Raw genomic sequence first — 108101 nt, forward strand, 5'->3', positions numbered from 1 at the left:
ATTTATGCCTGCTCATCCAATTCAATTTGTGGTAATTTGTAGTTTAGCGGTGAAGTTTTCAGCTGTGAAACTTCTAAACTCACATCTGAATGAAAATTCATTCTGTAGATCCTCCAGGCTTCTCACTTCAGAGCTGCTTCTTCCTTATGCAACCACAAATTCTATATAGTTACAAGTATCTCATAGCCCTAAAATAAACCTCCCCTAATTTGGGATATATATCACAGGCATTAAACCACTAACACATCCTTTGCTTTAAAAGTAATTAAAGCACAGTCATAACTAACAGAATGATACGACACAGAAGAAACACAGTTGAGGAGGCATATATACCTGCTGGATGAAGTTGTAAAATTTAGGAAATTGATTAGAAATTAAAATTTAAGAAAACTGAGTTGTTCTTAACAATTCTTAGATCCTATTTGCCTTACAGGAGTATACTCAAGGGAGCAGCCTTCCACATGCAAAGAAAAACTCTGAAAGGATACACTGCATCAAGTTTCTAGAAAAAGAACTGTATCAAAAATCACAGTAAAAATTTAAAATAATAGTTCACAACTAAATTCATACTAATAAAATGTAATAATAAATACTAATAAACTAATAGTTTAAAAGGCCTCTACTAAACTACCTGCATACTCAGTCCCTGTAATGACACAGAGAGACACTGTTACAGGACTGTTTATTTGTACTGCTTTATTTTAAAAAAAGTGCTATTGCCATATTTCACGGGAATCTCACATGCTTTTGATGTCCCCATTTCCAAAGTTGGAAAATGTTTTGTGCTATGAGTAGTTAGTAATCAGTGCTGAAAAATGGAAAAGGACAAAGTTTTTTCAGGTATGCGGCACAGCTGTCTGAGATGACTTAATCTCAAGTTAGCTATATAACTAACTGCTAGATTAATAACACTCATCATCTCCCCTAATTTAATTGTTCTAGTGAGATTTGTTTCATAGCTGTATTTAAAACCAGTTTCTCATCCATTAGAAATTTTATTTAAATGTATTTAATACACATTGTTTCTTTTATAACCCTTCTCACATTTTTGTAAGAACTGCAGAAGCCATATAAAAAATTATCTTCATTATTAACTTTTCTGGGCTTAAAATAGCTGCTTAGAATGGGAGCTTGCTAGCAAAGAGTATTTTTTTCCTATACTGATAACTTTATCAATAATATCTCTTGTTATTCACTATTTAGATTTTAATACTGACTTTTGCTTTTTTTTGGTAATATACCGAAGAGGCAAAGCACCTTAGAAAACCTGTTGTTTTAGCCCGGGCTGAGTCTTTCATGCTGAGATTCAGTGACAGTGACAGTGACAGGTGACAGTGATGGTTGGAAGCATCCTAAGGAAGTGCAAGAAGGCAAAACTCTTCATGCCTGCATGGCAGACTGATGAAGACAGATAGTAGCTGCATTCATACCTAAGCTTCCCTCCTCCAAGGATACGTATCAGTGACTTCAGCTTCAGGCTGACGGTGTATTCAGGCCCCCATGACCCATAAGTGGGTGTGTTTTAGCTGAGGGTCTGCGCCCAAGTTGCACATACTGTGTGTGAAAGACACATTTTGCATAGCTGAAGAAAACAGAACTTTTTTTTCATGCAGTTGCTATATTTACATTTGAGGTCGAAGTACCGTGCCTCATTAAAGAGTAGTGAGTAATTTACATAATTATCTATGTAAAAAATAAACCCCCCTGCTCATGCACTGTTGAGCTCTTCAAAGCTGCTAAGCCCAGACTCAGCCCAGGTGTAGTGACGAGGTGTGGACGTGTTGCTTGTGCTTGGACTTTGTCCGCGCTGGTTCAAGGTATTACCTACCGTATGCTGTCGGAGGAAATGGAAAACGAGGACTAGTTTTCCTTCTGGCGCAGGCGCCATGCGGTTCCGAGGCGCGGGATGAGCCCTCCCGTGCCAGGGCTGCCCCGCACGCGCCCCGCGGCTGCCACCAGCGGTGCGGGCAGGGCCGCGCAGCTCCCGCACTTCCCAGCCGCCCTCCCGCCGTGGCTGCGCACCGGGCGGGCGTCCCCCGACCGCCGCACCGCCCTTCACCCGGCCCCGGCCGCAGCCGGCCTCCGCGTTCGCTGCGCGGTCTGTCCGACCCGGCTCCCCCACGCGTGGGTTCTGCCCGCCGTGCCACCGCTTCCCGTCGGATCGCCTCACGCGAGGCCGGTTTGTACGCGCCCGCCTGTGTGACCGTCAGCCCGCGCTCCCTCTGCCGGCGTTTCTCGTGGCGGGGACTACGTGGCTCGCGGGCCCGCGCGCACCCGCAGACAGCCGGGGGGGGCCCGACGGGCGGGGCCTCCGCCCGCGGCTGCCCTGGCCAAGCCCGCCGCCGCCCGCTGCCAGCCGCCCCGCGGGGGCCGGGCCCCGCTCCCGCCGCTGGCGCCCGCAAGGCGGAGGCGCCGCTGCACCCCCGGCGCCGGGAGGGGGGCGGGCCCGCCGCTGCCTGCGAGCGCCACCCGCTGCGCAGCCCGAGCTGGCGCCGGAAGCGCGCGGGGCGCCGTGGCGTCACGGCGTGACGTCGGTGGTGCCCATGGCACAGGGTAGAGGACGCGGCGGAGGGGGGCGATGGCCTCGTCCGTGGTGAGGGCCACCGTGCGCGCCGTCAGCAAGCGGAAGATCCAGGCTACGCGCGCCGCCCTCACCCTGGTCAGTGGCGCCGCCGCGGGCGGGAGCGCCGGGCCCACCGCCCCCGGGACCGAGCGGGAGCGGGAGCTGCGCCACGGGCGGGCCGGGCCTCCGCCAGCCCTGCCACCCGCCCCGCGGCCGGCCGCCCCTGCGCTGCCGGTGACAGCGGGGCGGGGAAGGAGGACGGGCCGCCCAGCCTCTCTGCGCGGTCGGCGGCGCTGGCCGCCCGGCCCGGCGGCGGGCGAGGCGCCGCGGTGGCGGGGGTGGGACGCGGCCGGGGCGGTGCTGCGGGCGCGGCCGGGCGCCGTTAACCCTCGGAGGCTGCCGGCTGGGCGCTGCTGCGCTCTGTAGGGAGGGTCTGCGGGGGGCCGGATGGGTCCCCTTCCCCCGTGAGCTCACTGCGGGGGAAGCTGCTGCCGCCTCCGGACCGCGCCCGGGTGCGCCCTGTGCGGGCCCCGCTGCGCAGAGCGGGGCCGCGGGGGGAGGGAAGAAGCGGTCGCTTCGCGGGGGCCTTTTTGCACAGTCACCCGAAGAACTGTATTTATCTAAAAAAAAAAAAAAAAAAAAAAAATTGCCTACAGAAGCTGACGAGTAGATGGTTTCCAAGGAGGCTTTGTATTCTTTTGTGGATTGAGGAAGTGTATTTGGCTCTGTGCCCTTTTGTTAATTGAGGCGAATTGAGGAGGCGAATTTGCGATTAGCGGCGGCGCTGGGGAGGCCGTGCTGTGAGAGGGACATACTGCAGAGTGAAAAGTACGGTCAGTTCCCTGCAGGAGCAGGGGCGGATGAAGTACTATAGGTCAGTCATTTGTCAGAGCAGGTGATTCCTGCTCGGTAGTGATTCTGTAACAAATTAAGAATAGTAGGTGTAATTAGGAAAGGTTTTCTACTGTAAGTCTACTTGTGGTTTGCTTTGTGTACTTAATTCTGCTCATGGCCAGAACTTCACGTTGCTAATGCTTTTCCTCTTCTCAGTGTCTTAGAAACTTGTAAGGTTGCAATGGGATTTTGTATGTTTATGTTTCATTCTTGCATTTCTGCAGCAGCTAGATCTGTATGAACAGTGGAATTTATCTGCTGTAAAGTCACAGTTCCCCTCTGGGTTAGTGGGAAGAGAGGAGTAGGCCATAAACACTTCTGTGCCTAATTGATTTTTGTCTGTAGTGCGTGTGTGACAAAAGTTTCACAAGAGCAGAACTATTAAATTGAATTCTGGTAGTGATTTTGGGGGGGGAAAAAACCCCAACCAAACACCCTAATATTAAGGACTGCGGTTCTTGAACTATCTGTTTGCTGCAGCATGGGTGAGGAGGGGAGTGAAGAGATACTGTGTTCTGCCTGGATTAGATTTAATAATCGTCTGTTTTACAGCAGATACAGCAGAGTGTGTATCTTCAGACGTTAGTTTCAAGTAGAACACAAGCTAGTCAGTACTGGCAGGTGGGTTACACTGAAGGAAACAAATGTCAACTGAGAACATTTGAGTGCATAGAGCTGGAACAGGAATTTTTTGTAATACAACTAAGTACTTTGCATGCTTCAGTACGTGCAAGTGCTACTGCAAATAAACCAGAAAAACCCATTTCAAATTGATGTGTATTTTTGTTTTTCAGACCCCATCAGCTGTTCAGAAGATAAAACAGCTTCTTAAAGATAAACCTGAGCATGTAAGTATAAACAGGGCTAACCTGTAGGTTGTGCTAAGGTACTAGCACAGCTCATAATTGCAAAGCATTTCTGCCTAGCTTAGAAATTTGAAAAAAACACCGAGGCCTTTATTTGGAAGGGAATGCATAAGCTTGTTTATATACCAACCTCTGTTTTTTTATAAAATAAAAGGCAGGAAACAACTGACTGTAATGGTATTTCATGGTACAATGACTTTTGAGTTGGATAAAGTTAAAATCATAAGCTTCAAAATATTTTTAAGCTATATTTAAATGAAGCCTTTTGGTGTGGCATAGTGGTGACTTCTGGTAGGGGAAAGAGATCTTCAGCCGTTGATATTAAGATGCTATTAATGAAGTTCTTGTAGGAGTTCTTACTATGAAGTATATAATAATATAAAGTTAGATTCATACCCATTGGGAGACATTTCATTCTTGGGAAACTTGCCAGTGTATTTTTTTGAGTAATTGGCATTTTTCCAAATAACTGATTGAGCTTGTCATCTTTCTTCTTGCGGGAAAAACACTAAAGTCTTGCTTTCTAAATGTTATAAAAACAAGAATTAGATTTTCTTCTCTACAGTAACTACTATTTCAAGAACAATATTTGTCTTTTAACTTCCTTATGAGGCTCATTGTTTCTTTTGCTTCCTGCACATCTGCAACTAACTAGACTCTTTATTCTAATGTTTTAAAACCATCCTAAGTGAGCGTTAAGCCCACAGCTTAACTGGTCAGTCATCCCCTTGCTATAATGGTGTTTGGATCTTCTAACCCATTATTTGTAGCAGTTCCTGTAGAGAAAGGTATTTAGTCTGAAGAGATCAAAGGCTGTTTGTCTCAGATACCACTTGAAGACAGGTTACATGTTTTGATACATTTTTATTGTAACATAAATTATGGAGATGGACAATATAATTTTCATCTTCAGTTACAAAACATTGGTATGTGCAGAGTGGTACAGGTACTTTTGAAAGATTGTTGTACACAGAGTTACCGTTTTCTAAACACTTTCTCAGATCTTCACTTACACAGATGCTCTGTTGGACTTCTGTGAATGTCACAAACATTGACTAGGTTGGCTTTTAAGGTTGCAAAAAACAGTAAGCAAATAAACATACTTGATTTAAGAAGGAAATTGGTTTTTAAGTGAGACTGGCAGTAGACGTAATGAAGGAGTCGAAGGACGCTTTTCAAAACTTTGAAGTAAGTTTTCTGGTAGTGTCTTTACAAGAGTTCTGTGAAAATCTAGTAACTGCCCTTGGCCTCACAGCTTCATAGTTATGTTACTGTCAGTAATTTTAAGAAAAAAATAATAAATATTGCATGAATTAACATCTGAGTAAACTTGAATGTGAAGTTACAAAAATAGCCATCTTTGAAATTGCACCAAACAAAATTTCAAAATAACATAATTCATGAGACCAGACACCTACAGGAGTGCCAACAGTTTATTACTTCAAAACTTTAGCCTTACTTTAGGACTTGATCCACAGTAGCGAACAGCTGATGTTTCTTAAACCTTGGCAGTCAATTTTGTAAAAGGAAGAAAATGTTAGCTCTTAATCCATTAAGATAACTCTGCTTTGAGACAGTGGAGAACAACATATGTCAGCATTTTGTTGGTTTGCATACTTCTTATCTTGGTGTTCCAGAATAGGTTTTAAAAAAGTCATGAACGTGGTGGTGGTGGGTTTTTTTTTCAGGTAGGCATGAAAGTGGGTGTTCGTACGAGAGGATGCAATGGACTTTCTTACACGTTAGAATATACAAAATCGAAAGGAGACTCTGATGAAGAAGTGGTTCAAGATGGTGAGTTTCTGATAACAGCAGAGCAAACTTCTCTGTGGTGGTGGGGAAGAATAACCTATTACAGGTTTGCCAAGGTACTGGTAAAGAGTAACAAGTCATAGCAAGACATCCTACTGTTCTTTTATGGGGATTGTGGTCACCTTAGTTTCTGTTTTGAAGTAACCAGTTAGTTAAAATCTGCAGCTTTGCGGTCTCTGTCTAGTCCATCATTCATGGCTTTGGAGGTAGCTAATAGCAGATATTTGGAAATACTTTATCAGCATACCTGAACCAAGGCTTGGCAAAGTAAAGATTTTATTTGCAAGGGATTTTCCCAGCTGTCTTCTCTAACTAGTCTTAGTCTTCATTGATTCATAATTTGGTTTTAACTTCTTCACACTTTTGACCTTTACATTGCTTTGTAACAATGGGTTCTGTGCGTATTTTAAAAATTATTTTCTATGCTGGAATTTAATCTTTCTGCCTGACAACTTCATTGAGTATTCCATGATAGATCTATTGCTAAAGTTACTGTGATGGTTGTAACTCCAGCTAGCAATTAAGCCCTACGCAGCCACTTGCTCACTCTCCCGCTATGGGATGGGGGAAAAATCAACGGTAAAAGTGAGAAAACTCATAGGATGAGATATAGACAGTTTAATAGGTAAAGCAAAAGCCACACACGCAAGCAAAGCAGAACAAGGAATTCATTCACTGCTTCCCATGGGCAGGCAGGTGTTTGGCCAGCTCCAGGAAAGCCGGGCTGCACTATGTGTAACGATTACTTGGAAAGACAAATGCATAATGCCAGACGCCCCCCCCTGCTTCCTCCTTCTTCCCCCAGCTTATATACTTAGCATGACGTCACATGGTACGGAATATCCCTTTGCTCAGCTGGGGTCAGCTGTCCTGGCTGTGTCCCCTGCCAACTGCTTGTGCTCCCCCAGCCTGCTGGCTGGTGGGGAGGGGTGAGGAGCAGAACAGCCCTGGCTCTGTGTAAGCGCTGCTCAGCGACAATGGAAACGTCCCTGTGTTCAGCACAAATCCAAAACATAGCCCTGTACTAGTTATTCTGGAGAAAATTGACTTTATCCCAGTCAAAACCAGCACAGTTCTATACATTTTTCCAGTTTTTACGAAGATTTCTGTCAGTGGTCTTTTTGTCAAGTACAGATTTTTACAGAAGCATAATAGTGTTTGGTTTTGTTTCTTTTTCTAAAAGCTCCTAAAATTCCTTTGTGGGGGTATTTTTGGGGGTTTTAGACATTACTGAACTCCATTATGTTATGTTCAGGAATGTTACTTTTAATTTGTTGGCAAAGTTAGAGATTTAAATATAAGTGGGATATCACAATTACTTTGTTACAGAAGCTATGTTGGTAGACAGAGCCCATCTTCCAGCTGTCTTCAAAATACCTGTGACCAACTCATAAATTTTATTCTTTAACAGAGAATTAGTTAGAACTTAGAAAATTACTAAGTTGAACCAGATTGTGTGAGATAGGGACTGCCACCTAATTCTGCAGGTGCCTCGATTTCAAATTCAGCTGGTTTCTGTAGTTGCCTCTTATTGATTCAAGAGCTTCTCTAGCTTTACAGTGCTAAAAAACTGTTTTCAGAAGGTATTTCCTGGTTTGGGTCTTAAGGAAGATGAAAGTGGTTTCCCTCAGTCAGGTTGGAGACTTTTTAAGTTTCAAAGCCAGACAGTATTTCGAGCGTGCCTCTGTGCTTTCTGTTTTGCTTTGGTTGCTTCTAGACAGTTTTCCATTGAAGGCTCTGACTTCTAGCTCTGTATTGAGGGAGTCGGTGGCTTTGGATACCTGCAAAAATTTTCTGGCTTTTAGGCAGGAAGGACTGTTTCAAGATCAGGTCCATGAACTTCCATTAAGTTTAACCTTCACTGTCAGTTACTGTCCAGATTGACCCCCAAAATATGTAGATTCAACTCAGTTGCCCATAGACTTGAGTTGTGTTTTTCAATATCTACTATGATGAGAAGCAGCTTTCCAGCAATCTTTCATATTACTTCTTGACTTCTTGTTGCTGTTTATTGATACAATTTTACATTTTTATTTTTATTAATTCTAGTCTGTGGACAGCTAAAGCAGTCCATTCACACCTTTGTATCAGATCTGCAGTTTTGAAGTTCAGTAACTTTCCGGCAAGGAAGGTACTCTGTATACTTTAGAAAAGGGATCTCCTTCTAGTTCCTAAGATGAACTACTCATTCTTCATCCTTACAAGTTGTAGTATCTTTGAACATTCACACCTTTGCCTTATTATAGGATTCAGTATTGCTAGTAGTTAATGTAGACCTAGTTTTTTTGGCACAGTAAAAAAATAATTTTGAGAGAGGAACAGTTGCTTTTTCAAGGGTTTTAGGCATATTGTTGGATGTGCAGACTTCAAGAATGGCAGGAAATGGATTACTGACTAGTACATGGGAATTGTGAACGAATCGCAGATTCAGTATTTGTGTTCTACAGCTTATTTCCCTAGGTATTGTGTTTTTAAATAACCCCTCAAAAAATACATACATTGATGTGCACACAAAAACAGTTCTGTACTGTTGCTGGACTTTTGTGGGTGCAGTAAAAACAGCCCATGTTAGGCCAGGAAAACCAGGTTATACTGGTAGTCTTCATATTTAGCTTCTTGTATTATTTTTATCACTCATTGAAAGAGAATTTCAAAGTTGAGTTGTGGTTTTGCTTTATGTGATTTTTTTTTTTCTTTGTTGTCTTCAAGGGGTTAGAGTGTTTATTGAGAAGAAGGCACAGCTGACGCTTTTAGGAACTGAAATGGACTATGTAGAAGACAAACTGTCCAGTGAATTTGTCTTCAATAATCCAAACATCAAAGGAACATGTGGCTGCGGAGAAAGCTTTAACATCTGAAGTCTCAGGACTGCTTTTTTGACTTTGAACAACACAAAATACTTAACTATTATGGCTTTCAGATGCAAATGCATTTTCTTTAGGTTCATACACTGCATAAAGTGTGGATACCATTAAGAAAAACAAAGCTAAATAATTTTGAAAACGCAAATTGTGTGTTAAATTATACCACTGATGTAGTTACGCTCTAATTTGTTATGAGTTGGGATCCAAAAGGTAAGAACAGGAAGTTCTGTAGTAACATCTCTGTACTTTCACATGCCAAGGAAATAAAATCTCACTGTTATTTTCCTTTGTCATTTTCTTTATTCACACTGCTCACAGTTCCCCATCCAAAACCCATTTGAAAGAATATATTGCCTATGTGTTCTACATTAATCGGGGGGTGGGGTGGGGTGGGTCGAGGCCCAGACATTTGTATGTGTTTTCTATAAAGATTTATAAACCCAGACACACAGTCCTCAGCCTCAGAATTCACTGTGATTGCGTAGATGCTTGCTTGGGTTTTTTTTTAGTTTTTTGATGTTTTCCTCTTTTTATGTGTGGGTTTTTTGGTGGTTTATTTTCCCATAAATCCAGGGAAGTTCATGTATTAATATAGCGGTAGGCTACCATACCGCTACTTTAGAAATACTTCAAAATGGGCTAACCCAGTTTTTTAGTTCTATTCCTTGCCTTGTTGAAGCATAGTCTCTGCTGTATTTAGGAAGTAATTTTCAAGAACATGAAATGTATTCAGTCACTGGCGTACTAAAGCAGGATACACACAGGCCTTTTCTCACATTTTCTGTAGTTAATCTTTCTTGACTGGAATTGCAAAGTGATAAACTGCCTGCGGATTCTGATGCCCCATGTTCACAGAATGTGCTGTCTGTGCACTAAAAGCTATGAACACCTCCTTTTTTTTTTTTTTTTTTTTTTTGAGAGAGAGAGAGAGAAATCTAATACATCTCATTACTTTTAGGTTTTTGTAGTCATGTCTGCTAATTTTGTTACAGCTTGAACTCTGCTTCATAACTCGGTGAAAAACCCTAGATTTTACCACAAAACCTTATGGTAACTTCTATTTAACTCCTGTCTTGAAGTTAACTTGGTAACAGGAGAAAAAGAATTTGTAGTTTAAAACTATAGTATTTCTTAATAATTTAAAATTAATCTAGACAGTGATTAAAATGTCATGCTTACAAGAGGCCATTTTTTCATGGGAATGTAAGCTCACTTGCTTCTAATCAGAATCCTGATTTTTGTAAACCAGTATTTTTTAGGCTTATGAACTCTTCAGCAGTTCTCTGCTGGTGCTTGGGCAGAAGTGTACGTGTCTCCAGGCCTTCCCAAAAACTGGTATGAGAGAATTACTCTTCCACCCTTTTATCTCCATGTTTCTCTGATCATCCAAAGATGACACTATGCAGCTAAGCTGCTCCTTTGTGCAAAAGAGAAGATAACGTGTCTGCCTGGGCAGCTGGTTGGAACAGCTGGTGAAAAGGGTGCGAATAAAAAGTAGGGGACAACAGGCCTGGGATCTTGCAATCAAGGACAAGAAGGTGTTGGGATGAAAGTGAGCTGAGAGCATTAGGGCTGCATGCTGAAAATCCATAGGTCGTTTTGGTCTGGTCAGTTGTACCCACATGCCTATTAACAACTTTGGAATAGTAATGTGCTGAAGATGTAAAATTGCAGCAATGTTTTTATTCTTCCCTCCACACCTTTTCCCACGTGCAGAGGGAGGAATAAAAATAAGTCTTGATTTGTTTTATGTAGTGCACAGGAGCAGAAGGTCAGAATTTACACACCTTTGGTTTAATATTAAATGCTTGAATTCTGGTTGTATACTGTATCATCTTTTGATGTAAAACCACTTTATTTCAACAGTCAACTGTCGTGCACGGTTACTTTATATAGTAATGCAGGAATTACTGGTAATACACTGGCTGTGTGCATTTATAGTGCCATCTTTCAGTCTTGTCAAACAAAAAAATGCAGTTAATGTGATACAGCTACATTAACATGTCTAAAACTCCAAGCTAAGGGCATTTCTTTAGAGTGTGTTTCTCTGCTGCCTGCTAGAGGGTAAGACTTTTAATGTGGCAGTGCTGGTGGTTGGCAAGAGTACTAATACTCATTTAACTTGATGTACTTTGGGGCAGAGTAGATTGGTTTGCATTATTTTTTTTAGACCTGTGGTATGTATAGCAATCCTTTTCATGTGTTTTGTGTGTATGCCTTGAATGAAAGTTGGCACTTTCATACTCCCATGAAATAATCCTCTAAACTGTCACTTTACTAAGACACCTATCACACAATGTGTTAAACTTCTGTTAAAGTGCTATTTACAGTTGCATAGGAACATGGTTTTGTTGGTTATCATTATAATTCTGTGCAATACTGTATGCAGAGTTCTCAGTTATAATAATAATAAATATTGCCTGTTGGTAAACATGAAATATTCCTATCCTGAATGATTCTGTTTACAGTAATAAAGCACTGGTGGGAGAGAATGCTGGGATTACAAAGTAGATAAAATATTACTGTTACCTATTACTGTTACCTGAGTTAGTATTTCGTAGAAATATTAAACATTTCCAAATATGAACAGCATTGGAATAGCACAGAAACATATGGCAAAAAAATTAACTATGTACAGAAAGGTATTTACAGAAATCAGAAGGGTGGGCTGTTAATGCGTAGACTTCTATTAAACTTTGTGATACACTGTTCTCAGGGTAAAACTGCTAACAAGCAAAACAGTTTGAAGGCTTCAACATGCAAAAAAATCATTGTGGTATGTTTTAATGCAGGATGATGATTCTTAATAAAGTAACTGTTGTCATAAAAGGTTTTTAACTGGCTGGGCAATTTCAGGGTAGGAGTCAAAGGGCATTCCTGGCCATTCCACTTCAGGGCTGTGTAATGGCACACATATGCCATAATGCACTATGCTTATGACCCATTCGGAGTTTTTTTTATATATACAGGCTTTCCACCTCCAAAACTGCTTATTTTCCTGTTATGTGAAGATGCTGAACAACGGAGAGTAAAGTCAAAGTAACAGGAAGTCTGAGGGCAATCAAGAGAGACCTCAGGGCACTGGGGTAACTGGTTGAGGGATCAGGAGCACAAGCAGAGTTTTCTTCTATCCTACCAGTTGTAGGGAATGATGGGGGATGTAGTCGGAAGATCACACGGATCAGTACCTGGCTCCAGGCCTGGTGTCACCAGCTAAATATTGGGGGTTTTGATCATGGATCAGTTTATACGGCACCAGGCCTGCTGGCAACAGATGGGGTTCACTGGCCTCAAAGGGGAAAAGGGATTCTGGGTCAGGAGTTAGCAGGGCTCACTGAGAGAGCTTGAAACTAGCTTTGGAGGGGGAAGGAAACAGAACCAAGCTCACTAGAGGTGAGCCAGAGGGCAGAATGCCAGTGCTGGAGTGAGATCGATGGCACAACCGAAGTGCATCTACACCAATGCCTGAAGCATGGGCAACCAACAGGAGGAGCTGGAACCCACTGTGCAGCAGGAAGATTATAACATGATCTCCATCACAGAAACGTGGTGGGATAACGGACATGACTGAGTAACATCCATGCTGGCAATGGGTGGCAACAAACTCTTCAGAAAGGATAGGCAAGGGAGCAGAGGCGGTGGCGTAGCTCTGTATGTCAGGGAGTATTTCCACTAGAGCTTAATGATGGTAACAACAAGGTCGCATGTTTATGGGTAAGGATCAGGGGAAGGCCAACAAGGTGGATATCCTGGTGGGACTCTGCTATAGACCACCCAACCAGGATGAAGAAGCAGATGAAACATTCTACAAGCAGCTGGGAAAAGTCTCACGATCGCTAGCCCTTGTTCTCATGGGGGACTTCAATTTACCAGATGTCTGCTGGCAATACGACACAGCAGAGAGGAAACAGTCTAGGAGGTTCCTGGAGTGTGGGAAGGACAGCTTCCTGACCCAGCTGGTGAGGGAGCCACCTGGGGGAGATACCTCACTGGACCTGCTGTTGGCAAACAGGGACAGACTGGTGAGTGATGCGGTGGTCAGAGGACATCTTGGGCATAGCAATCACGGGATGGTAAGAGTTTTCAGTTCTCAGAGAAGTAAGGAGGGGGTTCAGTAGAACTGTTGCCTTGGAAGTTCCAGAGGGCCAACTCTGGCCTGTTGAGGAGCCTGGCTGACAGTCCCTCGGGAGGCAGTCCTGAAGGGCCAAGGGGTCCAGGAAGGCTGGACAGTCTTCAACAACGATATCTTAAAGGTGCAGAGGCAGGCGGTCCCCACGTGCCAGAAGACAGGCTGGTGGGATAGAAGACCAGCCTGGCTGAACAGAGAGCTTTGACTGGAACTCGGGGGAAAAAGGAGAGTTCACCACCTCTGGAGCAGGGGCAGCCAGCTCAGGAGGGCTGTAAGGATGACACGAGGTTATGCAGGGAGAAGATGAGAAAGGCGAAAGCCCAGCTAGAACTCACGCTGCCCACTGCTGTGAATAATAACAAAAAATGTTACAAACACATTAGAAACGAAAGGGGGGCCAAGGATAATGTCCATCCCTTATTGGATGCGCAGGGAACATGGCCACAAAGGACGAGGAAAAGGCTGAGGTACTTAATGCCTGCTTTGCCTCAGTCTTCAATAGCAAGGCCAGTACCCTCAGGTTACGCAGCCTCCTGAGCTGGAAGATGCGGACAAGGAGCAGAACACGGTCCCCACAGTCCACGAGGAAACGGTCAGGGACCTGCTGCAGCACCTGGACACGCACAAGTCTGTGGAGCTGGCTGGGATCCACCCGAGGGTACCGCGGGAGCTGGCGCAACAGCTCACCAACCTACTCTCCATCATTTATCAACAGTCCGGGCTAACTGGAGAGGCCCCAGCTGACTGGAGATTAGCCAGCGTGACACCCACATACAAGAAGGGCAGGAAGGAGGATCCAGGGAACTACAAGCCTGTCAGCCTGACCTCAGTGCCAGGGAAGGTTGTGCAGGAGATCACCCTCAAAGCCATCATGTGGCATGTACAGGACAAGCAGGGGATCAGGCCCAGCCAGCATGGGTTTATGGAAGGCAGGACAAGCCTTTGACACTGTTTCCCACAACATTCTCCTGGATCTGGGGGTGCTGGCTGAACATGAGCCACCCATGGACCCAGGCGGTCAAGAAGGCCAACAGCATCCTGGCTTGTGTTCAAAATAATGTGGCCAGCAGGACAAGCAATAGCTTTGACCCCCTGTACTCGGTGCTGGTGAAGCTGCACCTTGAATACTGTGTTCAGTTTTGGGCCCCTCAGTTCAAGAGGAACGCTGAGGTGCTGGGTGCATCCAGAGAAGGGCAATGGAGCTGCTGAAGGACCTGGAGCACAAGTCTTATGAGGGGCAGCTGAGGGAACTGGGGTTGTTTTGCCTAGAGGACACTCGGGGGGGACCTTATTGCTCCCTACAACTACCTGGAAGGAGGCTGTAGGCAGATGGGGGCAGGTCTCTTCTCCCAGATCACAACCAACAGGACAAGATGAAACGGCCTCAAGTTGCACCAGGGGAGGTGTAGATTGGGTATTAGGGAAGATTTCTTCAATGAAGGGGTGGTGAATTGTTGGAACAAGCTGCCCAGGGAGGTGGTGGAATCACTGTCCCTGGAGGTGTTTAGAAAAAGCATAGATGCAGTGCTTAGGACATGGTTTAGTAATGGACTTGGCAGTCCTGTTTCACAGTTGGACTTGATGATCTTTATGGTCTTTTTCAACCTAAGTTCTCCTGTTATTCTCTCATTCTAAGTAATAAATTTCAGAAAAATGCTAAAAATTGTTGGTACAGTTTGTTAATACTCTTGCAGGGCTACAATGTTATAAGCATTATGGAGACATGGTGGAGTGACTTATGACTGGAGCGTCAGAATGAAGGATACAGGCTCTTTAGGGAGGACACTGAGTGGGTAATAGGAGGGGGTGCCGCCCCTTATGTTATCAACCAGCTGGAGGGCATGGAGCTCTGTCTAGGGATGGGTGAGGAGCCAAGCAAGAGCTCATGACTCAGGATTAAAGGGAGCATAGGGACAGATGGCATTTTATTAGTCCTCTGCTACACCTGGCCGTGAAGACCAAGTGAATGAGGCCCTTTATAGGCAGATAGGAGCCACCTTATGTTCATAAGCCCTGGTCCTCGTGGGATACTTCAGCCAACCTGATATTTGTGGAAAAGACAACACAACATGGCCTAGGAAATCCAGAAAGTTCTTGCAATGCATTGATGACAATGTCCTTCTCCAAGTGATAGAGGAGCCAACAAGGAGAGGCTGGTGGGGAAAGTGAAGCTCAAGAGCAGCCTTGGCTGCGTTGACCACAAAATGGTGCCATTCAAGATCCTTAGGACAGTGAAGGGGGTGTATAGCAAGATTACTGCCTTGGACTTCAGGAGAGCTGGCTTTGGCCTCTTCAGGGATCTGATTGTTAGAGTACCATGGTGTAGAGCTTGGGAGGGAAGAGGTGCCCAAGAAACTGGTTGATATTCAAGGATCACCTCTTCCAAGCACAGCAGCAATGCGTCCCAACAAAGACAAAGTTGGGCACAGACACCATGAGGCCTGCATGGATGAACAAGCTGCTCCTGGACAAAATAAAATACAAGAAGAAAGTGAGAAGGAAGCCTTACAGGGGATGTAAGGAAGGACAGGCAGCCTGGAAGGAATACAGAGAATTTTTCTGAGCAACCAGGGATCAGGTTAGGAAAACTGAAGTCCTGACAGAATTAAATCTGTCCAGGGATATCAAGAGCAACAGAAAAAGCTTCTATAGGTATGTCAGCGCTAAAGGGAAGACTACGGAAAATGTGGGCCCTCTCCAGAAGGAAATGGCAGACCTAGTTACCCAGCACTGGAGAAGGCTGAAGTACTCAACTTTTTCACCACTATCTTCACCAGCAAGTGCTCCAGCCACACTGCTGAAGTCCCAGAAAGCAAAGGCAGGGACTGGGAAAATGGACTGCCTGCTGTAAGTGAACATCTTGTTCGAGACCATCTAAGGAACCTGAAGATGCACAAGCCCATGGAACAATGCATCTGTGAGTCCTGAGGGAACTGGCACATGAAGTGACTAAGCCACTATCCATCACACCTGAGAAGTTGTGGCAGTCCAGTGAAGTTCCCATGCACTGGAAAAGAGGAAATGTAATGCCCATTTTTAAAAAGGGAAATAAGGAAGGCCCAGGGAACCACAGGCCAGTCAGCCTCACCTCAGTGCCTAGCAAGATCATGGAGCAGATCCTCCTGAAAACAATGCTAAGACATATGGAACATAAGGAGATGATTGGTGACAGCCAGCTTGACTTCACTAAGGGCAAGTCATGCCTGATCAATTTGACAGCCTTCTGTGACAGGGTTACAGCACTGATGGATCAGGGCAGAGGGACCGACATCATCTACCTGGACTTGTACAAAGCTTTTGACACTGTCCGCATTATATCCCTGTCTCTAAACTGGAGAGGCATGAATTTGACAGATGGACCACTCGGTGGATAAGGTATTGGCTGGATGGTGGCACTCAAAGAATTGTGGTCAACACTTCAATGCCTAAGTGGAAACTGGGAAAGAGTGGCATTCCTCAGGGTCCATACTGGGACCAGTGCTGTTTAACATCTTTGTCAGTGACGTGGACAGTGGGATCAGGTGCACCCTCAGGAAGTTTACCAGTCACACCAAGCTGTGTGGTGCGGTTGACACACTGGAGGGAAGGGATGCCATCCAGAGGGACCATGAGAGGCTTGAGAGGTGGGACCACGTGAACCTCATGAGGTTCAACAAGGCCAAGTGCAAGGTCCTGCACCTGGGTTGGGGCAACCCCCAGTATCCGTACAGGCTGCAGGACGAAGGGATTGAGAGCAGCCATGTGGAGAAAGGCTTGAAGGTACTAGTAGATGAAAAGCTGGACATGAGCTGGCAATGTGCATGCGCAGCACAGCAAGCCAACCGTATGCTGGGCTGCGTCAAAAGATGGTTGAGGGAGGTGATTCTCCCCCTCTACTCTGCACTGGTGAGACCTCCCTGCAGTCCTGCGTTCAGCTCTGGGACCCCCAACATAAGAAGGACATGGACCTGTTGGAGTGAGTCCAGAGGAGGGCCACAAAGGTGATCAGAGAGGCTGGAGCACCTCCCCAGTGAAGACAGGCTGAAAGAGCTGGGCTTGTTGAGCCCGGAGGAGAGAAGGCTCCTGGGAGACCTTACTGCAGCCTTCCGCTACCTAAAGGGGGCTTATAAGAAAGATGAGGACAGACTTTTTAGTAGGTCCTGTAGTGATAGGACAGGGGGTAATGGTTTTAAACTGGAAGAAGGTAGATTCAGGATAGAAGTAAGGAAGAAATTGTTCACTGTGAGGGTGGTGAGATACTGGAGCCGGTTGCCCTGAGAAGCTGTGGATGCCCCATCCCTGGGAGTGCTTAAGGCCAGGCTGGATGGGGCTTTGAGCAACCTGATCTAGTGGAAGGTGTCCCTGCCCATGGCAGGGGGGTTGGAACTACAGGACCCTTAAGGTCTCTTCCAACCTGAACCTAGAATATATGACTTCATGAGTTGCACATTCATGATTCTGGAGAAAGAACCCAACCCTCATACAGTCAGGAGCCTGGAAATTCAATGGTTTCATACAGTCAGGAGCCTGGAAATGCAACAGTTACCCTTCTGTTGGATTTCTTACAGAATTAATAATACAGTATTAGTTATTATTATAAAAAATACAATAACAAACCACTTGCTTGCACCAGCAAGTCAGTATTCCTGATCCACCCCTTTTTATAGCACTCTTTGAATGGTCCAAGAACATATTGTTTAGGAAAACATGAGCAGTTCAATATGCAGTCATCCTTACAACAGGTGATGGGACAAATTTAATTTGAACTGCAAAATACAACATAGCGTCGCTGTTGACACAGAGAATTGTGCAGAAAAACCGAAAGGCCAAAAGGCCCTGTTTATTGTTCTTACTAAGCCTTTTTATACTTTTCTTAAGAATATGTGTCTATACATGATTGGTTTAATTACAGACCACCAGCTCATGATTGGATGACCTTTTGTTTGATACATCTTTGATACACTTCTTCTACTTGTGCATCTGGCAGTTCCTTTATCTCGTTAGCTCAGCCCTTCTTGGGACTTTCCGGACTCTTCATGAATACACAGGTATCTGTTCAAGGCTAAGCTCACATTCCGATCCCTCGGACCAGCCGAGGTTTCCCACAATTCCCCCTTCTTGTATTTGTGTAACAAAAATTGCCAGAGTTGTCCGCTGCAGGGCCTTTTGCAGCAGAGATGCAAGACATGGCAACATCAATAACACAACTACAACAATGAACAAAATCAACAACCTGGTTTTCATCAGAGACAGCAACCACCCTGAGAGTCCCCATCCTTTAAACAAGTTATTCAAGCAATCCCATCCATCACCTACTTGTAATTCTTGAGTCCATCTTTTAGAAACTGAATACTTTTATGTAATGACTCAGAGTGATCCAATAAATTCATACAACACGTTCCCTCAAAGTCTTCACATCCATGTCCTTGTGCCGACAATAAAAAAATCAATAAAGCTCGATTTTGTAGCGATGCATGACGAGCAGAATCAATATCTTTTAATAAGCCAGAAAAAGCATTGCTTGTAGCATTACTTTCTTTAGCAAGCCAACAACCTAACTTGTTGAGTGAATTAGGAGCATGTCCTGTCCCTATAGAAAGGACTAAAAAAGCAAAAATGCACTGCACTGCATTCCAGAACTCAACCTGAGAATTACAGTCGGTTGAGAAATCTGCACTGCCCTCTTTCTGCGTGTGTTGTTTCCACATCCTAACCACTGAGTCATTGGGGTGAAAAAAGGAAAGTTTGCCAAATGTACAAGGTCCCCCTATTGCCCTACTCGGAATTCCCTTCTGAGCTCTGTCCTCACAAATCAAAAATGTGTTTTTCAAAAGGCCAGCAGGGACTGTACTGGATTTAACTGTTCTAGGGGCAGTATAATTGTACCATGCAGACTCATTTCAATAGATTGTCAAGGTACTAGTTAAGTCAATACCCATCGTTTCATTTGAGTCACTAGGTGACCTGGTAAACTTTAAATAAAAACACACGGGAGCTTTTATAGTTACTAATAATTTAAATTCTTGGGGCTCTAACGGAAGGGCTGGGAAGTTGCTAATTTTGTCAAGACCTGTTCCCGAATCATTCTTTCTATACCACCGAGCACTTTCACCCCCTGTTAACCGCCAGGAGGCGTCACACCACCATTTCGGTTCCCGAACGCCCGTACTGACGCAAGCCCCTTGTACAGTCGGATTATACAATGAATCCCATTCCATCTCAGTGAAAGCAATGCCCACCAGGCATGTTTGGAATGGATTTGCTGGGCTACTCATGGGAACACACAGTGTAAATTGAGTGGTCGCATTGGTGAGGGTGAGACAGACGTTGGTATCAGGTAGAGCAGGCAGATGTTAATAGCCATCACTTCTATAGATCATCCAGGGCAGGCCAAATGCAGCAAGCAGGAACCACCAGGGGCCACCATCCATGGAGACACCAGCATACCCTCTTCCCCAGGTTAATAAATCACATGGAAGTGACCATTGACCGCTCTGCAGGTCCTTCACCTTTACCTTAACAGTAGAGGAGACAGTGGTCATTTTACGTAGGGACTCAAAGTGGCGACCCATAGGTGATTCCTGCAAGTCCTCTGTTATATTAACAAAATGCAGCACATAGGTGGCTTTATTAAGCTGTGCTTCAGGGGATTCACCAGTTATTCCCCCTTCTTGTTTTTGAAGAAGGCGCTTGAGCGTGCCGTATGCACGTTCCACAATGCTCTGTCCGGTAGAAGAATGAGAGATACCAGTGATATGGTAACCCCCCAAAGCTGTAAAAAAGCTTTCACTTGACTGGAAACATAAACAGGACCATTATTGGTCTTAGTTTGATGCGGAACATCACATACAGCAAAAGTTTGTTGCCAATGTTGAATGACATTCCGAGCTGTTTCCCCTGTGTGCACAGTAGCTACCATGACTGATGAAAATGTGTCAATAGACACGTGCACATATTTTAATTTACCAAATTCTCCAATGCGGGTAACATCAGATTGCCAAATCTGCAAAGCCTGTAACCTCTGGGTATCATACCATAATATGCAGGTATGTGTTTTCTGAGGTTTCCCACAAAATAGCATGCAGGTAATGGGACAGTGAAATTTAATATTGAGGAAACACACTTTCTTTTTCTTTCAATTGAATCCTATCTGCCATAGGTTGCTTCTATTCAGTTGGGGTTTTTTTTAATCCTAATTATTATTCCTCCCATTTATTTCAACCAGTGCCTTTAGTGGAAAAATTCTCCAACTATACCACTATTGTGCTTGCACTGGCTGCCTGGCCAGTTATTAGACAATTTTTTTATGATGCTAGAATTGTGCAGTCTCTTTTGACAGAAGAATCCCAAAGTTATCTGATGTGGCAGAGTATGCACCCCTGTGTTCATCCAAAAAAAGCCCTCAAAAGAGTACTTGAAAAATTAGGTTTTGTCACAACCAGTACAGCTTTTTGCCTATGGAGGGATCTGTCAGACAGTGAGGAGTTTTAAAACCTATGAGACATGCTGCTTCAACTTGTTGAGCAAAAATGCAAGTACTTAGCACAATTCCACATGCATTTATTTGGGTTTGAGCAGCATTTGAATGGCAGTTTTGTATGCAATGTCTGGCATTTTCTTTACAATGAGATACAGCAAGGGAAGATTAGCCACTGAATTGGAGCAACGTCTTTGCCCTTACGTTTAGGGTCCCCTTCAGTGGACCATTTTGCCAGCCAGTGCATGCCTTAGCTGGCAGCCGTCCTCCCCAAGCTTCTCACACGCCGGAACTCAGGGGTCCCATACCATGTCTGCCTCGGGGCTGGGTCTAACCTGCTCAAGGTTAGATCTAAAGGTCTAACCTGTGTAGGTCTAACCCCTGCTTGCCTTCGTACACTCGACTCGAAATTCAGAGGATCTGGGAACAGACAACTACTGCCACTGCGTGGCAGCAAGTCTCCAGCCCACGCGTTTCGAAAGGCGAATCCCTTCTTCCCCGACACCCGTGTCCGAAGTTTCCTATAGCATTTCCTGAATACCGCAGTACTTTTGCTTACACGTATGAAAACTATCGTTCAGCTCTGCTGTTTGTCCTTCTTGTATTCTGTGCCATGCTTTTCACCTGTTCCTGAAGGATGGCAGATGACTGCAGAAATGCAAAATGCCAAGTACTTCAGACCTCCTGATACAAAAATAAGCAAAGGAGCAGGGTGGAGCTTTCTGACCAGCTTTGACTATTGAGGCATTGATTTTTTTTCCAGCATTCCTCCCTTTGCTAGTAGTGTGCTAATGTTGTGTCCAGCTCCAAATTATTGCAGATTTATTTCTGACTGTTAGCTTTAACCTCTAGGGTAACAGAAGTTTCTTGCTGGGTTAGTACAGTTCAGTGGGACAAAGAATCTCACAAAACAGTATAGTCTTCATTCATAACAGAAATATTCTCATCCCCTACACCTTACTTATCTGGGTCTTTTACTGATTGAATAATGATTTTCTTGCATATGCTTTTAATGAAAAATTCCTTCTGTAGCTTACTGAAGCTAAGTCCAGACAGCAGGAATAAGGTCTCCTTACCAGCTTGTAGGAGACCAACTGGAAAAACAATCAATCTAACACCAAGGAAAGGCATTGCACCCTCAGAAGGGTGCAAACAGCAGCAGGAGATGAAACCCGTTAAGGCAATAGGGCGTAGAGGTCCCCTGAGCCTGTCCAAGGAACGTCTCAAACACAAGATTCAAATGAAAGGTTACTTTGTATGAACTGAAGACTGAAAAGAGAGAACAGCCTGCCAAAGGGTGGATAACGGCACAAGAAACAGCAGAGTTAGCAGATTTCTGCAGTAACTGGGGGAAAGGTAGATGCAGCAAAGGGGAGATTGCGACCACTGACCCAATTCAAGACCAGAAAGACTTGCCCCCTCCTTGATGCCTATAAGGAGCATGAGTGCTAGTTCTTTATATGGCAAGCAAGGCTGATTTTAATGGGATTGGCCCACACTGAAGGATAAGAATAGAAGATGAAGGTAAATGCTATTTTATGATTTTATTATTTAATTATGCAGTAAGAATAGGAATGAGAATGGGAATGGGAATGGGAATGGGAATGGGAATGGGAATGGGAAGAACAAGTAAAGAAGAAGAAAAGAAGAAGAAGAAGAGGAAGAAAGACGAAGGAACTTTGGATGAGTGCTTCTACAAGGAACACTCCCCATCAGCAGGCCAAACACTGGATCCAGGACTGGGGATCTGTCTCCCTTTCTCTCTCTCTCTTTCTCTTCCCCCCCCCCCCCCCCTCTTTTTCTCTTATAGTTTTACCTTTTTCTAGTAAGTAATGCAATGCATAAAGTTTTATACACATGGCAAGTGATAAGCATTTCTGTTACCTGATTATTTACCAATGAGCTTGACTATGGAATAAAAGTCTTTGTTTACCTACAGACCTGGTATTATGTATACCCTATCCCAACCAAGGGAATCAGTGAATCTTAGTAACTCCGTCCTTCTTGGCGGGACATGACATAGCTAAAGAAATGAGCTTCCAAAAATTTGAAATAACCTGAATAGCAGAATTCAGTTCATTCAGTTTTGCAGCTAGCCACTTCCTTTTTCAACCATGTGTTTTAATCTTTAATTTGTTCACGGTGAGTCATTCACATAGAACTTTCATTCCAAACACAGTCTTCCTTCTGATTGAGTACTGAATAGTTGTACGGAGTGTGGCAAAACTGTGTTTAAATTAGATTGCTGTTAATTATATTATTTCCTTCCTTGTGCTTGTTCCATATAAGAAGCTTAAATGAAAGCAAGTATTCAAATGAGGAGAAGAGGCAAAGTGTTAATGAATGTAATGTAGGATCTTACAAAGCACATAAGTGGTAGGGAACAGGAACCCATCCCTCCTGTCAATCTCCATTTTTACGAGGTATTTGCAGAGTGCAGTCCACCCATTGGCACATGAGAGCTAGCTGAAGTGTATAATCAACATTTATTTCTAGTGAATATCTAACAAATACTCCCCCCAAATAAATAAATTGAAAATCCAATACTTGAGTATAAAAAGTGATAACATAAAACTGCTGTTTGGAAACTTCGTTGAAAAGAGAAATCATATTGCTTTTCCTTGAGATACATCCTCTGAATTTCTTCCTTTACTATTTGAGCTATAAACTGTGATTCTACTAAATGAACATTGGCAAATATTGCTGAAGTGGTTTTAGAAGTTTCCTGTGTACTTGTCCCCTCTGAGGCTGCCACTCTTATGGCAGATCTGTGAAGCAAGTGCCTGAGTCTCAGCTGCTGATGGTGACTTTACATTAATGTGTTGCAGTGTGCATATAGTTGCTCCAAGAAAAGAACCTGTTTACTGTTGGTGAAATGGGGGAAAACCCGGAAAAGTGATAAATACTTATATAGTGAGTGCAGTTTACTTAAACTACCCTGTCAAGAATAATGGAGATCATCTGCTGATGTCTTAGGGAGCCTGAAATACCTTCTGCAAGGATTTTGTAAGCTGCATCCCACAGTATTCTTTTCATGAAGACTCTCTGGTTTCTACATATAATTTAGAACATTAAAATGCTCTTGCAACCCTTAAACCCAAAGCTTATTAAACATGTCACAGGGGTCTTTGCCATTCCCATTTGACGGACATGGCCCACTGCAGAACTGTGAGGCAGCTTGAAAAGACTCAGAAAAATGGTTTTAACTGCAGGTTTGGAAACTTTCAGAGAAAACTCTTCAGGTTAGATCTATACATTTGCCATCCTATGTCTCACTGAAATGTGCTGCCAGGGCTGTACTTAAACTGGTTAAAACATCCCTACATTATGAATAGGCCCATATGTCACAATAAAGAGCCTTTTGTATGCATGTGCTTCTAAAAATGGAATTCTTGGTTTATTATGAATTGAAAATTCGTTTTCTGGAAAACAGCAGTCTGGTGGTAACCCACCAGCACTAAGTTTTGCACAGGAGATACTTGGGTGCGCTGCAAAGGCTGTGGCTTTGTTTCTGCTCTGCTTGATACCTCTGGGCCAGCCAGCTGGAGAAGCTTCCCTCATAGCCACGCACTGTTTAAACCAAGCCTGCCACAGATCATGGCACTTTTAATTCAAGAAAGTGGCCTTTTGAGCAGGAGGTGAAAGGAGAGAGAAAATAGGCAGAAACTCAATGATTTTTCACCCAAGGTAAAGCATTTAGTAAAATACTTAGCCAAATAAATAAAACTTCCGTTCAAATCATGAAGTAGCCAGCCTGAGCTGCCACTTACTGACGCTCATTTGCACGGTCCAGAGGCCCCAGGAGTTACCCCGTGACTGAGACCTGCCTTCCCCTCCAGCTATACCCACTAATACAGAGCTAGGGAGCTGGGGGTTCCCCTCCCTTTGAGGTGTGAAAGAAGGACCAACCTTTCCCCTTCCCTCCTGCTGGGCAGCCAAACAGAGAAAACGAGGCATGGGGCAGATGAGGGGCCCTGCTGGTGGCAGACATGCTCCCCAACCCTGGCGCTGCTGCCTCCTGCCCCCCGGCACCTCCTGGCACACCCCACCCCCCCACCCCCCGAAAGTGTCCTGAGCTGCTATTGGCTAACTCATGCTCTGTTACCGCCCCATCCACCCAGCAAACCAATCGTGTTCTCCCTGGTCAGTTACTCCGCCCCCCTCAGTGAAGGTGCGAGGGCGGGGTGTGGCCATGGGCGTTCCTTGTGGTGGCGGGTCCCTCACAGGCCCCGGGGTGAGGGGCCAGTGGGTGTTTCCAGCACCCCTCCTTTTCCATCTCACCAAGAGCGTGGTGGTTTGTGCGTGGCACCTGGTGGGGCCTACCAGGAGCCGGGCTCACGGCGAGCAGGGTGTGCCCAGGTTGTCACCAGAATGAGCACCCATGGGCATCCCCCTGAGCAGGAGCCCCTTGGGGGTCTCCTCTGCTCCCCTCCTGGGGTGTGGAAGATTAATTCAGGGAGGATCACAGCAACAGTGGGAGGGCTGCTAGGGAAGCCCACAAAGTGATCTTAGAAGATAGTAGTGTGCCTTGGCAAAATGTACAGAAAGGAGAGAAAAATGCTGGTCTACCAGGATGTGTAGGCAGCAAGCAAGCAGGGGATTTGTCTACTGCAGGAAAAGGGAAACCAGGGGAAAAAAAGAATGATGCTAAGTAAGGAAAAGTTACGATGAGCTTTCTGCTGAAATCTCTTGGTCTGGGAATCATCTCACAAGGGAAGTGAGAAATCCTGCCATCTTTGAGGTTTTACACTCCAGTGGGTAAAGTACTGATGCATCATACAGAGGCACTGTGGTTAGCTCAACAGACACCAGGCAATAAAGGACTGACTCCCTCATGGGCATTTGTATTCTTCCTGTTCATCTTTTTACCTTTTAATACTGTTTCCCTACCATTTTCAAGTCTCTAAACTACTAATTAAAAGTAGTAAAATTGGTATAATTTTAACACAGTGAAGGCACAATGGATCAAAATGGGAAAGATAAACATAGGGGATGTGATACACCCATTCAATGCTGTGTTTCTTTGCCCAGAAATTTATAAAGTTATTTCGGAAATAAGTCCCATTATCTAATTCAACTCTTTCTGGGCTACCATGCCACCACAAAATTTGTCTTTCAAGGCACAAGATGGTGTTTTAGGCAGTGGCATGGTTTACAGGGTGTGTTTCTAGTCACCCAGTAGTTTATTCCATCATGGTGAGTATATAGCACTTGCCTTGGCAAGTTCTTGTTGGTGAGCCAGTGTAAGTCAATTTGCCAGGCCAAACCATACCAAAAAAGCAGCCAGTGCCCTCTGTTAGAGGGAGATTTTATTTGTATGGCTTGCTTGATTGCAGCATGTGTTTCACATTCATGAGTGACCTATGTGATGGCATCCACGGTCAAGTCCATCACTCGATCAGGAGCCTATCTGTATGTTCCATCTGTCCCTAGATGTCCTGAGGTTTCATGGGCCCATTGAGCTACAAATACCTCACCCTTATGCTACCAGTACAGGTCCACCTGAGCTGCTTCAATTTCAGCAGCCTTGTCTACCAGTTCATTGTGTTACTATTATTCAGTAGCACAGCTTTTGAGCATATGAGCATCTACATTACATACCTTTAAAGCCATGTTTTTCACTCAGGCAGCAATGACCTGCCACAATGCAGCAGCCCAGACGAGTTAACCCGTGCACTGCCAGCTGGTCTTCTTCCACTGTTGTAGCCACCCCCACAGGGCACTAGCCACCATCCAGGAGTCAGTACAGAGGTAGAGTACTGGCCACTTTTCTCATTCAGCAATGTCTAGTGCTAGTTGGATGGCTTTCATGTCTACAAACTGACTTGACTGCCCTTCTACTTCAGGGGCCTCAACAACTTGTCCTGCGGGACTCTACACAGCAGCTTTCCACTTCCAGTGGTTTCCTACCACACGATGGGATCCATCAGTTAACAAAGTGTAATGCCTTTCACCTGCTGCTAACTCATTATATGGTGGTGCCTCTTGGGCACGAGCCACCTCCTCAAGTAATGCTCCAAAATCTCTGCCTTCTGGAAAGTCCATGATCTCTTCCAAAATTCCTGGGTGACTGTGTTTCCCCAGTTGAGCTCATTGTGTGGTCAATGTTACCTACTTACTCAGTGTAGCACTGGTTGCGTGATGTGTGGAGGAGATGTTTCCTTTCAACAACCAGCGTAGGCTATTGCAGTGCAAAAAGGAGACGTGCTTCTGTACCAACATCTTCTGAAGTGGCTCAAACCCCTGCATATGCTGCTAATATTTCTTTTTCAGTTGGTTTCTGGCGGGCTTCTGATGCTGACACCCTGGCTCCAAACCCTAATGGATGACCTCAAGTTTCTCCTGTTCTCAAGTTTTCTGCCAGAGGCTCCAGGTGAGACCATGCTCCCCACCTGCAGTGTAGAGTACATTCTGCACAGCTGCTCCTGTCTGGACAGGCCCAAGAGCTACTGCATGAGCTATTTCCTGTTTGATATGCTCAAGGGTTTGTTGTTGTTCAGGACCCCCCCCCCCCCCCCAAAATAGTTCTTCTTTTGGGGTTACTCAATAGAGACAGTTCACAAGCTGACTATAACCTGGAATATGCGTTCTCCAGAGCCTCACAAGGCCTAGGAAAGCTTGTGCTTCCTTCTTGTTAGCTGGTGAAGACATAGTTGCTATCTTGCTGACCACATCCATATGCATATGACCACATCTATCTTGCCATTTTCTTCCCAGGAACTGAATCTCCTGTGCTTATCCCTTGACCTTGCTTTTCTTTTTGGCAAAACCAGCTTTCAGAAGGATCTGAATTACTCTCTTTTCTTTCTCAAATAATACTGCTTTTTTGTTTCACACAATGATCTTACTGACGTATTGTAGATGTTTGGGGCATCACCCTTTTCCACTGCACTTTGGATGAGTCCATAACAAATGGTAGGGCAGTGCTTCCACCCCGGAGTGGTCAATTCTGGGTGTATTGGACACCCCTCCCTGTGAAAGCAAACTGGCCTGCACTGTGCTGCCAACAGGATTGAGAAAAATGTGTTGGCAATGTCAGTTGTAGCATACCACTTGGCTGCCTTCAACTCCAGTTCATACTGGAGCTCTAACATGTCTGGTACAGCAGCACTCAGTGCTGGCATCACTTAATTCAGGCCACAATAATCTACTGTTGTCCTTCACCCTCCATCAGACTTTTGCACTGTCCATATGGGACTATTAAAATGCGAGGGAGTCTTGCAGATCACTCCTTGGCTCTCCAGTTGATGAATTGGCTCATGGATGGGAGCCAGGGAGTCTTGATTTGTGTGATATTGCCACTGGTGCACTGTCCTGGTAGGAACTGGCAACTGCTGTTCCTCAACTTGCAGCAGCCCCGCAAGGAAGGGACCTTCTGAGAGGTCAGGCAGGCAGACAGCTGTTTGATCTTCTCTGTATTCACAGCGGCTACACCAAAAGCCCATCGGTACCCCTTTGGGTCCTTGAAGTACGCTCTCCTGAGGCAGTCTATGCCAAGGATACAAGGGGCCTCTGGGCCAGTCACAATGGAGTGTTTTTCCCACTTGTCCTATGTTAAGCTCACATCAGCCTCCAATATAAATTCTTGGCATCTCCCTGTCACTCCAGAGATCCAGAGGGGTTCTATGCCTCTATACCCTGATGGCAGCAGCATACACTGTGCACCAGTGTCTACCAAAGCCTGATACTTCTGTGGGTTTGATGTGCCAGGCCATCAAATCCACACGGTCCAGTATATCTGGTCATCCTTTTCCTCCTGATGGCCGGAGGCAGGGACTCTCTGTTCCTGATCCTGGTCAGAGTATTTACTGACCCTTGCAGTGCCAGACCAGAAGTCCCTCAGCAGGATCAAGGGAGATGATTTCAGTTCTTCTGTGCCTGTGGGAGTGTTGATTGCCTTCCTGTGTCTCTCCAGCCACTACACTGACAGCCTTCTTGGCTGACCCCTTCTTAACAGATGTCTTCCCTCTCAGTTTGCATACACAGGCCTTCAGCTTAAAAGTGGGTTCACCATCCCACTTCCTCATGTCCTCCCCCTGGTCACGCAGGAAGAACGACAGTGCCATGTGCCTGGGGCTCTCTTTCCCTCTGACTGGAGCAAAAGAGGACTGATTTCTTGGGACACCCCTGACAGCCAAGCTGCTGGCTGGGAGGGATAAGGAAGTACAGAGTTTTTCTTCAAAGTACTGGAGCCAAGAAGACACTTTCTCCATAATTGGAGTATCCATATCTGGACAATATATCATTGCCAAGATGTTAGAATATGACACTGGGGCATTTTGAATCACCTTCCTCCACATGGCTGGTATGCACAGGACATCCTCTTCTGGATCTTTGGAGACCTCATCATCGTCTAGATCACTGTAGATGACTTCCAGTACCACTAGTTCTCTCAGGTACTGGATGCCTTCATTTGCAGTAGTCCACTTCCCTAGGGAGTTCACAAGATCTTCCTTGAATGGATATCTCACCCTCACACTTGAGAGGAGGCACCTCCAGAGACTGCAGATTGCTGCCTCTTCCAATTCCTCTCCCAATTCCCCAGCTTCTAGCAAGGGATCCCAGTTGTTGGGCTTCCTTGCCTTCCAGTTGCTGACTGTCGGCCCCGTTATTTCAGCATTGGAGCAGCAATCTGCTCACCTGGCTGGTGACTGTAATCTTTCTGCATATCTTGAAGTTCTGATAAGGTCAAGGACCAGGTGATTTCTGCTTTCTGTCTGAATTCTCTCATGCCTTCCTCCAATTTCTTGGTTGAAGGACTGGTCTCGATCAAATCTTTCTTCTTCTTCCTCCTCCCTTATAAATCTATGATCTGGACCCATTGTTCTTCCTGTCCACTGTATCTTTTTTACTACTGGGATATTTACTCCAGTTGTCATTGTGTCCCTGTCACAAGCATGGTGTCCTCAGATGCAGTTTGGGTCCCTACCTCAACCACAGTCCTCTGAGAGTGCTGAACTGTGGCTCAATAGGTACAGGCCAGGCCTCAGTACAGTGCTAGAAGCTACTGGTTTTCACTGGGGTAGGCAAGGCACCCTTCTATCAGGTGACATGTCTGTGTGCCAGGGTTGCTTGCCTGTTCAAATGTAAAGTCCAAGGCTATGGGAGGTGATAACCGTCCCAGGAATCTGCCCAGATCCTTCCACACACGCTGCCACCCCAGGACCAGCTGCCTTGGGACACATTTCAGTATTGCCTCACCCAGAAGTTATCTTCTCTTACACCAGGATGAGGCCAAATTCCACAAAACCCATAATATGCCAACAGTATTAATTACTAGTATTAAACAGCTCACATAAGGGTGAACAAGGATCTCAGGAGCCTGCATAACAAAACCATCCACATCAGTCCTGGGCAGGAAGAGGCAGATGTATTCTCTCATCTTCCCACAAAATAGCTGCCCCAGCACAGCAAGGCCATCAATGCCTGGACAAAACGCATAGCCACTATTTCTATTAATGTGTTCGCAAGCTTAGAAAAATAGACATAAGCAGGTCAGCCAACAAGCTTTGTGACCCACACAGGAACTTGATGCTTAATAACTGCTATAGCTATAGCACACTTAACACAAGCTTGCTGTTGTCTTGCCCCACCTTGGGCGCGAAAAAGACTGTGGTAGATTGACCTTGGCTGTATGCCAGGTGCCTACCAAGCTGCTCTGTTACTCCCCTCTTCAGCGGAACAGAAGGGGTTGAAAATAAGATGGAAAAAACCTCACTTGTGGGTGAAGATAAAGGCAGTTTAATGAAGCAACAGCAAAAGTCATGTGCATGGAAGCGCAGCAAAACAGAAGATGTTATTCTCCACTTCCCGACAGCAGGCGATGTTTGGCCACTTCCTGGGAAGCGGAGTTTCAGTACCCATAGGGGTTGCTCCAAAAGACAATCGTAAATAATGAATGCCTCCTGTTTCCTCCTCCTTTCTCTAAGTGTTTATATCTGAGCAGACATTGTATGGTATGGAGTATCCCACTGTTCACTTTGGGCCAGCTGTCCTGGCTATGTCCCTCCCATCCCAAGATCTTGCCCACCCCCAGCCTGCTGGTGAGGGGGCCAGGGGGAAGGTTGGAGAGGCAGCCTTGATGCTGTGCGAGTGCTGCTCAGCAGTAGCAAAAACACTGGTGTGTTGTCACCACCTTTCTAGCTACCGATGCAAGCACAGCGCTATGAGGGCTGCTCTGGGGGTCAGCCAGACCCAGTACACCCATTAGACTCTCCTGTTTTATGGCAGGATTCTTTCAGTCATTACAAAGGACATCTCTCTTCCAGACCTACAACCTTGTCTCCAAGTGTTAGCAACATCCTTGGCTCGCATGGTTGTCATTGCTAATCATCAGTCCAGTGGTGTCGCCTTGCCAAAAATCCTCCCTTCTTCCCAGGTGCCCAGAACAGCCACAACCATTCTTTTCAAGCTACTCAGGGGTCTCCACTGCTGGTAGCTGCCTGGTAACTATGCTCTTTTTCTGTCTTTGCCATGTAAATAAGTTATTCCCTGGAGGCACATGTGACTGTTAAACACAGCAGATGAAAACAGTCATCTCTTCAAGGATGAGATATCAAGCATGGATGCAGTCAAGCTGTACCAGATGGTGTTTATCCAAAGAAAAATCACCTAAGCTGCCTTCCCCACCCACCACTAGCCATTTTCTCAGAAATCCCACTGGATGTAAGCTATGTAAAAATGTCAGGTTTACTCTAAAGCTGTAAAATATTCTTTTCAGATGCACAAGGGCTGTGGGAAGGATCTGAGTGAAAACCTCAGCTGGATTCTACTTTGCTCAGTTTTAATTGTATCCCCACCCAGAGGCTGGCAGCTAGGTGGTGAAGTACTACTATGTGATTTTGGGGTTTTCTAGATTATCTGATCTGAAATTCATCAAAGTTAATGAAAACTTCCAGACTTCAATGAACTTTGAATTGGGACCACAAAGCATGAAATTGGCTTCTTCTGACATATGAAAGGTAACTATTCAGTGAGGATCCTTGCTATTTTCTGGTAACAGCTGTCCCCACTTTAGGATTCTAGTTTGAAAGAACGTGTAGCTTGATTCCCCAGACATGTACTGCTGGAAGAAAGCACTGCCTCTGAAAAACAGTGTGCAACAATGTTCTACCTGAAGGAGGGTAATGTAATTTTCCTGTAGAAATGATTCCTTTAAAAAATGAGGTGTTTTAATGCTGCACAAAGGGAAGACTATGCCTTAGCTTCTGAAGACTCTTGCCTGATGGTGGTGTCATACCGTAGTGTCCTTCCCTCACCAAGTGATCTACAGAATGACAAAGCAGACTCTATACCTCTGATTCCTTCTGCTCATAGAAACACGCTAAGAATGTGAATCTGACATTTATTTAGATGAATTCATAGTGCTAGAGTAGAATATGTGACACAAAGTTTGTGTAGATCTTAGAACAAGTGCCTATAAAATAAAAGGAAGTTTGCGCTTCTGTTTCATTTGTAGCGCTAGCTTAATTGTTCACTGTCTGTAATTTGCAGGAAAGACATATTTCCTAGTATAAACCAAAGATTGCATAATGTCCAGGAGGTCCGCTTAGACTATACTTATTTATGATGCTTAAAACTCATGGACAGGCTAAAACAACTGCTTAGGAGCCTTTGGAGAAGTCTGAGGAGGGAAAGCGAATGAGAAGGAGGAGGGCACTGTGGTTTATATCAATGTATTTATTGACGTAGTTTTCACAGTGAGGAATTTAATTATCACAGTGAGGAATAAAAAAATTATTCTAACATCACTGTGAAACTAAGTAACCCAAAGCTGTGTAGGAGAAATATAATCTATTTTTCCAAGCTTTCAGTATCTGCTATGTCTTTTGAGGACTAATTGAGCTATTATCCCATATCTGTAGTTACCTTTATTTAATAAAGATGTGAGAGTCTAACTTTCAGTGATGGTTGTAATGTTGGATGTTTAATTCTGAAGTCCTTTATTTCATGCAGGGTGTCGGAGCTGGCTCACCGTACGATGCCTGTGCGTTCCAGTGGAAGCCTCACTGTCTTGATGTGGGTCTTTGAATCCTACTATGCAGCAAGATGATTAGAAGTTACATCTTTAAAGGTGATCTTAAACCTCTCCCCTCTCTTCCATATATCCCCGAGTTGTCCAATTAAGTTCTCTTTAGCTCTCTGTCATTTCAGGCTTACAGACACTGTCTGGGCTCTCATGCAACAAACAGTATACATAAAACAAGGGGGAGTTTTGTCCTTTCAAGGCTGCTTCTTTCTCTGACCTAACAATGTGGCAACAAGTTTTCTTTGCCCTGTGATTAGTACTGTAACAGCTTGCATATTTAGGAATGGCTGTGTCACAGTGGGCTGTTTTTTCTTACATCTGGAGCACAGCCTCACCATACAATTATACTGTAGAGGTAACAGAAGACCAGGTTCTTTGGTGAATTACATGTAAAGCACAAAGAACCAGGGCCATTACATTGGAAAGAAGCAGTCCATCCCCACCAGAACTTTATAATCCTCACTGAAATCCTTTTTTATCATTATGTTTTAAGAGTAACATGCGGTGGTGGTATGATGAGAGCAGTTTTCCTCTGTTACGTAGTGGAGTAACTTTTGCCTTGTACAGATTTGCTATGATATCTAACAAATTACAATATGTAACAATTTAGTCTATCATTTAATAGGTTTCCACTAGTTGTTAGTTTGTGTGATTTTTTTAAGTAATGCTTGACAGTGACAGTATTATCCTGCATTCATGCACCCACTTAGAAATCTCAGTGGGTATTTCACTGGCTTTTCCCTAGCTCTCAGAAACAGGCACTTGGTGACTCAAGCTGTGAGCATGAACAGGGCAGCAAAGTTCAAAAACTCTTACAAGATAATATCCTTTTTTGGTTGCTTTCCCAGTGTACCAGTAAATATTCCTGTCTTTTTAGTTTTAGTTTGTTAATATACTTGTTTTGTTTTGTATGACATTGTAGCTTAACATTTCTGTTATGTTATATGCATGGTGCACATAAACACTGGACAGCTACTGAACTCACCAGCCAAAAAGCCTCAGAGCAACTAATGAACCAGCACATGTATGGAAACTTGAAAATATAAAGACTGCTTTCCCAAGGTCACACAGGCAAAGTAGCACATCTGGAAATAATACTCAAGAGCTATTGTCTTCAGCCTCTTCTATTATGCCTTGTAAATCATGCACTGCCCCAAAGCAAATATAAATTATCCTTCTCTTGATTGCAATAGTCCCTGTGTGTTGCCAGAGTAGCATGAAAGGGCTACATGCAAATGATTGTCACAACTGACAGTTATTAATTCCATGTAATGCAAGTGCAAGGCCCTGCTTGTGGTTTCTTGAGGGACTGCAGAGAACAGAGTAAAAGGCTGTCAGTGCTTTGCGGGGAAAAAAATGAAAACAGAAAAAATGCTAGAGCCTGAAGCATAAGAGTTGGAGATGTGGAAGAAACCACAGCAGATACACTGAGATTCACAAAAGGACAGCTGCTAGGCTTTTCCAATTGCTTCATGGGGTTGCCTTCTGTACAGAGAAGGGAGGTGATTAAATTTGAATGGAGACACCTCAAGACAGCCTGGATCCTCTTTCCCACCTGGAATGACAATCACCCAGAAAGCACACATAGGAAAGTGTTACAAGTATAGCTAGGAAATCCATGTTTTCTTTAATGTTTGGGGTTGTTTTTTTTGGTATTTCTTTCCTGCTAAGGTTGTTTTATTATAAGGGAAGATTTTTTAAAGTTCCTTCTTTGTGAGATGGAAGAGTAATATTAGCAGGGTGAGTGGCACAGGTCATGCCCAACAGTAGTACTGCAGACTTGGAGCACTGCTGAGCAGCCACTGCAAAAAGTGAGAAAATGTTTGCTCTTTCCCTATGTCCCAGAGTGTTCTGGGGCAGGCATAAGTGTGTTTGCAGCAACAGCTTGTAAAAATGGTTCTCAGGTCTGTAATTGCTTGTACTTGCAGCTGATTTCAGGCTCTTAAAAATCACATTCATACAATCAGAGAAGAAAAATTATCAATGCAATTAGTCCCCACTTACTGATCCTCAGGCACCAAGAGAGACAGTCTGTGCTGAGCTATGTTCCAGTGGGCTGTCATATTCCTGCTTTGAGTATATTATTTCAAATGCATTATTTTTAGAGCCTTCAAGTCTATAAAGGTCGATGGATATTGGACAAGGGCCAGCTCTGACTGCACTCCTAAAAGTGCTGTCCACAAAGAGCTATTTAGGGTAGTGCCGTGGATAACGTGCAGATCTAATAAGCTCCTGGGCTGTGTTGGGCCAGCTGTGATTTTCTGTGCTGCAGAGCAGCTAGCTCATGGAAGGTGCTTATGTGCAGTTTATTGTCAGACCTAAGGCAGTCCCTGGCTATGCAAAGAGTATGAATTGACTTCAGGAGTTAGCCTTAGCATGCCATAAGCAGGCAAAAGGTAGAAGGGCCCCTACACATAGTTGCATTTCAACTGTTGCACAGCTTCCTCTTCATCACTGCTGCTCCAAATAGTCTTTTGTTGGCAGTTTCCTATACAAATTCAATGATAGAATTAGCCCTGATAGCACTACACTTTCCACCACTGCCACTGTCTGTATCAATAGTCCACATGAAATAATCCAATCTTCTAGGGGAAAGATGGAATGTAATAGTAAACAATATCTCTTCCCAATGGGAACTGTAGTCACTGGTGAAGAGGACAGGCACAGATATGCCTTAATTTCTGTCCTGTCAAGGAAGGTGGTAAAAGCAGGAGCAACAAATTATCTTTCCAGCTTCCACTACTGTGATCGTTGTTCAGAAAGCAACAAAGCAATCCACACAGAGCATTATTTAAAGTGGAGGCTCTGATGGGATCTTGTCAAGGAAGATAAATATTTCCGCAACAGCTCTACCAGCTGCCACTGCAGTATCAAGGGGAGAGACAGAGATGAGACCCAGAAGTGCATGAGGACCAAAGAGAACTTGGAGATGGCCAATTTACAGCAACTTACCCCTAAGTATAGAAACAAAACCTGATGTTTTTACCTACCTTTAAAAGCAAAGGATCCAGAATTTTATCTCACGGTTCTGGTGCAAAACGTCAGTCACTTAGAGGCATGGATCACCTGACAAGCAAAGCAGCATTGCCAGCCTTTGTGCAGAGCTGGCAGAGACGTTGTGAACTCTTCAAAATCTAGCATCTTCTTTCTTGTCAATATCTCAACTCTTAAGCCAGGAAGCTCTAGAAACAAGAATTATTCTTACAGTGGTGATGGCATTGGATTCAAGTGCTGGCAAGAGGTTTTGGGTTGGTTTTTTTGCCACCTGGTAGTGATAACCCATGCAGATGTAAGCTTTTGTGCTTCACCCAGAAACTCCCAAAGGCCTAATGCACTCCCAAAAGGCCTAATACACTCTCCCTTACACACACACTCAGTTTTGGAAAGCCTTGTTTCCTAAACATTACGCTGTTTTGATGTCTGGGGAGACTGTGACTATAGAAGACTGATGCAGTCCCTGTAGCTGTGTAAATCAGGATCACCAGAAATATAGCATACTATGGTATTTGATTAGGAGTTCTGTATCTATTTATCTGTGGGACAGGACAGATTTTTATGTTTGCCTAGAACAGCCTAGAGGCCAAATCACTGTTGCTTTGGTGAACAGATGGTATTTGCATAAAGTAGTGGATGAAAATCCTGAAAAGGGTTCTTCCACTGCACACTGTTCACTTCTACAACGTTTATGCAGAAGCTATCAGGCCAAAGAGTTTAGTAAGCACCAAAGACTTCTTGACTTTAGATTGAGAATCAGGTTTGACAATGCAGCAACCAGTTGATTGAAGACTACTGTGAATCATATTGCTGATTTTTGTGAAAATCCTAATTTTGTCTCATCTGTTTGTTTGAAGGAACATAAAGGATGTGTTCTGCTAACAGGAGCAAACTGACCACAGAGGTTGTTTTTCATGGGTGTTTTTTGATGTAGAAAAGTTTGACCCATTGTTCATAATTTATGTAGTATTTTTGCAGGTCAGCCTGTTGAGCTCACATGTATAAACACATGCATGAGTTTTCATGGTTTCAAGAAATGTAGTATAACTGAGAAAATTCAAGATACCCATACTATGTGGTTTCTACCATCTGGTGGCTATCTCCATACACTGCATTTTTATTTGCTAATTATTTCTGTCCCTTTAAAGGATTCTGTTTTTAAAATGTATCTGTTGTGCAGTATCAATTCTTGCAGGTTTGCAGGTGAACAGTGTCACAGAGGCTGTGTCTAATCTGAACCTTCAGACTTTGCTATGGTACCCATATTTTTGCCGCACAAAATCTGGAAATGCTGTTGATGTGACACATTCCAAAGGTGATGTGTTCTTATTCCTGCTATGTTGGGAGTGTAGAAACACCATTTGTTTAATTTCAGCAGTATTCTGTACATACCATCTTCGAACTACTGATGGCAAAAGGAGGTTTGACTGCTGTAGCCAGTGAGTTAATGTTCGCAGCAGTCTCAGCCCACTTGTGGATAATTAGCTAGCAGCCCTAATGGAAACGCGTTGTTTTGTCTCAGTGCTAAATCACTTGTAAGGCTTTCATTCTTTATTAGCTCCCTGTTGTGACCCATGAGATGGCAAATCAAGTTCACACACAGGTACTTGTGCCTCACAGACATTAGTTCCAGAAACCACAGCATTGCCTTCACAGAAATAAATACCACTGTATGAAACTTGTACCCTGGAGAAAGCTTTTCATAACCTTTATCCTGGTTTATGTATTTACATTTTTATATATATAAATACATATATATATTTATAGCCACATACTGTCACTAATAAATTGAGCCTCTCAGTGTCCTTGTTAGGTGGAAAAAAGCATTCTTATTCTGACATATTGAAGAACGCAGAAGATTGACTTGTACTTTAACTATGCACAGCAGAGGTCAGGCTAGAACCTGCACTTTCTGAATTTCAGTCAAATATGCCTAAATTTTGCAAATGACAGCCCATGGTCTCAGGAAAACAGGTTTAGCCTGTGACCTGCGCATGTGACTGTGCAAATCTGCATCCTTTATTGCATATGCAATTGGTAGCACAGAAATCTGTCCATCAGTATAACATCCATAGAAAAGAACGTGTTGCATTCCTTTTACTGGCTTACACATACGGAAACTAAAAGGGTTGATAATAAGGGACTCAGTCTTTTATATTGTTTTGGAAAAGAATTACTTAATTCTGGCTACTTAGGTATTCAAGGTGAACCATCAAGAGTGAATACAGCCATTGCCTGCAGGTACTACTTTTCTAGAGAAAATGGCAGCAATCAATACTGAAGAGTAACATTAACCAATGAACCTTCTGAAGCAACCTTCAGAGATATCCTGAATGAAGAACGTATTTCCCAGTGCAGGACAAGGGAGCTGTCAACATACCAAAGACACAGAACTAAGGTGAACAGAAAGAAGTCACACAATGAAGCTGACAGTTAATCTGGTAAGGATCCTGGACAGATATCCAGATGTCCAAGCCAACATGTCTTTGCTAAGGTGGCATTTTACTGCCTTTTCAGATGATAAGTAGATGTTGATTTTGTTCTGGCAAGACCAGCCCACCTAACTGTAATTCTTAGTTAGCCTGGAAGCTGTATGTTTTCATATCAGAGCATACTGGACATTTTCTCCAAACAAGGCCGTGCAATTAAGCAACAGAGTTGATACTTCGAGGCAATCTCTGCAGAGAGAGCTGAAGAAGCCAGAATGATGCTGCCATTTACAGACACTATGCCCAGGGCCAGCATCCAGGGTTACTCAGAGAGAGCATACAAAAGCTGGGAAAGGCAAAGGACATTTCATTGATCTGTGATAAGATGTCTGTACTTAAATAATGCAAGACTGCAGCCAGATTTCAGCTGATAGTTCTTCTGAGATCTGTTGTAGAGGAAAATGTACTGTTCCTTGTGTCCTAGGTATTGCTTTTTTTTGTGAATGCCTTGTTTCAATTTAACATGACAAAGTGATTACCTAAATAGGTGAGTTGGAATACAGATGAAGCTCTCAGAAGGGTTTCTTTTAAAATGGAAGTAGAAAATACCACCTAATACTAACACCTGTAAAAGGAATTAGTATTGTTATATGTGGACAGCCTACAGGCTTTTAAGATAAGAGATCAGCCCCTGAATGTGCATGTAAATCAGGATGCACTTAAAAAAAATACATGCACACCTATTGTGCAGAAGAAAAGACATGGTTCATACTACTTTTTTGTCTGCTACTGAGAAATGTGTTGCAAATGTGGTCTTTCATATCCTGCAATGTGCTCAGCACCTCTGAAGCACATAATGTGGATTTAAGATGCCCTCCCTTGAGAGCAGGAGACAGGAGGCAGGGGAGATGATCAATCTCCCAGCAGCTGCCTTCAGCACCCCATCCCTCTCTAGTTTTGGTGTATAGCCCTGACTTAATTAAAATATTTTTTGTTAATTCTTGTTGGTAATCGGTATTTTTATAAATCTTTTGAATGCTTAGATTACAAAACTTCATTTCTTCAGGTTAGATCAGATGTTCAAGAGAATCTCACCTTCAAAGGTAGAATCCTCAAACTCTATGACATTGCATGGATGAGACTTGTCAAGAGTAGAGACAGATGTCTGGCAATTTAAGTTAATGGTATATGGAAAAAAAGGAAGGTGTTAAACCTTTCATTTCATTGGATGCTGTGGGGAGTTAGACCTCTGTTGCTTGGGATCTTTAGGACTAATAGTATAGTCTGTCTTACTTACTGTGATCAATACATGACTAACACTTTTCTTGAGTAGTTTGAAGTTTTATGGCTCTGCTGGATGATAATGGTTTTCTGATAGTACTTTATCTATGGGTGTCCAGAGGGTTATATCATAACTGGTTTGGCACTCTTGTTCTACCAGAAAGTTTTCAGTAGCTTTCAGTAAGCAGAGTGATCATTTTGATTTTTCTTATTTGATTACTCTTTTTAGTGAAAGGGTAATAACAGTCAGATTGGTTTACCTTATCATTTAGCAGAAAAAGCATGTTAGGAAATAACAAATTGTTCAAGGTAATCTATTGCTCTGCAAAATTTTGAGAGTCGCTCCTTCTTTGTCATGTGATAGGAAAGCTAAAAAACAGAAAAAAGGATCTAACAGAAAAGAGTCTGAGATGTAGGACTGATAAGGAAGTCTGAAAAAGTTAGACCTATTTCAGTTGCAATTAGATGGTAGTAAACTTTTAGCTAAGACATATATGCATGCGGTTTATTTTGTTGACATAAAATCCCTCTCTCTCAGTTTGCTTTGGAGAGGAAGAAGTGACAGCAAGTCTGCCAGCGTCAAAAGTGCAGTCAACATATTTAACACTGTGAAGCACCAGTTTTTATGCTTGGTCTTTTAGGATTATTTTTTTCCCCTGTTGATCCTGAGAAGATGTTCTTACTAGAAAAGACACAAGATAAAAACTTGGACTTTAACAAGTGAGTGACTACACTTTTTTGTCTTTGAAAGGGACGGGATTTTACTGAAGGAAAAGTTAGCCCAGCTAACATCATATTTTCAGTCAAATTTCAGCATGGGTGTAGGGTCTGAAGATGAGGATCTACTTCAACACAGATGCTCTTACATTTGCTTCTTCTGTAACGTAATTCTTTTTCTTTGACTTGGTTTGTTGGGTTTTTTTAGGGGTGGAGAGATGAGGAGAGGGGCAGGAGGAAGCCTGTGCATAAGATGCATTCAACTTGGAGAGTCAGAACTACTGTTCTGACTGGAGAGTCTATTGTTATGGTGCTACTCTGAGTGATCTAAAAGGCGAATTAACAATAATGCCCTAAATCTTTCTTCATCTAGGCCAGAAGCTGGAGTTACACTTACAATTCTTCAGCATTTAGAAATCACTGTAAGTCTCTGTCTTTTCGCATTAGCTCTGGTAGCTGACCTTTTTATATGTATGTATTGTTTTCATAATGAGAAGAAAGAATACAAAGTTTCAACTACTAGTGCTGTGAAAGCTTCTATAAAAAACAACCCTTGTCACAGAATCACAGAATTGTCAGGGCTTCTATGATTCTAGATGAGGGTTCTTCACCCGGTGTGCAATAAGCCCATCAACACACAGCCGATACTTGCTTTCATTTCTAGTTCTGCAGAATCAGGTGCCAGGCATCTAATGCAGGCAGTACAGCCTCGTTCTGATTAATCGTTATGTTTACAGTACCAAAGTACAGCTGGTTGGTGCATAACAATTTCTTTTACTGCCCATAATTACACACAATCATGTTTATGCATTTAACTTTGTGTTTAAAATATTTAGGGAGGCATAATTAGCACACTCGTTATTCACAAAGGGGTGTGCATTTTAGTATTATAATTACCCAAAGTTAGTTAAGCATTCACTGTTATGTGAATGCTGTTCCAAATTCTTGCATGTGTATCTAAGTGAGTAGCCATAAGACAGCAAAGCAGAAATTTACAGCCTATCTTACCTTGGGGCTTTCCATGATGTTCTTCTTCAAGGTTAAATACCTTTCCATGGTTTAAACACTGGCCTACATGATCGCTCACTTTGGAACTCTTAACCCTATTCTTTTTACATCGTTGCGGGGTTTTAACATTAGTTTTGTTCATTCATACAGGTATCAGAAACACCACACAAAGCACAGACACATAGCACTGGGCTGGTAATATCTAAAAACTGTAGACTGTACAAGTCAAGCAATTATATGTTAGTCATCCCCTGGAAATGTAGGATGCCCACACTTCAGAATAATCTCCTGATTTATTTGTCCAGGAGTTCAAGAAAAAGCAAATGTACTATTTCCATAGCATCAACTGCAAAGTACTTTATACCTCAGATGTTTTCTTTTGATGGAAATTTCAACATCTGTGGAAACTACTGCTTATAACGAAGTCTCTGTGCAGAGAGGCCTCATAACATGGTAAAACTAATGTAATACAGGCACCTACAGAATGCTGTTATCTTTGATGGGATAACTCTCAATGTTATAAAAATGTGCACCACCATCAGTTTTAATGTTTCTGACACAGATAAACCAACATTTGTTCCTTTACCATTGACTAATTTGCTAACTTCAATTTTTGCACCAGAATGCATCCTGGTTTCAGTGCTATGCCAGCTATATAAATATATATGTTAATGATCACACATCTACTGTTGCATTTCCAGTTCATCTAATTATAAATAACCATTATTATACTAATTTGGGTGCTTTTAATACCTCTTTCTCAAAGCACATCGCATTTTCTTACTTCATTTAAACAGCAGTTTTGATTTTCAAAAATACCTCTGGAACAGATACAAATGATGCAGGTGATCCACCTCCAGCAGCCTTCTGTTAATTGTTTACTTCTAGACCAAGCTCTTCAGGCACAATATTTTGCCAGCAGTAAGTCACTAACACTCAGTCCTAGTATGTAGGGTTTTCTAGTACGAATCTGGCTTCCTTCTCAAGGCCAGCTCTCTCCAGGCTTGAAAGTCACATTGTCTTGTGAAGCCTATATAAATAATCCCTTATCAAGTGTATTGCTGTTAGTACTGGTCCCAAGACATCTTGCTGAGATTCTCAACTTTTCTACAGTTTAATGTATGTAGATGTGCACTCCTATTGGCTTCAAAGCAGTGTTAGGACACAGTTCTGAAAGACCACTGTAGGACTGTGAACATACAGCAAATAGGAAACCATGCCGAGTGGTCTGGCTGCTGTATGCCACCCATTTTGTTCTTCTAAACCAAAATAAGCGGTTTTCATTCAAGGATTCTTTGCTTTACTGTGTTTACATTTAAAGACAAAACTTGTGGTTTTGTTAGTTCTCTGTTTAAATACATGGCTATTAGTTTTAAAATAATGATACATTTTCATTAGTGTTGCATGTTCTACTAGTTTTTGTGCAAGATTGGTTATAGTTGTCATTTAAAGTATTAATTAATAGGGAAATAAATGTAGGCTATGATGATGAAATAGAGCAGTTGTTGGTTGGTTGTTTTTTTTTACATAGGAATTATTGCTCTGCAGCAACTGAGCTTTTCACAACTATCTTTCTGGCCGGTATCAATTACTGGTATTTTCTGAAACAATGGTGATGACTGCTGATAAACATTTTGAAGCAGTTCTGTCACTGCCAATGTGTTTAAGTCTTCTTCAAATCACTGTTTTCAGACTGCATAGTGCTGTATTTTTTTAACTTTAATTTTTTCTCTTTGGATCCATACAGCAGACAGTGCTGGCCTTAATAAAACATTCACTCTGCATATTATAAAGACAGGTTTTATGGTCAATAAGGTTTTGAGACTTGTCAGTCATTTCTGTTATCTAAATGATCCACGCCCCACCAATCTTCTGGACAGAACTGCCTCACCTGAAGACATCCTCATGAGACAGGGAAAACAATGGGGTTATGTCTCCAGAATTTTTAGCTGCCTGTAAGCAAGAAGGGCAAAAATCAGTCAATCAGTGGTTCCAGCTGCAGGCAGTCCTCATTTTCTTCTGCTTGCACAGTTATTCCTAATGAGTATTTTTATTGGTGTTTATTTTAAACATCTTCCTGTCTTCCTGACAAAAGATGAATGAGCTGTTTTCTGAGTCTCATTGTGATTTTATGGATCTCAACAAACAATTCAGTGCCCCAAACATTTGAAACCTGGTTTTAGTTAAATCACAACTCTAGACTTTGGCTGGGCTAGGCTGCTAATGAAGGATCCACTTTTCCTTAAAAACTGAAAAATAAGGGGAAAAAAGCTCCTACTTGGGAAATCATGTATCTTCCTAACTAGAAGGATGTGATCCGACATGGCTTTGAACTTGTAAGAAAAAATTCTCTTTCTGAGCTAGACAAAGCCATTGCATGTATTATTTAGAAAAAAAAAAAATTAAAACCCCCTTGTTCTAGCCCATAGGAAAGCTAACATGGAAGTCTTACACTGCTTTTAAATGGTCTTCAAGGACTGGAAGAAAGGCTTATATTCAAAATTATCTTGTGACATGTGGAAGATCAATTTGGTTAACTTCGAGCTCTTTGTTCATTTAGAAATACTATGTTTTTGTTAAATCACCACATTGTTATGGAAATTGATCTCAAAATCGTAACTTCTACCAAAGATTAATAAATTCTTTTGCATTTTTCATAGCCTGCAACTGCTGTTGCAGCAATTTTTATAGTCTGCTTTCACTCTGATCGTGTATCTTCCACTTGCAAAAGCTAACTCGCAGAAACAGCAGGCAGGTCGCCGCCGTGGGCAGCGTTCAGCTGAGCTGATCGCCGTGGAAGACACGCTGCCTAACGCCGAATTTTTTTTTTTTTTTACTTCTGAACGAAGAAAACACCCGCTTCACCCATTTGGCTGTCAAAAATAATGTTCAAACGCCCTTCCAGAGTTTTATGCCGCTGGTTTCTGATTTCGCACACGCAGCTCTCCCCACGCGCCGCTTTCCAGACGCTCCATCGCCTGTGACCGCGACCGGGACCCGGGCCCTGCGCGGGGCCGCGGGTCGGGAGCTCCGCCCCGGCCGCTGGGGCGCGACGCGCGGGCTGAGGGGAGCGCGGCACCCGCTGCTGCCCGGCGGCTTCACCGCGGGCGGGCCCGAGAGCGCGGCGCTGCCGCCGCCAACCCCGCCGCAGCGTCCGGGCGCCCCTCGCCAGCAGGCGCCGGCGGGGCGGGGCGGGGCGGGGCCGGGGGCGGGGCTGGCCGCGAGCGCCCGGTGTCGGGGCGCGCTCGCTGCCCCTGCGGCTGCCAGGCTTCGCCCGCGCCCGCCCTTCCTGCGCTGCCCGCCCTGCCGGCCGCGCCCCTTGCCGCTGCCACCGCTCTGCCTCGCGGCGGGCGCCGGGGGGCTGCGGGAGGCGCGGCACGGGCCGCCGCCTGCGGTCGCCTTCCTGCTCGGCGGGCGCGGCGCCGGCGGCACGGCGAGGTGAGGTGAGCGGCTGCGGCCCCCCGCCTTTGCCCGCGGGGCTGGGCCGGGGGCTGGCGCGGCCGGGCCTGCCGGGAGTCCCGTCCCCCTGCACCTCGGTCTCGGCGGCGGCTGAGGCGGGCGGCCGGCCGGCGGAGGCGGACCGGGCCGGGCGAGGGGTGGGCGGTGCGGCGTCAGAGACCCCGGGCCGCGGCCTGCCGCTGCCCCGCCGGGCTCGCCTCGGCCGGCGGCAGCAGCCCGTGCCGGGCGGCGGGAGGCGGGCGGCGCGGGAGGCGCTGGGCTCGGCGGGAGGCGGGCGGTGAGGCCGGCGCACCCGGCCCGGGCTCCCAGTCCCGTCCCCCGGGAACTTCCCCCTTGCCGCGGGTGGATGCCTGCGGAGGCACTGGGGTGGCTCGTCAGGGCTTAGGTTGCATGCATACCCGACACTTAACAGCGGTTTATTGTATTAATTATTGGTTTTTTTTAATTTCATCAATCTTCCCTTTTTAGGTCTTCTGCACAGACGTTTCTGCGTGTTGAGCCCACGACGACTCTGAATATTCACAGCAGAGGTAGAAATAATGATGGTTAGAAATCAGAAAGGGTCATAACAAGGCGGGGTGTGAGATGATCTGCAGGCTCCCCTTCCCGGGAAGGACTGGACCAGATGGTCTTTCGAGGTCCCTTTCAGCCAAGGCTGTGGCCTGAAGCTGTTCACCTTTCCTACTTCTGAGCCAGCCCTGCTTCAGCAAGTTCCCTGCTTTCCCTCCCCGTGGCCAGACAGAGCTGTGGAGGTCTTCTTGACTTCTGCTGGGGTGGCTGATGCCTTTTTGTAAGTTTGTGCCTCCAGAGGCCTTCCTGCTTCTGCTTGGAAAAGTGTTTCTTCCCCCACCTCCTCAGAAACTTTGGCTTAACTATTGAGTACACAGTAATAACTGGGTTTATTTCCTGCACTCCAAGAGGTTTACCTTTCTTCGCTTTGTTGTTTTCCCTTGTCAACTTGAAGATGGGAGTAGCTGATCAAGTTTTTAATTAACCTAGCTCCTGGATTGAGTCTTATATCATCTTTTACGTTAACAGCACTTTGCTCCTATAGAGCTATTTGTAATGTTGATTTTTATTTTTTTCTCAGGGGAGGTTTGCATGTTTTACAGCGAAACTATACGTGTTGTGTTACAGGGGTGGGAGGATGGTAGCAGTTTAGTGCGGAAGGGTGAGAGTGCAGTTGCTGAATGTGTTCAGCTGTAAATGCTTCTCTGCTTCCTGTTCTTGTATAAAGTGTAACTTCATAATTTGGGCAAATAGTGACTCAGTGACACATCCTGCAGCGTCTGTGTTTGAATTATCTTTTTTTTTTTTTTTTTTTTTGGTGTTTGCTACTTTGTACTTTGGGCAACTGGCTCATTTCAGAAGTTTGAAAAGTGTTACTGAATGTTTCAGGAGTTTTTTGTTTGTTTTGTTCTCCTTTCAGCCTGCAGTTTGCGAATTGTTGTGGAAGGTATTTGGAAGGTTTGTGGTCAGCAGGTTTGAGTTCACTGTACAAAGTTTAAATCTCCATTGGAAGAATATTTGTTGACCTCTTTTTGACTTGCAAACTTGGGGAAAAAAACCACCCCTGAAAAGTGTTGTGGCAGAGGATAAGAAATCTGTGTGCTGTGTTTTGTGACAGTGTATTAGACCCAGTCAGCGCACCCCTGAAAGCATGAAGGTTGCTTTTGGCGGTAGCTGGTTCTTGCTATGTGACTGTGAGTGATGGTACTTGTGGGTAACATCCAGCTGTGAGTGAACACCAACAGCTGGATTTCTCTTCAAGGATGATCACTACTGTATGTTAACCACATATGAAACAAAAAATGAAAGCTTTTGACTCATTTTTTTCACCTCTCCATTTCCATTTGCCCCCAAACCATCCTGGTTTTTAAATATGTGCTTTTTGATTCACTTTTTTAATAATTACTTTTTAAAAGTTTTAGTTAGTTATTTTTAATAACACACCATTTCTGGTACCTTTAAGTCAGATTTAGTAAAGTCTGAGTATAACTGACTTGTCAGCGAAAGAGCTTGACTTGCTTGATGAACTGCTTGTTTGGTTAAGCTGATATATTTTTATTCAAGCAGTCAGGCATAGAAATTTGATGGCAGTAGCTCAAAAAACAGGTAATTCTTCCAGAATCTCACTGACAAACTGGAGAGGAATCTGCAAAAGGTGAGGCTAACACTGTTGTCTTATCTGCGGGAGTCCCTTGATGGAAAGAAGTTACCCCAGCCTGGGCAGAGCAGTCACCTGTTGGCCAGTCTGATTGGGGTGGCATTGTGTATCCTCTCAGAGCTGTCTGGTAGCCCTCAGGTCCTTGTTGGGTTTTTGCCTCTGGTTATCAACCTGCCTTTCTAAAGGGGTTTTCGTCAGTCTCTGTCCTTACTTGGCGGTGCAGAGCTCTGAGTAAGATGCACCTTCACACATGTTGCACATGTTCTTCACATGCTGCTTCAGCTTAGGATGGCTTTATACCATGTGGTGGCTGGGTGGTGGAGGAGGTAGTTGGTAGGCATGTGAGTGGGCCAGGGTATAAGGCACTCCTTTTGCTTCTGCTGTGGCTGTGCACTGCTTTTATTTAATGCTTCATCTGCTCAGCAGGTCTCACACAGATACAAAGAGTATCTGGACCTTGTGAGCAGAGGGGCTTGGCTTTCCTTCTGGGAGTCTGAAATGCACAAATTGTTTTGCTCTGGTTTTGCCTCTGTCTTAGTGTTGAGACTTAGTCAGTGCAGCTGTTAATTATCTGTAGTGGAAAACTGCTGGATACCAGCTATCCTACTTCAGCTGAGTACACTAAAAGAAGGAATTGCTCAGACTGATAGTATATTAATAGGGGAAATAAAAATGTCTTCTACGTTAACTCACTCGAATATCTCAGTCTAAAACATCTTCCTCTCCAGTGAAGCACTGCTTGGTTGGTAAAGCAGAAGGATGAAATGTGCTATTAAGAAGTCAGGAATTTTATGCTCTAGCAAATGTGGAGCATTATGCACATGATACACCACCTCATGTTCACATCTGTCATAAATATTCATGAAACACAGATTCCTTCAAGTTCAGTAAAATCACTTTTTTATCCATAAAATCAGAAACATATTTATTTTCAACTCAAACAGCTGTGACAAACCAGATGTTTCCTGTGAAACAGCATGTAAAAATACATTTCCATGTAAATGTACTTACAGAGCCGATTTGCTTATCGCTTCTCCAAAATGCATATGTGTGTGTGTATCCTTGACAGGAAGTTAAAGTTTTTATTTTTAAACTAATGAGAAGGGGAATATCAATATTGCAACTGAGGTAATGTTTTGGATCTGCGCTATTTGGAAGGAAGATCCTTCTGTGTTCTTCATCTCTTTCCTCTTCCTTTTGCCTTTCTTTCTGTTGAGTATAAAAATACGTTCCCAATTCACATGATTTATTTAAGGGTAAAAAACACTGGATTTTCTATAGAGAGAAATGTATTGAAGTCAAACAGGTTTTGGTGAAATCAATGCTTTCTTGCCTGCCTGCTTTTAATAGCTAAAACAACAGAAGAGTTGGTGAGGCTGCTGGGTTTGTGTACTCATGTAGTGGGTTTGCATGGCAAGGTTTTGGTAGCAGGGGTCTACAGGGGTGGCTTCTGTGAGAAGCTGCCAGAAACTTCCCCTGTGTCCAATGGAGCCAGTGCCACCCGGCTGCAAGACAGGCCTGCTGCCGGCCGAGGCCAAGCCCGTTGGCGACAGTGGAAGCACCTCTGTGGTAGCTTATTAAGAAGGGAGAAAGAGAAGGGGGGAAAAAGCAACATGCAACAGCAGAAGAGAGGAGTGAAACTGTGAGAGCAAGAACTCTGCAGACACCAAGGTCAGTGAAGTAGGAGGGGGAGGAGTGCTCCAGGCGCTGGAGCAGAGACTTACCTGCAGTGTGAGGTGCAGCCCACGGTGAGGCAGGCTGTGCCCCTGCAGCCCACGGAGGCCCATGGTGGAGCAGATACCCACCTGAAGCTTCTGGAGGACCCTGTGTTGGAGCAGGTGGGTGCCCAAAGGAGGCTGTGATCCCATGGGAAGCCTGTGCTGAAGGAGGTTTGCTGGCAGGACCTGTGGACCCATGGAGAGAAGAGCCCAGGCTGGAGCAGGTTTGCTGGAAGGACTTGTGATCCTGTGAGGGACCCATGCTGGAGCAGTCTGTGCCTGAAGGACTGCACCCCGTGGAAGGACTCACACTGGAGCAGTGCGTGAAGAACTGCAGTGTGTGGGAAGGACTCACGTTGGGGACGTTCATGGAGAGCTGTGTCCCGTGGGAGGGACCCTGTGCTGGAGCAGGGGAAGAGTGTGAGGAGGAAGGAGCGGCAGAGACAATGTGTGATGAACTGTCTGTAACCCCCATTCCCCATCCCACTGCAGGGAGTGATGTTGAGCCTGGGAAGAAGGATGGGGTAAGGGGAAGGTGGTTTTTTATGTTATTTGAATGGTAATAAACTAATTTTCGCCAAGTCAAATCCATTTTGCCCATAATGGCAATTGCTGAGTGATGTCCCTGCCCTTATCTTGACGCACAAGCTTTGCATTGTATTTTCTCTCCTCTGTTCGGTTGAGGAAGGGAGTGACAGAACAGTTTTGGTGGGCACTTGACATTCAGCCAGGGTCAGACTGCCACAACTCGGTGGGTGTATTGGCGTTCCTTTAACATGGTTTTGTGCCCATGCTTTAAGCTACACAGTGAACTATTCGTTCTTCCTTTGAACAATATAGTTGCTTTGCATCTGAACCTTTTTTGAGCTTAACAGCTAGTCACAAATATTTGTACAGTAGTTAAATTCCAGTGCAAGTTGTTACTGCAGGTAATGTGGACTGCTTTCTCTACTTCTGACTGCTAGGAGGAAAATGCAGATTATTTTATTCAAGTAACATTTGGAATGATGCATTATGTCTTCCAGTGCTATGTTTAGTAATTTTTCCATGTTTTCAAGTATAGCGGCTAATATTCTAACACTGAAGAGCAGGATACAAATGGCTTCATGACAGATTGCTATATATATTTTTGGAAATGTAGTATTTTATTCCAGTAAGCAAAAGTAAATGAATTATCTCATTCTTAGCTGATGCAAGAGTGCTGATCATCCCCATTTTCCACCTCTCATTTTTGCTGTTCTGGAGATCTGTGGTTTGTGGTTTTCAGGGAATCTATGTAAGGCAAGGTCACTCTGTACTTCTCAGGCTCTGCTTGTAGGATGGCACAGAAGGAGCATAATGTGTGCAAAATGTAGTTGTTTCTGCAATTTTTGGCTTTGTGTTGGAAATTTGTGTGTATCTATGTGTGTGTTTTAGTCTACTGCATTTCTATTTTTCTGCCTGTTTTTCTGCTTTGCAGCTGTGTTGCATCTATCGGTTTGCTCTGTAGCTGAGGTTTTCTTAGGCAAGAAACTTGAGCCTTGGGTGTTGGACCTGTGCAGCTATGCACACTTTTTTTGGTTTGTTTTCAGTTTGGTTTTGGAGGGTTTTTTGTCTCTGTGTATGTAAATACATGAAGAGAGACCATTTTCAGGAAGCCATTTTTTACTCTTAGACTCCATATATACCCCATCCCCACATTCACAAACTCTTCAAATGAACATGTAGACTTGAAGCCGTAACCAATCTGGTGAAGTATCATGCAGTCCCTGCTGAGAAAAGAGGAGGATGGTTTTATTTTATATTGCCTGTAAAGAGGGTTTTCTGCAGAGGGTGCCGTGTGCACAGTTATGTGTGAGCTGGACATACAGTAAAACTGGCATTTCTGGTACCTGCTAACTGCTGACATCACCTTCTTCCTCTGTGATTACAGTGTATGTCCATGTGTAAACCCTTTGAGAGTTGATACCATTTGTTAATTTTTAAATACATCACAACTTGTGAATTGCATCCATAGGAAAAAGGTTGGTTTATTTAAGAGCGTGCACCTTGAGAGACTACAATATATTAATAGGGAATGTACCTATTTTGGATTTAGTTAGTGTCTTGTGATGCATCAGTGTTTGCTGTCTGATTTTCTGGGCTCATTTTTGCTGGTTTTTCTTTGCAGGAGCACAAAAGGGGAAAAACAGTTGATCTCTCTCTGTTTACAAGAGAGCAATCTGTTACAAACCGTGCTCAAGATTCCCAGTGGATTTGAGGATTCATTGAGTTAGATGCTATTACACTCATTAAGAACAGATTTTACCATGTCATAGGATGAGTATGGCCTATTTCAAACAGCATTGGAACTGCCCTTTGCCTCTGCTTTTCTGCTAAGATAGGCTATTCCACAGAAACAACCCAAGTTCAATAGCAACCAGTAGTACTATTGGTACTGCTCATTCGTCAAAGCAAGGTTGTCTTCTGTTGGGAGCAGAGAAAGCAGCTGAGGATCAAACCAAACATCACATGGTACTAATTTACCATTGAAATCAATGGAGTGTCTGCTATTTTTTTTTTTCATTATTATTATCTTTAATTTGGTACAATCTGATTTATTTAACTTTCTGGTTCCAACACTGAAAATAAAATAGTATTATCAGAAGGAATAAGATGAAATGAGCCAAGTTTAGGAAGCAAAATGCAAATTACTCCTGAAACAGTGAGGCCAAGTGTATTTTCGGACTGAGGGAATTAACAAGAAATCTATCCTATCTGTAGACCATTGTTGTCTCATTAGCTTTTTGGGTGGCATGTATGATAAAAGGATGGCTGGTTTGTTCTGTTTATTGCAGATCTTCATCACATTGTTAGGAATATTCATGATTCCCTCTGAAGTCCTTGTGAAGCTTTATGTACAAGATTGCTGTTCTTTGTCCTTCAGATGAAAATACCTGGACAGTGGGCCTTCCTTGCTAGGTGTAGGTCCCTTCAGCTGACAGCTCTTGTGTTACTGCAATAAAAGTTTCATTGTGTATATAAAATAGCTGTAGCGAAGGATGCAATATAATTTGTCTGTTTTAATTTGCAGGTTTCCACACTGTTGTGGATTTTTGGGTTTGTTTTTTTTCTTCTTGAAATGGTAGGGCTAGGAAACAGCTGTAGAGGGATGAAGTCTCCACCCCTCCTCCTGGCTGCGCTTGTGGCATGCATCATTGTTTTGGGTTTCAATTACTGGATTGCAAGTTCTCGCAGCGTGGATCTGCAGGTAACTTTCCTATTGCTCTGCATGTCATCTTGTAAATGTGTGGTTAACAGGATGCAAGATGGATGTTTCCCCTGCCTGTGGTAGGCCAGGAGCTTCAGCTTGTTACAGGCATTTTCACAAGTTGTTGCTTACCAGTAGTGGGAGGTGGGGAGAAATGGGAGGAATGCCTTTTTGTACGTGGGTGGGACACAGAACTTGAAGACCTTCATGTATGGTACTTGTTACTTCTGCTCACACAAAGTGTTCAGCCATCTTGTGTTCTTTCAGTTACAGAGGTGGCAAATGCCATCCTCTTTTCTTCCTAATTGTACGTTGAGATGGGCACTCCATTTTTAATGTGAATGGGCATGTGCATTTTGCTCATCTCCCTAGATTTTTTTTCTTACATGACCTATAAGAACGTATGCATACTTCCCACCAAGTACAAGGAAACCTTGCTTGTTCAGAAACAGTGTCTAAAGATCTGTATTTGTGCTTCTTGGAAACCTTTCCTAAAGAGGGCACACAACTAACATGGAATAATTACCTTGTCTGTTATTTTTCTAACAGTAACTGTATTTGCTGTGACTGTTGAACTTTGTTTTTAATCCTTTCTGGAGTGTACTCTGAAGTTAGGTATGTGAATAAAGTTTCTAGTTTGTGACAATGTGTGCAGGATGGTTGATTTTTTTTCTTTGCCCTTTTTTTAACAAGCAAACATAAAAACTAATGAACTAGTGATTAAACATGGCTGATGAGAGCTCCATCCAAGTTTTTCCAGTGAATTTGTGTCCTCTTTGTAATTGAGCAAGATGTTAGTACTGAGTTGACAGCTGTAGCAATCGAACTGTTTCACCTCAGAGTGCGCACTGTTCAAACAGGATATGTGTCTCTGGCCATGTGGTTATGGGTATGCCTTAGCTTTCCTTTGGTGAGGGTATGATGCCCTGTCCTCTGGGACTCTGGTCATCCCTTGTTTTCCCTTAGTCAGTGGCCTCAGGGTGGTGGCTACCAGCAGTACTGCTGAAGCTTTGCTGCATGGCTGTAAGCCAGCTAATAGGGGGGAAAATAAAGCTTACTCTTTATCTCAATAAACTAGAGACACAAGGTCCTCTGTACTGTTAACTGATTTAGTATATCATCATGTACATTTCTCCCAAGATTAGCTTGAAAATAGTTTCAGTTCTGCATAGTCATGTACTCTGAAGTAAAAGCGTAACTGAAGATGCAGACAGAGCTTCTAAAGCGCGCTGTCAACTCATTCGTTGGCAAGACTTTGCAGCTGTTATGACTGAAATGGAGTAAGTGCTTTTCTTTGCTCTTCCAGCTAAACTACAACTCAGCGCCTCACCCCATCCCTGCCACCTCTCCGTTCTCTCTCTCTCTGTGGCAGAGAAGCAGAGTAGGCGGGCAGTAGTATGTAGCATACTGTGGTGTGTGAATTTTCCTCTGATTGTCACTGCTCTTTGAGCAATCAAGAAGAATGACAATGTTCTGCTTATAAATGGGGTTTTCTCGTATGTGTCTTTGTGTAACAGCCATATGTCAGTGTTTTATGTTGGGCAGTGTTGTTGTTCCTCTACTCTTTCCCAAGTCTTTCAGGAAAATGTATTGATTTGAGAGATGAGTTTTCCTTCTGAATTAATTTAAGATCAACACTGGGAAGTGCAGTGATATCAGAATTGCCTGGATTAACTTATAAAAATTATTTGACCTTGTACTTCAGAAGAATTGTAGACTGCAGCCTTTTTTCGTGGGTTATTTTTGTGGGAGTGTTTTTGATTTTCTTCAAGCTCAAGTACTGAGGCAGCTTTGCATTTCCCTTAACTGAAATTTTGATTGTCTCGGACTATGCTGTACTGTTAATTTGTGTAAAACTGGGGTGGGTGTGTCTGTGTGTGGCAGGTATCCCCAGCTGACACTATACTTTGGTGACATTAGCATTGTTAGTTCTGTGAAATTTGGTATTCTTTGAGTATATTGGGGAAGAGTCTGGCAAGGGGGAAGCATTTCTGTTTGCTTTGACTAATTTGCTCATCCTCAGGGTCGGATCATGGATCTGGAAGGCAAAGTCCGCAGGGCGGCAGCAGAGAGAGGCGCTGTGGAGCTCAAAAAGAATGAATTCCAAGGGGAGCTAGAGAAGCAGCGACAGCAGATAGACAAAATCCAGTCCTTGCACAGCTTTCAGATGGAAAATGCGAACAGAGTACATCAGGAAGAAAAGGTAGGGCCTTTTCTAGCCAGTTTTCTGCGAGTCTGGTTTACCAAGACACTCTGCAACAGAAAAATATTGCTCATATGTTCTAGCCGATACAGTCAGTATTGGTGTAGCAAAATATTTATTTCAACTATTATTGCATAGTATATAGAAAATGGACATCGAATTCACATTATAGCATTCATTGTATGTTAAATATTAGAAGCTGAAAGTAACAGCACTTGTGAATAAAATCTTTACCCCCTCTATAAATTATTCTTACCAATCTTGGGTTGGCCTCTGGCTTTCTTTCCTGTATGCTGATGTTTTAAAACTTCATGAAAGGAAGAAACTGCACCAACAGATATATTCATATTCCCAAATACATTTGTATGTATTTGTAGGCATAAATGGTTGACATTTATTTCTAAATGCGTTACAAATTTTCTGGCACCTCGACCTTCTGTCTCCAAGACCCCATAGTGTTGGGAGACATGATAAGTTTAGACTAGCCTTTTGTGGCAGTGCTCCTGACAGTGCAGCATTGCCAGAGAAGTTGGGGTCCTTTGTGAAGAATGTGACCATACCTTCTTAAATAGCAGTGTGTGTAATTACTGCTGTGTAGTATCTTCAAAACTGTTTTGTTCTGTATTTTCCTCATGTTGCTTATACCAGTCAGGTATGGCTGTTAGTCAATATCACTTTTCTCTTGGTTACTAGAAGTATTTAGCTGAGAATATTTATTAGTGGCTTATTGTTTCTCCTGTGGAGTCTCTTTCCAGGACTATTCTTTTCAGTGGACTGAACAGATACAACTGATGATGGTAATAGGTGCTCTTCAGGTTAAGCGTTGATCATTAGGTGATGATTTGCGGCTCAGAACTTGTGGTGCATGAATAAAATATCGCCAGAATAATCTTAGAAAGACTTAAATGAAAAATGGAAGGTGCAATTGTTTCATTAATACACACATCAGTGGCATATATTCCTAATTTATTTTGAATCATTTTTATCCGAGGTCTTCAAAGAAATAATTCTTTTTACCTCTTGTCCTGGTTTTGGCCAAAAAGGACTGGTTTAACCCCAGCCAGTAATTAAGTGCCACACAGTAGCTCGATCATTCCCCCCTCCCACAGAGAGGTGGGAAGGAGAATCAAAAAGGATGCGAAACTCAAGGGCTGAGGTAAAAACAGCTTAATAATTGAGGTAGAATAAAACCATAAAAGCAATAATAGCAACAATAACAGTTACAATGAAAAGGAGGGGGAAGGGGAGAGGGATGAAATCCAAAGGGAAGGGAGAAAAGAAAACTGAGGCACAGTACGATTGCTCACCGCCTGCCAACTGATGGCCAGCCAGTCACTGAGCAATGATCAGTACCCCAGCCAGCCCACCCTCCCCCAGTTTATATACAGAGCATGATGTCCCGCGCATGGTATGGAATATCCCTTTGGCTAGTTCAGGTCAGCTGTGCTGGCTGTGTTCCCTCCCAGTTTCCTGTACCCCTCTAGCCTTCTTGTTGGCAAGGCCTGAGAAATGGAAAAGTCCCTGAATAGCCTGCTCCCACACCTAATCCACACACAGCACCGCACTAGCCACCAAGAAGAAAATGAACTCATACTTCAGCTGAAACCAGGACACCTCTTTTCATAGAACCGTAGAATCATTTAGGTTGAAAAAGACCTTGATCATCAAGTGCAACTATTAGCCCAGGACCATGAAATTTTCCACTAAACCATGTGGCTAAACATTGCATGTATGAATTTTTCAGACACCTCCAGGGAGGATGATTCTACCACCTCCCTGGGCAGCTTGTTCCAACAATTCACCACCCCTTCATTGAGAAATCTTCCCTAATACCCAATCTACACCTCCCCTGGTGCAACTTGAGGCCGTTTCATCTTGTCCTGTTGGTTGTGATCTGGGAGAAGAGACCTGCCCCCATCTGCCTACAGCCTCCTTCCAGGTAGTTGTAGGGAGCAATAAGGTCCCCCCCGAGTGTACTCTAGGCAAAACAACCCCAGTTCCCTCAGCTGCCCCTCATAAGACTTGTGCTCCGGGTCCTTCAGCAGCTCCATTGCCCTTCTCTGGATGCACCCAGCACCTCAGCGTTCCTCTTGAACTGAGGGGCCCAAAACTGAACACAGTATTCAAGGTGCAGCTTCACCAGCACCGAGTACAGGGGGTCAAAGCTATTGCTTGTCCTGCTGGCCACATTATTTTGAACACAAGCCAGGATGCTGTTGGCCTTCTTGACCGCCTGGGTCCACGGGTGGCTCATGTTCAGCCAGCACCCCCAGATCCAGGAGAATGTTGTGGGAAACAGTGTCAAAGGCTTGTCCTGCCTTCCATAAACCCATGCTGGCTGGGCCTGATCCCCTGCTTGTCCTGTACATGCCACATGATGGCTTTGAGGGTGATCTCCTGCACAACCTTCCCTGGCACTGAGGTCAGGCTGACAGGCTTGTAGTTCCCTGGATCCTCCTTCCTGCCCTTCTTGTATGTGGGTGTCACGCTGGCTAATCTCCAGTCAGCTGGGGCCTCTCCAGTTAGCCCGGACTGTTGATAAATGATGGAGAGTAGGTTGGTGAGCTGTTGCGCCAGCTCCCGCGGTACCCTCGGGTGGATCCCAGCCAGCTCCACAGACTTGTGCGTGTCCAGGTGCTGCAGCAGGTCCCTGACCATTTCCTCGTGGACTGTGGGGACCGTGTTCTGCTCCTTGTCCGCATCTTCCAGCTCAGGAGGCTGCGTAACCTGAGGGTACTGGCCTTGCTATTGAAGACTGAGGCAAAGCAGGCATTAAGTACCTCAGCCTTTTCCTTGTGCTTTGTGGCCATGTTCCCTGCGCATCCAATAAGGGATGGACATTATCCTCGGCCCCCCTTTCGTTTCTAATGTGTTTGTAACATTTTTTGTTATTATTCACAGCAGTGGGCAGCGTGAGTTCTAGCTGGGCTTTCGCCTTTCTCACCTTCTCCCTGCATAACCTCGTGTCATCCTTACAGCCCTCCTGAGCTGGCTGCCCCTGCTCCGGAGGTGGTGAACTCTCCTTTTTCCCCCGAGTTCCAGCCAAAGCTCTCTATTCAGCCAGGCTGGTCTTCTATCCCACCAGCCTGTCTTCTGGCACGTGGGGACCGCCTGCCTCTGCACCTTTAAGATATCGTTGTTGAAGACTGTCCAGCCTTCCTGGACCCCTTGGCCCTTCAGGACTGCCTCCCGAGGGACTGTCAGCCAGGCTCCTCAACAGGCTTTTGGGGCCAACCTAATATAGCTGTTTCTTCCTCTTAAGTGCTTTTCACTCCGTCGTCCTAAAACGCAGTTGTTCAGTGATGGGATAGTCTGTGAAGCTTGCTGTTGAAACCTCAGGAGCTGATGCTGTAGGAAGCATTTGATAAAAGTGATGCCATGAACTAATTTCCGGTCTTCTGCTTTTTTTGTACTGGGAAGAGCATGTCTCAGGAGCCTGAAGTGGTAGGACAAGCATGTGTGTGCCTGTGCTCCACTTCATGGCAAATACAAAATTTGCTCTTCTTGCGATGCATGAGTAAATACCCTGCACAAATAGATGTTGTTTTCTAACTGTGTGATTTCAGAGTAGGGAGAGCTGTTTTACTAGGAACCTGTGTGTATTTGTCAAAAGATGCCATCAGTCCAGTTGGCATAGATTCATCCACTCTTAAGTTAGGAATGCCCCTGGTATGGTGGTAAGGAAGAGAGGGAAAACTTAGTTCTCCTTACGAAGGATCTTGATCTGAAGAAGCTGTCCAGGATCAAAGGTTATTGCACAGAGAGATGTGGAATGTAAGAAAAGACTGTTTCTGAGTGATTTTCTTCATGTGTGTATGTATATCCGTGTGTGTGTGTTGTATATTCACATGTGTATACATACTTGTATACCTACACACACAGGCACACATTTATCCTTGTTTTTTGGCCTCACAGATTCTAGTGGAATCGAGGATTCCTGAGAGGCAAGTAATGCATTCACCCTTTCTGGTTATGGGAAACTTGGTCCTTGAACTGAACTTACTTACCCCACAGGGATTAGCACCAAGTATTTACCTAGTCACAAAGGATGAATGCGAATTTGAATCTCCGAGCTTCTCAACTTGCTTCAGAATGAATACAAACTGTCTGACTAACTAGACAGATCTCTGAGTGGGAAATGGGATCTTGTTTAGTTGTTGTTACTGTTTATAAAGAAAAATGAAAATGCTTTCAGGTGATGTGTAGGAGTGAATGATCCATCTCAAAAAACCCTTTTTCAGGGAGAAATGATGGTTGTTCTGGTTATAGAAAAAATCTGTACAGGAAAAAACTTTCACAATGTGGACTCCTTACCAAAAGCAGCTCTCAAATGACATTCAGGACTTACCTTAATTGCAGTTCGTATGTGTTCACTGTGTTTTACTTCTCTGTTGATAAAATACAGAATAATTATGTTCCTGATTTAGTTTCATACCAAATAGTACACCAGTAAAATACTTGCCACATTGAAGTCCATTGTCAGTGGCAGTGTGGTAACCACTTTGAGTTAAATCTGCCACCTTTTCTGATGGAACTGTCACTGTGCTGCTTAAAAGGACTAGGGCATAGAAGTTGGGAGGTGGTCAGAGTCTGACATACCCTGTGGGTTCACCATTCACTAAGGCAATGTAATCCTGGAAAACTGTTGTAATTATGACATAATTACCCTCTTAGGTGTGAGTATGTGTAAATCACTTCTGTGATCAGTCTTCTTTTAAAAAATCTGCTTGACTTTTTAAGGATTAATGTAAATTTAGAAAATATGTTCTGGAAATCCATACAGAAATAAACTGAAGAGATGAAGAAAGCTTACATGAATAGATAAGGAATCTGAAATGTAAAAGGGCTGTTTCTAATCCATAAGCAATTTTCTAAAGAACAATACTTTGTATGGCTGTTATTTAGAACTCATAGCTTTTGGGATATGTGCAGCAACAAGAATCTTTTTGAAGAGGAGAACAGTATGTGTAATGTCTCTTATTTGTAACTGCCAGAATGTGCTTTTGCACTTCGTAATTTTCTTTGGATTTCTGTAATTCTTCTGAGCCCACATTTTTTTACTGAGCAGGGACCCAAGCTTTGTATATTACATGTGAAGCATGTCACTGTCCTGTTGTTCAGTGTCTTTTAATACTGGCCACAGCTGCTCTCAGATCCCCTCCTTCTGGGAAAATTTGAATTCCCAGCACAGCCTTCTGAGACAGAGTACCTATTGGTATGCAGAGAGTCAGCTCTGCTCAAAAAAAATGACAGTGGACTGGGGTGGGGTGAGGGGAGAAGAAAGCCTGCTGTGAGAGGGAGAAGGTGCCTACATGTGTTTTGTTTCTGTTTTTTAAACCAGTGTTGCATTTTATAGTTTTGAAAAAGCTTTAATGAAAAGCAAGCACTGCCTCATGCACCACTCTACTTGCTATAGCATGGTGTTGCTAAATTAGCAAGAGAAATCAGTCTGCTCTGCTTATTCATGACTGGTACAGCAGAGGTCTGGAAGACTACCTCTGTTTAAAACGTATTTCCACATGGTGGAGAAAACAAAAAGGATGGTCTGGTACTAGCTGAAGTTGTAGGCACCCTAACAGTGGAAATTTAGAGTGTGTATAGCTTAAGAGTTATCTACTGGAACATTTCTACCTCTTCATACCAAAATGAATGGACAATAACAAAAGCAGAGGGTACATTATATGTACCTGTACAGGTTTTATGTTAAGAGTCTTACATCATAGGTTTCTGCTTTGTTTACACTGACCACTATTTGGGTTTTTCATTAACTATAACAGTGTTGTGAAGGTCCCCTAGCTGCACAGATCCTGTTACAAGTGCTTGGTTGGTGGTGTTTATAATATTAATGGTAACACAGGTCCTTTGCAATTAAAACATTGTCTTCTCTTCTGCTCCTTTCAGGCAGTGCTCATGAGTAACATCACAGTAAATGACCGACTGATCCAGAGTCTACGAGGTATGTTGTAGTACCTCTCTGCATCTCACTCATGCTGGTTTTTATCCCCCTGTTTTTAAGACTTGCATTTTTCTGGTGTCTTCTGAGAAAGCTGCCTTTCTTCAAGTCATGGGGATGCTGCAGGAGCTGTGGTGGCTTAGATCCTGCAGCTGGCCCAGTCCAGTGAAGTGTCTGGCTAATCTGCCTCAACAGTAGAAGGATTTGCCCCTGTAGCACTTAATGTAGGACTCTTGACCCTTATGATGCAAAATAATATGGAATAAACCTAGCTTCTCTATGTATTGTGAATAGATTTATTCTTCATTCTACCTTTTGCAGCATATTCTTGCAATTCCTCCCTGAGGTGTTTGGGCCATGCACTTAAGCTCTGGAGGAATTAAAGAACTCCTGTATTAAATAAGAAATATCTAACTAATTTCTGTTCATGCTGGTGCTTCAGAATTGTTGTTAGCAATTTATTCCTCAGGAAGTCTGAGTAATGGATCCTAAGTTCTATTAACAGGTCAGTATGCTGTGGTGCCTTCCTCTGGTGCCTTCACACACAGCTTTCTATCAGGAAGAAAACAAAATCATAGATGCCTCTGTTTTGGGGGAACATAACTGTAAATTGCATATTATTCAGGGAAGTATTGTAAACTTGTCTTCCGATGGCTAATAAACATGAATACCATTTCATGCTATGTTCTGATTAGTATTTAATAGACCTAAAGATTTTCTGGGCTGAAACCTAGCAGAGCAAGGGTTTGCAAACAAGTTAGCGTATTCCTTATGAAGAGAAGTAGGTAAAAAAAGCTGTTACACTGTTTTTGTTAATATGTTAGGCTGAAAAGCTATTCTCACCCAATCCTGTGCATCTTTGATGAATAAATTCAACAATTTCCTATGCATTTGTTTACAAAATGTAGTAAGCATGACATATAGATGGAATTAGCATGCTTACCATGATCTGTCATTTGATACTTCTACTGTAATATATGTAGGTATATATATGTGTGTGTATTTTAATATACATTTTAATCCTGTTCTGGTCAGAACACTTGAAAGAATTGCAGACGGAATATGGAAGGCTACAGCTGGATGTTTACTGGTTTCAGAAGAACCAGACTAACCTTCAGAGGAAGTTCTCGTATGACCTGTAAGTATGTTCTTTCTAAAAGGTGGCTGCTGGAGCTGTAGGTGACTTGGTTGTAACCCAGAGGATTCTGGTGATAGCTGTCGCACTGTTAGTAAATGTACGTTTTTAAGGAGAAAGTAACACCTGACACATGTAAAATTACAGTTGATCTTGGAGAAGAGCGTAGACCTTGTAATGCTTGGCATTTCAGAATCCACAGATTTCTCCCGCACTCTTGATGTTCCTTCCATTGCAGGAGGAGAAAGGTAGCAATATTCTCATCTGAGAGTTGGGGGGGGGGGAAATTGAAACACAAAGAGGCTAAACTCTGAAGAAGTTTAAGAACTAAGATATGGCAATACCCTCACTGACCTGCCAGAGGTCTCAAAAAGTTTATGGTACAAGTTGTGGTCAGAGCCATGTGTTCTGCATTACAGTTCATAACTAGTCATGGTTTTTGTTGAAATTTCCCACTGAATTATGAGGCATGGGTAACTGAACACAAGTGCTTGTCAGTACCCTTACACTAAATACACATTTCTGGTATTCCTAGGAATTTATCCTGGATTCTTTGTAGTCAGTAATGTTCTTGTTCCCTCTACCAGTCTTCACATGCTTTTGTATCTTCCCTCTAGTATGTGGCTACGGAAAACCAACAGAATTTGCTGTTTGCATATTCTCGTAATGATTTTCCATCAAGAATATAATTGCTGAAGTGATGAGTATTTTTTCAGCAGCCACTGTTTAGCCAGATTTTGTAGGAATTACAAGTAAAAGTTCAACACAGCAATCAAAGAACTTGAATTATGCAGGCCAGACTTGAAATACGTTTTTTCTTTATTTTCCCTCTAAGAATTAAGGATTAGTATTAGTGTTTTGGGTGGGTTTTTTACTTTTTTTTCTTACAGATTACCAATTGGCTTTATACTTTTTTTTTTTTTTTTTTAGAACACTATTACTCATTTAATAATGGTGACCCAGATAGATTGTGTTAGTGGTGTTCTAATAACTTAGGACTTCTAACAGGAAAAGTAGAAGGAAGTTGGAGAGTTAAGTTTTTACCAACCTTTTATTAAGACATACTGCACTTACATGTCCACTAAGATACATTTTCCTTCTTAAGCTTGTTGTGTACCACGGTTGTTAAGTGGCATGTCTTTGCTGTTTAGTTAAATGACAAGGCTGGGACTCATTAATAGTTCTTTGCAAGTTAAGAGTACCTGTTTGCCAGCATCTTCTTTGTAAGGCTGAGATTGGCAAGAATAAATAGATCTGTAGCTGTATGTATGTGCTGTACGGTCCTGCTCTATATGAGAAGTACATCCTTGAAGCACTGGATTGGTCCATGTGTGTGGGCAACTGATAGAAGGCAAACGTAGTGAGTCTAGCTTCTGAAAACTAAGGTTTATTGCCCATGTCTGGTTAAATGTTTTAAAGTACAGCTCCATCAAAGAAATCACATCTCTGCTCATGGGAGTATACTGTGAAGAGTCCCTCTTTGTTTATCAGAAGAGGAGAAGATCAGATTTGGAGGGCACAGCTCCAGGGTCAAGGCTTGGCTCAAGGTGAAGAGCTGAACAAGTTACAGTGGTGAAGATGGGTTTTCTTGTGTCTGGGTAGATGTAGAAACAGGCATGATAATTCCGCCGTGTGCTAGCTGAACAGGGACTTGCCTAGCTGGTCTGCCTCCAGCTGGTCCTGAGGTAGATGCTGCACTCTTTCCTGCAGTCTCTCCATGGGAGTCCATAAAAGCAGTTCTCTCAGTCAAGGACCTATACTTTCTTCAGTAGCTTTGCTATATAACACATAAGTGTTCATTTTCTATTTCTGGATTTTTTTTGTAGCTATGCAAGTGAGGAAAACAAACTTGGCACTCAAATTTTCATGGAATGATTTATAGCTTGGACACCGTGTAGCATGCCCACGATTCTAGCAGGAACATATATAAATGTATCTTTTAAATGTTGCTTGTTGTGTACCTTTGGGGTGGGTGTGTTGGAACATTAATACTTCACTGTTGCAGTAAGTTACATTTGAGTTGTGTTGTGGTAGTTGTAGAAACAAACATCGGATTGTACTTGGTTACATACAGTCCTCTCTGCTATTACTAAACACTTACTTAATACTGTCATTTTAAATGCTTACAAACAACCTTTCCCCAGTATGATGATGGGCCTAGAAAAACAAGTATTATTAGAAAGACTCAAAGTGTTACTTTTAATCTGTCTTTCTTTGCTCAATATTAGGAGTAAACCAACATCTTCCCACTCTGTTCATCTTTAGTAAGCCTTTGCAGGAGGCGGCGTTAGACTTGCCTTTGTGCTGTGCCAGTGTTTCTCCCTTTGACATGGATGGTTTTGCACCTTACGTATCAAGTAAACTTTGCCCAGTGGAAAACGGAGAGAGAGTATTATTATATAATTGAAAATGTTAGAAAAAGATGACAGAAGTCAAATGCTTTTTTTTTTTAACTGCATGTGGAATACATAAGTAACTTTGTTACTTAGAAAGCACAAAAATAACTATTTTTCTCATGCCCAAGTCTTAGTTTCATCTTCGCATTTTATTCTTTTTTTTTTTGAACAAGCTTAGTGTTTTCCATACAGAAGTCAGGAGAATTATGTGAGCTTACTTATGGTATTGTGTGCAAAAGGAGTGCATGTTCCTCAGCAATCCACTTAGCAAAATACCTCTGGTGCACACTGTGCCTAGTATTGTCTGCTCACATTAGAGCTTGGTCAGCAAAGACTGACTGTTGTGTCCTGCATCAACCAGAGAGAAATGGAAGACTCTAGACCGATCTTTTGAAGATATTTCAACATTAAGATGCATTTTGATTCCTAGGAGCTTTGTTTGTTACATAGCTGCTACTTTGGAAATTTTGCTACATGTAAAAAGGTCTGATAATTGGTTAATTTGGTATTTGCAGCCTTGGCAAGTGTAAGAGGGTGAGTGCACAAGTAATCTTTTTTGGCAGAGATGAAAGGAGCTGATGAGATATGCTGATGAGAGGAAAAAGGTGCCTGTTTCTCACCGTGGGGTTGAGGGCAACAGATCCAGCAGCCTGGGAGGGGAGAGGCTGCACATGCATTCTTGTGCATGCAGAGCACGCCTGTATGTAGCCAGGTGTGCGAGTTGACACGGAACCATGCAGCACTCACACAAGCACGAACACCAGTAGCTTCATCCAGGTTTCCTGAGGGTGGGGCGTTGCTACTGAAAAACGTGCTTGTGTACATAGGTACCGGCTGGCACTGGTCCCTGCACCGCCTCTGTGCAGCCCTCCCACCCCCATCTGACTCCACTTGCTGCACTCACCCTCCCGTACATGCGCACACACACAGTGAACAGAGTTCCTCACGCAGGAAAGAGCTAAAAAGGCATTTAATAAGAAATGGGACAGACTGTGCTGGTAGGTTGCAGGGCAAGGCCAGAGAAGCACACCGACCAGCAATGTGTTTACATGCAACTGACTTCCTCAGCGCTTGTTCCTGTGGGAGATCTATCCCTTTCCCTGCCTTTGGTCCCATAATAAGTCTTGTGCGATCCTGACATCATCTATCCCTGCATCCCATAATGTGTCCCGCACCCTGGACAGGAAACACCTTGGTGCTGTTGACTCATGTTGATGTGTTTCACCCCTGAACATGAGGGCTGAGGCTGACATGAGACAGCCCAGGGGCTATGGGGTGGTCTGGACAGGGTGTCCCTTCTTCTGAGTCCATAATTTAGGCTCCCCGCTGCCCTTGTGCCTCTGTGCTCATGGAGGTGGGCCTTGGATGGGCTGACAGCCCCTGTGATGGGCCTGGGAGAAGCTGCGCGGAGTATTACTTGGGCTTCCTTTGTGTGCACAAGTGAGCTGTGTATCACAGGAACTAACTCTATTTTGGAAAACACACCACAGAGACTGAATTTAAGAGCACTGGTTTGGTTGTCCAAAAAGCAGATTCGTGGCCTGGTGTACTGTAAGACAGTTTTCACACACGCAGGGAGACATTGTTTATTTATTTCAGCTTTGCGCAGTCCTGGGTGGTTTCCCACAAATCAAGCAGACCAAACAGGGCTTCCCGTGATAAATTCATGTACTAATACTATTAAGTTAGTAAGTTTCCAAGTCCATCCTCTTTACACTGATGAGTTAGTAATTTGCATAACCTTATAATATAGTTACACAACCATTTCTACTATCATGCATGCTCAGGGGAGGGGTCTTCACCTGGGTCTTTTTGACCTGGGGGTGTGATTTTTAGTATTACAGTGAGGATAGTTCAGTTAAGGATACATGGACCTTAAGTCTTACGGCCAACTTGGCAATGCTCGTGAAACATCCTCAAAGTATCCTGATTAAATGTCTCTTCAAGGACTAACTGTTCCAGAGTGTCCTTGCTCAAAGAATGGCTGTGTACTTTCCTGATGGCAGCCTAAACTTGTAACATACACGAAGTATATCTTGCACAAAGCAACCAGGCCATTCTGAATCTATGAGTTACCCCTCAACAGTTTTGCACATTTGAAGTATGTCAGGAGATGGGACGAGGTAGAGAAAACTAGTGCTGTTCTTGTGCTTCAGAAGTTGTATGCATGAGTATTCAAATCCCCACAAATCCCTTTTACAAGAAGGGAATTTCTTCACGGATAATAAATTAAAAATGATGAAGGTTTGCCACAGATGTTAAGTGAACTTTATTTTCGTGTGCGGTGTGGGATAAGAGCATTTGCGAAAAGTTGCTCTGTCTCCAGCTTCAGGTTGTCTGTGTACTGCATCTTTCTCAAGTTAGCAAACTGAGGTGCAGGCAATTCTGATGTCCTTTTATTTCCTAGAAATTGGTGAACAAGTGTATAACTGAAGCCTATGTTGTTGTCTCTGATGTTCATTGACTTAGGAAACACTGCTTATTTTGATGACTCTTCCATGTATTAGCATTAGCAAAATCAGGCTTTAGAATAATGTCTAGTCAAGAAGAGATTGTAATAATGGTAACTAATTTGTCAGTTCATAAAGATCATTAATTTGACAGTTCATGGCATATCCAGCCACTGTTCTTCCTTTCTGGGTGTGAACTACAGAAGAAATCTTTTGCTTTTAAGAATTGGGGCTGGAGGAGGATGAAGATGCAATAAAAATGAGTGACTTGCTGTTACAGAAGGCACACGCCCTGAGAATTCCTCTGGATTAGGTAGTAGTTTATTTGCAGCTTGAGAAACTAAAACATGCCTGTCTGAACCAGCTGCTATACTAGGGCGGATTAACATTCTGCCAGAGCTAGGCTGAGAAGAAAACCATCTCCCTTCTTAGTGAGGGGGAGGTAAAACTTGCAGTATGTTGACTGTGTTGCTGTGCAAAGACTGCTGAGAGAGGTTTTGCATGCAGGAAGATGTGTTTGCAGGGTCTGTAGCTGATGGTATACATTGAACTCAAAAGTTACCTTAGAGTGGTAAAAAACGAAGGAGAGAGAAAGGAAAAAAGGGTTTAAAAACCCCAACAAACTGCTTTGCTGCTGGGGCCAGCAGGGAAGAGGAACAGTGTGGTCCCCAGCCAAACCTCTTCTTCGGACACATTCTCCAGTGCAGCAGGTGCTGACAACAATGGGGATTTTTCACTACATTTTCCTCTAGCGTGAGGCACTTCCCATCAGGATCCGTACAATCCTACTATTGCTTGCTGTCGTTCACAGTGGGATCAAAGCACGCTTGGGGGTACTGTGATGACTGGTTTCTAAGCCTTCTACATGTGTGTTATGGGGTAATGCTTATCTGCTTTGTTATTCACTAGGTCTTGTTCTTCCTCTAATATAAAGTGAAAGTTACAAAACAGGTTATGAAGAGAGTGGGGGAGGAAGGGTGATCTTGCCCTGATGGCAGTCACTTCCCCTGAGTGACTGTACTGAAACCCAGCGGTACAACACCCCTGGGGTTTGCACGGGATCCTCAGCACAGCCACAAAAGGGGAAAACACTGTCCTGGAAGTTTCAGGAAAAATGCTGCCACAGGAGCCTGGGGCCTACCTAGAGGGTATGGAGCTGTGTGGGAGAGGCAAGCTACAGAACTGCAAAGTCCTCTGGTGTCATGAAGGTTAAGGCACTAATGGCACTGTGTAACTATTAAAAGTATATAAAAGGTACACAGTACTTGCATTTTTAGGAAATACTCCTTTTGGAACTTATAATAGCTGTTGATGAACTCAATTTTTGTAACATGTTTTGTTATGTCTTGCAGCACAACTCTTTGGTGAAACACTGAGAAAGGGTGTTCAGTTTGCTCGCAGTACCTTATGCTTTTTTTTTTTGTTTCAGCTATGCTGTTTCCTCTCCCTAGCTAAAATCCAAATATGCATTTCTGTTATCATACAGAAATGCTACAAGGACCAAAATTGATTTTTACTGAACTGAAATTGGCTGGTTAGCAGAAGACAAGAAAATTAATGTAGTTTGTTGAGCTGGTCTAACAAAAGCAGTTTAAATTAATTTCTTCCAGTAGAACCTGGACCGTCTGCACCATGAGTTTTTCCTTAGGATTTAGGTTAATATCCCATTTTTTCCTACTGATTTCTGAAATGTAAGCACAGAACTAAGGAAATAATAAAATGGGAAAAAAAAGAAGTAATGATTTTACAAAAGAACATTTTAGAAGAGTGTGGACAAAAGTTAAGAACTGCTTTTTTGTTCATGTTTTCTCCAGGTCACAGTGCATCAACCAGATGAAAGAATTAAAAGAACAATGTGAAGAAAGGATAGATGAGATAACAAAAAAGGGCAGTGATGTACCACAAATCAGAGAAAACAAAGACTTCTCAGAAGATTCAAAAAAAAATAGCCAGGTATGGTTTCGTAAAAATCTTTTTCTTTGTAGTTCTTAAGCGGTTTTTCACCTTTCTGCTGTCTCCAGCTAACATTAGCCCATGTCATTAAGTTTTGGACAGCTTTCCTTCACATTCATTGAATGTTTCTGGCCTATGGGAAATAGACTGATTCCAAGGACAGAACAGGGAGAGGTCCTGCAAGAGACTCCACTATGTCTCTGAGACGGGCAGAATTTCAGAGGTGATACGGGGTATGGTGTCGAATTAAAGAATAATTCGAATGGTGTCCATTAAAGAATATTTAGCCTGCTGAGCTTTGGTTCACAGCTCCTTTTGACTTTGTTAAATGACTTAGTTGCTTTGTGTGTTGTAGATGTGTGTTGAAGATGAGGATACATTGTGAATCACTTCAGAGTAGCAGCAAGCCTTGAATATATTTTAGCCCAAGGGCCTTTGAGGTCCATCAGCTATAAATTTTCACAGAAACCCTAATGTCAGCCTTTTACTGTGGGCATAAGGGAAGGATCAGATGTCTTAGCTGTTTGCTTTTGGATATTTTGAGTCAAAGAACCACAAAAGGCATTGATGTATGTGACATGAGAAGGCTCTCTAGGCTAGGGCTGGCTTGCCACATAGGGTGGCTGCGTGCCAGTTGACTCTTCCTGGGGAGTCAGAGTGCGGGAGGAAATCCTGAGAAAAGGCAATTTCAGATCACCCTGTTGTCTTGGCATGTGAATTATTGATGCTTCTCCAGTGAAGCAGGATTTGGTCAGCGATAGCACTTGATTGGTTAAGCTTGACACAGATGTCCCTGGGAACACACAGTGAAGCTCCTGGGTGAGAGGGCTGCTAGTTTATTTCTAGGTACCGAAGAATCCCTTTCTTCAGGACTACAAGCACCAGTTGCAGAAGTTGTGTTTTTCACATGTGATTGCAGTCATGCTTTTCCCCCATACTGGGTGGCCAACTCTCATTGCAAAGGCAGTGAGGGTTTGGTGGTATATGCCTTTTTCTCTTTGGCTAGGAAAAGGCTGTTAGAAGAAACAATTTGATGACTTCAGAAGTGGAAGGGGTAAAGCAATGAATGTTTTGCAAATAGCTGGAAATGGGTGGGTGAAAATGGCTGAAACATCTGCCCAGAGACCCCAAGGTGTGCAGGTAATGATTCCAGTCTGCATCCAGTCCTTTATGTAAAATGGTGGGAGAGAGAACTGCTGAAGTTTGTGACCTTTTATCCTGGGAACCTGCATTGGATGACAGCTGCAAGATTGATCAAGGCATTAGAGACAGGAAATGCTAGCCAATTGTCCCTTTAAAAAAATGAAAGCTGTTGTTTGTCAATATTTTTTATCAACAGTATCACATAAGTAAATAAAAAGTAATACTAGCAAAATATAGTAATAAGTAAATAAAAAGCCCACCATTTGGAGATGTCAAGATGTATAATACTGTTTGGAAAGTTGATGTGGGGAAGACCATATTAGAGAGGTGGTCAACTTAATTTCTAATGTGGCTTTGCAGCAGATGGGGTTTTGGGGTTTTGTTTGGCGGTTTGGGTTGGGTTTTTTTACCATTTCCAGTTTGGAAGGGAAATTATCCCCAGAGGGATCTGAGGAGTTTGGCTGAAGACCCTCTGCAGGACAATTTTGGTCTCCTGCAACAAATCCCATAGCTGGAGGCAATCTTTCCTCAAAGCAGGTAATAGGTTAGGCAAGGCTAAATAAATTCTGTCTGCTTGCGTTCCCTAGTATCTGTGACAGTATTTTTACATTAAACTGTAACCTTCTTTACCAAAGAATTGCAACTATTTGCTTGTACAAAAGCCGAGTTATCCTTAGTGCAAGGTGATCCTGACAAAATCTATGTACATTTTCAGCCTGTGTTTTTAGCTGAAATAATTCCTTTTTGTAAGATGTACATGTTTATGTAAAGGAAAGGTCAGTGTTTCAATAAAACAGAGAAAGAAAAGGGTCTGTTGGTTGGTTAATAAATATATAGCTTTTCTTACAGCTCTGTATTTTAAGGAATGATATATTCTCAGTTGAGGAATATACAACATATTCCAATGATCATTTTTTCATCCAACCACTTCAGCTTCCAAAAGTTTCAGCATACACCCTTTTAATTTATTTGACACTGTCATTAAAAATAACTGAGCTAGAAATTTAAGATAAGGGCTTTTGCATGTTTAATTAAGAGGTAATTTCTTGCTGTTGAGTGCAGGCTTACTCAATACTCTGTAAAAATACCTTAATTCATGCCCAGCATAAAGTGAAAGATGGTTCTATGTTCAGTTTCTCATGATTCCCATTGTAGAGTGAGCTGAAGAGGCTGAACTATTTATAAAACAGAAGCATTTTTCAATACAGCATTTTTGTTTTAATGACTGAGGGAAAATGGAGTTCTGAGTATCCTTACTGCAATAACCAGATATTCTGTGGTAATATTTGCTTCGCAAACTTTCATAAGAGTTAGACGATCTGTTGTTGATGTGGGGACTCCATGGTGTTGACTCAACAAGGTCTTTAGTTCTGCCTGGCTTTGACTACAAATCCCCTACAACTCTGGCTTCTTGGTTATTTAACCGCTTCTTTCTGCAGACATTTTTCCAAATGACTGTGTGAATACCTGACAACCTAGTGTTTTATTGACCTGCCGGGAACAATGGGTAGTTACATTCTTACCAACAATGGCAACAGAATACTTTCTGTTGACTGTATGACTTTCTATACCAAAAGGTTTCCTATTCATTTCTATAGTACCAGATAGGAACAGGTTTGTCTCTAAATGTCTGTATGCTTGTTCTTTCTCTGCATCTCTTGATTATTTTTCTTTAACAAAACAAAAACTCAACAAAAAATCCCCACGGAACAAGCAGTTTTGTAAATGTTTTTTTGCACCAAAGCTGGTACAGCACAGCACAAGCTCCAGGTGCACACTTCACATTCAGGGTTTGTATGAACTGAATTGACATAGCTCTCAGCCAATTAAATGCCACTGTGAGAAAAAACTGTACATAGAATTTTAATTGCTAAATTGGAAGATCTTCAAGGTGGTGTACATCTTAGCCATTAATCTTTAAGCAGGTCAGATGCTGAGAGCAGCCTAGTATTTAATACAGTCTTAAGTAAGCTCTCATCATGTTAAAGAGACAGTTGTCTACATGGTTGATTTATGATTTCCCTTAATCCTGCAATCAGCATAGTATTAGACCAGTTCTGTTCAAGCTTGCTTAACTGAAGTCTGTTACGCTGAAGCTTGGTTTCCCTGTCCCTCTAGATTACCAACAGCAGTTAATGCAATCTGGTTTTTTGCTATGGTAGCTTTTTGACACAGTAGCAGGGCAACAATGGAGAAATGTGTGGTGTTACAGTTCTGTGACCCTCAGAGAGTAACACTGTTTCTTGTGAAACACTAACCCAGAATAGTAACCTCATCCTTAGCTGCAGTTAGATTAAAGGTGTTAAATTATCCCAGTGTTGTGCTGTTACGTAGAAACATCACTGCACAGTCGAGACTGTATGGTGCTTCCATCACCAAAAAAAATTTTGGTACAAATATTTCCGAGTGTGTTAGGATCTTTCTCCCCCATACTGAATTCCAATCTAACCTCTCCACTTCCCTTTCCAGATCCAGGAGTAGTTATATCCTTATCTGTTATATGCTTATCTGTTCACGTGCGCTTTATAGGTCAATATTGAACTGCCAGCCTTGAAGCAGACAGAGTTCAAGGCATCTGACTTCGAACAGCAGAAACCCAATGGAGATGTACCTAAAGCAGCACCTACTGTAAAAAAGCCAGACCCACCGCAGGATAAAGGTGAGGTGAAAATCACCATCTTACTAGCAGCTGGATAAGAACATTTGTAATTTAATTGAACATTCAAAAAAACATTTTTGTACACAAGATTAAGATGAAAAATGTTACACCAGAAGACAACTTTAATCAATTTTCCAGCTATGGAGAGGTATAATAATCTGTTCAAGCATTTTTATTACTAGCATTTCTACTGCTTCATTTTTGTTGTAACTCACATGTTGCATGTAAAGGAAAATACAAATATTTACAATTCTGGAGTCATATTCCTCATTTAATACAGAGAAAATACCCTACTTTTGGAAGCAGTGATTTTCAAGAACATTTACTATTTGCTTTCTTAGTAAGTTTGACACATCTGGTCTGCTACTTCTTCCTACAGAATAGCTGGAAGTTAGGCTTCAAACAAACCCACACACCCATGCTTCCCTTGCTGTCACGGAGCAAAATGCAAGTAAAGGAAATGATATGCATGATATCAGATTAGTTAACCTAATGGGTGCTTTTGGCACTACACTCTCAGAAACTATTAATTTGAATGGATGTATCCTCATGCATCAGTCTTGCATTATACTGTACGTGATAGAAAATCAGTTTCCTATTTAGTTTTTCTTACATGACATTTTAAATTCGTCTTGGAAGCATGCAACTCGTTTTAAAGAACTAGCAAGTGAAGACAACGTCTATATATAGTTTATTCAGGCAAATTTAATCTTTTTTTTTTTGTTAAAAATACAAATACACAGGAAGAAAGATATTGTAATGTCTGCTAAAAGTAATAGCCCTTCCATACTTCCTCTTCCTCTTTAAAAACAACAGCCTTGATTTACTTGCAGATCTGCCCACGTGACTGCTTTGTTCGGAGCTACGTTTGAACACCAATCATTTTTATTGTTGGTAACAAAATTAACTCAGAAAACTGATGCTTATATAGCACACTGACATTTTTATTTAAACTGCTGTGTTTCACCTGCCCAATTTATTAACTGCATATACCAAAATTTTAAGTAGGTAGAAGCATGAATCTGTTGACAGTAAACAATGTCTCATCCTTGTAGGAAAAACATGGGTTGGCTTCTTTTTATCTTTGGAACTGTTGTGGTTGAAAGCTACTCTTTCAGAGGAAAACCAAGATTTGAATGAGAAAGATAAAGCGTATTTATTAAAAGTTTTTTTTTTAACTTGTGCCACCACTGAAAGGCATTAGGTTGTTTACTTACAATCATGTTTATTGTTTACAGAAAGAATAAATGGCCTAGCTGAAATCAGAAAACAGGAGCCTAAGGCAGAAGAGAAGCTTTCTAGTCAACTGAAAAACCCACAGGATTCACTCAAGGCTGCCGCAGGTCACAAGGAGATGCAGTCTGAGACAGAGAAGGAGCTGAATCAGTCTAAAGATGAAAAGCATGTAGCGGGGCAAGATGCGTTACAGCCAGCAGAAAAACAGGCTGCCAGTGAGGAAATTGAGAGGGAGCAGCTCCTAAATTATGATGCTAAGCAGGATGATTCGCCCCCCGGAAAGGCTGGTTGGTATCATGTCATGTATTATTAAGAACACTAACGAAACAAAACTCTGGAATAGGGCATGATTTCTGCAACAGTGGTGGCAGCTGGCTTGTTTCATAAAGGTTAGTGTGAGATGTAAGAGCTCAGTCGTTCCCAGCAGCCTTCTACAGTCTGTGGGTAAAGATTGAATCTTCTGTTTCTGCAACATGGGGCTACCAGGCTGAGTTCTCCATCACCACAGCAGCCTCCCTGTCTCTCTCTCTCCACTGGCTGTACAAGGCATTTGGGGAAATAGGGCCTGAAACTTCTGGGTGTTGAGGCTTTTTAAGAATATAATGTATGTGAAGAGGACAAGATGTTATCTCTCTACTTGTAAATGCTTTGGATGGTTGCTGCATCTTGATGTTTTGCAGATAGTCCTTATAGTGTCAACATGTAAATGCTAGCTACCCCTACTTCAAAATAAGCTAGCGTGAATAAAACTCAACCAAAGGCTTCAGGTATCTAAAGTTGCATTAGTGAGTCTGCAAAACTGCAGATCAGATGTTGCAAAGGTTCCAGTTTCTGGCATTGACTACACATGACCCTGAACCATGTGTCTCCACAGCATTAACCATAAGAGTATCGATGTTGTGCCTAAACCTGACCAGAATCTGGACACCCCACTGTCTGTCCTGAGGAACTCAGTCTCAGGTGGACACAGCAGCCCAGAGTAATCAAGCGGGAAGCTTTATGACAGTCAGAGCCAAAACTGATGCTCACAAAAGATGCTGTCTATGCTTTTCTAGTAAACACATTCATAGAATCATGAGTAATGATGTTAAGACTATTGATAACTTGGCAGAGATAAATAATCTCATCTGCATTGCTAAAGTATTATTCTTCCAGCCGCTCCAAAGATGCTGGCCAGAGCAGGCTGTCCCCCAAAGAGAAGTGAATAGAAGTTACCTAAACTGCTTCCATTTTAATGGAAATAAATAGTAGAAAGGTAAAAAAAATTATCCAACAACTAGTGCAAGAAAAAACTCTGACATGTAGCTTGTGAAAAGTGAGAGTTTCTGTGAGCTAGAAATACTAGCTTTTCAGGTTTGATTGTTCAACAAAAATACCATACCTCACTGCACAGGCTCTTTGTAGCCTAAGGAGTCTAAAGTAGACACAGATTTCTTCCCTATTCTCTGAGCATCCTCTGTCACTTAATAGAAGCCTCTTTTAAAAGTCTGAGACCTTTAGGTCTGTAACTGTAAAAATCTGCTTGATGTGGTGCTCTGAACATGGACAACACTGAGGCTAAAAATTTTCAAGCCTGTTTCTATGCCAGTTACTAATTAGAGGGCTTGGTTTAAGAACGTTCAGAACCAGAGACTTATCTCTCTTAACTGGGGTATGCCTCTATGCTGTTATATTTTTTTCCTGGCTGATTAACTGAAAAATAAGGGCATTTCTGATTTGACAATCAGAAATAATGTTTCCATTTACTTCTGAGCTCTCTATATAATAAAGAAATCCTAAGATAGTCATTAAAAGTTGCTTAAGATTACTTAATGACTGGGTGAAGAAAATCTTACAAAACATTGCTTTTGTTTCAGGTTAGCACATCATAAAATAACTCTTTTATTGCTATATTCACTGCTTTCAAACTAAAACAAGTGGACAAGCTAAAACAAGAAGGGGGAAGCTGAGATTCATTTTAGCGGTGGTGTTAATACATATAAAAGCAATCCCCCAGTCAAGTACTCAGTAGCGGCTTCAGGTTTTACTCTTCCTTAGGTGGTCCTTTAATGTATAATACTTTTTCTTTCTGAGTGTTGGCTGGATTTAATTATATTTTCCAAATTCCAAAAGATAGTCTTTTATCTAGTTCTTTATACAAGTTTTACAGCAAAAGCTGCTCTGAAATTTTAACAGTTCAGAAGGAAAAATATATTAAATGAATGAAAAAATTCATTCAGCAGCAAAGTAAATTCTGTGGAAGACTATTCCCGTAAGTGTTTCTTGTGCAGATGACCTTGTGGTATTGCATAAAACAAATTAATTTTAATGCTTTTGCAGAGAAACAGCAACATGAAGCACTGAACCTGGACAAGGATGTTGATTACAATTTAGATGAAAATGAAGCTGAATCAGAAACAGACAAGCAAGCAGCACTTGCAGGGATTGAAAATGGTAAAAAAGAAAAAAACAAGTTTTAACCCAAGTACCACATGCTGAAAATTTTAAGATTATATTTTGAACAATATCCTGTAGCAGACATAGCTAGCTAGTTTCTGTTTGTTGTTTGAGCTTTCCCTCACGTTGACAGTGTGACCTATTTTCTGTATAGCATCACTGAAGTTACTGTTTAACTTGTGGTGGAGACAGTATCTGTAGCTTTACTATACAGTACTTAACAGTTGTTTCAGAATTCTCCTGCTGTGCTCTAGATTGTTTTCTAGATAAAGAACTATTACTTCTGCCTCTCACGGAGATTTCTGTACCTTTTTTTTCATTAGTTAAAAATCCTGAAGATCTGAACCACTTATCTGAGCATGCTGAAGAATGACAGAGGTTGTGAATGAATGAGGTTCATAATGCAGCTTAGTCACCTCTTCATATAAATGCAGCAATGAAAACAAAATTACCTGAAAATGTTTTGATTATCTTCTCAAGGCTTCAATAAGAGGCCAAATGAAGTAGTATTTTCTTGTGAAGTTTTAGTACTGTTTCAGTGGTGAAAAAAAATCCCTTAAATCTGTGGAGGATTGTTTTAAAGCAGCTTGACCTCTGCAATGACTCTTTCCTTCCTACCAATTATAAAGCTGAAACCAGCTAGCAGTAAGTGCAGTAACTTTGAAATCAGCCAGCTTGCACAGTCATATTACAGTAACAATGTGTGGATTGGAGGTACATGAAAGAGTTCTCTACCAAGGATGGATCTCTCCCCTGAGAAATGCAGTAAAGAAATCCCCAGCCTAGTTTTAAGAGCAGCTTAAGGGGACCTAACTTACCTGACGAAACACGGGAAGGATGAAAAATGGCCCATGCTGCATCTACCCTCGTGTCTATTCTGGCACCTTTTTACTGCAATGTAGACAGAATCAGAAAGCCGGATTGTTGTCCTTAGATAGGACAGAATCATAGAATTATTTAGGTTGGGAAAGAACTTTAAGATCCTTGAGGCCAACCATTAACCTAGCACTGCCAGGTCCTCAGAATGATACATTTTTCTGGGCATCTTAAATGAAACTGCTGGCTTACACCATCTGTAACCAGGCTGAAACACTATCCTAGTTGTGTTCTGAGCTTTTAGATTATAATATTCTGACAATAGTGTCTTCTTAAAGAGATTAGCCAGGAAGATTTTTCTCTAAGCTTTGTTGGACTCCTGTTCACAAGGTCACTACTATGGTACGGTTCAGTTAGTTACACTTTGAACTTGTGCAAGTACAAATTAAAATTCCTGAACTTTAATTGACAAAAGCTATCTGAAGTGTTGTTAGAACTACCCTTTACTCCACTCAGCTGCTATCTTCTGCTAAAAAGTAGCAAGGCACATGCTTGCCTTGTAGAACAGCAGTCATCTCAGCCATTCAAAGTGACTCATCTCTGCAGGATTTCTGAAGAAGGTCAACCAGACTATGCATTTACCAGACACCACAGTGTCTCCCACAGGGAAAGCTGTACTTGTTGTGAAGGAAGTCCTGCATTATGCACAAAGTATCACGTTGTTAATGTTCTGTAGTCTTTGTCTTTTCTGTAACTTGTTGAATATAAACTGGAAATTATTCTACAATAATGTCAAAATACCCTCTGCTACCACTAAAGCACCCTTAACTGCAGTACAACCTGCATTGCGTGTAGCCAGCTGTTTTGAAGATTGTATTTGTGTCTATTCTCAAGACCGATACCTGTATTGGTTTGGAGCAATCTTTGAGTATGAACCAACCTGTCAAGAGAGCATGCGAGCAGACAGACATGACTGACTTCCCAACCACAAATTCCATTTAAGAAAATACAAATTTGTCTTGGCTTTCTGTTAATTCACTTCATTTTGTAACTGCCTTTGTGGTGTGTCATTCCTATTCCTCAGTGTACTAGTTTACAACTCCTGGACCTTAAGATGTCTAAATATGCAAGTGGAAAGTTTATTCTTTTTGTGTATGAAAAGAGTATTTGCTGTCATCAAGTTACAAGACAGAGCTCAAGTCAAGTGGTGACTATTAAGCCTAAATACGTAAACAATTCACTGGTAAGACTTGCCACATGGAACTTAGATTCTTCCAAGAAAACCATTAACTTCCATTACTGGGTTTTTGGTTACTCTAGGTTTTTTTCACCATTTCAGTCAGATTTCACTGGTCTGGGCTGCTACAGTCAATATAGCAGGGAAGACAAATGCTTGTAAGCAGAAGAGAAAAGAAGGTATAAGCATCTCTCCTAACTGACAAGTATTAGGAAGCTTGGACTACTAAGGTGGGGTTTTTTGCAAACAATGGCATGTTTTAACATCAAAATGTTTACTCATATTCTCCATAAAAGTGGCATTTTCATAGGACTTAATCTGTAAACAATTACATAGCTGAGCTGATGTTAATCAGGAATTTAATAGTGATTGTTAAAGAGCGTATATATTCTAACAGTATAAAATGTACAGTGAAACACAGTATTCAACTTGATGCTGGTAAAATCCCAAACGAACAAAATCCTTAAGGTAATCAATGTATTGCCAGTACATCATTTAAAAGGAATTGTTTTGGCTGTTCAGTACCCAAACCAGACTGGGCTTCTCGCTAACCAGCTACATATTGTCTGCTCCATGAACAAGACCACCTTTGTACAAACCACACTTGTTTCTTCTCTGACAGTAGGGGATCTGAAAACCTGTGTAAGAGCAATGTTCAAAAGCATAAAGGAATACAATCTTATTCTCAATTGCTTCAAGTGCTACCGGAATGTAACTAGGGTGGTAGATTTCTAGTAGACAAGGGGCCTGTATGTCTAATGTATAGAATTTTAAAATTAAAGGACTTCTAGTTGGAAAAAAACAAGAGATTCATTCTGAACTGTGGTTTACATAGTCTTCTCTATCACTAAATTTTTTAGTCGTGTGAGGCAGGGAAAGCTTTGCTGTAATCATCTCGGGGTTAACACTTGTCCTTGATTGATCTTTTTTTAAAAAAAACTTACACCTGATCCATTTTTGATAAGCATTTTAAAATAAAAATGTCTTCTCTAATAAGAATGTATTCTATTAATACTTCTCTAATAAGGTGTATTCACCTTGTTCTGTACAGTTCATCCATGTCTAATATTAATAGAAAAGATGATCATTCCTGTTTTCTTAAGTTCTATGCATTATGTGGAACTTGGTTTCTCTTTTCATTTGCAGCTTCCTTTGGAGAAATACCAAAGGCTGTCCTTGAGCTGCTGTCATGTAGTTCAAGATTTTTAAGACAGGGAAGATTTTTGTGATTGTTCACAAGAAGGCAGCAAAAGCCAGATGAATTTTCAGTGCCCTGCACTAGAAACAGTTTCCCAACTTTACAACTATGTTTTCCAAAATTTTCAATCCTGTGGCAACAACACAGAAGCATTCAAGTATATTTACCGTGACGACAAGCAAACATAAAATGGTATGCAACTTCCTTAGCAGAGAAATTAGGAAAAGCATGTCTTCAGGGCAGTACTTCTCCTTATTTCAAGAAGCTACAAATCGCTGGCAGACAAGTGGGTGTTGCACTTCACAGTTTCTTTTTTTTCCAGCTCTAGCTCAGCAGTGCTGCTGCTTAGGTGATGGAGCTCAAGTGGTATTATTCCACAGCACAACTGTGTTAGGAGAAACACAAATGTCTTGCATGGTCAGGAAGGAGCTACAAGCTCATCGCTATAGAGGAAGACATTCTGCACCAAAATGAAGAACTGTCCATCCAACATGGTCAGACCTGGAAGATTTGCTTGTATGGCCCAGGTAACGACTTGGCAGTATGGTTTATCAAAGAGCAACACAGCTTTTTATACTTTTTTTTTCCCCCTCTTGTAGCAGAAGGTTGCTCAACAACAGCTTATCTCTTATTTCACATCTGGAAGCACAGGAGGAAGAACTGTTCCAAGAAGGAAAAGGTAGGTTTAGGACTGCTCCTGTTCAGGACTTTTACCTGTATCAATCATTAGAGAAGGTGGTAGGATCCAGCAGCAGCATTGCAGTCAAAACAAGAGAATGAAGGTCACCCAAGAGCTGACTGAGCAATGGAACAAATAGCAATCCCTTGGTTGCACTGGTACAGTAACAACAGGATTGAAATAAAGTTGCAGAGCAGTTAAAATACACTCCTAGTGTGCTGCGTTCCTGTGTTGCTAGTGACTTAACAGTGTGGCAGCTATGCAGATTCTCCAGTACCATGAAGAATGAAGACAATGACAGCTAGAAATAACAGTCCCTTTCCCACTGTCTTCAAGTACTTATTCTATATTTGAGACAGAATACTCCTAGACAACTGACTTCAGTAAAACAAAAATCACTTCATTCAGTGCAGTAAGAGGAGCTAACTAACTAGTTTTCATCTGCTCTTGATTTCTACAAAGATTGTTTTAGCTTACAGGACTTGACAAGAAAAGAACCCAGTCTCTCTACTTGTAACAAGCAAATTTGATGCAATTTAGGCAAAAATAGTGAAATTCACAATCTCTCCAAGTGGCTTTGTTCAAGGTAGAATTTCAGAAGCTCAGCTGTGCCTGTCAAACATGAGGCATTATTTTTATGCAGTCCTCAACGAATTACTAAGTCCCTAAACTACCATATTCTGGCAGAGCTCATTCATAAAATTAGAACAGTCTCCAACAATACAGTTCATTAAAATTGGCTTCACCCGTAAGATTTTATACAAACCATTTGAAAAAGCAATTACCATTCAGATGATGTAAAAGCAGCAGACTATAGATATTCCATATAACAGTACTTTTATCCTGGAGATCCCTCTCAGTCTGGGTATAGCACTAGATATTCAATCCTACAGCTGGTATCTGATGCATATATTATGCTTCAGGAATCCTAACAATCTCTCGTCTTTCAAACAAGCTTCACAACTGGAAAATATTTATGAGGGGAGAAGTCAAATTCTGGAGGAACCTAGAAAGAAAAAATTTAAAACATTTCACAGTGGTACTACTGAATTTAATACTCAAAAGGAGGGATACCCTGCAGAGTAAAACTTTTAAACAGCAAAAGATTGGAAAAAAAATCTAGCTTTTTTAATTAGTATCTGAAAAATATTCCAATCCATTTCTGGATATGCCAGTCATTCTCCAGTAGTGATGGGCACAAAGCTGTGGAGTGCTTTTGAGGAATACTTGTATTTGTACATGTCACTGCACATACACTCCCAATTTATTTTTCCAGAACATTTACAAGTGAGTTTTCCATATTTAAATAGTTACAACAAACTATTTTCAAGGGAAAAAATGGATTAAGCCACTTTCCCAGTCCTTTTAAGAGCTAGAGTAACTATGTCTGAATCTGCTCATTTAGCTGTAAGAGATCTGTGGTAGCACTGCATGTAATGCTCCATTTCACATTCAATTCAACTGGCAGTTTCTTACCTTAGAGTCTTTTTTGTGGCCGCCTGCCAGCAGCTTCATGACCACAATATTGGGTTTAGCAACTTTTAGAATTCGACTGACCTAAACACAAAACAGCAAGAAGTTTTCAAGTGAAAGCATAAGAGAGGGGATCTTATCAATATCAACACATACAAATATCTTAAGGGGACATGTCAAGAGGCTGGGGCCAGGCTCTTTTTGGTGGTGCCAAGCACAAGGACAAGGGGTAACAGGTAAAAACTGAAACACAGAAAGCTCCATCTGAAATAAGGAAGAACTTGTGTACTTTGAGGGTGGCAAGGTTACCCAGAGAGGCTGTGCAGTCTCCTTCTCTGGAGATATTCAAAACCCGCCTAGACGTGATCCTGTGCAACCTGCTCCAGGGTAAACTGGCTGTAGCAGGGAGTTGGACGAGATGATGTCCAGAGGTCCCTTTCACCCTGGCAATTCTGTGACCTGAAAATTATTTCAAAACTAATACTCAAATGTTTACATACTCTTAACAATACAGAAGTCCTGTTATAGTATCAGTTTAAAAGAGATCAGGGTATTTTGGATTTGCTTTGAAGTATAACAACTGTCTTAATGAAATTTAATGAAGAGAACACTTACTTTAATAGTCACTTCTTAAATTCTGACTTAATATAAACTCTCCATACTTATTTTCAAAAATTGTTGAACTATGGCGGTTCTGAGGCACTCTATAAGGTTTTGACAGACTAGACATCTACGTCCAACATGATGAGAAGGGGAAACTCAAGTACCAAACTGGTGGCTTTTTGCATGAAGGTGTTCTGGGCACACTCAAACTACCTCTTAACTACCCTGCTTAGCCTCAGTCAGATAGCTCATGTACAAGTACCACCAGGATCCTGAGAACAGGCAGGGATTCCTAAATTCTCAGCAGAACCTAACCCTGTAACTGTTCTTAACCTGCTCAGGTGTAACAGAATAAGCACCCCCCTTGCTCCAAAATAGTCACAGACACTTAGTTTTAGGCTATGGCCAAGAGGGAGAAATTTCTACCTATGCTTACAGTCCAGTGCTGAGAAAACTGCTCCAGGAAACAAGTGCCAAACTCCATCCTCTTTTCAGCTTGATGACATTCAAACCTATTTTTCCCATCTCTCAGGAATACATGTGAATTACCAGATTCCAGGTAAGTGAGGCAGGCCTCTGTCACCTTCTTGTTAAAACTGACAGTCTTTTAGAATGGGGCTAGAAGGCAACGGCAAGAAGGCATCAAGTTGCCATCTAGCACCTAATATACTCAGCAGCAAGAAGTTTGTAACAGCACAACCCTGACTATGTCATCTAATGTACTGAAACACAGCACCTGTGTCCAATGCCACCGCCCTCCTCTGTCCACTCCTTAATGAAAACACTCCCCTTTGCTCAGCATTTTGACAAAGTACACTTGGGATCTCAAGCAGATCCAGCTGAAAACAAACACTTAATGAGCAAATACGCCTTTTTCAGTATTTTAGTCTTACCTCATAGTCTGGATTAGGAATATTCTCAAGAATCATTTTAGCTTGCTGGAAGTGTTTGCTAGCTGCCATGTAGAGATCTGATGACTGAGGAGGTGGGCTGTACTTATTTAAATCAGACATTTCCTAGCATGTTACAGAAATGCATATTAAAATCAGTTGCCAACAAACTATTTTCATCACCTTAAATAAAAAAAATTACTATATTCATGGAAAAAGTTATGTCAACTAAGTAGTATTTTAGGAATAAATATTGGAGTGGAAAAGAACTATTTAAAATGGCAAATACCAAGGAGCAATATGGTGGTTGACAATTGTTCTACAGTGCCACAAAATGCAATGAACTTCTCACACTTTTTAATAAAAACAAACCCTCTCCTAAACAACTTGTTGTTCATTTGCTATGACTGCCATGCAGCAGGGTGTGAAAACTCAGGAAAAAATAGGAGGAAAAAATAAGTATGTGATATTGCTTACTCAAACCAAGTTTACAGCAAGTCAGATAGATACTGAAACTGTTCAAAACTTAGTTTTATATAATTTTGATACTTCCAACTTTTTTTTTTATTAGGGATAAAAACACTTCAGTGACGAGGAAGCTGTGACAGTGTAGAACACTACAACTCTTCATAATACTGAATTAGGGAGAATGACTTTCATACAAAATAATGCAGTGTCAGTTCAGAGTGACCTCTAGAAACTTAAGAAGTGGCTACCAGAAATTTAAGTTCAACAAGAAATGCCCAAATTTCTGCACCCGAAGCGGAATAACCCCACTGATCAGTAGAGGCTAATAACCAGTCGGATGAGTAGCAGTTACTGTCGATGTCAAGTTGAATGCAAGCCAACGAGGTGCTTTTATTACAAATTAGACAAGCCTCCTATGGGACTATACAAACAGCAGTATGGACAGCAGGTCAAGGAAGGTTATCATCCTATACTCAATATTTGAGCTGTAACATCTGAAATGTGGCATCCAGTGTTGGATCCACTCGGTTCAAGAAAGATGCTGACATGTGGAGAAGGCTGGAAGCCTAGAGCACATGACCCACAAGGAGAGCTCAATGGACCTGGACTTTTCCAGTTAGACAAGAAGGATGCTAATGGATAATCTTAATAGCAGCCTACAACTAGTTGCAAGGCGGCTGAAGAAGAGAAATATTCCTTGTTACTGGCAGAGAATATCACATGGAGGGAGAGATCACAAAGCATGGCTTGGATAATTCACACCAGTATTAGGAAAAAAGGTCAGTAGCGTGGCCCTCAATCAGGTTATCCAAAGGCTACATGGACCAGAGGAAGTAACTGGATCAAGTTAACCGAAGAGGTCTGAAAATCTCTGTTCTGATTTTTTCAGACTTGGCTAGGCAAAGACACAGCTGATGTGATATATAATGCTACTTCAAGGAGGAGACTGGACAAGACTAGTCCTTTCCACTAGTCCTTTCCAGCCAACACTTCTGTGATTTAACACTCAAAATTACTTTCGTTTAATTTTCCTGTTTGCTTGCTGCAGTAACGAAAACATGCTGCTATAGAAACCAGAGCCAAAAAGTCTGTCAACAGACTTTCAAGAGATTTTATTTTCATACAAACCAATAAAGTACCTCATAAATGGCCACGTCAGACCAGTTTTTAAACATCTAAGAGTCCTAATTTTAGGTAGAATTCAAAGCAATGTATTTTCTTTGCACAGAACTACAGCTAGAATTCCTTGCCATTTTGACTCATGCTTCCATATGAACTTTAAGATAGTAAAGGTTCTTTATGATGACAGCAATGTGTAAAGCAGGTGAGCAAATGACTTTTCATAAAAGCATGAATGGCACAACATTTTAAGATCACTCACTTTAAACTGCAAGTAGTGCACTGGGGGTGGTGTGATAACACTGTTGAATGGAGCAAACCTGTGCTCATATCTAACTTGTTCACTATCCAGTTCAAACTTAGGTTTTCTTACTTTGCCATCCATGTCAAATGCAATCATTGTCTAAAAAGGAAAGGATAAATACAGTGAACATTGTTAGCTCTGTGTCATATATTGCTGTGAGCAAAAAGGAAGTTAAGATTTAGCTACAACTGGAAGAATAAAAAAATAGTAGAGAATTTACCATACCACATAAACTTGAACTTAATTTCCAGTCCCACTAATAACAAAGAAGGTATGCAATGCATGCGTGATTCCTATTACAAAAAAAACTGAAGCCATTATTCAGCAAGCACAAATAAATTACCTTGTACATGCCAGCACACATATTTTGGTATGCTTGACTCATGGTGATCTCTCTGCTGAGAGGGCGAACTGCAAATTTCACATAAAAATATTTTTGTTTAGTCAATGTAAGTACACGTTCATTTCAGATCAAAACAGTTCTTTCAAATTTTCAGAAAATGACATAATTCTCAATTATATTTTAAAATAATGAAAGCAAGCATGGGCATGCATTTCTGCTCACCTGGCTCCTGATTACACAAAGCAACTCAAGACATATTTAAGTCACAGGAACACCATACCACTGCCGATGAAATAAACTGATCCAGTCAGTCAGTGATATTAGCATGTCACTATACAATGCTGGTCTGGAATTTAAAGCTTGTAGCCGAGAAGCCTGTTTGCTTAGTTCATGGATTTTTTTAAACTTCTAAGACTAAAAAGTTAAAGCGTTTTTACTATAGTAAGGAATATTGTCAGGATAAAAATCTTTCTTAAGTGCCCCGTGCCCCTTTAGCTTCCAGTGTTTTAATTGGTGCAAAACTGCCCCACGCTTGGCACCTTTTCAAAAAGCATAAAACAGTTGTAATTTTCCAAATTTCTAGAGACAAGGGAATGTCATTGATATGACCTTGAGCTTTTCATATCTAATTCTTTGTTCCCCTTGAAAAGAAGGCAAGGATAAACACACACAAAAGAAGGAATAGCAAAGAACGAATGATAGAATCATCACAGAATCGTTTGGGCTGGAAAAGACCTTAAGGGTCCTGTAGTTCCAACGCCCCTGCCATGGGCAGGGACACCTTCCACTAGATCAGGTTGCTCAAAGCCCCATCCAGCCTGGCCTTAAGCACTCCCAGGGATGGGGCAGCCACAGCTTCTCTGGGCAACCGGCTCCAGTATCTCACCACCCTCACAGTGAACCATTTCTTCCTTACTTCTATCCTGAATCTACCTTCTTCCAGTTTAAAACCATTACCCCCTGTCCTATCACTACAGGACCTACTAAAAAGTCTGTCCTCATCTTTCTTATAAGCCCCCTTTAGGTAGCGGAAGGCTGCAGTAAGGTCTCCCAGGAGCCTTCTCTCCTCCGGGCTCAACAAGCCCAGCTCTTTCAGCCTGTCTTCACTGGGGAGGTGCTCCAGCCTCTCTGATCACCTTTGTGGCCCTCCTCTGGACTCACTCCAACAGGTCCATGTCCTTCTTATGTTGGGGGTCCCAGAGCTGAACGCAGGACTGCAGGGAGGTCTCACCAGTGCAGAGTAGAGGGGGAGAATCACCTCCCTCAACCATCTTTTGACGCAGCCCAGCATACGGTTGGCTTGCTGTGCTGCGCATGCACATTGCCAGCTCATGTCCAGCTTTTCATCTACTAGTACCTTCAAGCCTTTCTCCACATGGCTGCTCTCAATCCCTTCGTCCTGCAGCCTGTACGGATACTGGGGGTTGCCCCAACCCAGGTGCAGGACCTTGCACTTGGCCTTGTTGAACCTCATGAGGTTCACGTGGTCCCACCTCTCAAGCCTCTCATGGTCCCTCTGGATGGCATCCCTTCCCTCCAGTGTGTCAACCGCACCACACAGCTTGGTGTGACTGGTAAACTTCCTGAGGGTGCACCCGATCCCACTGTCCATGCTGCTGACATGCTGAATAGCACTGCTTCCAGTATGAACCCCTGAGGAATGCCACTCTTGACCAGTCTCCACTTGGACACTAACCTTTTGACCACAACTCAATGCAAGCAAGCTTCTGCATAGTGGTCATTTGCAATGTTCAAGCTCTGACATACCACAATCTTAGTAGCCATTTAGGCATCCCACGTATCAAATGCTGTTCAGACACTGGGTTTGGATGCATTTTTTGGTAGTAGGCTTACAGTTCTGAACACAGAGCCAGACCACTACGATATAGGTAGGGAAGTTCTCATTTTCTCTCATGCATATACACTGGAGAAAGTATGAGTTTCTAAAGGATCTTTTGCACAACAGTACTACAACTGAATTGAAAAGGGCAACTCACCCTTGCAAAGTTAAGAAACATGCTACTTGTTTCTACAGTTCTACATGGCTGCATCAAGGGGGGTGTGTGTGGAGTCTGAGTTATGCTCTACATCTAGATACCTTTTTTCTTTTTCTTTGTTTTCTTACTACTACGTCCCTTCTGTTGTTCCTCCATTATTCTCTCTTCCGCCATTTGAGAGCTGTCAGCACGGCTCAGTGTTGACATCAGCCAGGCATAGAGGAACTCTGACAGATACCTACAGTAAAAACAGTATGTAGCTGTTACATACTACAGTGAAAGACATTCATAATCCACACATCCTCACTGAATGCCAAGTCATTTACTCAAAGTAGTAATAGTAAAGGGCAAGTCAGGGTATTTAGAACTCTGTGTTGCATGGCTGAAATCAGCAGATTAGTCTATGTTCTGTTTCGGTTTTTCTTGTTTTGTTTTAGACAAGATGCTGTACAGATTCAACCACAGGCAGCTCAAGGTATGCAAGTTACTTATACGTTTACTAAACAAAGTCTAAGGTTATTATTTCAAAACCTGTATAAGGTCAAATTTTTCTAGAATTTTTCCTTCCCCCAGCAAATGAGACTTTTTTTAAAAAAATCACTATGTTAAGACCATTTCTACTTTTGTAGAATGTTTTGAGAAACAAGTTTAGTACTGATTTGTTTCAAGCATTACAAAGCCATGAATTATTAACTAAAAAGGTCAAGGAAGACTAGATCTATATGCAATTCTTAAGATTTAAGAGCAATTGTTAACAATTCTTCAAGAGTGATTTAGTAAGTGGAAGTGGGTCTAAAAAATCTCTTGACTGACTTCAAATCAAACAGAATAGGGAAAAAAGACAGTAGAAATTACATATTTGGAGCACATGAAGAAATAATACTTCCTTTATAAGAATGCATAATTCACAAGAAAAATTACTGAGAAATAATTATGAGTCCACTTGCATATTTCCCCTCAGAAATTTCCTCTTTTTGTTCTTCAGTTACAGTAAGGAGATAAAAGCAGTTGAAATTACAGTTCAGATTAAAAACCATTTTATTAAAACGGTGAGGGGAAATATGGGCACGTAGAAAATACTGTCTTACAGAAAACTTGGTATTACTTACTGGAAGTGTTACTAATTAATACTGACTATCTGGTAACTATCTGGAGTATTAATTTTCTCACTTAATGCTTAATCCACTAATGAGACAGCACAGAAACGTAGTAAGATGCACTGAAGTTGAAGTCATTTGAACCAGTCTAATCTCTCAGAAAGAAGGCTTGCAGTTTACCTAGTAAAAGTATATTACAGAAAAGCACCCCAAACCAAAACACAGAAGTACAGAAACACTTTAACACAGGAGATTTTTAATGCTGAGTCAAAAATGAACCATCTAAAATAATTTAATCTTTCAGACTAAGCTATCAACTACGAGAAATAATTAACGTGACGAAGTGGAAAAACAAAAAGTCTTTTGACTCCATATAGTGCAATAATTTTCACTAAAGGCAGATGTCTCTTCAAATATGGTTACAGAACAAGATGTTATTTTTACCTAGTCAACTTCCAGATTACAGTCACAACTTAAAACTCTGAAGATATTTTTAAAAATACTACTACAGTTCAACAAGACTATTGATCTTGGTACTACAATGACAGAAAAGAATAAGCAAAATTGCTTTCCTCCTGCATGTTCTTGTCTGCCAAAATCAGCATATTTTTCATTCATTGTCCTTAGAAGACACTATTTTAAAAGCTAAATGGAGAGCAAATTACTATTTCAGAGGGGGAAAAAAAACTACACTAGCGAGTTTAGAAAAGACAACACCACATTTTTTTCTCCACTTGTAATTTTATGAGTAGGTTGACTAAACACTGTTTGAGTAAGCTTGAGATTAAAAAAAAAATATAAATATCTAAAAGCCAGTTGAAGTCCCTCCTTTAAATAGTTGCAGTTTAGCTCTGTGGGAGCATCCCTCCTCCAACAACTGTCAATAAAGCATCCTCTTACCAATATATGTAGTAATATTCATGCATACTGTAAAGTTCCAACTCAAAGCCACTCAGAAGATACTGTATCATAATACGAAGGTTATGATATAGGACCCAGGTGCCCAAGCAAGCCAAATGTTGCCTTTGTGGTTCCTGCTTCAGTAACATACTATGAAGTGCTGCATCTACTTTCTCTGCCTATTGAAAAAGAAAGCAAAGTAACAGGGGAGGAAGAACATTTGACTGAAACATCCAAGTTTTGCCAGAAATAAGTCTTAACAAAATCTGAATACATATTAGGTCAGTAAAGCCATGCTCCACATTAAAAGACAGAAATATGATTTTACAGATGCTGCAGCTCTATAGTCTAGAACTGTCAGAAAACTGTAAAGTTATTCACATAAGTAAATTCTGCCACACAGGAAAAAATATTCTATACAGTAATACAACAGTAATATTAAAATTTTTTAAATTAAGAATTTTAAAAGCTGTTTATATATAGTTGGCAGTCATGTGAGCACTGAAACTCAAAACCCATTACAAGTTGTTATTCATCGTGCTATATTGGCAATAATTACTTTTTTTTGTTATTTGCTTGTTTGTTTTTTAAACCTAGCTGCATTTGGAAAACTAAATTTAGAAGCTTAACACACAAGAAATAGACAGTGTCACACCAGAGAAACTAAGATATTGCTAAGACCAATTCAGTCTTAAAAAGTAATTGTATGGAAGACATGAAGTCTCCCACAGCTGGAATATTACCAGCAGTCCTGAATAAATTAATCCGTATAACCTGTTACAAAGGGAATAGTGTGTCTTAGCTGCAGTACTGCAACAAACTCTCAATCAAACCATCTCAAGGGAAGCTGGAACACACAAAATTTTGCCCCAACTCCAAGTTCCTCAACTGTGCTTCTTAGCATGCACATGTGGGAAAATATTTTATTATTTCATGCCTCTCACTGCTTAAAGAAATAAATTTCCAATAAATGAAAACATACCTTTCCCTGTCATCTTTCACTCCTCATTCTTAAGAAATGTTCAAAATAAGTTGGAGCACATACTTTTAAGAGTTATTTCTTACTCTTATTATATATTATTATTATAATTATAAATAAATATAAATATAATAGTAATAATAGTTATTACAGCACCACCTGAGCCAGTGCTTAGGAGCATGGGAAAAGTGGAGATGGGTGCGCTGGACTGGCTCTTTCCCAGCTCTTTGGTACATCTCTGACAGCCAGATGCCATCATGTTCTTTTCATCTGACTTCCCTGCTGCTTTGGAGTTTAGTCCTTTCTAAGAAGCATTTCCCTAGCTTTCAAATGACTACCTTGACTGTAGGACCCGCTAACATTTTTCTTCTATTATGTATTTTAATACTCTTATGTTGGCTGAGCTGAAGAACCTAATATTCTGGATTTTGTTTTTAGGGCAACAGTAGTTTCATTGGAAGACTTTGAACAAAGGCTGAACCAAGCTAATGAGAGAAATGCGTTTTTAGAAAGTGAATATATAGAACATATGAAAAATAATAATATAAAAATATATTATTATAAATAATTATTATATATTATTATAAAAACATTATAAAATTTCACCAATTATATCCTACATAACTGTAAGACTGAATTTTCAAAGGTGTCTTGTAAACATGGCTCATCCACCTCTCCCTGGTCACCTTCTGCAAACTGATAGCTACAAGTGGGATAGAGACTACAAGCAGTAGAATTACCGGAGTTACAGACATCACAGCAGGTTCCCCTGAAGTCTACTTATTGGATGAAGTTTTAAAAAATATAATACCTTCTTGCTCAACACAACTAATGGAAATTCTCTCAATGCATCCTACAGACTTCCTGAGCTGTACTTTAGGAATCCTTGTCCTGAAGATTTTAGGACAAACAGAGAAGTTGCTTCATTTATCTAGAATCTAACACCACATGCTCCAGTCTGGTAAGAATATACCTGTAAAGAAAACTTTGCTGGGCTGCTGTCTGGGACATTACCTCATCCTGGAGGGTGGCAAATTCTTCAAGAATGTGACCCAGTTTATCTCTCTGACGAGCTCTATTGTGTCCATGGATTTGAATTAGACTACAGAATGGCTGAAAGAAATTTAAGTTTTAAGTTTTAAGTTTTCAACGTACTTTGAAACTACAGCAGTAGTACTATGATGTCTATTTAGGCATCTGTTTTATACATCTATATTAGGAGGCAAGTTCCTTAAGGCTCCCCCTTATGGAGTGCAAGCTAGCAGGCAAGCAGGCTCCCTAGAGTGATGCAAGAGTCCATTTTTCTGTACACAAGTCAACATGAAATTGCACCAGCTTCCTTTAGAAATCTGGTACAAACAGATTACTTAGGGTAAGAGAGAAGATATTTCTTATGCCTAATTCCATGCACCCAGGTGGCCAATACCATCCTGGCTTGTATCAGAAACAGTGTGGCCAGCAGGACCAGGGCAGCGATGGTCCCCCTGTACTGGGCACTGGTGAGGCCGCACCTCAAATGCTGTGTTCAGGTTTGGGCCCCTCGCTGCAAGAGGGACGCTGAGGTGCTGCAGCGTGGCCAGAGAAGGGCAACAAAGCTGGTGCAGGATCTAGAGAGCAAGTCCTATGAGAAGCAGCTGAGGGAACTGGGGCTGTTTAACTTGGAAAAAAGGAGGCTCAGGGGGACCTTATTGCTCCCTACAAGTACCTGAAAAGAGGCTGTAGGCAGGTGGTGGCAGGTCACTCCTCCCAAGTAACAAGTGGTAGGAAATAGCCTCAAGTTACACCAGGGGAGGTTTACATTGGGTATTAGGAAAAATATCTTCACCGAAAGGGTGGTAAACCACTGGAACAGGCTGCCCATGGAATCGGTTGAGTCACTATCCCTGGAGGTATTTTAAAGATATGTAGATGTGGCATGTAGGGAAATGGTTTAGTGGTAGACTTGGTAGTGTTAGGTTAACAGTCAGACCAATGATCTTAAGGGTCTTTTCCAACAAAATGATCCTATGACTTTCTTCAATTTTAATTGTGCTGCATTCAGTAACTGAACCTTTTTAAAACAATTTTGTAGAATTTTTGAACTAGAGTGCAAAAACAATTTTGTTTTTTACTAGTGTTATGCATTTGTTTTGTGGTATGAAACTACTGTGTAAAGAGGCAGCAGGTGCAGGCCCCTAATAATTGAAATCTTAGTGAAAAATCTGGAAGTATAACACAGGAAACAAACAGCAAAAAATAATACTGGCTTTTTAAGAAGTGTTACATTTTAAGATGGCCAACTTCTGCAATTTTGCCTTCGTATCAGGTGTCTAAAAAAAATGGTCTCATTTTCAAATGTAAGCAAATCTTTAAAGTGCTTATATATGCATAAACACACTGTAATTGGAAAGCACGCTTACCCGAACGCAATGTGTCACAAAGGAATCAATGTAGTCTTTCGCCTGATGATTATTATAGAGACAACACCTAAAAGGGAAATATTTGTGTACATACATATGCTTATAAGTGTCATCAGCCTATGTAACACAAAATTAAAAAAGAAACACAAGGGCAACCACAGCAACTGACTCCTTCACACCTAAGGACTGAGTACAAAATGTGTATGTTCTTTGTATGCCTTTCCTTGTTTTTATAAGCAGGAATATTTTTTCATCAGACATGTGAACATATGCAAGTAAACTCAAGATCCACTTACTTTGGAGAAAGTACTGGAGGACTGACAAAAGACCTTAAAGCATCTTTTACCATGTCTTGCATGAGGTGAGTGCCAAATACCTTCTTGTTATCTACCAGAAAAGTTGTCTGAAAGTGAAAATATATTTTTAAAAACATATTTTATGTTAAAAGAAATGTATGTTATTTAGAAATCACTCATAGAAAGCTCTTACAGTACCTGTAAATTGTATCAGAAATTTGCAAGATTGCTTTAAGAATTAAAATGGTTCAGCTAGGTACAAGCTTACAGACTCAGAGAGGCATACTGAGATCTGTCAATTCTGTGGCATTCCCATGACACAAAATACAGCTCTGTTACTTGCATAAGACAATGCATGCAAAATGATTTTATTTCTTGGACTTTAAAGATGATTAATCAGACAGGTGTTTATGAAGATTAACATCAAATAGGTTATGTTGTTTCCCTGGAGGCTGACAAAGGCAATAGCCTTCAGACTAATGCAGACTTTTTCTATGCCTGCAGATACTACTGCTTTCATTGGTCATATCTGACGCCCATTCCACTTTCCTCCATGAGTTCTGCATCCCTTCCTTACACAGTTCTTGAGTGGGTGGAGATAAAGCTCCTCTGAGTTATGGAATATGTAATAACACTTTCAAGTTAAGTAAAAACATGAGAAGAAAAGTAGCAGCCTGTTCTGCTGTAACAGTAAAACTGATGGTTACGGCAATAGAGGCAGTATCTACATGAAATTCAGTCCGAACAGGGAGGACAAATACAAACATCAGCCCCAAACTCAGACAGCATAAAAATGCATATACAGGCCCTACTTTATGGCAAAGAAAAATTTTTAACACTTTCTGTTTTAATTAGCTTGTACTTACATGATCTAAACAACTGTATTTTAAAATGTTTTACAAAATGAGATCAGAAAGTAATCCTCCATATATCTAACACTTAAAATATCTCCAGAAAAAATTTTACCATGTATATATGAAGTGATATGCAACTAATTTAATTATTTGAAACACAAAGATGAATCCATATTTATAATGAATGCAGAAGTATTTTATTCAAAGACATAGATTAGGACTTGCCTGTAACAGGGATCTTGAAAGAACACATGGTGACTGTTCGCTAAACTCACAGAAAAAATCCTAATTTACATTTAAGAAAAAAAAGATAGTTCAGGTTAATATGCCAAATTTTTAGAGATGCTTTTAAGAAAGTAAGCATGAATGATTTAAATAAAACAGAAAATATTATGAAACTAAAATCTCTTTTTGCTACAATTACCTGTTACTTAACATACCAACAAGTTTCTGCATTTTCTTCTTCAGATGCAACAATTAGGATGATAGTATTAAAAAAAGGTACTGTGAAACTGTTAAGATCACAATGTAACAACCAATTATGTAACAAAACTGCAGTGTTTAACTGGTACAAAATGCTTCATGCAAACCCTGCTTTAGTTAGTTTAACAGGAAACAGGAAGACAAAAGATTTTTTCTTGATCTTTGAACTGATGTAACTGTGACTCTTTTCTCCATCCCCGAATGTGTGTATGGTAAGTGTTTTAAGCATTTAAGTGTCTTCTAATAAATGTAGGCAGTAACTTAGAATAACATCACTTAGTCAGGAAAGAATGTAAGCAGGTGCTTAGCTTTATGTCTGGGCAGGGAATTACATGCTTAAACAGATCCTAAGTGCTCTCTTGTGTTATAGGCACATACGTAGAATACCACTTTTTGCATCTAAAAAAATCAGGAATATAGCAGGGTATTATGTTCTCCTACTGCAGATGCAGCTCTTCAAGGAGTTCCAAGGAAATTAACTTGCTTGAGCTCTGCCACTAACATGCATAATTGTTAACAGATTACGGGAAATGGGAGGTTTCAAAGGAGGAAATTTTGAAATTGTACACAACAATGAGAAACACCAAAACATTTATACATACAGCTCATTCTTTCCTCCAGTGAGCAACAGCATGTATATATGGAATGATTTTTTGCAAGTTACATTTTAAGATCTTATCTTTGGCTATAGATAGGAAATATTCATGCTTACCAGTATACAGTGCAAATTAGTTAAGTTGACTACTTCACACACAGTTTTTATTCGGTCTATTAGTTTGGAAAAATAATTGACCATTTCTTCCCTTTTTATTATTTTTGCATATCGAGGGAAAGTTGGTGGCAGCAATCTCTGATTAACAAGGGGCTCAAAGCCCATCATAATAGGATGATCTAATGAGGGAGGAGGGTAGAAAGAGAGAGAAAAAGCTGCGTGTAAGCTGTGTTTTCAGAACTCACTTAAAAGTATAATAGAAGTTATGAAATTACCCAAAATTAACTTTTTAACTGACAGTTAAATTCCAGAGACACTAAACACCCAACTGAAACAACTACTATTTAAAAAAAACCCAGCCCTCAACACCTCAGCATATACTTGTACAGACAGTGCAGTGGTGGTCCCTGTTTTAAAATGGCATATTTCACTGATGTGAAGTGCAATGCACTTAACCAAAAGTCCGTATTATCTCTGTCTTTGAAGTGAAAGTATCACTTTCAGGACAGCATATTTAAGAAAGGAATAAAATTATGAAATTCGATACATACCTCCTTTAGTGGTATCATTCTGTGCCTGTATACCATGATGCAGTGAATTGTGGATAGCAGAAAGCAAGTCAGATGCCTGAGTCATTAGTTTCTGAGCTTCTGCAACTGCACTCGTCTGAAAGGGAGGTAACAGTTACTCACATTATGAACAATGTATTTTGACCACGGAATTAATACTAGTATCATAATAAAGAATGATATTGGGATTCTAATGTTTGTACACAACTAGTTCTGGGGGAAAAAAAACCCACAGAAAATCCCTACCACCCAACATATCTTTATGCAATAGCATTCTTTATATTTTATGTATCTATACATTTAATGCTGTATTTTTTTGCTGTATAAGATAAGCCTTAATAATAATTAGAACTGAAAGTCTAGTATACACTACATGCAAGTCCTATACTTCTGCTTCTGGCTGACTGGCAGGAGGTGTGGGGTGCAAAAGCCCCACAAAACACTTCTGCCCAATGAGGCAGAACTCCAAACTGCAAAGAGGAAAAAATCATTAGAAAATGCAGAATTCTTGAGAATACTGGAAAACCACAACCTATCAACTGAAATGAAATCACTACATAACATCAGAAGATTCCAGACGTCCATTAGAAATCTCGATTCATTATCTGCTGACATGCTGAATTTTCTGATATCCTATGAATCAAAATCTGTGAGCAAATGGGTACCATTAAAAATAGCTCTCTGTAAAACCTAAACTCTTGTTTTAAAAGTTCTGCACTAACAGTCCCTGATGGAACTTCAAGTATTTGAAATCTTAAGTCAAACTGAAACTCTACTTTTAGAAAAAAAAAGATGTTTAAAATGCCTCCAAGATCTAAAGAAGCTGCCTAAGATCTGCAGCTCTGCATAATGTATGTTCATGCATTATAGCATCCACAAATCCACTAACCAAATAAGCTGGTAAGCACACCTAATTCAAACCAGCATAGTCCATGACGTAAATAACTTCAAGTAATCACTTTAGTGACATTAAGGTAATCTGATTTTGCACAGATCATTAACACATAGCAGTTAACAGACAGAATTTGGCTGCACCTCAGTGCAGATCACTTCTATGTCACAGTTTGATTTCTGACATATATTGCACACAGAATGCACTTATTCTCAACCACTCAACACTGATATCTACCAATGATACTTGCACCTGAGTTTCAATTTAATCAAGGTCTTTAAAACTGTACAGTATGCAGCTGCTCCAACAGCAAAATATGTGGGAAAGGCTCCATGCCACTTAAGTAAGAAACTCACTTCTTTATGAAAACAGAAATAACAATAAGCAATAAGCAATACAGATATTTACCTTTAAATAAAGAAAAAACAATTAAAATAAAAAGCTTTGTCTTATATGACATGTGATTCTACCCCTTTGCCCTAACGCAACCAGTTCCTTCCCCCCTCAACCATTACAAAATCTTACATTCAAAAAAGTATGAAAAAAGCACAGAAAGCAGTTCTATTCCTTTTCTCAGACCAAGTAAGTTTAGATGCAAATTCAGTATCACATGGAAGGAAAAGCTTACAATTTTCTAGCAATGGAAAAAACACTGCCCAGTGTCAGTTAACTCCACAGAAGGGGACTGAACTCCAGAAAGAAAAGTTTTCCTCATGTATGTGAAAAGAGTAATCCAAAACTTGTATTTTCTTGAAGTGTTCTAGAGTGAATATTCTCTCTGCAACGCCACTACAATGTCAGCTACTAGCTTTCCCTGTGTTTTCTTTAAAAATGAATGAAAACTGAATGCTTGCCACTGTAAGGCCTTATCCAATGCTTTACCTGCAACAACATCAATTCATATCTACAGAATAATTACTCAACCTTAGAGAATAAAAGATTAGTATTTCACAGGATCACAACGTGAACACAAAAAACCCAAATGAACGTACCTCTTTTTTGGTAAAGGCTATTAGAACAGTCAGTAGTACCCGGGTAAACTTGACTCTGCTGAACACAGCTAAACACTGTTGGTGCTGTAATAAAAATGGCCTGCAAATTACTGAGCAATATGCATAAAATCCTCAAACTTTTACAGTTTTATTGAAGTATGCTCTCCAGTCTTAAAAATACAGGATGTAGTATGATTCTGACAAAAAGTTATAGAATTTATAGAAGAAATCTCTACTGCTGTTTGAAAAGCACTAACACAAAAAATACTAAGACACTTCAGGTAAAGCCCAGCCTCTGTACAGCTATGTCCTATGCACACACTATTTGAATCTCAGCTTAAGTGAACAACCTCAAATTATTAAACCAATTTTACCTCCTTTTCACTGAAGATCTATGTTACAAGTAATTTCTGAAGAAAACATTACTGGGAAAAGAAACCCACACCCTTCCAAATCAACCACATCAACTGCCACTTTTAATGGAAGGAGCTACACTGCTTTCACCTTCTCTTCCTACTTTTTCCCTTGACAGTGAGGCTGCCAGCAGCAGTAAAAGCTGCTGGGAACGAACCAAGGGAAGAAAGTACAGCATAGGTAAGACCACCTTCTTTTCTAATGGCTTTTTCTTGAGGGATAGGTGCATAAATGGCAGATCTGCAGCAATAGCATCACTATTTTGCCATTCAGATCGATCCAGAACTCCACCCTCCAAAGCATAAAAGCCTAACTACTAGTCTGGGATTTGCTTAGGGTCACATTTAGAACAGCTCATATATGACAGCAGTAGCAACACTGGTCATACACATTTCTCACAAGCTGTTGACAATGATTGAAGTAATGTACTAATCCATGAAATCTAGAAAGAAAAGAAAAAAATATATTCATTACTTCAAGTTCAACTTCTGGATCTCTCTCCTCTCCTTGTCGACTTCGAGTACTCTAGAAGGTAAAGGAATTTCAAATAATTTACTAAAAATTGCAAAGGGAAGCTTTTGTAGTAAAATTCCTTTATCATCTCCAGAACATCCATCTGTTAAATAACACTAAAAATCAGTTCTCAAGTCCAAAACTTCTTAATATATAACCTAGGTACTTGAATGCTACAAGACTTTATAATAGTAATGAGATCTATCTCAGTCCACTCTGCAAACAGGCAAGGAAATTGTACGAACATTTTATATTTTAAACTGTGGTAAAGGAAGACTGACTTCTTTAACATCACATAATACATCTGTGTAAAAGCCAGAGGTCAAACACACACTTTCTGTGCCCCAACCCTGTGTTAAGTTCTAGATCATGATATACCTATTACCAGTGAAGCAATTAAAGAGTTTAGAAAAGTCTGAAGACTTCATCATCTTTAGAGCTGGAAGGCAAACTACCAGCATGTTACACAAACCATTATGGCAGTTCTTCAAAGAAACCCCATTTAATGACACAGAACTTCTGCATTCTTCATAATCCAACTCCTTCCCCCAAACCTATGTTAAGTATGCTGAAGACTAACCGATAAGGCAAACATGAGAAAAATACCTTCACTCGTCTTTGCATGTCATCTTCTACATCTTTTAGCATACCTGGAGAAGTCACAGTACAATTAAAAGCTGAGAAGCATTCCTATTCCCATCAGGGGAAAAAAGTTTTGAGAGGAAATCAAATTTTGAAGAGCTTTACATAATCATTAGCCAAAGACAACAAAAAATATTCTTGTGAGGGATGATAGGGATGGCTTGCAACAACAAATAAATCAGAGACTGATCCAAAGCTAAAGTGTTTACAAATTTTCTAAAAATAAACGGAAAGCTCAAGTATGTATCAAAAACAATGCATCAAAAGGTTTTTACAAAATAGCATATGTATTCATAGCTTTAGAACACTGTTTTTTCCTCAAAAGCCATCTGTTTAGATCACAACAAATAGCGAGGCAGAGAAGCAGAATTCAAGCAGCGCACTTTCCAATGGTTTGCACCTATCTCAGTGCTGGGTAAGCTCGGGCTCAGCCACTTGGCTGGCACTTCTAAAAGTACTACTTCTGTTTCTCAGGCATGTAACAACGCTGAAAACAGCTGAATAAATAAACACATATTTTATTTAATAATAACAATATATATTGTATCATTATCTATAATAGATAATGATAAATAAACAATAAATAAATAGCTGAACCTTTTCAAGGAAAAATAATTTGACCTTTTTACCAAGCCACCAATTTTCACATGACTAATGAAAAAACTTAACATCTGAAGCTCCTACCAATTCATTAGGTTTGGTTGAGTGCAACCAGCATGCTCAAAAGGGAAAGAGACTGATGGACAGAAAGTACAAACTGTACCTGTAACTCTAAGATCTGTCACAGTGTTGGCCATTTTAAATCCGTAAGTCATTGACTGAAAATCTTCCTAAAAAATAAAATTCAAAGAAGCAGTATGCAGTGAAATATAAACAGCAGTAGTTACATTTTCAAGTTGAGGTTTGGGGCTTTCTTTTTGTTTTTTGGTTTGGGGTTGGTTTTTTTTGGGGGGGGGGGCGGGCAATGTTGTTGTGTTTTGTTGGTTTGTTTGTTGCAGGGTTTTTTGGGGTGTTTTTGTGTAACTACACAAAGTATAGAAGTCCAGTTTTATTCTGCACAACTGAATACACCCATGGTTTGGGTGACTTTCCTGCCCAAATCCAGCTTTGGGTAATTATTTGCTGCATAAAACCTTAACATTAGTATGCCCTTAACACCAGTGCCACCCCATCAAAATGTTATGAGAACTATGGATGCAAAGTACTATTTAGTCAATTTTAGGTATAGTCAGTAAGAAGTGACTTGTCCAAGCTCAGAGGAAACAAAAATTGCTGTGAACACAGAACACTGGATTCTGATTCCATTGCTAGATGGACATTTCAGACAAAAGGCTAAAGTAGAAAACAGGAAGAAAACCACAAGTAAAACTGATTTTAAATGGTTAGCCACAAAGACTTGCATTGCTTCTTGAGTAAAATCTTTATGAGACTCCAATACTCAAGCAAAACATAGAAAAGCGTATGAAACACCTTCACTGAAGCAGACTGCATTTCAGACAGATCAAGTCTAACACTTTGGGTTTTTAGGAGGATGAACTGCCACTCCTACAGTATCTTCAAACAGCAGTAACTTTATCTGATGTACTGCTTTATTTGCATTATGGAGCGTATGTATAATGCTACATATTTAACCATGGGTCATACTGAAACACATACCTCCTCAAAAACAGCTGCTTTGTTAACTTTTTCTCTGGCAATATCACAGATTTTTAGGATCCCTAGTGCAAAAGCCTTCATGGCAGGATCTTCTATGAAGTCTGGATTATGAATGTAAAGGCACGTGAATACAGTCTGTGCCAAGGAATGTCCTTCTAACCATGTAATCTAGGGAAAGGAAAATAAAATGTTTCACTCATGACAGCAAAGTCCTCATTTTTACATCTCCAGTCTTTTTCCATTCTTACTATGCTTCAGTGAGTTGTAAGGAAGTCTATCATGGCAAACTTCCATTAGGCAAAAACAGAGAGTCTCTCAACCTTTAACCTTCATGCTTCTGCTGGCTGTGGCAGGCAGCAAGTTACTAAACCCCATAACACCGTGAAATTCTGGTGTTGGATAAACCTCTTCCACAAAGTTCAGGTCTAACCTCTGTGACCTAGCATGACATTAAGAGACCATCAGATTTATAAGCTTCCTTTATACAGATACTGAATGAAAAATGCAAGTGGCTACGAAACAACTCAGCAATATTCTGCATGTTCTCTTCTACAACTTTAAGATTCTTTTCATGACCCCCTCTCTCTACTACTTTCAGGCTGCTTTAAGCTACAGGGAAAGATTAAATAATTTAAACAGTTATTTCTATCTTGAAACAGCAAAAACCACTGTAGGACCAGACTTCTAATATGCTCACTGTTCCTTTTTTAAAAAAGGAAAGTCAGTATTTGGGAGGAGGAGAGAGAAGATGGATTATGTTACGTGTCAAATGATACAACATTATCATAAGTAACATGCAACACTAAGTGGCCTTAATATGTCGTTTTGGACTAAACTAATTTGAAATGTTGTTTTAAAAACCAAAGTCATTTTATGGATGTCATTTTACAGAGTTACTGAGAATAATTTGTATCATTCACTGATGAAATTAAGACATATACATAGAGAAATAATCATAATAAATAAATAAAAGATAATTCAATTATGTCCTTTCCAAATGGATTTAGATATTTTCTTTCTTCAAAATGCCCCATAAGCTCAGTCATACTGGCTGTACAGAAATGAGTAACAAGAGTGCTGTAGGTTGCTGCACACTCACTATTCAGCACAGTCAAACACCAACATACAGCAGGCAGTCAGATACCGTATGTGTAAAAACACAAATTACAAAACCTTTTTACATCATTCAAAATGCTACCAGTTCTCTTCCATAATTACTTCTACAATAAAAAAAGAAAAAAAATCAAAATTATGCCTCTTAATAGCCAATGCAAGTATCTAAATGGAAAATAAAATACTAAGTATATATTTTCTGCTTGGTGAATTTTTTTTTGAGTTCTACTGTTTTTTCTTTTTTTAAACTAGATTAAAGGATTGTATTTTGAAAGCAAAAACATCTAATGTTAAGAGCAGAGAAATGCTTACCAAACAACAAAAACATGTATCCATTATTCCTACCAGCTCAGGTGAAGTGAGATCCTTTATTTTTATGGTGCCATCCTTAGAAAACAAAGAAAGAAAAAATCCTAAAGACTATGGAAACCTATAAACAAGACACAACTGATAATCTGTGCAGCCGAAAAGGAAATTACAATTTGGTTAAGGCTTCAGAATATTTGTATACCACTAGCTTTACTGAGCAGCTTCATAATGTGCCATAAGTCCTGAAAAACTCTGCTTTCCATCATTGTGTTGAACACTGACCAAACACAAAGCTATTCAAAGAAAAAGCTAAAATAAAATTTCTGATATATGAATAGCCAATAGAAGTTTAAACCAGGTAACTGTCAACACTTAAATCACAAAACAGTACATATAATAATAAAGACTGAACAAGGAATAATATGCAGGACCCATTCTTTGAAGACTGCTTTTTACACTGCAAATACTTGTAGAGTTTTACGGCTTTCAAGGTCAGCTTTCATTTTATTTGTCCAATGTATGCAACATTGCATATATTCTACATGACTTAGCCACTATTTTAGTTCTCTCAGTCCATTCAAAACAAGGTTTATAGTACATGTTTTTAAATTAGCCAGCTTCTGTTCAATGCTAATGAACTGATAGTCTCAGGAAGTGTTAATTTCCAGCTTTTGTAAGGAAGCTGGTTTCCATTCAGCTTGAAGAGGGACTATCCAATACATCTTTATACAAAACACACGTTTGGGGGAAGCACAGGGTGACCTGCAAAACTTCTGAAATCCACCTGAGGTACCAATACCCAACAACTTCACAGTACTTTTCACTGGAAAAGTTAGCATCATTGTGATAATGTAGTTAACAAAAAAGGTAAACATCACAAGCTATTTCTTACTTCACTATCCAAAACAAAAAAGAAAAAATAAATTTAAAGTAAAGATTGAAAACATTAATTATGTTGAATTGTGCTGAACTGCAATTTGATAAAACTGTATCATACTTTTACAGACTATGTAGGCAAAACCAAGGAAGTCACACGAACCTTAATAGCTTGCTCAAAGTTAAGAACCTTTCTGTTAACTTGGTTTCCAATCATACCAGCATCCATCTTGGGATCCATCATTTCAATGGCAGACATGGCTTCAAAAAGACCAAAACTAAGAACACCAATAAAAAAATTTTCTGAATGTAATTATTTTATACAAAACAGTCTTCACAAACCAATGTAAAAGAACATAGGATGGTAAACTGAGTACACTGTATTCTGACTACAAACAGTAAGGTACGTAAAGATTACTACTAATCTTCAGAGATCATGGTTTTCAGGAATTCGAGGATCTTTCAACAAGTAACACAACAGATGTCTAAAAGTACAAGAAAACTCAGCCTTTTTTTTTTTAAAGCTGAAAAACACTCTTTAGCCAAATAACCCGTTACTAGACCTATGCACACTTGTTTCTACACACCTCATAATGATATAGCACCTTTTTAAAAATCACGTAACATAATAAGCCGATATTAAGCAAGCTGTTTTGTTGTGCTACATCCAAAAACTTAAAGATATGTTCCCCACAAACTGATGACAACATGCATGACACAAAACAACAATAATATACATTGAATATACCAACCCTGTTTAAAGAGAGCATGTTAAGAAAACTGATAGGAAAAAAAACCCCAGCATTTGACAATGCATCACTTGTAGTCAGGGCATAAAAGGTTGCAGGAGAACCACACCAAATGAAGACTGGCCTACCAAAGAAGGACTATAGTGCCTCACCTTTGGTACATACGATATACATCAGAACTGCCGCACAAGACTTTATTCTATAAAAGAGGTTATTGCATGTGGCACATTCAAATTCTGAAAACTGTTATTTGCTCTGAAATGCTCTTATTTATGAAATTATACCTGAAGTGTGCTTTGCTTCTACTGTATAAGTACTTGGTGATATCCTTGCATGCATTTTTAAGCGGGTTTGTGTTTAATAGTGTTCCTGTCTTCTGAGCTATTAGTCTTAAATAAACACTTTTTTCTTTACGCAAGTTAACAGATGTGTGGCTAAACAATTTACTATCTCATTTACTGTATCATCCTTTAATTAATTCAGCAAGATTTTAGCACGCTTCTTTCTGAAATAATTTTTTTCAGAATCTGTAGAGCCCTCTGTTTCCATTTCAGCATGTCATTTAAAAGTTACATTAAAGGACATGCATTGTTTATCCTGAACTTATTAGTAACATCCAAAGCAACCAAATCTGAAGTCTTTCTGGCATGTTTTTATCAAAGCATGTCTACACAAAATAGTTCCATAGATTCAGTAGTGTCAACGCCACTGATCATAAGATGTGCTATAAACTTCTAAACTACATTGATGAACTGAAAATGTTATAGTTACACTGGTACCATGAGAAACGTTCAGCATTCAAATAGGTTCATCATATACATGCTGAGGAAAAATGATATTCTGAATATTTCACTTTACTTAAATCACAAATTAAGAAAGCTTAGTTGATACTGCGTGACTTATTAGTAAACATTAACATGTTTGCACTAATCCTATCTAAAAACCAGAACTATCCCACAGGCATACTTACAGCTTGTCATGAAGCAGTTCTCCCAACTTCAGTTCTACAAAGGAACAGAACAGGATAAACGATTACAATCATCTTTCTAGCACAACTTTTCCAGGATAGTCTTGTCACTCAACAAACTGTCTTATGCTAAGAGAGAAAAATGTGTGGGAGGAGACCAGACATTTCTACTCCACCTTCATTTGCCTTTACTTACAAAGCACTTTCAAGACTGAAAGACTAAAAAACCACAGTTGTTCACATCCCTCTCTGATGTTACTCATCCCTCTCCGTTATTCCAACAGTTAAAGGGGTTTTAAAATTACCAAATAGTAGCATCTGAATAGCCTGGAACACAGGCCAGCAGTTTTCTGTGCTCCTTTATGGAGATGTCATATTTTTTCCCCAAGGGACTTTACTGAAAGGCTTGCTTTTCCTCATTACTTTTAATGAAGCTTTTAGATGTATTTGATGTGAATAAAACCAGTTTATCACTAATATATAGCAATTATTTGATGGTATAAGAAAATTGTGTTTGTCCTTATGTCATATTGTGTGTGGTAAGTTGCAGGTTTTTATTTATTTTTCCCTATTATCATCATAAAATCAGCTGAAAAAATATAATCACAGTATGGTAAACTAGCACTAATATCTAAGAACAATAAAGGTACTGTTTAAATGGAAGCAACTGCTTCCCCATGACTGGGATGCACTGCATCTCCTCAGAAGCTCACCCCTGTTTCAAAGATGAAAAACGACCAGTTAAATGAATAAATTGTTTGGACCCTACAGATCCAGAAATGTACAGGAAAAAAAGCATGTTGATTATGCATGGATGGATGAGGCTTCCATTTGGCTGAAGAGTTAGGAAGAAATCTCTACAAAGAAAAAAAGCAAATGTAAAAATGCGTAAGATTAAAAAATACGACTTAAAAAGGTATTTGTGCAATCTGGAAGAGGAAGTAAGGTGAGGGTCTCCTGATATTTCCAACCTCACAGTTAAGTTAAACACAGGGAAACATACAATCAATGTAGTCCATCCATCTGGGTCAAACTATTGCTTAAAACACCTCAAAAAAATATGCTCAGTCCTGCAAAGGATTCCATTTTTTCTCAGCGCAAGCAGTACAACTCACCTCTACAAGCCTCTTCAAAATCCTGGGTTATATCTATCCAGCTTGTATGACTCTTTTCCATCTTGTCAGGCATACCAAGTTCCCATCCTGAATCATCATCTTCTACTGAAGCTTTCATAACCATGATACTGCACCTTTAAAACTGTATCACAGACAACGCACAACATGTACAAATCAGAAGTGCTTCACGGGAGTAACTTTTTTCATTTTCAAGAAATAGGTAAAAAAGGGAGACTAACTAACCTGATTTCATTGAAACAGCTACCATTACATAAAACCAGGCCAAAAAAAATGAATGAAAATTATTGTTAAAAAGTTTTTTTAATTTACCGTTTCTTTCTCTACAACTAGCTTGTATGCTGTGAAACCTTCAAGAACTAGGGACACCAAAACTTTAGCAGTAGAGAGCCTTAATAAAGCATGTACTGTCAAACTGGAAATAAAATGGGAAATAATGTCAAAAAAATCCTCTCTTATAACAGATGTAGATACGACAAATATTTTGTTGTTGTTTTTACACTATCAGAAATACACATTTCCTCCCCCTGCTCTGTCAAAGGGATTAAAAGGAGGAAATTGGAAAGCTGACCACACACAAGGGTTTTTTATTCATACAAAGTGCATCTAAAGAAATTTGTAAAAACGAGCATGTCTCCTCTGACTTCTTCAGCAGAAAGTAACATGAAGATTACCGCTGCAACGTTAAGCGGCTTCAGACTGGAAACTTCGCAACCTCGTGATACTCGGGGCAGCCCCGAAGCTCCCTCACGTTTGGCCAAAGCGCCTGCCCGTGACAGGCACCGCCGCCAGCCCTCCCCTCGGCCGCTCGGATGGGCTTGCGAGCGGCACCCGCCGCCCGGCGAGCTCGGAGGGCCTAGCGGGAGCTGCCGCGGCAGCGCCCAGCACAGGGCCCCGCGGCACCGGCCCCCCCGCAAACCCCAGGGGTCGCGGCGGAATGCGAGGCCCGGCCCCGCCGCCCCGCCACGCTCGGCCTGCCCCGCGCCCGGCCGCTGTGCCGCTGGTACCGAGGCGACAGCAGGGTCTGCCCGGCGCAGCGGGCTGGGATGAAGAAATACATGGGAAGCGAATCGAAACAAAGGGAAATCACACTTCAATTTCGGACAGGATCGCCGAGGCACCCAGATCCTGCCCGACTCGCCGCTCCCCGCAGCTTACCCCGCCCCGGGAACCCGGCGCTGTCTCGGCCCCGGCAACCCCGCGGGGCGCCGGCCCGTGCTCAGGCACGGGACCGGCGGGCAGCCCTGCTCCGCCAGGGACGGCGACCGAACCCCGCTGCTGCCCGGACGGCAGCTCGGTCCCGACGCTGGAGAGAGGCTAGCGCGGCGCCCACCCGCCTCGCTGCGGGGCACCGGCGCCGCGGACTCCCGTCCTCGGCTGCCCGTCGCCGAGAGCTCCCTGGCTCCCTCCCTCCCTCCCGGGAGCCGTCAGTACTCCCCCCTGCCCCGCACGGGGACCTCACCCGCCTCGCCCCGTGCGCGAGCCCGCTCCCTCCCGTCCTCTCTCGCCACCGCCGTTGCCGCCACTGAGCGCGCACGCGCAGCCCCGCCGCCGCCAGCCAGCTAATACCGGGATCCCAGCGCAGGCGCACGCAGGGCTCGGCCGCGCCCCTCCCCCCGCCGCGGCTGCGCCGGCGTGATCCGGCGGGCGGTGGGCCCTGGCGCCCGCCCCGCAGCCCGAGGGAGGGGTGGGGCTGAGGCGGGTGCGGCGGAGGCGGTTGCGCTGGGCTCGGCGCTGGTGACGGTGCCCCTCCCCCCCGTTATGTGGAGAAGCGGGGTGGGGGCCCAGCGGGGACCCCAGCGGTGAGCGGCGGCGGTCCTTCTGGGGAGGCCGGCGGCCCGAGCCTGGGCTGGGGGGGGGGGGAAGGCTGAGAAGGGCCCGAGGCCCGGCGGCAACGTGGGGGCTTATGGCGCCGTGGGCGGGCGGCACCTGCGGCGGAGCGAGGGCGAAGTGCCCCGTCTGTCCCAGGTGGTGCGGGCGAACCGCTTGTTAGCGGCGGCGCGGCCCCGCCTCGGGCTCCGCGGCAGCCGTGGTGCCCGCTGCCAGCCCCGCTGCCTGCCGCCGCCTGCTCGCAGCCCTGCGCGGTGCCGCGGTGCTGGTTGCGGGGGCCGTGGGCTGAGCGGGCAGCGCGGCGCAGCCGAGCGGGTCGTCCTGGCCGTTCGCCGAATCGCGGAACTGAAAGCGCACTTGAGGCGATTTTTTTTTGTGTGTGTCGTACGTTTCTTCCCTTTCGCCCTCTCCTTTTTGATGAAATGCATTTGCTAGAGGTTACGTAACTGGTGTCTCTGCAGAGTTTGCTCAGATGTGCTGATTATCTCATGTCGGGGGGGAAAACGGCTGACAGAAGATACGTAGAAGTGCGCTTTTAGAGCCATTTACGGTGGATTTGATCTTTTTTTTTCTCCATCGTGCACAAACTGAATGCCTCCACTGTTTCTGGCTAAGATGACCAACATAAAAGCCAGAATGTGCTTTACTAACCAAACAGACAAGTTTAAGTATATTTGCCTCGAAGGTTATGAGAAGCAGTTTGATTTTAAACTGAAAAGGCTAACTTGCAGCCATCACCCTTTCAGTTCAACATGCTCAAAGTACAGAGCATTTCTAGGGACTGGGGGAAAGCAAGAGGAGAAAAATCAGTGTAAGCTGTTAAACCAATGACGGCACCTACTTCATCCGAAAGAATTGTCAGTTCAATGGCTGTTCAAATGTCTGATGGTTCACTGCTGCACTCAGGCTTAATTCCTGTGGTGATACATGTTTTGTTAACTGTAAAGATTTAATTAACACCCACTTTTTCAAATTGTCTTGTTTTTCACTCTAGATACTTACTTCACTCCCCCTCCCTCTTTTATTTTGTAAATACTTCTTTTTTTAAATACTTCTTGTATCTATAGTAGCCAGGACGTGAAGAACTAACAACATAGTTCCCTCCATGTACAAATTGTATGAGTAAATTCTTTTTTTTTTTTTTTTCAAATATGTGAGTGCGGAGGTTCTTGTTTGACTGGAATACGCAAGATTCACTCTCGATTTTGGTGTTGTATTTTTTTGTTAATGTCCTTTATATATAAATTAAATGTGGTTGTCAGTAGGCCTATGGAAATAAAGTGGTTGACTTGGTATGAGCCTTTGAAATACGGTGCATCATTTCAGAAATTTGTCCCCTTCCTGCCTTGAAAAACAACACCCACTCATTCCCACTCCCAGTCCCCGGAACACTTAGATGCAAATATCCACCAGGGTACAAA

At 41.8% G+C, this 108101-nt stretch overlaps 3 protein-coding genes across 10 annotated transcripts; 2 read left to right on the forward strand and 1 right to left on the reverse strand.

Annotated features, from left to right (window-relative positions):
• The first annotated feature begins 2496 nt into the window (after positions 1-2496).
• On the forward strand, positions 2497-9281 carry ISCA1 (iron-sulfur cluster assembly 1). The gene is made up of 4 exons (XM_037372732.1): positions 2497-2659; positions 4252-4305; positions 6012-6117; positions 8845-9281. Exons 1-4 carry the CDS (start codon positions 2579-2581, stop codon positions 8991-8993), a joined length of 390 nt encoding a protein of 129 aa, XP_037228629.1. The 5' UTR covers positions 2497-2578; the 3' UTR covers positions 8994-9281.
• A 35037-nt stretch (positions 9282-44318) lies between these two features.
• GOLM1 (golgi membrane protein 1) lies at positions 44319-77285 on the forward strand. 6 transcript variants are annotated; one of them, XM_037374628.1, is made up of 11 exons: positions 44319-44484; positions 44969-45030; positions 51438-51614; positions 53638-53817; positions 59719-59773; positions 60806-60908; positions 67566-67704; positions 71377-71506; positions 72745-73029; positions 75062-75175; positions 75502-77285. In XM_037374628.1, exons 3-11 carry the CDS (start codon positions 51486-51488, stop codon positions 75549-75551), a joined length of 1185 nt encoding a protein of 394 aa, XP_037230525.1. In that variant the 5' UTR covers positions 44319-44484; positions 44969-45030; positions 51438-51485; the 3' UTR covers positions 75552-77285. The 6 variants fall into 6 exon arrangements, with proteins under 6 accessions (XP_037230525.1, XP_037230526.1, XP_037230529.1 ...); XM_037374629.1 differs by having other exon boundaries at positions 44319-44479; XM_037374632.1 differs by having other exon boundaries at positions 44320-44484; positions 51493-51614.
• Positions 77286-77509: 224 nt separating this feature from the next.
• Positions 77510-106403, reverse strand: NAA35 (N-alpha-acetyltransferase 35, NatC auxiliary subunit). Of its 3 annotated transcripts, XM_037374624.1 has the most exons (23): positions 106313-106403; positions 104833-104974; positions 103721-103754; positions 102165-102279; positions 101129-101203; positions 99704-99871; positions 98811-98877; positions 98012-98055; positions 97367-97417; positions 96479-96562; positions 94577-94691; positions 94026-94204; positions 93056-93115; positions 91977-92083; positions 91681-91747; positions 90296-90394; positions 88303-88481; positions 86407-86543; positions 84309-84376; positions 83924-84064; positions 82078-82200; positions 80585-80665; positions 79812-80114 (listed from the first exon to the last, which is right to left on the reverse strand). In XM_037374624.1, exons 2-23 carry the CDS (start codon positions 104954-104956, stop codon positions 80055-80057), a joined length of 2178 nt encoding a protein of 725 aa, XP_037230521.1. In that variant the 5' UTR covers positions 104957-104974; positions 106313-106403; the 3' UTR covers positions 79812-80054. The 3 variants fall into 3 exon arrangements, with proteins under 3 accessions (XP_037230522.1, XP_037230521.1, XP_037230523.1); XM_037374625.1 differs by lacking the exon at positions 106313-106403 and having other exon boundaries at positions 77510-80114; positions 104833-104976; XM_037374626.1 differs by lacking the exons at positions 79812-80114; positions 80585-80665; positions 82078-82200; positions 106313-106403 and having other exon boundaries at positions 84025-84064; positions 84309-84378; positions 86408-86543; positions 104833-104956.
• Between the last annotated feature and the right edge of the window lie 1698 nt (positions 106404-108101).

The sequence above is a fragment of the Falco rusticolus genome, chromosome Z, assembly GCF_015220075.1.
Source record: "Falco rusticolus isolate bFalRus1 chromosome Z, bFalRus1.pri, whole genome shotgun sequence".
In the NCBI taxonomy this organism is placed as follows: domain Eukaryota; kingdom Metazoa; phylum Chordata; class Aves; order Falconiformes; family Falconidae; genus Falco; species Falco rusticolus.

Excerpts from the sequence above, each read along its gene's own strand:
- GOLM1 (XM_037374627.1), top strand. Across the intron at positions 59,774-60,805 it reads ACTGATCCAGAGTCTACGAG|AACACTTGAAAGAATTGCAG; the intron begins GTATGTTGTAGT and ends TGTTCTGGTCAG. Across the intron at positions 71,507-72,744 it reads AGACCCACCGCAGGATAAAG|AAAGAATAAATGGCCTAGCT; the intron begins GTGAGGTGAAAA and ends TATTGTTTACAG.
- ISCA1 (XM_037372732.1), top strand. The coding sequence starts at position 2,579 with ATGGCCTCGTCCGTGGTGAGGGCCACCGTGCGCGCCGTCAGCAAGCGG. Across the intron at positions 2,660-4,251 it reads CGCGCGCCGCCCTCACCCTG|ACCCCATCAGCTGTTCAGAA; the intron begins GTCAGTGGCGCC and ends TTTGTTTTTCAG. Across the intron at positions 4,306-6,011 it reads TTAAAGATAAACCTGAGCAT|GTAGGCATGAAAGTGGGTGT; the intron begins GTAAGTATAAAC and ends TTTTTTTTTCAG.
- NAA35 (XM_037374625.1), bottom strand. The coding sequence starts at position 104,956 with ATGGTTATGAAAGCTTCAGTAGAAGATGATGATTCAGGATGGGAACTT. Across the intron at positions 96,563-97,366 it reads ATCCAGAAGTTGAACTTGAA|CACCAACAGTGTTTAGCTGT; the intron begins GTAATGAATATA and ends TTTTTATTACAG. Across the intron at positions 84,065-84,308 it reads TGTGTGCTGGCATGTACAAG|ACAATGATTGCATTTGACAT; the intron begins GTAATTTATTTG and ends TTTCCTTTTTAG.